The sequence below is a fragment of the Pollicipes pollicipes genome, unplaced genomic scaffold (assembly GCF_011947565.3).
Source record: "Pollicipes pollicipes isolate AB1234 unplaced genomic scaffold, Ppol_2.1 Scaffold_6686;HRSCAF=7923_pilon_pilon_pilon, whole genome shotgun sequence".
In the NCBI taxonomy this organism is placed as follows: domain Eukaryota; kingdom Metazoa; phylum Arthropoda; class Thecostraca; order Pollicipedomorpha; family Pollicipedidae; genus Pollicipes; species Pollicipes pollicipes.
The window spans coordinates 20,624,880-20,767,314 of NW_023596921.1; the positions used below are offsets into that span (position 1 = coordinate 20,624,880).

Genomic DNA, 142,435 nt, shown 5'->3' on the forward strand with positions numbered 1-142,435 from the left:
CCCGAGCGGCGGGTCACACGGCGCAAGAGCGGTGTCCTGTCACCGTCTGAGAAGTTCGCAGCACCAGCGGTACAGTTGACCAGCCCGTCTGTCTGCTGCACGCCCCGACCGGCCCGGCGGCGTCGATCGGCCGCCGCCCGCCACAAGCCACCCGCCGGCGCCCACGGTCTGGATCTTCTGACACCAGCGCGTGTCTGACCCACTCCCGCCGGAGCCGGCCCAGTCGGCTGCCGTCGCTCTCCCGTCGCAGATGGCTGGGTCAGCTGACACTCTGCCAGCTGACCCGGTGCAAAGCCACCGTGGGGGGCGGCCGACGCGTCCATGGCGCAGCCAGCGCGAGACATGCGACACCGAACGCGCCGGGATCTGCTGCGCCCCCGCCCCCCCCCCCCCCCCGCTGGATGAGGTCAGCGGGCGCGTGTACTGTGCGAGCGTCGGCGGCCATTGCTACAGTCATCATGAACGGTTGCAACGCTTCTCACCGGATGCAAGGCGTGAGCGACAACAAAGTCTGCACCCACACGAAGCCAACGCCCCAAACGTGCGGTCCCATTCGTAAGACGCCGGCGCCCCGGCCCACTGCAGCCCACGCCCGTCGCGGCGGCGTCCTGCGGTCACCGGCGCGGCCAACACGCACGGCGCCACGCGCCCACCGCCGGCCGGCCAGCCCCGTGCCTCTCCGCTGGGCACTCCGTATGTGTGCACGACGGTGTCCGCGGCGCCGCCGAGCCGTCCGAGCGGCAAGGCCGATGTCCACGTGCGGTCGGCGGAGGGGACGGGAGGGGGAGGGGCGTGGGCCGGGCCCGGCCGGCCCCGTGGCCAGGGCCGCACGTCGGCGGGTGCGCACGGCACCGTTCCGCGCCACGGCATGCATGATCGACGCCCGTAACGCACGTGCCCCCCCCCCCCCACGGCCACCGCCCGCCTGATGGCGTGTCGTCACGTCCGGGCTGACACACCACCCCACGTGGCGGCTGGAGCGCCCGATGCTCGGGCTCCGTCTGCGCACAGCCGGTCACCGCGGGCCGCACTGGACCCTGACCGCTTTGCTTTCGTCACTGTCTTGTTTCGTCGCAGCCTTTGACATGTAAGCTAAGCGGCCTTTCCGTCCTCGGTGGTATCGCGGGCCATATCACGAATGTAGTGCCGAATATCCACGACGTTTGGCGGTGTTCTCATGCTCACTCCGGCTTCACCAAGGTAGGGTCCGCGACGCCAGAAGAACGTGACCCTCGGGCTAGGACTACTAGCCGAGACAGCACCAATCTCACCAGCAATTCGTCAACGCTGACCATGTGAGCCTGTCGCAAACGGACTGCCGCCAGCCGTGCATAAGTGAGCGGCTGCACGCCCTGGCCACACCGCGCCGTGCCGCCGGCGGGCCGGGGCGCCGGCTCTCCTCACCACAGCGGATCGGCTCTGACGGGACGCCACTCAGAGCCGGCGGGCGGGCAAGGTGCCGCGACCCCTCGCGCCGGCCGCGCGCCGTTCCCACGGCCTGTGGCGGGGGGCGCCGCCTAGCCGTGCGAATCAGCGCCTTGACCCGCGGACCCAGCGCGACTCTGCTGGGGTCGCGCGCGCTCTCCAGCCGCGAGAGCGTCGCCGGGGGCGCGCCGGAGCCGGAGCCGGAGCCGGCCGTCCACCCATGCCCCGGCGTGCTACGCTGCGCTACGCTGCGCGGACCAGCCGAGGCCGAACTGAGCCGAGCGAACGGTCCAAGCCGGGGCACATTCACCGCGCCCGCCCCGTCGGGACGCGGCCGGTGCAGACTCAAATTGCCCTCCCTCGGACGGAAATCGACTTGGACGAAAATCGACTTGACTTTCGCCTTGAGAGAAACACCTGCGTCGGTTCTGTGTCAGGATGCCACAATATTTACGGGCGGACGACGCAACGTGCCTGGAATTAAGTAGACTTTATCTGTTTTTAGACGTTTTATTTAGAAACAGAACAGACATTGGGCCTGTGGATCAAACTGCATACAAACAAGATTACTATGTATGGAGTAACGTATAGCCCATATTGTTCCTTGGTATAAATCTGATCGCAAAATTCAATGGCGCCATCTTCACTACTGGATGCCAATTTTCAATCCCCTTCCAAAAATACCGGAGGGAGCACCCAGCTGACCTGATAAAAGGCAAGAGTGTGATTAAGGTGCGATTGAGGGGCTGGCGGGCGTCAGGTGCGGAAACCCGCAGAGTCTGACCCAGCTGAAGGCGGGTGCGCCGACCGCTCCACGGGCGGCGGGGCCGCGGTCGGGCCTGCCCCCTGTCCCCACGTAGTGCGGGCAAACCACTGCTTGAGTGGCCTGGCCTGCTCCAGGGCCGCAGTCGGGGCCTGGGCCCTGTCCCTGCGTGGTGCCGCCAAGCCACCGCCTGACTGACCTGGCGCAGTCCGGGCACGTCGTCCACCTGCTGGCCGTCGCCGCGCACCCAGACGACGCGCGGCTGAGGGAAGCCGCGCGCCGCGCATTCCACCACCGTGCCGGTCGAGTTGCTGAAGTCGATAGTGTTGGGCGGTTCCAGCACGAACACTGGACCCTGTCGAGTCATCTCAGCTGAGCCTGTCGGGGAAAAGCGTTTTGTTTGATTACACGTGTTCAGCGCCGCATGTAGGAAATACAAGGGACAGATATTAAGCGTCGAGTCAACCAGGTCGTCCATACGCAACCTCCACTTGCTCGCCGTTCACTTGTCACCCACATACGCCGAGCGGCAAACGTGACTCAGAACGCGCGCGCCAGCCAAGTTTCATGACACGGAAACAACCGAGCATCATGACTTTGTTACATGGCGTGCAACGTACGCTACTAGCCTCGATTAGTGGAAAGCATGCTGGGAACGACACTCACAACAATGCCATGCTTACAGATATACAAACAATCTCATCCGCGCATAATCCCCAGTAACTATCCCAAACACAAGTATGCTACGACGTTCGCCTTGTTCGCGTAAGCGCTCTCACTCGCAACACTGAATCCGTTGCGTCAGAGACCTACTAACTGCGTGAGAATAGGTCGCCTGTAATGGGTATGCCAAAACGGTTCACGAACCGAGCGGTCGCATCAATAACCAACAACGACGTTGCGCCGCCTCATCACGCAGGTAATTATTCGGCGCCGCCACCCGCGCAGGAAGCAGCGCGTTACGGAAGTCGGCACGCGCAGTCCGCAGATTCCGGTCGACTCTCCGCTTTTCTCGGTCTGACACATGCCGCCCAGTGCGGGCCGGCCGTCGGCCTCTCACTGATCCGCGGGCGCCGGCCGGCCCGCGCCTGCGCGCGCTCTGAGCACCTCAGGGCAGGCGGCCGGCCGTTTGCAGCATGAACATGTGACAGCAGCAATAGTGCGCCGAGAAGCTGAACCCTGGTTGTTGAACTATTCGTCGGTGGCTGCCGAGCAGTGCAGGAGCAGCCCAATTGTCGTCCCGCATGGGACACCTTCGAGCGCGAATAGTAACTGTGCATGAAAAATGGCCTCTCGTACTTTATTTTATCGAAAACGAGCAGAAAATTGCGATTACAAAACCAGCCATTTACTTCACCCAACTTGTGAATAACTGGAACAACGCGACTTTTGCGCTTTGCCATAGCACGTGACACTAGTGACAGCCGGTAACAAGGAGAATACGGGGAATACTAGAGGATAAGGAGAATACGACTATCGCGCACTTGCCTCGCACCCACTCGGCGATGAGTTCCAGGTGAACGCAAAAAGCTATGCTTGGTTCGCAGAACATAGCTTATGAATGGCAACACAACGAACAAAGGGCTGACAAAAAAAAAAAAAACGAAAAAACACCGATGCCATACAAATGTGCGGCCGATGCCGCGATTTCTCACTTACGTCGCTGACAGTGCGATCTTGGTAGGCTCAGACCTTTTAAATTACGTGGAATCGCTATAACGTATTTATAAATCAGTGATCCGTACAATTATTCCATCAAATTGTGACTTTGAAGGTGATGTCAAGCCTCATTTGTGATTTCCCGAACGCTGGAAATGCATATAAAACCCTTTGAATGAAATGCGCCGTTCAGGCAACATTCTCGTCAAAAGGTGACTCAACCGACAGCGACCCCTGGCAAGGTTCAACTTCTGGTGTTGATCTCATGTCCCACCCAGCTATCAAGAAGACAGCCCAGCCCAAAGCTGGAGCGGCTATAGCTCCAAACCTAAAACATCTGGTCAGTACCAATATCAGTTTTTCAGAGGAAAAAGCCTATTCATTGATGAGGGCATCCAACTTAGTGGAGCCCCAATCCGAACTATACCTACCGCGCTTTCCCGGCGATGCCGATCACCTGCTTCGTCCACAGCGCGGTATTTAATTGTCTTTTTCCCCACATGCCGCGAGTTCAACGAATTTTTAAATCAAAGCAACACAGGATTCCTCAGTGCGGTGCCTAAGTCGATGCAACTGCTGCTCCAGGAGTGCACCATCGCCGACAATATCTCCGCATGCCCTGCGCTATCTATAGCCGCTCCTGTCCGACACATGATCCAGTTCTCGACTTCTCCGAGAAATAGGCGGCGTTCGGCTGATGAGGCGCGGACCGTCGCGACGCCAGCCGGGGGTCGCCGGACGCAGTCGTCGCGCCGCGGCCCGCGCTGACCGATGGTCCCACGTCGGTCTGATCGATTATCCGGACACGGGAGGGAGGGGCGGGGGGGGGGGGGACACGTCGGTCTATCAAGGGCCGGGCCGACAATGGAGCTGGAGTGGGGCGCCGCTGGAGCCCGGTGTACCCCGCGTGCGGCGCGGCAGGCCGGCAGCCGCCCCGATCCTGCAGGGCCAAAGCGAAGCGGCGCTGAAGCCCGTACCCCGCGTGCAGCCAGGCCGGCAGTGACTGCCCAGAGGGTGCCATAAATACCACTTTCATCAGGCAAAAGGTCAGACGTTTTTATCGCAAGAGGAATACTGGGACATTTGTAACATTTCAAACATACTTTCATATCGAAACGCACTGCATCGCGCAACAGCTACTTTTCCGTCACGCTGTGAAAAACTGAGCACCGATGATAATTACGCAACACCTCTATCGATGCCTGCATACTCTCGCGCAGACGTCGATGATGTTCGGAGTTAACCAACATGTCAGCAGCAGGCCATGCCGCGCCTTCTCGGAACTGATCGCACCAGGTCGAAAATTTCACGTCGCCGTGATACACAGCACATAGTCCTTGGTGACGGTAAAATCGCCGCATCCGGTACTTCCACGTCGCCGCACCGTCCACTGTTTTAAACATGCCTGTAAAAACTGGAAAATGAGGATCGTTTAGCACCGTGCGTGTTCCCCTAACCCGAGCGGTAATACTACCCTGGCATATCCGGCCCTGTCTCCGTCGCATTATCCGCGCATGGTCAGAATGTGTTCCGCTGAGACGGCCTCCGCATCGGGCATGCGTGGAAAATCCATCATCACTCAGAAGGGATAGAAGTGAGGCAAGGTGGCATAGTCTGAACTGCCCGATGAATCTCACGCGGCTTTCTTCCTCTCAATTGCCTTTTCGTGGTTTGATTGTCACAAACCGGTCGCATACACCTCAGAGTGAATGGACCTAGGCAACAAGTGAAAGGCCACAACACAACTAGGTCAAAATGAGGCGGAGCACCGCGTCGAGACCGCGAAAAAGCTACCGACTATCATCGCGTCACTACGTAATTGGTCATCTGGCGCGGGAACGGCCAATCATCACGGCCCCAGCCGCAGTCAGAAATCACCCCAGTGCCGTACAATGGGAGGATGTGCCGACGTCGGCCCCTACCGCCAGGAACGGCGACGGCGGCCGGCTGATGGCCGTGTCAGACAGGCTGACCTGCGCGGAAGCGGGTGACCGGGTCGGCCGGCGGGCGGCACGCGCCCACGCTGGTCGGCCGGCCGCGGCGCCGACGCGACGCGACGCCGCCAGACCGGCTCCAGAGCGCCGGCCGCCGGCAGGGGCAGCGCGCCACCGGCCACGCCCCCGTCACATCGGCGTGACCCCGGCCGAGACTCCAGCAGACCTGTCTACTCCCAGCCCGGGGACCATGCCTAGCATTCGTTACGTCATGTTATAAGTGTCGTGTGCCAGGACGTCACCAAAGGCAGGCGGGGGTTTTTCATCCTTACGCCATGCGTTGGCCTCACACCCGACGCCTACGGCAAATCCACAGATTTAAAAGGAATGTTCCACATTTGGATATATTAAAGCAAACATCACACATGATGGAATAGCCCCATTTACTGATGTACTTTTAAGTGGAAAGGTTTGCTATCGACAACACGTTTTATCTGATTACTTAATATGTGATTATGTCATCGTAGTGCTCCACGAACGTCAGATATGAACGAATCGATAATTATGTTTGCTTTGGCCGTAATCGCCGAGTTGCTGATGGCCCTACAAGAATTTGAATGAGGTTATTATGGCGGCATGCCTTGCTTGAATGAATGACCTTGAACTAGTCTGCACGAAAAAGTCTGCACATCTTCACCGCCCGTTTAGCTCAGGAGCCAAACGCCGGTGAGTGTTAAGCAGAGCAAGGCGGCAAACTGCACCGGATGCTACTCAATGTGGCTATTCCAGTTAAAAAGAAACATACAAATGTGGAGCACTTGTTGAAATGGTTTGGGTTTTCACTTACCACCTGGCCGCTTCAACACCAGTTTGCCTCCCACACCAGAGGTAAGCTCCCCCCCCCCCCCCCCCCCCACCTGGCGTCAAATCCCGACGACGTTCCATGCGACGTCCAACCCACGGCAGGTCACTATCATTCTTGTACCCCACATGTATGGAGTAACTTTACATTGCTAGGCAACCAGGTGAGACAGCTTATCAGTCAACGGCATCTAGCACTGAGCGAGGTCGCCGGCCGGGCCTGTCGTAACCGAAAATGTTGCGCCCTCCACAACCTACCCAAGCCCGACCAGTCACGCGTCTGACAGGCCAATATCTCTCCGGCCACTGCGACACCACACATATTTCGGCAATAGGCACCATGGGTGAAATAGGCTATCATGATCTCGCGCTATCAATGGGAACGTAACACCGCAATATTTGGTTGAGCAAATGCATGTGGTCCTGATAAAATGGCCATTCAAATAACATCTTATAGACTAACGGGTCATACAAAAGGCTCCGGTAATATGCCTCGTCTCAAACCTTACTCGCTGACAGTTCCTTTGGTAGTCGAGGAACCTTTGGACACGCTCAGATCCTTTGGCTATCTGAGGTCGCTGGTTCTAGCGTGGCACGTCAATACTGTAGCCGGATTTATGGACTGCCGCAGGGACTCAGATGTACACGTCTTGGATGAAGCAGAAAATCCCTACCAAAGGTCAATTTTAAAAATTTGAGTTGAAAGGATAACGAGAAGTTCTGATTTTCCAAAGTGTTGGTCTTTCATAGTGCACCGAGCCCGTCTGTCCTACACCACTACGTCCAGACAATTGGACTATTTCGTGACCCCGATTGCCTCGGTGGGCCAAGACCATTTCCGACCGTCCTGACTGCACACTGGCCGGTTCACAGCGCCGACGCCCATCACGCGCCCCGGCCCACGTAACCGCCATGGACGCTTTCATGCTGTCCGCAGTCCGAACAGCGCCGGGATCATAAATGTTGCGCGACGATTCGTCTGTCTCGGGTCCCTTCATTGTTCGGAACACCTTCAGTCGTCTCGGAACATCTTGCTCGACCTGGGGCTCCACGGTCGCCGCGCACCTCCTGTTCTGGACTCTCAGCGCCCAGTGGCGATATAGCTGCCACTGTTTCGGTCGACGGGCCCAGTTTCTTGATCATCAGAGCCCCTGACATATCAGTCCACACACCAGCAATCTCCAGGCACCTTGGTCCCTCTGGGCTCTACTTCTCCCGAGTCATGTCGCCCTATCAGGACGCTTTACAACCGCGCAGCTTCTCGAGTGTTGACGGATCCGGACCATGCTGCTTTCCGATTGCTTAATCAGACATCTGTACTTGCGTTCGATGGCTTAAATATTCTATCATAGAATGTATAAACGTCATTCTAGCGTGGCATCGAGGCTAAGAGGTAAACACACGGCAAACCTCGTAACAACATGACATGCTATCAGGCATTTATGAATAGGATCGCCTTCCCCGTATAAATGCTGTAACTGATCACATGCTGCAGATGGAGATTCGTAACGCCTTCGCAAATGGCACGAATACGAGACATATCAGACATGGGTTGGTGAAGATTCCTCAAAAAGAGACCTTTTGCATTTTCAGGCTAGTAAAGAACTCGAGACGACGCTTCACTTTGGGTGTATAAGGAGCTCGTGACTATTACAACCCCGTAACTTACCGGAGTCCTCGATACTGCTAGCTACAATGCCTTTAGTTTGGGAAACACAAAAAAATTGAGGGCACTGCTCTCCCCTCTCCCTTGGTGTTGCACTGCGCCTGGACAACCTAGGCTTGGGGTACCAACTGATCCAGGCCCAGTGTTACATGCTACCTATAGGACAAACTTGTAGTTATGAAAAGGAAAGGATGTGGAGTCACCTCTGCCTGGGTTAAGGCAACCTCTGCACCTCTATCTGCAATTGCAAGTAATGTACATCAAACATAAGTTCCATCTTTTCCTGGAAGCTGGACAACAAATCAACAAAAAACCCAAAGGCAGCATTTCATGCCTTGCAAATCTTGAGCAAATACAAATTGCTTTTTGCATGTTGCTAACCGCTCCTAGTGGGAAAATAGCCAGAAGGAAGGCAAATGGGTTGGCTGTCACCTTCATTTAGAAATTGGCTGTAAAAGACCCTCCCAGCCTTGTCTTACTTAGTGGACCTTTTTTGTTCTTGAAAAATTGAAATGTATCAATGATGAATGTGCTTCCACAATGTTTCAGAAACATCCAGAGCCCTGGGTCAGCCAGGCATCTCTGATTGTCTGAAATAAGGCCAATGCTCAAGGGTGGGAGAAATTCAGAAAGAAAGAAAATCTGGGTAACCTGCATACAACCATCAAACCAGTTCAGGCGGCCAAAAACTGATACAATTTTGGGTTTCCTTCATGGAAATATCTTGGCTACATACACACCTGATCTGTGGTGTTCCAGACTAAAATACTGCCACAATATAATTCTACCACCAAGAGGTGTACTTTTATTTTCGGTAGGAAGGGTATCAGCCCCCCTCCCTCTTTTTCCCCATTCCAGTTGCAACTGAACCCCCTAATTTGAGAGGGAAGTAGGCTAAATCTTGTGCCAAACTATTTTGAGGCATATTTATAGAGTCTGTCTTGTGAATTTCCACTGTTCAGCCCTATCAACTGACCACTATGCTACATTCCTTGTGCCCCCTTACACTTACTTGGCGCTTGGCGCAAATTAAACCAAAAACTAAGAACATTATAGTCTACAGACAAAATATCTAACAAAATACTTCTGACAAATTACTTCAGCACACAACATTCAACTCAGCCTGTCTGTAAAACCAAAACCATGTTTGATTTGCCTGAATTTAACAACTTTCAAATATATTTAAGGATGCCCTTTCTCTCAGGCTTAGGGAAATCCTCCCATGTAGTCCCACTGACAATCCGCTTCAATATTTTTGTTGGCAGGCACCTGCCAACATGGACCAAAATTAGTGTCTTAATTGCTGATGGAGGGAGTAGAATGCATGGACCACATGCAAAAGAAGCCGCATTTTAACCAAGTGTCATCCTCTGTATACAAACATGCATAAGTCAAGCTATTTCCCTGGCAGACAAGTGCACGGGTGGGTACTTACCAAGGCTCAGTAGGGAAAATAGCCCCAAAAGGGACCATTCCATGAAGAGGAGTCCCATGCCTGGGGACGCTGCAGATTCTTGGAGAAACTGACGATGGCGTTATCTTGGGAGAAGAGTGAAAAATGAGCACTACCTCGATTAAAAGCAACAGAATATATCGCAACACTGGGATCGAAAACAAACACCTTATCACGCACTAAACGCAGGCACTAGATTCACGAGGTTGGCACTAAACCCACTTCCACACTAGAATCACGAGAACTCCTGTCACGACTCGCCACAAACGTTGAAGTCGGGATCGAGAATGACACCGAAATCCAAGAATGCTCTGCCCTCACGGGAACGCCCACGCCACACAGCACTAACCGAGTATCGCACAAATAAGCAGTGCCTCCCCACGCAACCACCCCAACTCCACGAATGGGAGCCCGATCTCGCAAACGGCTTCGCCCCGTTCGCTAGACGCCGTTGTCTGGTATAGTGGTGAAAGTAAACAAAACCTTTCTCACAAGTACCTTTTACTTGTAATACTTTACGCAAAATATTACAGTATTTTGAGTCTTCTGTGGTACAAAATATTATAAGGTTCTCGAAAATTCCCCCAAAATATTTTTCTTAAACTTTGACAGGTGTATTTGTAAAAAAGATGCCTCAAAGCTATTAGTACTATAAAAGTAATGTGATCAGTATTTGGCCAGAGCTTGCGTTGATTTTGACTCTGGTGCGCCAGAAATAACGAGAGAAGGCGTCTGCTAGAAACCGCATACCACAGTCGGGAGCGTCGTCAAAATAGAAGTGAGTAGTGTCCCGTAGGCTCCTAAATCGCGTAGTTTTGATGTCAGCCGGTGCATACCGACAGTAAGCATTGGTTTGGACGCTCAGTAGCCTATTCTAAGAGCTCTCAAGCTATCGTTGGTGAGTGCTAGTAGGTGACCTTTGCCCCATGTCGGCACGTTTGTAAATAATATTAGTGGGCGGTTACAGTTGGCCTGGGGTTGAATCTGAATTCCGTGTGAAGTGCACTGATGGATGGAAGCAATACGCGTTTTCGGAGTTATTTTCAGCATAGTTGGGGTACTTGCCCAGCCCATCATTTGTTTTGACAGTCTGGTTTGCCAACAGTGACATCAGTGTTGTTTTGCCAGTAGTTACATTGTAGTGTTCATCTGGGGAAGCTACAGTGATTCCTGGGGGCAACACCTTTAACACAGCCCCTGTCAGATCCTGTGGAAATCTGCAAAGGCTTGCAGGTCGGGCAGGAGCAATCGGTGGTATGCCATGTATAGGCCAATTGTACCTATCACTGTAGTGACCTAATGTCACCTTAGCAGCATCATAATTTCATGTAATATTAGCTGTATTGATGTTGAAACTGGTGTTGACAGTGACCAAGCCTATGCTCCCAAATTTACACTGTGCATGACCTGGAATTGTTGCTGGAATGCTCCTACTATGCCAGACATGTGTGATGTGAAATGCATTTTGTGCAGTCTGGCTGTGGGGTATACTTATCTGTCCTCTGTTCCCAACTGCTGGTGACTTCAGGTATGATACCATGAATCATGATACCATGGCCACAGCAAAGATACTAGTACTATACCCACCATTAGGGCCTATGTTAAAGATGAAACTTCATATAACTATTATATTGCAAAAAGGACTCCTGACACAAGAGAAATGTTTAAAACTCATATGGCAATATTCTGACATTCCATACTTCACACAAAAACAATGTTTTGGTTGGCTTATCCTTTCAAGGATTATTTCCTTGGTGTGGGTATAAATGCTGGATGTCATTGGCTTGAACCTTTGCATAATCATTATTATATTGCAAATGCATTGAAGCAAGCAATCTTATCTTAGGACCAAGATACCACCAAAAAATGATTGGTCAGCTGGTATCACAGCCGATCTTGCTTCAGTAGGATTCCACCATAATGTTCAAGGTGAAAATTTCAGTATGAGTGAACTATGTGACAGTTTATTAATGAATGTTGCATCATGCTTTGAGATGTGATAGATGGTTTACAGAGTTTGACAAAGACAAAGACAAAGGTTGACAATGAAAAAGAAGTATGCATTACATTGGATGCAAACTTACATGTTATTTTATTTGGCAGTCTTAGTTTAAAACCTGACTGGTAAAACCTGTACTTAACCCTGATTCTGAGCAGTACAGCAAACTATTATGCTGTGAATATTCTCTTTGAGGTGGGCTTTACTGTAAAACTGGTGTTCATACAGTCAGTTAGGGTGGACACACTATTGGAAGTAATGCAACTTAAGGTCAGCACATGATATTGCCTAGGGTATAATGGAGTCCAGCAGTATTTTTATGTGTTATGAATGCAGAGTCCAGAGGGCTACCTGTTCAGCAATACAAGTTTCAAACTAGACAAAATGTTAGCATTGAGCATGACATTTAAATGTCACAATGAATATTACTACTGAAGGAGGTGCAAACCATTAAGTACTGAAATCTTGTAACTAAATTGGATATCTGAACACAAAATTAGTATAGGTTTTCACAAGGTTTGAAGCATTGAATGTCACATTCATGTGCTCAAAATATTGAATGTTATGGTTGCATGAAAATGAAGGACATGTATGGTGTTATTGCAGTGGGAGAGATGCAGTTGTATCCTTGCATGCCCATCTTCATGCACATGTGGATGGAAACTTTCAAGTATATACCACACAATGTAGGCTCTTATTGACCTTACATCATGTGATTGTTTGCCAGGCATTGTCACACATACATATTTTTAGGATGCAAATCATTCAGACACACATTCACTGACAGCAGTTCTGTTCCTTTCAATAGCTATGGTTTTGGCTTTGGCACTGAGCCACTTTGTATGGTTGACTTTGGATTTAACTCTGGCTGTGTGCCATTTGAAATGGTGTTCCATGGCTTTGTCTTAAAATTACTTTCATTTGTGGCAGCTTACTTTAGCTTCAACTCCAGCTTGAAACAGTTTTTGATTCATGGCTCCAGGCTCAGCTTCATGTGATCCTGGACTCCTGGCTTTGGCTTTGCCTTGGTGACTCCTTTCATTGCAGTTGCAATCAGACTTCACAACAGCAATCTTGGCTGTTCACTGCCCCAATGCACTATACAACTTTGTAGAGGTGCGACATACACATGGTGGTAGGTCAAAAATGATCCCACGATTCTCACGACCAGTTAGCACGCGATGATGGTCGGAAAATGCCTCCTCGCAATGTTTTGAATACACTGGCACACAATATGAAGATGGTGCTAATCCAAATAATCTGCATTCTGTGATTCTAACAGTCTGTCTGAGTGACTTTTAAAACCTGTTGAGCCTTTTGCTCCACCACAGTTTTAGCTGATGCAGCGATGGTTGCGGTTGAAAACAAAAAAACGGTGTCGTAAAGTTGGTTCGGTTTCATCATCGGCCTCTTGAACCTAAACTGAGAGATGCTGCCTCGGTTTCGTGTTTTCTGAAATTAGCTTACTTTAACTTCGGCTTTGTGTGTGCAAAGCTCGAAGCCGTGGGCGCATAATAACCTCTGGTGTTGGCGCGCCCTTAAACTCATCAAACATATCATTATCATAATAAAAGTTCGAAGCCCCTGATGTTGGCCTCGCGATTCCAAACTGCAACGCTATTGACTTTGACTTCTGCTTCATGACTGGCTGGGGTTTAGAATGGGGATCGAGGACGGGAGACTGGGTTCCTTTCCGTGCCTGCCTGGTGCCACTCCCTATTTTGTATAACAGGATATGTTGGCAGGGACAGAACTGGAATTTTGGGCTGTACTTGCTGCTAAGAATTCGGAACAGTATCTCATCCCTGATTATGAGCACTTGCATTTTAAAGACGTCAGCAGCATGTGCTATGTCGTCAGATTGAGCTGTATGTTTGATACAGTGTGCAGCAGTTAATCTGTTGATGACTTTGTTTGATAGTATGACCTTATATGAGAGCTGCTCATACTTGTTGACATGCAATATAATGCTCTGATAACTTAATTCTGTATGCTTTATTCGCAGGGCTCCTTTCAGTTCATTTCACTCCGCGCCATTCAAATTGTGAGGATCAAAGGCGTTCCCTCGCTCGACGACTGCCGGTCAGTCAGCGGCTGCCCAATGAAATCAAAGCGTCATTGGATGATGCTGTCTGAGGTAAGGGAACCAAAGTAACTTAGTTAAAATTGCATGTCTATTAGGTGCTATGTTGAGGACCATGCAGATCGCAGTAGGGTTCAGAGAGCTCCAGTCATGCGGAATTATGTTGTTTTTGCACCGTAAAAAATGATGGGGGGGGGGGGAATGCGACCCATCACACGTGTTTGAGTATGACCATTGTGGCGAAACCACGCCAATAGCGGCCAGGAGCCACGTTACCCAGCCGTGCCCGACACGTCACCTGACATTTGCTGACCGTGCCTGTGCCGGCGGTGCGCGTGCGCCAGGCGCTGCGGAAGCGCGAGGCGCCGTCGGGCAGCGGCTCGGTGGTGCGCCAGTTCCAGAGCCTGGGCGTCATCGACGTCAGCAGCGGTGCCACCGACGACGACGGCCAGTGGATGACGTACCGGGTGCCCGGCTGTCCGTCCAGCGGGCTTCAGATCAGGTTGGCGCCGCTCCCAGCCGCCGGCCGGGTCCGGCGCGGCTGGTGAGACGCATGGTGTTCGGCGCCGCCGCCGCTGGCAAGCCGCCGTCCGTCCGTCCGACCACAGCTCTGTCGTGCTGATGGTTGTGGAGTGCTGTCGTGAAGCGCCGACCAGTTTTGTAGAACGCAGCGCGGCCGTCGTTTGGCTGCGCCGCTGCCTTCAACGGCAAGCTGCCGGCCGGACGCTTTCTCCCCCGCCTTCGTCTTAGCGCTGGGCTGTCTGTCTGGTGAGGCGATCTTAGCAGATCCAGTGGCCAACATGCTAACGCTCGCCTTCGCCTGTCTCGTGGATAACTGATGGAGGGGCGCGCCCGGCGCAGGGTCACGTCCTCTGTCCCCCTGTTTCAGACACGTCAAACGGCGGCTCAGTGCCTCCGACCTGGTCGGGTTTAACAACACGGGCAACGTCTGTGAGTAGTGGCCCACCAGTTCAGGAGGCTAGCACATGCTCTCAGTGGTGTCCATGGCGTGGAACACCGCGCGCTCATCAGTGGAGCGGCGCTGACGGCAACATTTGGACGTGATTATGTCGCACGTGGACATGTCCACCACTGGACGGAATGGCGAACATTGGGGACGGTTGTCGCCTTGGTACCCCTCGGTGCGGCGTGTCTTGGATCACCTGTAGTCGTTCAGTAGTGATACTGCTCGGACGAGTGCTGAATGGTTCCCTTGTTTGGGTTAGCTGCGGGGTTGACTTGTGGCAATGTGGTCATAAGGGGTATTAACCAACATCCTAGGGAGTGTGTCTGATTCTTCGTTTCGCTTGCCTGGCACATGCTGCGTTGATAGGTGTGCTTACAGACCCTTGTACATATGTAACGTTACCGCCTGAATGCTCTTCACTAACAGCTCGTGCTGCCATTAACAGACTCCCGGCGGGCCGTCCGCGCGTGCACGGCTGGGATGCGTGTGTTGGCCTCACACTTCCTCCGATAACCAACACTAGCGTTGTAGCAAAACATCCCTGTGCCTGTAGTTCATGAAATTTGAAAACGCTTCGTGCGATAACCGACGCTAGCTTTGCAGCATAGCATCCCTGTTCTTGTAGCTCATGGTATTTTTTTAAAAATGTGCTAGAAGCACGGGGCTGGGTTGTTCCAGCAGTCATGCGTTGACGTCTTTGTCAAGAATCGGAAGCTTGTGTAATGTCATGCCATCTGACCCACATGAAGCGGGTGAAATCATGCGGCGCTAGCAGTATCACCCGGTCTCCAAGGCGAGTGCCTTTGCTGATGCCAACCTTTGAATATCAGGAGTACATTTGAGTGGGTTTGCACCAGCCGCATGAAGGCATAGAATACGGTGTGAGATATCTTTAGAATGGGGCTAAAGCGGACGGCCTCGCTGGTCTTTGTCGGAAGTCAGGCGGACGAGGCTGCCGGAACATACTGCTAGGCTCCGCCCCTGGCTGGAGGCTATATCGCGCACTGGGTATTGTCGCGTGACAGGTGTCAGTAGGTTACGGGATTGCCATGCAACTGGCTTGTGTAGGTCATCGCATGGAAACGTTGGGACGGCATACGGCATGTGTGCGTGTGTGCGTGCGTGCGTGCGTGTGTTTCGCCAGGTGTGCAGTATTAAGAAGCAGCCGATGTGCGTGCACACGCGTCTGTGTGTGCGTGTGTCACCAGGCGTGTAGTGCCCTTTGGAGCGGATCCGATGTGTGTGCGTGTGTGCGTCTGCGTGTGCGTGTGCGTGTGTGTGTATGTGGCACCTATTGGAGCGGATCCGATGTATGTGTGGGTATGCGTGTGCGTGTGCGTGTGTGTGTGTGTGTTACCTGTTGGAGCGGATCCAATGTATGCGCACGGTGCTGCGCGCGCGCCCGCCCGCCGCCAGGTGAGCAGCACTGGGACGCCGCCGGCGCGTGTGCGCGTGTGTCCCCAGGTGTGTGGCCGTCGGAGGAGGTGCTGACCCTGCTGTGCGTGGCGCGCCGCGACTGGTTCAGGGATAAGCTGGTGGTGGAGGTCGGGGGCGGCATGACCTGCCTGGCGGGCGTCACGGTAAGCGGGCCGCCCCTCACAGAGGCCCCCTGCCCCCCCCCCCCCCCCCGCCCCCGCTCTCCCGCCGGCGCTGACCACCCCGCTCCAGCGTCTCATCCGTGGCTCCGCTTATTGGTGCTCAGAGCCAACCGCTGTCCGCCGATCCTCACTCCCTGCACATGGGCGTGTGGACTTATTGTGTGTCTAACGTCACCATTTGCGTATCCTGGTGGCGTAGCTGCGGCTCTCACTGCCTTCCCTTACGTTCTTTCACGTCGCCTTGTCGTGTTCTGTTCTTACTTTTGTATCGCTGCTCAGCTTCCCGTTGAAAATGTTTCGCATTAGTCGTCTTTCAGTTGCTGTGGTGTTCGACCAACTTTGCCATAACTAAGTCGTGCATGGACAGCATATGAAAAAATCGTTTGTAAGCTGAAATGATTGTAAATAAACCAGATCACTATACCTTTCATGGGCACATGCTATATCGTGTGCTGCTGCAAATTCTGGTAGCCATGCCATCTTGCCAGGTTATAACGTTAGTAGGAAGACCATGTGGGTCACAGTGACGTGCGCTATCGTTCACTTATATGTCAAGATCCTTAAACTTGGATCAGGTACCCCAGCCATACAATATGGAACTCTGTTCTTCTCGTAACTATGCTGAGCTCTGAACTATGGACTGTACTCTAGGACTCTGAACTGGGAGATGGGGTTATCTAACTCTGAACTTACTGGTCATTTGAATTGATACCCGATGCCCGATTTTTGTCTTGGAAAGCTTTCCCCTCCCTACTGCCCCAGTGAATCCAAGCGGAGATAAAGGACATTTTATGTTGATGCATGTGCTACATTAAACCAGGGATCCCATTAATGCTAGGTGTCAAAGCATGTGGATGCTGTGCTGAAAATGATTTACAATCCGTCCTTGATAACCAAACCAGCAATGCATGATCAGCCACGCTTGGTGACTAACAGCTCCGCCCGTTCGGCTTGGACGCCCGGTGAGCGCGGCATCACCTTCACGGCGGCATCACCATCACCTTTGAGCAGTCCGGCGTGGGCCCGGTCTGGCGGTGACAGTGTCTGACGACAGCGCCGCCTAGTGGCCGGGGTCGGACCGACGCAGAGCGCTGAGCCCGGCCGCCGGCTGAGGCTCCGCCGACCGAGGCCCCGGCGGCCGGCGCCGGTGTGGTGCGCGCTGCCCGCGGCGGCTGACCGCGGCGCCGCCGCCAGGTGGCCGCCTACGCCGCCGCCCGCCAGGTGCTGCTCACGGACGGGAACGAGACGTCCGTGCAGAACGTGGCGCGCATTCGCGACAGGAACCGGCCGCTGTTTGGCACCACCGATGTGGTGGCCAGGTGGGGCGCGCCCGAACTCTGTCTCTATCTGTCTGGAATTGCTTGTCTTCTCCATGGACCGTCTTGTGATCTATATCTTATATGTCGCTATGTGCATCTATCTCCACCCTTTTCGGTCTCGCTGTCTCTTCCTCTCTATCTCTGTGTAACGATTTGTCTTTCCGTACGTACCTTCCTCTCTGCCTCTTTCTGTCCCATTTTCCTCTCTTCTTTTATCTTAAATTTCTGCTATCTGTCTTTTCCCTTGTCCCTCCTCCTCCCTCTCCGCACCTTTTCACCCCATCCCTCGCTCGCTCGCCGTAATAACCGTCTCCTATTGGCCGGCCATTTTCTGTCAACTGTTTGGTAATGTTCTCGTCTCAATGTTCTGCTACCTGTACTTCATCAGCTGATTACTGGCACATTAAGTGTCACGTTGGCCATGCCTGTTTGCCTTCCGGCCTCCCCGAACGCCGCTGCCTCGGACCTCTTGTGTCGTTGCCCGCGTATTATCATGTTTCGAGGGTCGCTCCACAATATGTGTCGTATCTCCAGAGGCTTAACCTGCCGTTATGATGTCACACTCGGTTATGTTGGTGCCCCCCCCCCCGCGCTCTCGCGATGTTACGCTCGGCCTGGCCCTTGTGACCGCTGTCTCTGCGCGACAGTCGCCTGCGCTGGACCGAGCCCACCGACGTTGCCTCGCTGCGAGACAAGTTTGACGTCATCCTGTCGGCGGACTGGTCAGTGCACTGCGACGCTCACCTCTCTCCGCAGGGTGCCGCTCGCAGAGTGCTATGCCCCAGGGCGATGGAGAACTGTGTGTCGTGCGATGGGTCCGAGTGACGTTCTTGACGTGAGCAGTGTTGAACTTGTCCGGCGTCTCTTCAAGTCACTGCTAATCATTGAAGCGTATGCCGCCAGCCGTGACTGACACCCGTTTTTTGTCATTTGACGTGGATCTCCTTGGTTTCTTCAACCGACCGTCCTTTGTTTGTGTTGGGCTGTCACTTTTCTCCGGCGTGTGCCTGCGTGTGCGGTGTGCTGTTCCAGCACCAGCTGGCTCCCCTACTGACGGGACCCGCTCGTTGACAGCCTGTTCTTTGACGACGCCCGGGACGCACTGGCCCGCTTCATCCTGGCCGCGCTCAAGCCTGGGGTAAGAGTTGCGCGCGCCTGATGGGTCACCAGACCGGTGCGCGACCAAACGCGCGAACTGCTGCCAGTCTGGTGCCATGGCGATGCATTCGCTGTGTATTCTTTCTTCAGGCGTGTGTGTGTGTGCGTGTGTGTGTGTAAACTTGCTGGGCTCAAACTTGCGAGATGTTAGATGGCTAGATAATCTTGCACCGTATGTGCAATGTCGCTTGGCTGTACCCCGGCGCCAGTCATGCTCGTGGTCGAGCAAGTGAAGTATGGGGTAGTGCTGCGTAAAACCATGAAGTGTTGCGCCACCGGCTGCTGTTTTTCTCTGGCGGCTCAGTAACCTTTGTCTACATAATGGACGTTATGCTCTTTGGTGACGTGCGCACGTCTCAGATGGTGGATGTGGACCTGCCATATCTTGTACCCTCACATATAAGTATTTTCAACTGTTGTCAGTAGACGTTAAGTGTAATGCCGCGTCACGCTGGAAATTTAACGTAAACTCACTATACTACCGGGACTGGATGGACTGGGCGTTTTCCAGTTTGTTTTATAACTTGGGCAGCATTTCATACTATGACTTGTACCGGCAGCCATTGTTACTATTTACCTGTGTATTCATCTATTTCTATGAGGCGCCGCTCATACTAAGCGCGCTTTTAACCGTAAGCAATCCCACAGAACGTGAATTTCATACCGGTCACATAAAGTTGCTTTATGTCTGCGACATCCCACGAGGCTAAGCGCTCCTTCTGCATGGTGGTGGCGCCGCCTCCAGGCAGCAGTTCCGGACGTGCCGCTGTGTGGCGCCAGTGTCAGTCGTGTGCGCTGCCCTCAGGGCGTGGCGCTGGTGGTGGCGCCGGCCCGCAGCGGCACACTGGACCGCTTCCAGGACGAGGTGTTCCGGTGCGGACTACGGGTCGTCCGACTGGAGCGGTACGGCGCCCTGCTCGATGACGTCATACACTCGGTACGACGCACATCGGCCGCGTCGCCGCCGCCGCCGCCACGCGTAATGGCCTCGCGTTAACAGGATCGCCGGAGAATGCGACACATCCTGTCGGCGCGGCGCACTAGGGACGGCCCCTCTCCGCTCGAGGCGCCGCATTGTGGATGCTGCGGTGCTCGAACAAGTCGCATTCAGGCCGACCAGGATTCTTGACGCGCCAGCAGCGACGTTCATGCAGTGAAACTGAAATGCTGTCTTTTGCCAGTGTTTGCGTGACGGGATTCAGATTTGGTACTTTTTTAGTAAATAATTAAAATTAATTCGAATCGTTATTTATCTGTCGAGATCGTACGAGCTTACACATGCTTGGTGAGCTGTCGCGGTTGTATGTTTTTATTGGGCAGCGGGCCGCGGCACCATTCACGACGCCCTTGTTAGTGTGGTCCTGGCGTGGCGCGGCACCGCCACGGTCGGCGGCGAAAACACCCTGGCAGGGCCTCTCCCCCAGATACGTCAGAACGGCCAAACTGCGCGCATCCAGCTCGTGCCTGACCTCACTAGACGAGAGTTGTCTGGGGCTAGCGCATGCGCGTGCCTTGTTTGTCGCGCGGTCGTCTGTATAATTACACTGAGCAGCAGCAGTTTTTGGCGGCGCCACCGCGCGTCATGAGATGCCTTGTAGTTGAGGATTTGGGAAAGGAAATGGCACCGGTGTAGTGCATCTCGTTGATCAATATGGACTTCGTTCCTCTAACGTGCGCGATGCGTGTCTGGGCATCACGTTAGTCCGAATGTGACGGGGTGTGTTCTGACGGCGCGTGACCCCGTCCGTTCGCAGCACCGGTCGAACCCGACGTTCGACCCGGACCTGCACCTGCCCGTGCTGCTGGAGCTGTGCAAGGCGGCCCCGCTGCTGTGACCGTCGGCCGGCGGCTGGGGGCCGCCCAGCGCCTGACCCCGCCAGGTGGGTGACATCCCGCCGGCACTGACGGCGCACACGGCTGGAACCGGCGCGGAGGTGGCGCCGGACGCCGCTGGCCCGGCGCCCGCGCCTCCGCACGCACCACCGCACATCCGAGACACTGCCGCCCGGCACATCCGAGACACTGTCGTCCGACTCACTGTCGCCCGACACATCCGACACAATCGCCCGACGCATCCGACACAATAGCGCCATATGCATCCGACACAGTGTCGCCCGACACGCTACCGCCGACACATCCGCCACACAGCGGCCCGACGCATCCGACACACTGTCGCCAGATGCATCCGACACACTTCGCCCGACGCATCCGACACACTGTTGTCAGATGCATCCGACACGCTGTTGCTCGACGCACCCGGCATGCTGTCGCCCAACGCATCCGACACACTGCCGCCCGATATATCCGACACACTGCTGCTGACACATCCGACGCACTGCCACCCGACACATCCGACACCCTGCCGCCCTAAATATCCGACACACTGCTGCTAACACATCCGACGCACTGATGCCGACACATCCGACACGCTACCGTCCGAAGTATCCGACGCTCTGATGCCGACACATCCGACACATTGCCGCCCGATATATCTGACACACTGCCTCCCGACGTATCCGACACACTACCGCCCGACGCGTCCGACGCGCTGATGCTGACACATCGACGCACTGTTGCCGACACATCCGGTGCGCTACCGTCCTAGGGGTGCCGGTAGTGTAGTGGTTAGCGCGTCTGCGTTAACCACCGCGCGCCTGGGAAACCAGAGGCACGGGGGTTCAGTGTAGTGGTTAGCGCGTCTGCGTTAAGCACCGCGAGCCTGGGAAACCAGAGGTACGGGGGTTCGATTCCCTGCGGTGCTCGGCCTTTTCGCCAGGGTGCGAGGCAGGCGACGCCATATATCCTCAGCAGCTGAGTGCGTCGTAAGGCCCCAATGGCACACGCACACACACACACACGCTGCCGTCCCACGCATCCGACGCCCTGCTGCCGACACATCCGACACACTGTTGCTAACACATCCGACGCGCTGCTGCCGACACATCCGACACGCTACCGTCCAACGCATCCGACGCTCCGTTGCTGACATCCGACACATTGCCGCCCGACATACCCGACACACTGCCGCCAGACACATCTGGCACACTGCCGCCCGACACATCCGACACACAACGGCCCGACGCATCCGACACACTACCACCCGACACATCCGACACACAACCACCCGACGCATCCGACACACTACCACCGACACATCCGACATACGGCCGCCCGACGCATCTGACACATTTCCGCCCGACGCATCTGACACATTTCCGCCCGACGCATCTGACACATTTCCGCCCGACGCGTCCGATACACTGTCGCCTGACGTATCCGACACACTCGCTCGATATATCCCGCGCTGTTTGTAGTAGGGTTCCAGGCGCACTGCCGCCTGTAATATTAGGAAAACGGTTGCCTAGAATACCAGGCAGACTGTCGCCTGGAATACCAGGCGCACTGCCGCCAGATACCAGGCGCACTGCCGCCAAATACCAGGCACGCTGCCGCCAAATACCATGCGCACTGCCGCCAACTACCAGGCTCGCTGCCGCCAAATACCAGGCGCACTGCCGCCAACTACCAGGCTCACTGCTGCCAAATACAAGGCGCATTGCCGCTTAATACCAGGCGCACTGTCGCCAAATGGCAGGCGCACTGCCGCCAAATACTAGCCACACTGCCACCCGGAACACCAGATAAACCCCTCGTGGTGGTACGTTGGTCTGACTGTCTGAGCGGAGATGCCTGAGTCTCGATGCTCTGCAATGCAATCTCGCCCGCCCAGCCTGGGCTTAGCGAGGCTGCAGTTCTGTTGACGCGCGTCCGTGGTGTAAAGCCGTGGCAGGAGTAGGTTGGGAGGTGTCTGCGAGCGCGGACCGGAGCGTTAGAGGTGCCCTTTTTCCTGCCGAACACTGGTGAATTGCACCACAGCTGTACAGAACTGTAACCCACACGTGCTCCCTTGGCCGACTGTGACATTGACGGAGTGAGCAGTACGGAACTATTGGGCTGTTTTTGAAAAAAAACAAAACGACACCTAATCCATCTTGATATACTTATATTCCTATGAAAAGAAAATTTGAAAAGTGGGAGATAGGGAAAACAAAATTGTCACGATATTTTTTTATCGGACATAGTTGTTATGTATCGATTTTGACGGAGCTAGCTTGCATCGACAGCTAACTATTTCGAGGCTGATGTGTTATGGTGACTTTTCATATCCTGTGTGGCGACATTCCATATCAAGGTCCTTGGTGCTAACCAGGAGATGCAAAACGGAGGGATAACCGACATGGTAAAACGGGTTTGAAATGGAACTGATTTGTAGCAAACTGGATAGTGTTTTGCTTTGGTATCAAAACCAGGCATGACTGTAAAGTCTGGTGTAGGCAGAGCCAGAGCCAGTGCCTGCTGGCACGGTGGAAATGAAAAAGTAGGAGGTATTATTGTCGGCCATAATACTACTGTAAATGCGCTATAAATGACCTACGGTTTCCATATAGCATGCATGTACATGTGCCATGGTGCATCTAGTCTTCCCAAGGAGATGGAGCAGGGACACGTTATTGAGGTGTGTCCCATTGCCGCGAGGTCAGCTCACGGCCCGTTGCTGGTGGCCACGGTCTTCCTGTACTGCAGCCCCCCCCCCCCCCCCCCCCCCCCTCTGCCGTCGTTCTTGGACTCGCGACTGACGCAGTATCTTGAGATGCTTACTGCATAGCAGCGACATGTGGAGGACAATATGCCCTTTGAGGCCTTCCCATTTCAGACGGTATGAGCTCTATCTCATCCTTAGGGTTGCTTCTGCACACAAATGTGTGCTATCCCTCCTCCTGGTTCACAATTGCCTCCGTGCCTCTGTGTCCAGTGCCTGTGTGATGCTGGCTGACATGGCACCCATGCGCGGCACACATGGCACCCATGCTGACTGACATGGCACCCATGCGTATCAAGTGAACTGGAAGTGAAACCTTCGGCTTGAGAGGGTACGAATAGCTTCACCCTAATCATGCCTGATTTTGAAATCTGGCAGATGATTACATTAAAAGAAAAGATGGTTGATTCACGCAAATACTCGTTAGGAAATCAGGCTGGGGCCAGCCACATGAAGTTGAGATATCCTATCTGGTGTCAGTGTAGCTGTACCAGTCGTGCATCTCCCTCGTCTTTCTGCAGCCGTTATCGGAGGGGTGGCAGATTTACACAGGACAAATGCCGGCTGTCTGTGCCATGTCGTCCCGCTCTCCCGACTCTCCGTGCCATACCGTACCTGTCCCAGCCGCCCTCTCCCTGCCTGTCTCCTCAGCCCGGAGCTGGTCGGCCTCCTTCGGCCCGGTCCTGACCAGCACCCGGGCCGGCCAGCGGCGGCCAGCGTCCGTGCCTGTGCATGTCGTCCCGCCCGCCTGATCCCGCCGTGCCATACTGTGCCTGTCCAAGCCGCCCTCTCCCTGCCTGTCTCCTCAGCCCGGAGCTCCTCGGCCTCCTTCGGCCCGGCCCTGACCAGCACCCGGACCAGCCAGCGGCGGCCAGCGTCCGTGCCTGTGCCATGTCTTGCCAGCGGCGGCCAGCGTTGCGGCCAGCGTCCTTGTCACGAGGCCGCTCCGTGGCGCTGCTCGGATGGGACCAACAGACTGCGGGCCGGCACGACTGTGGTGAAAGGCTGCTCCAAAGGCTGCTCCTTGCTGAGCCATATCTTGACCGTTGTCGCAGGTCACGCTTAGCCAGACTTGAGATAAGTTTGCTTGTTCAGTGCAACCACTGAATGTGTATCAGCCTCATGTTGAAGGAAACTCGTCTGAAAGATGCAGTTGTCAGTGCCGAGAACGGTACCGTGCCATACATTGACGATTATTCCAACGGTGTCTCGGCAAGGCGCCAGGTAAGGTTATGCCGGGCTGGGTTAAAACAACGAATCAAGGCTTACCACTGTTCCATGATGTATGCAGCCTTGTTTGAGACGTGGGCGTGGGTCATGTTACGGGGAAAACGAGTCTCAAAACATACGGTGTGAGTGCTGCAAGTGGTCAAGTTGAAGGATGCGTAAATAAAGAACCAAGTAAAAATATTCACGCGTTCCAGCCTTTTCCTTTGTATTGACACCGGGTTGTATGCAGGATCTCGTGGCAAGGGGGCACTGCCGGTTTTCACTGACAGCCCAGTTGAGCACTTAGACTCATGGTGTGAAACATCACGCGCGCTCAGCCTACTTATGTTACGCTTACCCATATGTTTAGTGTTAACCTTCACTCGTGCACGTATTAACACGCGCTCGGGTGGGGGTGAAACTGACCCGTCCCCCCCCCCCTAAGGTTTTCCGAACGGTTTCCGAACGGCGCGGCGTAGCCGCGCCAAGTTTTACTTAGCTGTAGACAATTGAATAGCGGATCGTTGGCATCAACAATTTCAATTTATCTTGTAAGCTCGCTGGTCTGTGGCTGGTCAGTCAGGCCATGGTTTCAGCGAAGTCAATTTCCAGGGGATCGTTTGATCTGATCCAACAACGGAGTGTTAGACGAAGTCATACATCTCTGAGATGCTTTCTTAGGCAACACAATAGTTGAATGAGCAAATAACGTTAACCTAAGGTCAGGTATGAAGCTCAGACCAAGGTCAAAACCAACCTGTTTTATTACCCTTGGGCTTGCTGTATGGGGTATTTTCTGGTGCTCATTTCGAATTTATTGATAGCTGGAGCCGCATCATGCATCTTCCATGGACTTCTTAGAGGTCAGAATAAGCCATTGATCTAAAATGACCCAGGTCAAGATTTTGTTTTTCGGAACATACTGCCTGGCGTAATATTTGTTGCTTATTTAAATGCGAAACTCAGAGCATGTTGTATGATTTTGGTTACCATGATCTTCAAAGGTTCAACAAGGTCACTGACCTTAAATGAGCATGTGACCTTTTGCTTAGAAGTTGTTATCTAGGTTCTTGGAGCACTTTGGAGACCAACCTGGAATTTTGCCTTGTTTGACCTCATTTGATCCGAAGGTCATAACCCAGGAACTTGAAACTGGAACCTAAGTGAGTTCATGTACAAGTCAACACACCCGGTAAATTTGGTGTTTTTAGCTGTTTTAGTTCCCGAGATCTTTGTGGGGTCGGATTGACCCCCCCCCCCCCGCCCTCCTCTACCCGAGCGAAGGTTATCCAGCCGGCCACCCGGGCGCATGTTAACCCTCACCCCGATTCGCTGTTTTTTCTTGACGTGAACTGATTGGGGAGGGGGGCATGCGACCCCCTCGTGCTTCTACACTAATGAAAAAAGAGCTCAGCGGAAAGCATCAACTGACTGGTCTTAACGAGATCTCGCGATTGGTACTAATTTCATATGCTTCTACGTTATTAAAGGATCCTATTATGCCAGCTTAAAGGTAAAGTTTTCCGGAAAATCACACCTTTTCAGCTTAGCGTCATACATACGAGATAATGTCTTGTGGCGGCACAAAACATTAGCAGGCGTGTTGCTTGTCCAATTCATTGGTGCATATTTGCATTTGTTTTGAGTGTACGTTTATGGTATATGGTTCCCTTAATGTATCGACGTCGGCCCGCCGCGGGCGATCCGCGGTATCGGCGGTGTCCGCCCGCCGCTCGCGCCGGGCGGAGATCGTCACGCAGCATCCCCCAAAACCGCCGCTGCTCCGCAGCCAGAAAAGCTTGGAACACCTTTTTGTCAATGTTTGCCCATTGGTTGCTGACAATTTTGAGCGCGATTGCGTGACATGCTGGAGAGGTTACCCAAAACTCCTTAGGAGGGGAGGGGGTCGCTCCATCTATCTATCTATCTCCTATCAACGCGACGGTGCGGTAAATATACATCATACATTTACTGAGGGAGCCCTATTTGCGCACGCTCCTGCAGTGATGTCAATCCTTGGCAATCTGGTGATGTGTAAATTGCGCTTTCCCTGCGGTCACGTATTTTTTAATGTTCCGATTCTTTACTTTGGAAGCCATGTCGGACCCATACTCCCAAGGCTCGGGCCGGCGCCGTGAAAGCGAGTGAACTCTGGCTAGAAGTCGCGGTCTGAGGACGCCTTTTGGAGGGATAAAGGGGTGGAATATGGGATGTATGGGGGGGGGAGGGGGGGTAAATAAAGGCTCTGCCACGCACTAATTCAGGCACCAGACCCAGAGCCGGACGCATGCTCCCAGAATCAGCCTCATCTCCTGCCCGGCCGACCCTGAAGTGCTGCGCCGCTCCGCCGCACGTGCGTGATTAGGCTGTGAGTGGGCCGTTCGACCCAGAGGAGCCTGACGGCTGCCGCGACGTCAGCGGGCGTGCGCTGTGACGGCGGCGGCTGACGGTCGTCCCGGCGCCCCTGGCCCGTCGCCAGGCCGCGGCGCCCGCTGGCCCGGCTCGCCGGCGAAGCGCGTGCGTCGGCGTCGGCTGCATGGAGGGGCGGCGTGCGTGCCGCCCCCAGCCGCGGGGAAGGCCGGATGACTGGGCCACCAGCAGTGCCCAGCCTGACCACGGCGGCAGGCGGCCGGGTCGCCCAGTGGCGCCGGTGCACTGGCGCCGAGGTGTGGGCCGAAGCAGTCCGTGCTCAATCACGTCGTGTGTAAAAACTGAAATGTGCTTTAGTCAGGCAATCACACTGGTCGGCCGCGTGCTGAGTGGTGAACGGGTTAAGATCAGGACATCACCCGGCCCGGCATGCCGCCGTCGCGTGAGACTCTCAGAGAAGGTCGCGCCCGAGTTGATCGAGCGGAATGCGCCGACAACGTAAATAACCGCCCGGTTACGAGGAGACAGGCCGTGACATTCTGTAAGCGGGCGGCCAAACACAGCCGGTAGCACCAGGCCGGGGCTCCCGTGTGCCATGGCCAGCTTTTCGGGAGATTGATTGCGCGTGCCGCTGAGTTGACCGGTTTATACCCCTCTGATGCGGATGGGCTGGGGCGGTGTGCGCGCTCCTGGGGCCGGGTGGGCCCAGATCGCGCGGTTCGGCAGCTGCCGTCGGCTGGCTTTCCCGGCCTTAGCCTCAGCAGTGCACCAGCAGGGCAGCTTTGGCCGGGGCGGTAGAGCCCGAGGTGGGCTGTATTCGTGTGATGCTGGGCAGGCCGGTCGGCTCCAGTCTGTCCGAGCAAATGCTTCCCATCGTTATTTGTGTCGAGCAAACACGTTCAGCCGAGCGTGAAGAATGCGGATGCGTTTGCACATTAGCTGACATTAAACTCTTAAATGCTTCCAATCCGTGTGTATATGCCACCGTCGGGCAGGTCAAGCTCGAGACTTTTCTTGTCGAGCCCTTGCAATCCCATGCTGAATCAAACATCCAGACATGCATAGACTACGTGACGGGCTCGACAACGTACCTCGTGACTGTCCCGCGCCACCAGCTGACTAGGTCACCCCATCGCGTGGCTGTGGTCCGTGATGATGTGTTTGTCAGGGGCACGCGACCACACTGGTCGAGTTCAGAATATCACGTGCTCTTCACTTGGGCTTAAGGCACCGCAGTTCTGTATAGGTACAGCTCATACCTGGGGTGGGGAGGAGGAGGAGCAGGACCGCCGAATTACCGGGGACCCGGCGCCGCACCGCTCGGCGTCGACGTAACGCGCGACCCGGGGGTCCTGGCCCCATGTGGCTCGGGCTGAGGTCAGAGTACTCCTGATCTGGCCTCCTCCCAGCTGCGGACCGGCCGGCGGTGGTGCTGCTATCAGTGGCTGAGCCCGGTGCGCCGCGCTAATCAGCTGGTCATGGCCGTGTGCAGGCGTGGTCCGGCACAGCTGCCATCAGCGGGCGACCGCTGGACCGTCTGCTGGCGCGCGCTCGGCCTGGAGCGGCGCGTCCGGCCGGCCGTCGGCACCGGGCCGGACAGGGCCGGACTGGGCTGAGCACCGGGCAGAACAGGGCCAGACAGGGCGGGGCACCGGGCCGGACAGGGCCAGACAGGGCTGGGCACCTGGCCGGACGGGGCAGGGCACCGGGCCGGACAGGGTCAGACAGGGCTGGGCACCTGGCCGGACAGAACCGGACAGGGCTGGGCACCTGGCCGGACGGGGCAGGGCACCGGGCCGGACAGGGCTGGACACCGGGCCGGACAGGGCCAGGCAGGGCTGAGCACCGGGCCGGACAGGACCGGAAAGGACAGGGCACCTGGCCGGACAGGGTTGGGCACCGGGCCGGACATGGCTGGGCACCGGTCCGGACAGGGTCAGACAGGGCTGGGCACCGGGCCGGACAGGACTGGACTGGACAGGGCACCGGACTGAACAGGGCTGGGCACCGGGCCGGACATGGCTGGGCGCCGGACCAAACAGGGCCGGACAGGGCAGGACACCGGGCCGGACAGGGCAGGGCACCGGGCCGGACAGGGCTGGACACCGCGCCGGACAGGACCGTCCCAGCCCCGTACCCAGCTGTGCCCGGTCCGGTGTCCACCAGCCTGTCTGTGTCGCTTCGCAGGTGGTCTGTGCACCTCAGCCTACCGGGTGTGTGGCCAGAAAAGCAGCACCTTTCAAACTTCACAAAGCCCACGGAACGGGTACAAATGCACGCCACGCCCGTGGTAATTGCAGGAACGAGTGCTTGTAAACTAAGAGTTATGCGCACAGATTATGTTCCAAGGCGTATAGAATAGTGGCACAAGTGTTTTATGCCAGACCCGTTCCCCTCTTCAAGAACTTTTATCAAAGGCATGTCACCGGTTAGCTTACTTGTGGCCACTGTGCACGGATTATGCATCTCTTCTTGTACTGCTAGCAGGTGGACAGCTAGGCAACAATGCAGCCCGAACAAATGGACAAAGGGGGAAAAACTAAGAATAGACTAGATCCTTTCCCACGCCTGGTATCCCGCCATGTCCGAAACGTGGACAAAATGAACTGCCTTAGTTTTACGGGCTGGCCTGGCGCCTTCCGCGCATAGCACCATGGACTGTGTGGGTGGAGCGGTCCGACACCTGGGCCGCGTCTCCCAATGGCAAAGTACCTAACTGAGTTGCTACCTGTGACGTCGCAAGTCCTGACGTCATACGCAGGCGGCTATCCTCCAAGCCGTAGGAACTGTTGTAACGCACTTACATCTGACGTCATAGGCTGCAAGTTGTGGGCAGCTGTTTGTAATGGACGTCACCCCGGAGCGTCCACTGTCGGGTCACTGTCAGGACGCCTCTGAGCAGCAGCGCCCACCGTTAGGCCACTGTCAGAACGCCTCTGAGCAGCAGCGCCAACTGTCGGGCCACTGTCAGGACGCCTCTGAGCAGCAGCGTCCACTGTCGGGTCACTGTCAGGACGCCTCTGACCAGCAGCGCTATGGCAGCCTGAGCTCGGGCTGCCGCCCCGACAGTTGCGGGGAAACGCCCACCCCAGTGATCTGGAGCTCCGACTCCTCATACAGCTCGTTTCGCTCGATATGGGGCGTTTTTTCGGTGCTGTCCGGATGTTCTGGAACCACAGCTCTGATGCTGTCCGGATGTCCTGTAACCGAAGCTTCCCTCTTCATTGGATGTGTCCTGACTGGTCTCCATTGGTGGAGTGCAATGGTCACACAGTGTTGGGGGATTGTGTCCAACCTTTTTTCTATTTTGGTGACTGTGGCACCCTTGAAAAGCACCAGCATGCGTGGTCGCCGGCAGTACGTTGCTGGCCATTTCGACGGGTGAATCCTGTCAGCGAATATTAAATATGCGTACATTTTCTTGATGGTAGCAGATTTCGCAACATCCTGGGTTTTGCGGACGCCGTCCAGAGTGAATACTCTTCTACGTGGACGATGAATGGATGGGCTCCACATCAGTCATTATGAGCCTTCGTCATAGATATCATCAAGCAAACAAGTCTATCAAAACGTCATCAGCCTTACGCTGTAAGGCGTTCTAAGATGGCCGCTTTGAGTTCCCCGTTCCCGATTGAGTTCCAAGAGTAGGTTTGCCTGATTGCCTACCGCTAGCTATTAACAAGACGTAAACAACACGTTCCAGGATCTGTTTGTGCTTCGAGCATAGTCCTCGCCAGCAGTGAACAGAATGACGTTATCCTTGTCACCAACGGCGTGCACTGTCGTCAATGATGGGGGTACATGAAGCCTGGTAAGTCTTCTCGTGCAATGATCTTAGCACGTCAAGCATCCAATCACGTCTGTGTTGTTGCCACATAGTCTCGGTATCCTTTGGAACTACGACCGTGTCTGGTCTGCCGACGCTCGGTCGCTGTGCCCGGTCTGCCGACGCCCGGTCGCCGTGTCCGGTCTGCCGGCGCTCGGTCCCTGTGTCCCTTCTGACGCTCGGTCACTTGCCGTGTCCGGTCTGCCGACGCTCGGTCGCTATGTCCGGTCTGCTGACGCTCGGTCGCTGTGTCCCTTCTGACGCTCGGTCGCTTGCCGTGTCCGGTCTGCCGACGCTCGGTCGCTGTGTCCGGTTTGCCGACGCTCGGTCGCTATGTCCGGTCTGCTGACGCTCGGTCGCTGTGTCCGGTCTGCCGACACTCGGTCGCTGTGTCCGGTCTGCCGACGCTCGGTCGCTGTGTCCGGTCTGCCGACGCTCGGTCGCTGTGTCCGGTCTGCCGACGCTCGGTTGCATACCGTACCCAGCACGGCCCGCGCCAGCCGCGAGGCTCGTGTCCTCGGACTCCGAGCCATTCGCTGCGGTTCAAGAGGGGTATTACCGATCCCTTCGTGCTGGACTACCACCCGGCCGTTGTCTGGTAGCGGCCCGGCGGTGTGCCGGCCGGGTCAGGGGGCGGCCCGGCGGAGCACCGGCTGGGTCAGGGGGCGCGCCGTCACCCGGCTGTTAGACGACACGGCAGGCGGCCGGATTCTAAGCTTGGGGGGGGGGGGGGAGGGGGCAGTCGGTGCTAACCGGTGCTAACCGGTCACCGTCACAGAGCCGGCCTCTGCTATGGAAGTAGAGGCAGGGGTGTGTTTTCAGAGTGTCAGTTTCCACCGCATATTTAGTTGCCCGTAATCGGTGACAGCGTGGTTCAAACGTTTCGATAGCGACTGTACTTATAGTTTGGATGCGCTTTATGTCCTAAACGCATGGGCTAAGTCAGGTGGGTGGCTTCGCAAAACGCGCGGTTTGTATGCTGAGCAGGGAAGATAAAGAAACATCTGGCATGACGGAACCCACTTTCGAAACACACCAATAAACGTGTTCCTCCAGAAACTTGCCCACTTTCTTATCAAAGTAGGGGTGCGCGGGTGGAGCACCTCCTTCCCCCCTCCCCCCTCCTGTTGACCAAACTTGAAACTAAACCAGTGGCTTATATACATATGTTGTGTGATAGTTGCGTTGAGTTCACAACGTATAGGTTAGATACGTATTGTGTGCCGATTTCTGTGCAGGTAGCTGGACAGCGTTGCATTATGCATACGACACGAAATATTTGCTAACAACAAGTGACTGAAGTTTTTAAGGAAACTAGGAGAATTTTTGGTCAGCTGGCGCTGATCGCGTGACTTTTCAATTATGGACGCGGTGCGCTAACATCTGAGTTGCATGGCGCGGATGGAAAGTGGTAAAATTTGAGGTGCATCGTGCAGAGAAAGCTTGACTCTTTTCGGCTTGGCGTTATGTTTTGCTAGCAATGAAAAAATAACAGATGAATCGGCAAAAACCAGCAAAGCAAGATGGCTCATGTGAGCTTGTCAGTGAAATCTGCCAAGCAGGATGGGCGCCGTTTCGCTTCCAGAAATTCATAAATCGTGCATTCAGCATGTGAACCCACTGGGCTGGTAGGAAAAGTATGCCGGCAGCCCGGGAACTACCAGCTGACTTCGGCGGAGACCCGCTGCATCTCACGCAGACCACCCCTGCGGCGGTGGTCTGCGTGACCCTACGGGGCGGCGCCGGCAGCTGCCGAAACCGCGGGCTGCCCGTCGAGATCGTGTGCGTCACTGTTGCCGTGCCTGGGTCACTCCGCCGCCCAGAGCAGCGGTGACGGGTAACACCGGGAGATCAGGGCACCGGGAGCCCAGAACACCAGGAGTTCAGAGTACCAGGAGCTTAGAACATTGGGAGCTCAGAACACCAGGAGCTCAGAACACCAGTAATTCAGCACCAGGAGCTCAGAACGCCAGGAGCTCTGAACACCATGAGTTTAGAGTACCAGGAGCTCAGAATACCAGGAGCACCGAACACCAGGGGCTCAGTACACCAGAAGCTCAGTGCATCAAGAGGTCAGAGACCAGGAGGCTGCGTACGGGGACAAGGCGACTGTGCAACGCAACATGCTCCGAAAGGCTGTGCAAGGCCGGCTGCCACATTTTGTCCCAGCGTTGCCACATTGCAGGCCAGAAGAGCCTGGTGACGCAACATCTGCTGTGGAGTGTTTGTCTGCGCTGAGTGGTTCGGGCATCTTATCTGATCTCGCTGCTCGTGCCAGAAGTCACCGCTCGGTCCCGGTCTCCCAGACCTGATTGTGGGCTCGAATATCCCGTGGCGCCGTTAAGGCGCGACAGGATTATTCATGATTGGAATGGTGGCGGAATGGTGGAATGGTGCGGAATGCAGTTTTGAATCTTCATAGCAGCTGAAAAGTTATACGGGCAAAGCTACAACCTATGTGTCAAATCCTCTGGGCTGTGGATTAGCGTTTAAATAAATTACACCAGTGGGGCATCCGTCACAGATTCCATTCGCATACGTTGCATATTGCATGTCTTGCATCGGGCATGTTCAGGTCGCACTTCGCTCAGTTTTCCACGCTTCCCCGGGCGTGACATTGACTCTGAACAGCCCTTGCATTAGCACGTACACAGCTCAGCCAGTTTGGTTTATGAAACGGTGCTTTGGTGAGCTAATGCGGCGGCGACTTCAATGTCAAGCGTGATGACCTGTACTTGACTGGGATGACCCGCGGCTAGTGACAGCGATGCACTGAAGGCCTGGTGACGTCAGAGGGCAGAACGGCCCGTGCCGAGCGTTGCGATACATTAAACTTTTGCCGTCACATTCTGCCGCTGACCTGAAATTCCACAGTTGGAGGGCACAGGGCGCAGTTCGCGGGACAAGCGCTGCGTAGCGTGAGCTCTGATCCAGAAATCTATCCGTTCAAAAGATCGTGGTCATTTAAAAAAAGATGCTGTTGAAGACATATCACGGAAGGTGCGAAAGAATTGCTCAATGTCCCAGTCAGGGTGCGTGCAATATGCAGTATAATAATAAATCGCTGGTACTTCAGATGAAGTGTCAAGTTATTGGTGATAGAATATACAGCAGAAATGCACCATCGATTCGGGTACATGCCGACCTACCAGCCAATTACCGGCCGCCTTCCCGCTTCATCTGGCGGGTCGGGCCGTAATCCTAAAGTACAGTTGGTAAATCACATATGGAATATCTCCACACATGCCATTATTTTCCCATTGCTTCAACAAGGTGTCTCATGTGTGCCATGATGGGTTGCAGCATTCTGAGATCTCTCAGCTAACTGTACGCCTTATTCCCGACCTTTCCGAGGCTAACATTTAACATATTATGCGCATCCATCGAATTAATGCAGCCGACGTGTTCCCCATTTGTGTCCGAGACGTGCCAGCGTGAGAAGGCTGCCGCGCTTCGGCCGGTCTTGTGCGCACTACAGCGTCCACCCGTGGCCCAGCATCGGTCCGCTAGGCGTCCAGGCAAGCCTCAGGCAAATATCTCCCGTCTGCCGATCGAGCCCTACCAACAGAAGTATGCTGTGCAAGTGCTTCGTACTGGCTGCAACGGCTGAGCGAGCTGCTGAGTCACGTGGCCGCTGCACCCGAGAGAAGTCGACTCCCAGATTAGGTAATACAAAGCAGGCGATGCAGACAATTGAAATCCACTGAGTCAGCTGTACAGTACATATGACATGCAGTGGCACATGGTTGCCCTCTGACTGGTATCGCAGTCTACGTTGCAAAGGTACTGCAATGTAACCAAGACAGCCCGGTAGACAAATGAAGCCCGTGAAACTCGAGGCTCATGGAAATTAAGCTGCTCCATGCATTCATTTTATCACTGGCCATTTTGCATTGCACCGTATCGAACTTAATTGTTACTGTAATCAAGATTTAGCAAATACCTATTGTCAACCCCGCTTAGCCAACTCATGATACTCGTGTCAGGTGTGGAGGTGACGGCCCCAACGTAGCGGAAGAATATTGGCCGCAAAGCTAACCATTCTTATATCTCTTCAAGGGACCAGGGAAGGAGTTAGTGAGCCGGAAGCTGCCGATTGTTACCACTTAACGTTTGGCGACCATATTGCCGCAGTCCAGTTAGGCTGGTACCGTATCTCGATACGGCTGAAGGCGTATCATGATGTAGAACACACACATGGCCAACACTGGGTGCTGTCAACATTACTATGTGAGCAATGGTGACGAGGTACTCCTGGTGCGCGCGCTCTCCAAACAGTTGTTGGGCGTCGCTGGTGCGCTGACGCAACCGCCAGCGCCGCTCCAAACCAGAGCCACTGAGAGAACCAAAAACACCGCCACGCCGGGCCTGTTCTTACAACAGGACGAGCGACACACCCACCGGCGGAAAGTAAAACACGCGGCTCTTTGCCATAATAAACACGCGGAAGCAGTAAAGCTCCATCCGACTTGCGGCGGTTGGTTGCGGTCCCAGATGGCCCGTAAGCACATAAACCATACGCTATATGCTGACAATGTGTGTATGCGCGAGGTGCTGTCCGAAAGTTATGGTTACGCCGTGATAACAAGTCTGTATGTAAACTGAGCACATGCGCGTGTTATTTCTGATTAGTTTGGACAATAAGTCGTTGGCTGTCTAAATTGCATCCGATGGCCGCCGATTGCGCCGTACGTAACTCGTTTCAGGGGGGGGGGGGGGGCGATTTGATTATTTTGAAATACACTTGCATTTGTTAATTCTGCGCAGTGACGGTGAAACAACGGCAGTTGAGTCTTCAGTGAAGTTTATAACCGAGGCAGATACAACAGCAATATTCATCCGCAGGCATGTATGCATGCATTCACATACGTTTGCAGTTGAGAACCCAACCCCCCAACCCCTAGAAAAAGCGGATGTTGGCGCCTTTCTCCCGATTTATGTGACGTTGTTGCAGGGACGAAACGGGGGGGGGGGGGGGCGAGAAACGAGTCACACAACTTCAGCAGGGGTCACAAAACCTCGGCAGTCACAAAACCTCATTAGGGGTCACACAACCCCATCAGCGGTAACAAAACCTCAGCGGGATCACAAAACCTCGGCAGTGGTCACAAAACCTCGGCAGAGTCACAAAACCTCAGCAGGGGTCACAAAACCTCAGCTCGGCGGCTCCCCTGAGCCTGCGCGAGTTGGCGACACTAAGCGCGGGCGGGAGTCGCCGGTAAGTCTGATAGCAGCGCTCATATATGCATGTATAAGTAGGAATGTGTCACCCAGGCTGTGAACTAATGAACAAGCTCTAACAGACGTAGGTGGAAGACCAACCCGGCTCATATTGATGCTCCTTAGCGAATTATAGACGGTTTATAATGTATGACGTTTTTGTTTTCCTGACTTAAATGGATGGGATCTGAGATTTTCAAAGGGCGGAAAATGTAGGGGATTGCATAACACAAGTTTATATAGAGTTTGGCTTGATCCCGGGAATTGAATGCCCGAAAAGCTTAACTATGGAACGGCTAACAGGGGCAAATGTCATGTGTCAGACAAACAGTATAACTCTAGAACTAGGTGCCTGCGAACTGTGTTTGCTTTGGACTTCCCTTTCAAATAGCTGAAGGTGGAGAGGCGTTAGGTGGCCAGTAACAGTGACTTTATTGTTTAATAATCTTCAAATTTGCCCTAGGATTGCACGATTCCATGGGTTTGCCCTATGTTTATGTCATTGGGTACGGCTTTCGGTTTATACGTTACGTTGCATGCATGCAAGGGCGCCGTGGCGCACGGGCTCCTAAACCAGCTCAAACCGGCCTGCATCGGGATTTCGGGTAGCAGAAACCTTTTTGTCATTCATTTATTAAGCGCAACGTGACGGTGAAATTTAGGAATAACCATATAAGATAAAAGATGCATGAATAACCATATTATGATATCCATCCTAGCCTAGTGTTGATAGTGGTGTCCATAATTGTGGCCAAGCTTTTTAGAGTCGGAGATAGATTACAATATTTAGCAAGTATCGTTCTGTACGTAATGTCGGTGCGTGTTTGTATCACATTATGGGAACTGTTTCCGAACGTTTATTCCAGTAGGTTTTGGGAGCAGGCCCGAAGGTGTGACTCATCCTTTGTTCTGCTAGCCCAATCTAGCGTGGGCGATATACATTGAACGTATAGCTCTGCGATCGATGTTGGTTTGTTTTACGTACGTCTGAGCTGGTACGTCAGGTCTGTACGGTGGGCATCCTGGCATAACCGTCTCGTCAACCTCCGCAGACTTGTTCGCAGATTTAGTCCTAGTCCGAGGAGCTGAGGAAGCGCCGTGTATTTAAGCTGTAAAATGGTTGTTTATACCCTTCAGATGAGGTCTATCATAATATACCGAAGTCTTAATGGTCAGTAATTCGACTATCGGTACGAATTGCGGGCACGCTCTTCGGCGATGACTGGAGATCGCGTGGCGCCTCCGTCGGGCGCAGGAAGGGGTGAGAGCTGACGGTCAGCGTCAGCCGTATCAGTTCTGCCCCGCCGCCGCCGCCGCCTCCGTCCCGTCTGAGCTGAGTCAGGTGAGCGCCGACGGCGTCATGGTGGGGCGATGCCGACTGCAGGCCGGCGCCGCCGCCGTCACCCTGCGCGTGTCCGGCCTCAGGTGGCGCCGGCGCGCGCCGCGCCCGACGCAGCGCCAGCATCGATTCGACGGGCGCCTGCGCGCTGGCGGCGGCTGGCCGGGCGGGCTCTGGCCGGGCCGGCTGTGAGTGCGCCGTGTGCGGCGAGCGGCGACGTGATGCGCCGGCTGCTGACGTCAGTCCGGTGCCGCGCGGCTGGACGGCGCCGGCCGCCGGCGGCAGTGCGGCCCGCGGCGCCGTCCCAGTAACAGTCATGGGCAACGTGCCCGGCTCGGAGGCCGCCGAGCACGACTACGAGGAGGTCAGTGTCTGTGGCGGCCCGGTGCGCGGCCGTCCACGCGCGCGCGCGCATCGCTAGCTCGGTGCTGGGGCTCCTTCCCGCAAGAGGAGCGAGCTGCCGTGATGCTGTTTGGCACACCGCTGGGCGGCTCCTTTGGTCTCGGCTCGCAGGACGCGCGCCCCTGACACCGTCTCGAGCAGCGCTGTACTGCGATCCGCTGGTGGACGCCGCTCCTGGGTCCTGGGTCTCGAGGCGAGACTCCGGCGCGCCTGCGCGTGGCGTGGCATAGCATGACACAAAGCGAGGCCTCCAGCTGTAGGAGGTTCGCGGCACCAGAACTGTTGCGGTTGGCATTGTCTCTTTTCAAGATAAACTTCATCACTGCAATTTTCGAAAGGGTGACACTAATACTACCTTTACGGTCACGTACATATCATCATCCCTGCCGTCCTCTTTGTCTTTGAATGGTTGAATGCCCTGAGGCCATGACGTCCCCTTAGTTGCTGTGGTCTAGTCCCGTCTACGAATTGATTATCGGTTTGTCGGCGCTAGACTCGCGGCTGCCATTATGTTACAGATGTCAGTGCTCGCTGATACCGCTTTCAGACGAGAAAGGCATTAAATCGGCTGTTATTGCGGGGACCTTACGGTGCAATCAGCGGGTCACGAGCGTCAGCGTCCGCTGGGGACTTACCTGGTGGTGTGGATGTAGGTCAGTAATTACGGAGTGTAGCCGCGTCCCGACATTTGAGTTGAGCCTGAGAAGTCGAGCTTTGGCAGTTCGAACTGTGGTATCGACCCATGCGTACGTTATTAATGCAATCGGAACGATTTAATAGGATTTCCCGCCCCGGCCAGGAAATGTTACCGAGGCTGTGCGCATCCCCGGGTCCTGTCAGTATGAGTAAGGGCCCTTTTCCGAACGCTTGCTTCGCTTCAATGCTTTGAAATATTTCGAAATGTTTCCGAAAGTGTGAATAAATGTTCACGTCCGGAAAGCCTCAAATGAAAATTTTGGTTGCGATTGACTGACCTAAATTAGAAACGCAAGCAGCCGGAAACAGTTCAATTGGTAAATATGTGTGCATTTGATAGACATAAATTGCTCGTTATTATTGACTGATTTTCGCAGTAATGTGTTACTGCCGGTAACGAGAATGTCCACATCTAGTGTCAAGGGATCAACGGAGGAACAATAAATGGAATGATCTTTTCAACATTGTGATGCGTCAGTCATCGTTCAGCGCGTTCCGATACTTTCCCTACCAATGGCCTGAAGTGATTAAAAATTCGCACATTATTCACCGCAGATGCAAGTGCTGAGGCTTGCACCTGCTGACAATTCTAGCTATGCCTGTCCGCCCCCGGTGCCGCATGAGTCATGCCATTGAGCGGGTCAGCACCGCTCCCGGCCGGCGCCGTCCGGCGGGACGCGGCCACTCGCCTGCCGGCACCTGGTGACCGGCTGACCCGTGAGTGGGGCCCGATCCTTCGCGCCGGCCGCGCCGTGCCGTTCAGACGCGGGGACTGCGCTGGCGGGCCCGGGCCGGCCGACGGGACGCGACGGTAGCCGGCCGCCGCGGACCCGGCAGCTGAGGACGGCGCCAGGTGACGGGAGGTCGCTCCGGCGCGCGGCGGGACGGACCCTGCCGCCGGCGGAGCGAGCTGGCCGGATCGATGGCCGCCCCTGGCTCGACGGCATCGACCGCGCCAGCGGTCGTCGCCGGCGAGCAGGCCCGCTCGGTGACCGGTGACCGGTCACCGAGCTCACGACTGCCGCTGCCGGTCCCGCTGTGGGCGGCGGCGGCTGCGGGCGAGCCGCTCGACAGCGACCGCCGGGCGCCCGGGCTGGCCGGCCACCCGTCCGACCATTGGCCGCGAGGAAACAGGCCGGCTGGCGACCGTTCGTTCCGTGTCAGTGTGTCTCAGTCTGTGGTGGATGGAGCAGGCGAGGGTGCCTTATGGCGGCGCTGATCCTCGGTACCAGGCGTAGCTCCACGGGTGCCCGTTCGTCCCGTGTCGGAATGCGTCAGTCTGTGGTGGCTGGAGCAGGAGAGGCTGCCTCACGGCGACACCGAGCCTCGGTACCAGGCGTAGCTCCACGGGTGCCCGTTCGTCCCGTGTCGGAGTGCGTCGGTCTGTGGTGGCTGGAGCAGGCGAGAGTGCCTCGCGGCGGCGCCGAGCCTCGGTACCGGCGCCAGCTGGCCGCCGCTCGGCCGCGGGCCGACTGTTCGCCGGAAAGCCGGTATTGGCGCACCACGGCCAGGCTGCTCATGTTCGTCGCGCAGCATTAACATCGCGACGTGCCATTGATCCGATCGCGACGGCGGATATAATGATCGGCTGATGCGACATCAACGTGTAACGACCGTGACAATGAGTGCTGCATAAGACTGGGCTTCAGTGTACGATCCTATATGTCGGCGCTTGGGGTGAGGATGCGTTTTCAATTATGTTTAGATTAATTCTTTTCCTTTTCGAACTAGTGGTGGGAGCAGTTGTCATATGGGACCAAATGGGAATAAGTGCGACGAAAGCCAGCCAGCCAACGATGCTTAACAATTGCACTTGCTTGCCAAAGTAAAAGCATCGCGGATTAAGTCATTGTTTGGGCTGCCGTTCCCGTCTGGCGTGCTAGTATGTACGCCACGTTCGGTCCGCACGGCCGTCGTCAGGTATTGTGGGAGTCTTTTGGATGACTGAACAATACCTTATTTTCAGCCATGTACGCGTCACAGCCTGACCTATTATCTTCTTGAAATTGATGGGATTCGAATCAGGATCCTCTTATTGGGAGTCCATCGCTGCACCAATTGAGCTAACCGGAAAGACGGTTAGTTCTGTTGCTCGAAGGACGGTACGGTTGACCGGTCCCTTCGGGTTTCCTCAGTTGGTGCAACAGGACTCGCAATCAGAAAATCCTGGTTCGAATCCCAGAATTCCAAGGACAGAATTCGGGTTTTGACGCAGCACCTGGTTGAAAATTAAACATCGCCTAGTCGTGCTCACGACTCCACAACATCTGACGACGGTCAGGGAGTTACCTGGCGGAAGCGTTGTATACCTATCAGCACAACAGGCGAGGAGGATGGTCTTAACAATAACAAGTATAACAATTAACAGAACATGTTTGTCATGTTAATACTCATGTATGTTATCACCAATCCCTCGACTCAATCCTTCCGTAATGCTGTAATCTGGCTTCAAAAATATTATTGCGTACGCTTTAACGAAGCGAGACTGGGAGGTGCAAAACACGTTTCATTTCACTACAATACGCACGCACGCACGCACGCACACGTACGCACTCACACGTGCCCACGCACGCACGCACGCACGCACGCACGCACGCACGCACGCACGCACGCACGCACGCACGCACGCACGCACGCACGCACGCACGCACGCACGCACGCACGCACACACACACACACACACACACACACACACACACACACACACACACACACACACACACTTTTCTTACCACTCGCTTTCTTACCACAAAGCGATGACACAAAGCCCACTAAAATTGCTACGCAGCGGGCATATACGACCGCACACAATCCACACTTTAAGTCCTCGCTTGACCCTGCCCCCTTTTATGAATACACGCGCAAGCTGGACCCTAGCGCGGGCCGTTGACGGCCATCCAGAAGCCGTTGAGTAGGGGACCTGCAGTCCCCGACGTCCGGACGGCTGGTGGCACGTGTCTTATTCGTGCACTCGTTCTGGTGGTGAAATTGAATCCTTGCGCTCGCTAACTAGATCACAGATGTGTTTGTTTCTGGCTACGTCGCTACCTAGAAATCCAATGTGGGTCGCACTGCGTCGTCCAGTTATTTTCACCAGTGATGCGACCCCTTTGTGTGACTGCCTTGCAGAAGTGAGCAAGGACCACGCTTCGGCGTAGTGTTTTGGTGTCACTGACACCCAAAGCATGGCGTATGCATATTACTATTAATTCACGTCATTTCTACTTCGAACTCGCTGATTAATGCGGCGTTGGTCCCGTGTGCATGTACAGCTTTGCCAGTCGGACGCGTTCGGCTGGATGAACCACGTGACCCATGGCATAGCTGGCGGTTTGTTTGCGTGCAGACGTGCCAGTGCGGCAGCCGGCCAAACAGACCGAGCGCGCACCGTCGGCCGAAGACACGGGCTGCCGAGACGACCACGGCCTGTAGCGCGCGACAGTTCCTTCCGAGTCGATCTCGGGCGGGCGGCGCGAGCTCGCTCTAGTGCGCGCCTCTCCTACGCGGGGCCCGTCGTGTGTGCACTGACGCCATCACTCGAGTGATGCCCGTTTGGCGCAGCATCCAAACTGAATCGCAGAATCGCAGCATCCAAACTGAATCGCAGAAGGGTCGCTGGCGGGGGCGGGCGGGGGCGGAGTTTCCCCGAGCCACGCTACAGGTGCTCTGGCTCCCCGCCAGCTGACCGCTGTCTGCCGGCTCGGCCAGACACAGCACACCCGGGTGGTTGAACTCGGCGGCGTTGAATCATGCGGCATCTCCTTGTGTTTCGTTCTGGTGCGCCCGCTGGTCGTCGGCGCGCTTCGTCCGTGTTTCGTCTGCTCAGAGCAAAGTACCGCCCTTGTTAGAAGGGATAGGTGTCACTTAAAGCTGTTTTATTTTGTAAGACGGTACTGTTAACATTCCTTGTCGGATATCCAGGAGAAACGAGATATACATGCATTGATATTTCGTCCACATGCCTGTCAGTCAGCTGTTCGCGGGCGTGAGGCCGCCCTCTGTTTGCTACCTGGGGGTCAGTTAGCTTCAGGCGGACGTAGCCAGCTGTCTGTGTCTGCTGTCTGCCTGCTGTCTTAGGGTCAATCGGCTGCGCGTGGATGTGGCCAGCTGTATGTGTCTGCCAGCTGTCTGCTGTCTTAGGGCCAATCAGCTGTTCGCGGGCGTGGGGCCGCCAATTGCCTATGTCTGCCGGCTGTCTGCCGTTTGAGGGCAGTTACCTGCACGTGAGCGTGGCTAGCTCTCTATGTCTGCGGGCTGTCTGCTGTCCGAGGGTTAGTCAGCTGTACGTGGGCGCGCGGCGGCCGGGTGGGCGTGCCGGCGGAGCTGTGCGGAGTCCAAGGTCCGGCCCGTGCCCGTTTGTACCGGTCTGATCCGGAATTGACGCCCACCCTCTCCCCATCATCTTCTTTCCGAAGTCCTGGGCGCGTTCTGGCTACAGTTTATCTCGAAGAGTTATCCGCAACGTCGGGAAATTTTCCGGAGTAATGTTCGGCACTGCCAACACGGAGAAATATCGCAGATAATGATCCGTGCAGGGCAAAAACCCTGGGTAATTTTAAGAACATATTAAGGCGGGGATTATTTTTCAACATGTCTATCTATGACCGCTGGCCATGTATAGTGCATGTGAGACAAAACTAGTGGATCATTTTCGAACCTGCCGAACGTGAAAGGAAAATCTGCGTGGATGATTATCGGAGAGATTAGCATTCGTTGAACAATCTTCCCTCGGCCGCGCGCGCTTTTGGTGTCCTCGGGAAGATCCTCGTCGGCTTTCTGACAATCAATGGAGGCTGACCGCGTGTCGACCCGCATACTCAACAGAAACGCTTCGTTCAGGCCTTGTCAAAGAAGGTCACTTATGCCTCGCGATTTTTGAGGGCTACTAATTTATGAAGCATGGCCATCGGATGTTTTCCACGACTTCTGTACGCGAGAGTAATGACTTGACTGGGTGAGCTGGGTATCCATGGCGGCCGTGCCCTCTGTGTCACACATTATGACATTGCTCTGAAAAGTTTTGGGAGTGGCAAACTGCATCTTTTGAATTATTGTGCATCGGGGATTCTTTTTTCGCCACGTCTGACTATGACCGGTTGGCTGTGTAAGGGTCTTCCTAATCAGGTAATGCCTAACATATCATTATCAGATAATTGTGGATGGTAACACTCCGGGAATATTTTATACCGATTTACGTTTTGCATGGCATGGTCTACAAAACCAAGCACCAGCAACGCACCAGCAACCAAAATGCCTTCAAAAACGAAACGTGGAGATGGTTTGAGACAGCATGCAGTCGTCACGCCTTGGAGTACTCAGGATTCTCGGTCGGAGGTCTGTGTGGCGATGGTTTGAGACATCATGCAGTCGTCAAGCCTTGGAGTACTCAGGATTCTCGGTTAGAGGTCTGTGTCGGTGTCCGATCCGTGGCAGCGCAGCTGGTGGCCGAACTCCGCCCCGGTGGTCCGTCGCCAGGCGCCCCCGGCCTCGCCCCTTCCGGCTTTCCCGCTCGCCGCTCGTCGCTGCGCGGTCGGTATAGTGGCCGCCGTCCACTCGAGCCGTATCTGCAACGGCAGCCGATAGTGACCGGTGGGGCGATAGGAGCGGCCTGCGGCGGCAGCACGTCAGTGTCCGCCGCGCCGCGCCACGATGGCCTCCTCCGCGTCGGCGCCGGTGGCCGTGCCGGGCCGCCGGACACGCACCACCTCCGAGGCGTCGCGCGAGGGCGGCACGCCGCGCTCCCGGCTACGCACCATCTCCGAACACCAGGTGGACGACGAGCCCGTGGAGCTGGAGCCGTTCCTGGCCGAGCACCGCAGTCCTGCCGTAGGTAGCCGGTTACGCTGCCCTCTGTAGGCAGCCCGGCCACGCTGCCCTCTGTAGGTAGCCCGGTCACGCTGTTCCGCCGTAGGTAGCCCGGCCACGCTGCCCTCTGTAGGTAGCCCGGTCACGCTGTTCCGCCGTAGGTAGCCCGGCCACGCTGCCCTCTGTAGGTAGCCCGGTCACGCTGTTCCGCCGTAGGTAGCCCGGCCACGCTGCCCTCTGTAGGCAGCCCGGCCACGCTGCCCTCTGTAGGTAGCCGGGTCACGCTGTCCCGCCGTAGGTAGCCCGGCCACGCTGCCCTCTGTAGGTAGCCCGGTCACGCTGTTCCGCCGTAGGTAGCCCGGCCACGCTGCCCTCTGTAGATAGCCCGGCCACGCTGTTCCGCCGTAGGTAGCTCGGTCACGCTGCCCTCTGTAGGTAGCCCGATTACGCCGTTCCCATGGGTAGCTGGGCTGCACCGTCATCCATGTGTAGCGCGGCTATGCTGTCCACCATGGGTAGCCGGACCACGCTGCCCCTAAAGGTTGCGGGGTCTTGCTGTCCTCCATGGATGGTGGTGTTATACTGTCCTCCGTGGGTAGCCGGGTCGCGCTCTCCTCCGTAGGCAGCCGGGTCACATTATCCTCCGTAAGTATCCGGGTCACAGGCAAGAAAGGTGCGAAAAACGGCAGATACTCCCATAAGATGTATGGCATATTTGACACGTGAGCTCCAGCCCTCAACATTATGTATTGGCGATTGACAGTCAAGGCAGCGAGCAGCGGCCACAGCATGTGTGACAATTTGCATTCATGATTGTTGTTCTATAGTTAGGTGGTCATAATAAGTGAGGATATTTTCTTGACATGCTGTTCATGTTCTGTGTTTTGTCATTGGCTTGAGTTCCTGGCCGATGTTGGCGGCAGATGGAGGATACAAAAGCTCAAGCCACATTTCTGACGATGTTTTGGACCTAGAGTTAGCTGGAGATCGTTTCATTCTTACTATTGAACGGTGTGAAATGGATGAGAAGCGTCAATGTAAAGCCATAATGTAATAATCACAATTTAATGGCAATGAGCCGTCAATGTAATACAAATACCGACAGCAGCTACCCGTTTGATGATGCCGATGATGATATCACGTTTAATGTGATAAGGTATATAGGTAGGGGGCTAGGTGTTTGCCTGCCTACCTACCTAAGTAGGTAAGATGCTATCAACTATCATCGTTAAATCCGGAAGGCAGCAGTGTTCCTCATCTCAGAACCGATGTTTTCACCTGACCACGATTCATATATGGTTTTTTGATGAGTATTAGTATCAGTAATAATCAAGAGTGAAATTAACAGTCCCACATAACTCATAACGATATGTGCCTAGGGCGGGCCTAGAATTTCACTAAGTTAAGGCTTCTGAACTTTTGAGGTCACATTATGGAATGAAACACGACAATATTTCATGAGGAGTCCTACCTGGACTGTGCTTTGTTCTGGAATTTTCGTATCACGTGAGCTCGTATGTTGAACAATGGCTTAGCTAGGGTTCGTTCGTAATTTACCTTTTGCATTTTGGCTATTGTGTAACTATGCCCTCCGGTTACGCACTGGTCAGAAAGAACGGCCTCTCACCGCTGGTGACGCTGTGTTTAGCTTAGTACCCTAAAGGGAAACATCCGTTTGTTCAGGCTTTGTTTTTTCAAAATATTTCTGAACGATTATAACGTGATTGTCGACGACATCCGACTCTAACACGGTGCGTTGTCGAACCCTCCAATCCAGCGCCCATTACCATTGGTAGCTACGGTTACACCCAATCAAAAGAACCTTGCCCGTTTATGCATTAAACAGTGTATGGGCGACCCGCAGTTATCGTTGAGTAAAATCGGGATATCGTGCAGCGGAGCATAACATTTTTTTAAAGACACCCCTGCCTGAAGTAGCATTATGGTGAAGTCGATGACGATTTGGAGCACTTGTTAACGGAATAGGACGATGTTTTTGATGTCTTGGTTCGCGATTACTGAGGTTGTCCCAGGCATAATTTCCGAATTATTCCCGATTTTAATGAAGTATGCTTTGACGTTCAGTGTCTTCAATACTTTTCCTATATGTAAGCAAATGCAAGTCAGCACTAAAGCGAGTCTACGACTTCCGATCAAACCAAGAACTACCGATTTTCCGATGGATGCCGTTGGTGAGTTGACTTGTGTACGCCTCGCAAGTAACCACTTCGTGAATTCGGTGACTCTTGGTTCGTGAACTCGCTTTATGATGCTATGTCCTGGCCATCTCGCGATCTGCGGCATGGTTGACTGCATGCTGCTAGTCAATGCCGAGTGAACGCCAAACGGGAAGAGCTGAACAACTTGTCAAAGCCTCATTTTAGTCGTTTAAATATGTTGAACAAGCGTCCTATCCTTACAACCCATGAGAAACCATGACACGTGTGCCACTTGTCTCGCGTGACAGCCTCGGCTCTATTAGTGGGCTTTCAGATGGAATGATGCGATAGAAACCTTTCATCTTATGTTAGGATGCCGGCCAAGCTGCTAGATACGGTGGCCTTTCGGCTTGACGCGGCGCTAGATTGGAGCAGAGCGAAGGCTCCGGTGCCGCACAGCGCCTGAAATAGAACCGTCACCGGGTTTAGCACCGCCATGTCGGCGGCAGGATCGCCCCGGCCGACCCGGCCGCCCCTCTGACGGCTGAGTGTAAGCGCGAGTCGTCCGTCCCCGAGCGCTTCCGCCGTCGAAGCCGCCAGCCGTGCCGTGCGAGGCGTGCGGGGCTCGGCCGGGCGCCGGCGCGTGCCGTGAGACCGAGCGTTGCCGGGCGCGGCCCGCCCGCCGCCGTGTCACCGGCGACCGTCGGAGCGCGTGCCGACGGCGGCGCCGGAGGTCACCGCCGCAGGCCACCGGCGGTGCACCATCCGCTGGCGGCGCCGCTGACAGTCGTCCGGCCGGGAAATCCGGTGCACCGTCCGCTGGTGGCACCGCTGACAGTCGTCCGGCCGGGAAGTCCGGTGCTGCAGACGGCCGCAGGAGCACAGCGCGCGCGCCACTTAACGCTGTCGTCTTTGGTTACGTTCTGGCTTTTGCTGGAGCTTTGTCGTCCGCTCTGCTGTCTTGCTGCGGTTGCCGTCTTGTTTCATCCGGCGGGGCTGTTTTCCCGTTCTTTTATTTTAATCGCGTGTTCATGCTGTGCTGTTTTACGCCCTTGCTTTAAGCTGTATCTTTCATTTGCCAGTGTTCTGAGCCGCGGTGAGAGGTGCCACTTGTCTCTGTTTCGCCCGTTCTGAGGCTCGCCTTCTTTCTGCAGGGCGAGAAAGGCATCGTGATCGGCATTCGCCACGATGAGAACTCCAACCCGTCGTCGCCGTCCTCGCCGATGGCGCCGCCCGGCGTCAGACAAGGTGGGGACCGAGCGGGCGTCGGCTCCGGGCAGCGAGCCCACGCCAGTGCCGCTTCTCGGGCGGGGGCCGCCTGCGCTGATGGGAAATCCGCGTGGCGTAAGCTTCGTTCTGGGTGCTGTGAAAACTATGTGAGACGAAATGATGTAGCGTAGGTGTTCCGGAGGTCGATTGTATGATCTTGCTTATGGAGCTTATTGCAGGAACGTCGCTTTAGCGCCGTAACGTTGCATTCGGCTGAGATGTAGGCCCTCCATTATGCCGCGGACCAGTGGAAATCTGTACAGCCGGGCTGTGGGAGGAGGGCGGGGGCGGGCGATGGTTTCAGCAGCCCAGGCCGGCTCGTTATCGAGAGATACTGCCGACCGGAACACGGCTGGGCTGGAGACCATCAGCTCAGGCCCTTGGGAATGATCGGATATGGAGCATACCCACCGTTCTCAGGATAGAACGACACCCTTTCGACGCCATGCATGGTGGCCTTTTCGTTATCTTTGTGGAACCGGCATGCGTGCAATTTTCGACCGAAGTATTCGACTGCAATCTGTCTTCGTGGTGTCGCTGATCGGTGCCGCTGTAGGGAACTCGCGCTCACGTGAGGCTCCACTGAGCGCGGATACCGGGGGGTCGCGCGCCGGCGCGCCGGCTGCCGCCCGTCCCCGCCGACCGCGGCGCCGGCCGCGGCGGCGTCCGTGTACACCCGATGACGGTCAGTGGTGTACACTGTACAGGCGCCGCGTGTCTGCCGGCACTCTCGGCCGGCGACTGCGGCCATTGTTGGCTTTAGCCGGCTGTTTTGCTGGCCGAGATGAATGAGACATCTGGGGCGGCGTAAACGGTGTCCGGCCGACAGGGACCAGGCCGCGGCGCCTGACACTGCGCGGCCCACGGGTGGGACGGCGCTGCAACAATGAACACTTAGCCACGAGCTGCCAAACAGCGGGCCGCGTTAACTGCGTGTCGTTGACGGCCGTGTCGGCACCTGTGTGGAGAGCGTTGCAGCTGACGACGGCTGGGAGGACCGCAGCGTTCGCCGGCCCTGTCTGGCCGCCCCGGCGAAGACGCTACCGGCGCGGTCAGCCCGTCGACAGGGCATGCGTGGACGGCGGACGGCGGCGGGCTCGCTCACGGGCACTCGTGCCGCATGCGGGAACGTGCCGGTGGCAGTAAGCTGTACACAACGGCATTGACACGGTCACTCGAGGTCAGGATATTATGTTGTAGGGCTACTCTCCGATGGTGTATTAATTCTCTGTTTGTTTGTTTGCCACTATGGCTGTTGGACCATACTCTCTTGATGATGATGATGACTTCATAGCATCACGGTTGCGGGGCAGTTTTCTTCAAAAGGATGCGCCTTCTTTGGACTTACGCCTGAAAGCTGCCTAAAACAAACCAGTGGGATTCAGACTTGGCTTGTTATGGCACCCCGGTTTTGGCTAGCCGGCAATGCGTAAAGGCGTTCACCGCGAGCGAACGGAGTTTGCCTCACTCGGCCCGAACTGCACATCTCCGAAGACAAGAGCATTTTCGTCAGAAAAATTTACACGCTAATCGATGCGCCAACACACTGAAGCTCTTGTATGTAAATGCGGCGTCGCAGATCATCGGAAATATGTAAACAGTGATTCATGTTAACGAGTGTGAGGGTACGCTCTGGTGAGTTGGCTCTACTCAAAGGGCCTTGCAAAAGGCCCCACATGACAGCATGCGTCTGTCTGCGGGACACAAGCGGGAGAAAGCTTACCTGGTTTTGAGATGAACGTTAGGTCATGATCATTTTTCACTGAGTTAGAGATCAAAATAAACCGATCGCGTTACTCCTGGTTAGCGCGGGCCAGATTTTGAACGTGGGTATCAATCGTAGATTACTTATGATGGTTTAATGACCCCATGTCACCGTCCAGTTGGATAACAACGTGTTGGAATATTCAAACAACCATGTACGAGCACGGGACGTGGACGTCACAAGCGGGCAGGGTATGCCGCATGTTTGTAAACAATGTCGGCCACGAAGTAAAAATCGTACATTTGATCGATGAGAGGGCAAACAGCTGCGTGTGGTGTGAGCTAAGGCCAGAAATGCGCGAACATCCTTCTGTCTTTACCCACCATCGACGTTGATTAATTTGCGTGCCTTTTCGAGTGGGGTTGTGACGAAATGAACCGTTGGTTAGATGTCGACAACAATTGGAGAGTGGGACACAGTTGGCCTCAACGCAGGCTTAGTTGCAATAATGCTGATCAATGGGGCGTGATGTTTTGCACCGCTTCGGAGAGGCACGTCCGCTTCCCCTCCCCTTCCGATATTCGCCTTTAACATTTGTCCAAAATGTGCAGCAGTTCTCAACAAGACAGCTTATGTGTTGTTCTATGCATGCGCACAGAGATGCACATAGTTCATACAAAGTCATGACGATTACAACATGAACGCTTTTCTGATCAAGGATCAAGTGTGGATACGACAGCATTGTAATGGCTGCAGGGACCTCAGTGGACGTAGGGCCCGGCTGTCCTTTTTCAAAGTCTTTCTTTTCCCGTTCCGCACTCCCACTCTTCAGTCATTCTCACAAAACACGAAGTCTTAGCCACGGAAAGTGGTGGCGCCTCTCCATGGAAGAAGAACATTGCTCGAAATTGCTCATTGTTGGCGGAGAGAACTACTTTACATGGGACAGCGAGATAGAGTTCACAGAAAAAGCGACAAGATGCTCGTACCGCTCCGTCTCCGCTGCACAGTGTGCGGAGATCTTGTGGCGGTGTGACACCGGGACGGGCTGAGGTCAAAAGGTCAGACATTAGGATCGAATGGCCCTTGATGTGACCTTTGAAAGACCTTTGATGTGGTCTTGGTAAAAACTGCCCAGCTAGCAATCAAGTTCAGAGCGACAAGCTACACTGCAGACGCAGTTTCTTCTAGATCCCAGATAACAGGGCATTGGTTTTCCTTTACAGCCGTCAAATTGGCTGTGAAATATATGCAACGTACAGACTGCTGGGTTCGAAGTGGACATTGTCAGAAGTAGATTCTGAGTGAAGTCAGTACCACGTATAATTCACCTGTGTATTATACGCGGTACTGTGCCGCGTATAATATGATGCACGTGCCAGATGACCTGTAACCCGCACCGAGCAGGTGTTTTACTTACATTTGTCAAACGATGAGGCCCGACGGATCCCCTCTTGTCTGGAAACCAAACACGCTGGAGCCTAGCGAAAAACGTCATAAGGTCGGCTACTCAAAAGTGTGCGAAATATTTCTGTCAGTGGGAGTGGATTTTGAAGAGTCAGACTAGCCCATCGAGGACGCATTACAGAATTAAGACATAGCAATGACTTCATAATTATGTCCTATAGTGGACAGCGTTAACACATGACAACATCTGAGGTTTTGTCTGCTCTCGTGCCTTTTGTATATGGGTTAGACACCTGAAGTGTATAACGTCCCAAACGTTCCTGTGGTCCGGACCCGCCGACCTCAGTGGTCATCACGCCCACGGTCCGGACCCGCCGACCTCAGTGGCCATCACGCCCATGGTCCGGACCCGCCGACCTCAGTGGTCATCACGCCCATGGTCCGGACCCGCCGACCTCAGTGGTCATCACGCCCATGGTCCGGACCTATCGACCTCAGTGGCCGTCACGCCCATGGTCCGGACCCGCCGACCTCAGTGGTCATCACGCCCATGGTCCGGACCCGCCGACCTCAGTGGTCATCACGCCCATGGTCCGGACCCGCCGACCTCAGTGGCCGTCACGCCCATGGTCCGGACCCGTCGACCTCAGTGGTCATCATGCCCATGGTCCGGACCCGCCGACCTCAGCGGTCATCACGCCCACGGTCGGGACCCGCCGACCTCAGTGGTCATCACGCCCATGGTCCGGACCCGCCGACCTCAGTGGTCATCACGCCCATGGTCCGGACCCGCCGACCTCAGTGGTCATCACGCCGATCGTCCGGACCCGCCGACCTCAGTGGTCATCACGCCCATGGTCCGGATCCGCCGACCTCAGCGGTCATCACGCCCATGGTCCGGACCCGCCGACCTCAGTGGTCATCACGCCCATGGTCCGGACCCGCCGACCTCATTGGTCATCACGCCCACGGTCGGGACCCGCCGACCTCAGTGGTCATCACGCCCATGGTCCGGACCCGCCGACCTCAGTGGTCATCACGCCCATGGTCCGGACCCGCCGACCTCAGTGGTCATCACGCCCATGGTCCGGACCCGCCGACCTCAGTGGTCATCACGCCCATGGTCGTGGCAGCGAGGAGAGCGGTGGCTGCATCGCTCTTGGCACGCTGAATGGTATGCGTATAGTGGCCGGTTTGTGGGTGCGACGAGCTACTCTCGTTATGCTAGGGCGGCATCAAAATGTGCTACGGTAGGATGCATCAAACAATTACAGGAAGTCCTTCCGAATGCATATTTTACGGATGGCGTGCGCCATCCACCCGCCCGACCGCGAAAGCAATCCACTTCACCTGCACAGAAGTCATCACTTCACTTGTGATCTATGAGTAGCGGGGACTTAGAGTTGTGACAAAAAGTGTGATAAAGCTTGAAACATGGATAAGACAGTAGTATTAGCCTTTTCCTCGGAAAAAAACAGGAGAAGTGAGATATAGTTAGGTTGATATTTCGGCAACATGCCTCTATCGAAACAATAGCAGAAGTGAAGACTTTTGCCACAGGAGTAGCATGAATAGCAGAAGTGAACACTTCTGCTATTGTTTCGATAAAGGCATGTTGCCGAAATTTCAACGTAGCTGCATCTCCATTTTCCTGTTTCTTTTTCCGAGGAATGAGGCTAATACTACCGTCTTATCTATATGAATAATGTTCCTCGCTAATACACTGATGAACTTACGTAATTTAGTGCTTGAAACCATGTTATTGAACATTTCAGCACCATGCCTTTGATGCTTTAAGAGCTATTCCTGAGAAACCTGGGCAGACTCGGAGCCCGTGGCCACCGTTCGGTGAGGGCTCAAACATGTCGAAGCGTTCCACCCTTTAGTTCTCCGCGAAATAACTCATATGGGCGTCTATATTGCTGCGGGTGATCCAAGGGGAAAATTAGGTAGTTTCTTGCTTTGTTGTTTGATGTCAAAATGCGTTCCTATCTGCTTAAGGGAGGGGGAGGGCAACTGCCATATACGGCCATTGTGGTATATCGCTTTTCTTAAGGTCGGAGGTCCGTTATGTAGCTCCCTCACACGTCAACAGGGCCGGCGCGACGCCTTGCATGGGCGTTTATGACGCCAATTGCTCACGTAGCATGGCAAGCGCGGTCAACCGGCCTAACGAGATACACTGCCGACGGCCAATAACCCAGCACTGGTCTTGATCCCTCCCATGGGTGTTCGCCAGACGCCGTCACGCAGCCAAGAAACAGGACAGTGTTAATGAGAGGCTGGCGACATCGCGATGTGCTCTGTTGCACCGCAGTGCCGCAGTTTCCGGCCGGTGGAGCGCCTGCTGGTCCCGGACGCCCGGCCCGGGCAGGACCGGTGAAGGGCTTGCTGGTCCCGGATGCTCGGCCTGGGCAAGACCGGTGGAGCGCCTGCTGGTCCCGGAATCCCGCCCTGGTCCTGCCGGGGCCGGGCGTCCGGCTGTCCCGTAGCCTCGCTCGGGTCCAGCGCAGCCGTCTGGCGGGCAGGCGGACCGCTGTGCGAGCTTCCCCGGCTGCAGGCAGCAGCGGCCCGGCGTCGGGGCCGCCCCGCTTGTTCGGCGTCAGCTGTTCGCTGGCGGCGCTATCGATTGCGCGTGGAAGCAGCCTAAGGCGGAGCGGCGCTATGGGAGCGGACCAGCCGACAAAGGCTCCGGGCTTGCCGCTAAGGCGAAGCGGCGCTAACAGAGCAGACCAGCCGACAAAGGCTCCAGGCCTGCCGGCTGGGCCTCGGTCCAAGCATGGTTGTTTGGATTTCTTCTTTCTTGGACAGGTTTTGCTTGGTTCATTCGCCTTTCATTCCTCATTCGCACCTCATGCTGAACCTCTGCAACATCCATCTCCCGGCACGCTGCATGCAGCAGCCGCGAACAGGTTTACGGCCCCCGCCCCCTCATGGTGGGGGTCCTGCCCGAACTCCCGCGGAAACCCGGAAGGGGTTCCTGCGCCGAGCGGTGTCGGTAGCAGGGAGCTGCCAGACGCATGTAGTTTGGTCTCACCACTCCCCACTTTCCTTCATCTAATAACCACACAAGGCTCATTGCCGGCTGAAAGTGCTTTTGCTTAAAATCGAGCTCAAGAAAAGCTGTACTCTTCTTTAGAAGGTTATGCCATGTTACGAACGAACCTGGCTGAAATGCCAGGAGCCCTGTAGCATACATCAAGCACACTATCATGGCTGAGGCGAAATATGATGGGCACCAAATGCTGTGAAACGAGGCGTCAAATAAGCGATGAGTGTCTCATAGCAAGGCGAAACTTATGTTGTTATATGCAGCTTGATGCACTCACAGATGACCCACCACCCTCAAACGGAAATGTGCCCGAAAGGGTTCTTTATGTCTGGTTCCCTGGGCAGAGTGGAGAATCGCGTCTTGGTACATTGCTTCCGTGAAGTAGAAAAATAATCCCGAATGTTGAGCGTGTGTCACCGATGATGACAAGTAGCCATTGAAGCCCGTTACATCTTGCTTGTTACCTGTTACGGCCTGTTACGGCTATTGACTTGCCGTGAACGACACCTGTGTCTCCAGATGTCGTCTGGGTCTCTCATTCCGGATAACATGTTGTTACGTAGTTTAAAAAGACGCTTTGTGGCTCCGGTACGGTGTGTTGGAGACGCCGTCGTCTCGCCCCGCCTGGGGCGCGGCACTCGTGTGGGCTCCGCTGTACGTGCCTGCCAGTCGCGCCGTTCGGAGGCGCCCGTAGCGCCGAGTCAGCCGGCGTCTCCTCTACTCGGGGACTTAAGGCGGCACTGTAACCTCTGCTTTACACACACACACACACGCACGCACGCACGCACGCACGCACGCACGCACGCACGCACGCACGCACGCACGCACGCACGCACGCACGCACGCACGCACGCACACACACACACACACACACACACACACACACACACACACACACACACACACACACACACACACACACACACACAGGAGTGCGCGCGGCCGTGCGGTCCTCTCCTGGGCAGCCAGGCGTCCCGTGCGTCAGTACCCCCCGCCCCCCTGACCTGTGCCCTCCTTCGTGGGCCGCAGGGGACAGTATCGCCGACGTGCACGTGGGCGAGCTGGACTTCACGGAAGTGCCGACCCCGCCGGACGGAGGCTACGGCTGGGTCATCGTCTTCGCCTCCTTCCTCTGCAACATGATCGTGGACGGCATCGCTTACAGCTTCGGTATCTTCATGCCGGCCTTCGTGGAGTACTTCGGCGAGGGTGTCGGCAAGGTGGCCTGGGTGGGCAGTCTGCTGAACGGCGTCTACCTCAGCGCTGGTGAGAGCGGGCAGAGCGATACCGCTCCGGTGGCTCTGGAGGAGTGTGAATCGTGTGCTCCGGTTTGCGGTCGTTTCAAATGTGTGTTCAGCAGGTTTTGATAGGTCGTGCGCCTGCGCAAAGTTATAACCAATCTGTATATGGCTCAATATAAGTGTAATTGTTTGTCAGATACTTTGATCATAAGCACAGCGAGACTCCGCACCGTCCACTATTCCAATCGCTAGCTGACTGAATGAAAGAGAGTGTGATCTCGATTATTTCAGCCGAGATGTTCGATTTTCAGTGCTTTGATAAACGTGCACGGCTGTCGGCCGGTGACCAGGAGTCCGTGTACCGACAGGTCCGATCGTCAGTGGGCTGACGAACGTGTACGGCTGTCGGCCGGTGACCAGGAGTCCGCGTGCCGGCAGGTCCGATCGTCAGTGAACTGACGAACGTGTACGGCTGTCGGCCGGTGACCAGGAGTCCGTGTGCCGACAGGTCCGATCGTCAGTGGACTGACGAACGTGTACGGCTGTCGGCCGATGACCAGGAGTCCGTGTACCGACAGGTCCGATCGTCAGCGGACTGACGAACGTGTACGGCTGTCGGCCGGTGACCAGGAGTCCGTGTACCGACAGGTCCGATCGTCAGTGGGCTGACGAACGTGTACGGCTGTCGGCCGGCGACCAGGAGTCCGTGTACCGGCAGGTCCGATCGTCAGTGGGCTGACAAACGTGTACGGCTGTCGGCCGGTGACCAGGAGTCCGTGTACCGACAGGTCCGATCGTCAGCGGACTGACGAACGTGTACGGCTGTCGGCCGGTGACCATCGCCGGCGGCATCATGGCCGGCACGGCGTTCCTCATCTCGACCACGGTCAGCAGCGTCTCCTGGCTGATGCTGGTGTACGGAGTCATCGGAGGTAGGTGACGGACGAGCGCGGTGGGCTGGACGGCTTCTTCAGCCGGCCCTGGTGGCCGGTGTGGTATCTGCTGGTGTGGCTCACAGCTGGGATGACTCGTTGGCTATCAGCGGGGCTGTTGCAAGCTCGGTGGTAGTCTAACCGCGTTTGCGTGAGTTTGATGGGTAAATCAGAATCGTTCCGGGTTTTGCCTGTGATGTTGACAAAAACGGCTTAAAGGCCTCGGCTGTGTCAGCATGGTGGCATCATGGTACATTTATTGGTCAGATGAAGGCCGTGAATGTGTCCCTAAGTTACACACGTGTAAATAATGTGTATTGGGTGCCATCTCCATCACAGCGAAACTGGTCTTTACGCGCTTCCGGTCACTTGCCCATCTTGTCCTATTCATCCAGGACGTGACTTGCCCCCTCCCCCACCCCTACCCTCCTGCTCTTCCTCCCTGTCCCTGTCTCCGCCCTTTCTTTCCCGATCTAGAAACGTTCGTTGTCTCCATCTCTGACCTCGGCCTCGCTCTCTGTCTCACCTTCTTTTTGTATCTCTCTGTCTTCGATTGGTCGCACATTCGCCCCATTCCACTGCACCGACACGTGGGGCTCAGTTCTTCACCTCGGCCGCCCGGGCGTCAACTGCACTATTCATCTCTGTGTTCAGCTGGGCGGCTTTGTTTGCACCCCTCTGCCCCTCCCCGTCCCGCCGCCGCCCGTGCCGTCAATATCTGGCGGGTGGTGAGCCGCGCCCGCCGCGCCAGGTCAGGCGGCGGCCGCGGCGGCCGAGGCCGTGGCCGGCCCGCCGGGCGGTGACGAGCTGTGCCGCAGCTGCGCGGCCACACTGACACCATCCCGCCGTAATTACTGCTGCGGACCTGCACGCCGCACAGCGGCAGCGCCGGGGCTGGGTCCCGGCCACTCACCTGTGGGTCCCCGCTCTGGGATCTGGGTCCTCCATCAGTCGGATCTGGGTCCTCCGTCAGTGGGGTCTGGTTCCTCCGTCAGGGGGATATGGGTCTCCCGTCAGTGGGAGGTGGGCTCCCCGGTCAGTTGGACATGGATCCCTGGTCAGCGGGATGTGATTCCCGTCAGTGGTATGCGAGTCTCCTCAGTGGGATGGAGGTCCCATCAGTTGGATATGGGTTCCCGTCAGTTGGCTGTGGGTCCCCGTCAGTGGAATGTGGGTCCTCTGTCAGATTAAAGTGTATCCCCCGTCAGTGGGATGTTCTCCTCCGCCAATGGGATGTGGGTCCCCACCACTAGGATGTAGGCTCCGCGTCAGTGGGATGTTGTCCTCCGTCGGTGGGATGTGGGTCCCCTGCCAGCGGGATGTGGGCCCACCATCATAAGGACGTGAGTCCCCCGCCAGTGGGATGTGGGTCCCCACCGGTAGCATGTGGGCCCCCCGTTAGCGAGATGTCCCGTTTCAGTTGGATGTGGGTCCCCGTCAGTGGGATGCTGTCCTCCGTCAGTAGGATGTGTCCTCGTTCAGTGGGATATGGGTCTCCGGCCAGTGGGATGTGGATCCCGTCAGCGGAATGGGAGTCTCGCCAGTGGGCTGTTTGGTCCCCTGTCGGTGGGATGTTTTCCTCTGCCAGTGGGATGCCGGTCCCCCGTTAGCGGGATGTGGGTCCCCGTCAGCGGGATGTTGTCCTCCGCCAGTGGGATGTGGGTCCCTCGTCAGTGCGATGTTTTCCTCTGCCAGTGGGATGTCGTTCCCCCGTCAGCGGGGTGTGGGTCCCCGTCAGTGGGATGTGCGTCCCCGGCGGCGGACGGGGTGTGGCTCGCTCAGTCGCCGGGATGCGGCCGGATCGCCCTGTTGACGGGCGCCGTGTTTTTGGCAGTGTGTGGGCGCGATGTGATTGGTGCTCAGGATGCAGCCAATCGTTGGGTTTGGGTCGCGGTCGCCCCGCCGACGGCCGGCCTCGCGCGGGGTTACTTGCGCATTCAGGCTGCTCAGCCGCGCCGGGGCTGTTATCACTATGCTGTTCACTGGTGCCTTCGTGATAACGCTAACCGTGACATTTCTGTCGTCACTTAGATTGGGTTTGAAGTTTCCTTACTTGGGATATGGTTGATAGCAAGCTGACAGGGATTTCTGCTTTTTACATCTTGCAATTTCGGGCTCGCGGAATGTTTGTAATGATGACATATTGTCCCCCAAAGTGGCGCCGGCTGTGCAGTTGCCCTGTGCTGTACGCGGATGAACCTGCTTAATTTTACACATGGTGTCCTAGGCTACCGTTGCCATTCTACTGTAGACTACCCAGGGCATCAGCATCAGCATGGAGTAGCTCTTCGGCACCGTGAAGCTTTTTCGTCGGTGCCGTCACAGGGTTGGCACTTGTTGAATCATCCAGGTACTCTCCACCTTGTCGATGAAGAAGGATAGGAACGTTAGGGGTTGTCTCGTTTGCTGGCACGATGGCTGAATCTTTGTTGTTTTTCGCTTGGTTTTTGTTCGAGTGGTGGAAACACGCTAGCCTGACTTGGAAGCTCCCTGTTTTAAGCTGATGACCTATGCCTGAGCCTCCGCGTGGTGTGGCTTCCGGCGTCGTCAGTGGAATCCTGGCTAACGGCCGCCCGCTCCGATGTCCCGAGGTCGCTCTCGAGCGCCTCGGGCCAGGCGCGGCCGGGACGTGTCAGCCCGTCCCACCTGGTCACTGACCTCGGGTCCAGTGAGGCCGGGCGAGCCCCCTTCCCCGCCCACACCCTCCCCGTGAGCAGGAGCACCGGGCGACAGCGCCCTTTGTGCCGGCGCCGCCCGGCCGGCTGTGACTTTGTCCGCGGCTCGCGAGCGACGGTGTGGTGCGGCCCGGTGATACGCGCTCCGTCGGGGGGCGGTGCAGGGGGGACTGGGACAGCCGACGGTCAAGGCCGGCCGCTATCGATCGGCCACCCTTCGCCGGGCCGCTCGACAGCTGCCCTCCAAAGATAGTTGCCTGATTGATATGGACGGACGTCCCGCGCGCCGCCGCCGCTGCCTCGCCGACGGTCGCGGCGCGGTGTGGTGATGGCGTGCGGGGGGTGGGTGGGTGTCGCCTGCAGCCGCCCGGCCAACGGTCCTCCCACAGGGCCTCCCACCGGTCCTCCCACCGGGCCTGGTATCGGCCGCGCGCTGACCGGTGCCCGGGGACGGGCAGCGGCAGGTCGGGAGGTCTGGCGCAGAATGCCGCTGGGTCGGCGGGATGAGATCGGACGGTGGACGAGGATGGCGCCGCGGGCAGCGTGACGCTCCCGGCGGCGTCGACTGGGGTTTAATCACTACGGCAAACAACGCAGTGTTTCTTGTGCAGTCAGCCACAGAAAGGGGATCACTTCACATGCTGCAGTTTTGTTGTCGCGAAGCAACAACAAGCCTGTAACGTAGGTCCATAAATGATTATATATATATATATATATATATATATATATATATATATATATATATATGATACATTTGTTGTTTTCTTCCTCACTGTCTACAGAACGAGTAAGTTGATGGGGATCAGGATTCGATGGATTTGACCCACGTGCCCGCCAGTCTTGACTTACTGCGGCGCATGAGGAATTCCAGTCATTGTGCTGATAGTTGACCGTCGCGTTAAACTGAGACCTCGTAACGTGACGTTGATGAGTCGCCTCTCCACCCACCGTTGTAATGGCTCAGAGTGATGTCTGTGGCCTAACGTTATGTACACCTCCCTGCTTATTTTATGTTGCCCTAGAGACGTTCGCCAAGCGAACCAGTGACAAGATATTGCAATAGCATATTTAGATCGGTACCCATCTACGTGCAGTATGGTATCATTTTCGCGATCATGATCTCGATACGAGACAAAGCGTCCACAAATAGCATGCATACTTATCCGTGTCCAAAGTTAGCGCTACGTGTCACCTAAAGTCACGTGCAGAGCAGCTGACAGCTGCTGATGACTCTTTGTTTCATGATAAAACCCAGCGTGATCATCAGCGATATACGCTGTTTATCGCGCTGGTAGGCTGCCACGGCAGATAAGCACCGTTTCGGGGCGTGGGGCATGGTACGATACTCATGGGATGCAGCGTTGGTGGGGTGGGCACGACCGAAGCTGGGCTGGATGTGTAAGGCAGCGGCACCAGCTGACGACCGCCCCTCGTGCTCCAGGTCTGGGCTTCGGCCTGATCTACCTACCGGCGATCGTCACCGTCAACTACTACTTCGAGTCGCGCCGCGCGCTGGCCACCGGCATCGCCGTGTGTGGGTCTGGCGTCGGCACGTTCGTCTTCGCCCCCTTCGCCTCCTACATGCTGGGCCAGTATGGATGGAAGGGTGCCAACATGATCCTGGCTGGCATCATCTTCAACGCCGTGGTGCGTTCCATTGGGTGGTTTACGCGATGGGACGGGCCGGTGTGCGTTGCGGCCGTGCATTTGAGATTTGCGAAGACCTTGGCGTTGTGTCATGACTCCTTATCACTGCGAGGTCATGGTGGTTTCGAAGGCAAGTCAGCACGCCCATTCCAGGTGCGTGGGGCGCGGGGCTGCACCTCTCCACTGACACCGCCCGGTCCTGACTCGACCCATGCCGCCAGGTGTGCGGGGCGCTGATGCGTCCGCTCGTCTACAAGAAGCCCAAGGCGAGCCAGAAGCCGCTGCTGCAGAAGATGGCCGAGGACAAACAGCGCCAGTTGAAGCGTGGTTCCAACGTCTCCGACAGCTTCTTTTTCGTCCAGCTGCCGGACGGCACGCTCGAGCGCCGGCCCAAGTGGAAGATGAACGCCGACCCGGGCGTGCACTCGTCGCTGGCGCTCAACGAGTTCGGCTCGCCGTCGGCGGCGCTGCCGACGATCGCGGAGGCGGCGCGCACGGGCGGCTCCAGCTCACCCGAGGAGGGCGCCGCCGAGTCGCGGCCGTCCCAGCCGCCGCCGCCGCCGCCGCCCGGCTCGCTGGCGCCCGCCGCCGACCGCAACGGCCATTGTCTGCCGGCTGACGCCAAGGACGGCCCGGCGGCCGGCGAGGAGCAGCAAGCCGAGAAACCGGCTCAGGAGGACCCCGGCGACGGCGGCGACGCGCCTGCCCGCAAGGATGGCCCCAAAGCCAACGCCAAGGAAGGCGACAACGACTCGGAGAAGGCCAGCGACGAGGAAAAGAACGACGTGGTGCCCGAGCTGCCGGGCGAGGACCTCGAGCTGGGCCGGCGCGGCAGCAAGAAGGAGGTGCGCACTCGTGCCGTCAAACGACGCAGCAGCGTGCCCAAGGGCGAGCCGCCCGCCGCCACCAACGGCGCCGCCATGCCCAAGAACGTGTCGACACCGTCGTTCGGCCAGCAGCAGCGGCGCGGCTCGGGCGCGCGCGCGGCCGGCCTGCGCCTGAGCGCCTCGGGCAACAGCCTGAACCCGGACCTGCGCCGCTTCTCGTTCCACAACCGGCGCGGCACGGGCCCCAGCCAGGAGGACCTCTGGCTGTGCAGCAACACGAGCGTGAGCGCGGCCGGCTCGCGCGGCTCGCTGCCGCGCCCCGGCGAGATGCTGCGCCCTATGAGTCGGCGCGACATCTTCTACAGCGGCAGCATCGCGCACCTGGCGCAGTACCAGAGCCAGCGCAGCCTGGCCTCGTACCGCGCCTCGGTGCTCTCGCTGCCCCGGGACGGATACGCCGACCAGCAGCACGACCCCAGTGAGAGACGCACCGGCAGCGCTCGGCTGGCTGGGCTTCACGCTGTGGAACCGCTGGGGGAGGGGGCATATTCATGTCGGTAAAATTCGGGTCATGGTGGACATATCAGTATCTTCTGTAACGGATTTATCCTGGTGTTCGTTTTTGTATTGCTTGCGTTGAATTCACTAGTCACAACATATTTTGCCCCCCCCCCCCCTCCCTCTCTGAAAAGGATTCCCTGTCTCTGCTTTTGGAGTGTCACTACTGCTATCGGATTACCATTCTATTGTTACCCTGTTATGTAATGCATGGATCCAGCCATTCACAGCAAAGGAAAGGCTGGATTTACGTGCTAATCACGGCTTACAATAGTAAAGCCTATAAGTGTAAAGACTATACATGTATCATGATCTGTCTTTATTCTGTAACTGCGGCCCCTATCACCACTCAATCAGTGTGGTCCGCTATGTCGTGGCGGCGGCCGTTCTCGGCCGGACCCCGTTCCTATGACGCGTCGGTGTGCCGCCCCGGCAGACTCCTGGGCGTGCGTGCTGCCGGCCGGCTGCGGCGTGCTGGCTGAGATGATCGACATGAGCCTCCTGCGCAACCCGCTCTTCATCCTCATCTGCGCCAGCAACGTCTTCGGCATGCTGGGCTTCTACGTGCCGTTCGTGTACATCGTGGACTCGGCCATGATGAAGGTGCGGGCGACGGGCCGGGGCGGCGCCGTCGCCAGCCGCGCGGCCGGCCAGTCTGTGGGCACCGGCGGTGTGCTCGGACGGATGACCCTGACGCCGGCCCTGAGAGTGTCGGGCTCAGCCAGCCGCGTCATGCCGGCGCTGTGTGTAGCTGGCGGTCCGGGTGATTGCCCGGTCCAGACCCGCCACCGGGGCAGGAACCCGTGTCGCCGGTGCCGTCCGTCCCACCTCCCTCCCGACGGGGTCTCGTGCCGCCGGTACCGTCCGTCCTACCTCCCTCCGGACGGGATCTCGTGCCGCCGGTGTCGTCCGTCCCACCTCCCTCCCGACGGGATCTCGTGCCGCCGGTGTCGTCCGTCCCACCTCCCTCCCGACGGGATCTCGTGCCGCCGGTGCCGTCCGTCCCACCTCCCTCCCGACAGGATCTCGTGCTGCCGGTGTCGTCCGTCCCACTTCCCTCCCGACGGGATCTCGTGCCGCCGGTGCCGTCCGTCCCACCTCCCTCCCGACGGGATCTCGTGCCGCCGGTGCCGTCCGTCCCACCTCCCTCCCGACGGGATCTCGCGCCACCGGTATCGTCCGTCCCACCTCCCGACGGGATCTCGTGCGGCCGGTACCGTCCGTCCCACCTCCCGACGGGATCTCGTGCCGCCGGTGCCGTCCGTCCCACCTCCCTCCCGACGGGATTTTGTGCCGCCGGTGCCATCCGTCCCACCTCCCGTCGGGATCTCGTGCCACCGGTGCCGTCCGTCCCACCTCCCGACGGGATCTCGTGCGGCCGGTGCCGTCCGTCCCACCTCCCGACGGGATCTCGTGCCACCGGTACCGTCCGTCCCACCTCCCTCCCGACGGAGGCCCGTGCCACCGGTGCCGTCCGTCCCACCTCCCGACGGGATCTCGTGCCGCCGGTGTCGTCCGTCTCACCTCCCGACGGGGTCCCGTGCCACCGGTACCGTCCGTCCCACCTCCCGACGGGATCTCGTGCCACCGGTACCGTCCGTCCCACCTCCCGCCCGACGGGATCTCGTGCCACCGGTATCGTCCGTCCCACCTCCCTCCCGACGGAGGCCCGTGCCACCGGTGCCGTCCGTCCCACCTCCCGACGGGATCTCGTGCGGCCGGTACCTTCCGTCCCACCTCCCTCCCGACGGGATCTCATGCCGCCGGTGTCGTCCGTCCCACCTCCCTCCCGACGGGATCTCGTGCCGCCGATGCCGTCCGTCCCACCTCCCTCCCGACGGGATCTCGTGCCGCCGGTGCCGTCCGTTCCACCTCTCGACGGGCCCCATACCGCCGGTGTCGTTTGTCCCCTCTCGTTAGCCTGACTGCTGCCGGACAGGGCGTGGAGCCGGACTCGGCGGCTTTCCTGCTGTCGGTGATCGGCATCACCAACACGCTGGGCCGCGTCATCTCCGGCTTCATCACCGACTTCCCACGCGTCGACGCGCTCTTCGTCAACAACGTCTGCCTGATGCTCAGCGGCGTCTGCATCTTCCTGATCCCCTTCTGCTCCAGCTATGCGAGCTTCGTTGTCGTCTGCGTGGCTTTCGGGTTCTTTGTCGGTGAGTGGATTCGATCCCAGTGGCCGATGGCTCTGGGGTACGGTTCATTAGACGGATGTCGACAGATTGTATTGCATGCGTTGCTGACTGCGTTATACTGTTACTGGCATTGTAGTCACTGGCGGCATTGGCAGCAGTCCTATGAATAATTTGCGAACGCGACTTCTGATGGCTAATGGGATTCGGCCTATGTAGTAGAGCTCATCTGGTCTCGGTTGGCATTTGCTCTGTATCTTGATAGTTCTTAACATGGTAATGTTCATGGACCAAAGGTGGTGATGATCCATGAGATATCACATGAGGCCTGTTCCATTGACGTTGGTGTACGCTGTGCATGTTTCCTGTCCTTGCTTATATTGAGAGGCGCACATCAGGCTCACCTAGTTTCTGTTTTCTCAATGTATGCTTTGCGGTTCTAACTGGTCACAACACCACAATGTAAAACGTATAGAGCCGCCCGAAAAAGGTGCTAAGAATCTGACCAGTCAGCACGTTTGTTAGTCGCTGTGTGTCAGTGTCCACCCATCTTATTGAGATGCTCAAAATAGCTAGACGACAATCATGCAAGGACGAATTGTAGAATTCCAACCAGTTTGCATGCCGCGTAGTCCAGGCTCTTACCTAGCACAATACGTCCAGGGTTTTGCGTCGCCCCCTGCCGTGCCTTCTGTACGAAATCCCGTCTCGCGGCTGTGCGTCGTTGCTGTGAGTACCGCAGCGACTGGCTGCGGCTGGCTTGGCGTGCGATGACACGGCCTGCTCGGTCTGGGCCGGTGTGGTCGGCGCCGGCCCGGCGGCGGGCGCGGTACCAGTGTCTGTGTGCGCGCTGTTCCAGCCTCCTTCATATCGCTGACTTGTGTCATACTGGTCGACCTGCTGGGCCTGGATAAGCTCGTCAACGCGTTCGGCCTGGTGTGCATCTGTCGCGGCCTCTCTGCCATTGTAGGGACGCCGCTTGCAGGTGACGTCCCGGCGGCGCTCGGCCGCACCCGCGCGCCCCGCTGCGGCACGCTGCCCCCGCACCGGGGCGCGCTTGGCCGCACCCGCGCGCCTCGGTGCGGCGCACCGCCCCACACCGCACCACACCGCCACCACCTGCCCCACACTCCGCCCCGGCACGTTTACAGGAGGCGCGCCGCCGCCGTCGCCGCCGGGTACGGTACGATTGACCCGCCTCTGTTGCAGCCGGATACATCTCGCTCACCTGTATCGTGCTGGTTGACTTGCTGGGTATTGACAAGCTGTCGAACTCGTTCGGCCTGCTGATCCTGTTCCGTGGTACAGCGAGTATGGTTGGCCCGCCCGTGGCAGGTACGTGGACCGGCCAGGGACTCCCCGCCCGCCCCTGGGTGTGCCTAGTGCCCGTAGTCAGCTGACTGATCCGTGCGTTGTGAGCCCGCCGCGCCGTGTACGTGTACACCTCAGGTGTTGCACTGCGAACACCTCTGGTGGTAGTGAATGGGGAAACCCCAATGTCCTTGGAGTACGTGTGCGTAGATGAACTGTGTTGTAGCATCTAGGTGCATGCAGTATCCCAGGAATGGAATGTGTTCTTAAGTCACGGTACTAGCAAAGCATGCGATCCCAAAAGTATATGCTGATTTGGTTTTCGTTCACCGTGGGCTGGGTAATTGTTTTTCATAAGCGCATTCTGAGCTATGAAAAATAAAGATATAGTATGCAGCTGCACGTATGTAGTCTGGTATCCTCGTTTTGTAAAATGCTAAGCTTCTTGTGTTTCGCTCGTGCGTGCCAAAGGGTTCGTAAGGCTTTCTCTGTCAAGCATTGGTAAAAGCATGAACTGCGGGATTTCTGCGCATCGTAGTGGTCCAATGAAATAATTTTCGAAACCGATGTTGCGTTCTCCAAATCATGTATCTGTAGGAGTAATGATTGTTTATTCGAACATAGACGTTTGAACACAATTAGTTTTATTTGCACGGCATAATGTGCTGCTATGGGTGCAGGCTGCTTACGCCGGCCATATTGTGTTTATCACCTTAAAAATAGCACTGAATAATCCAGTCGTATAGCTAAGGCTGAGTGCTTCTCCATTGTTAATGAGTTCGACATGATTAATGGCATGTTTCTGAGCAAGCGAGTGTCCTTGTCTTTGATAATTTCAGACACCTGTAGATTTCGTTTGATAGACCTTGTGGTACCAACTTTAAGCTCGTTCTTGTATGGCTGATGTGTTTAAATAGAACCGTTTTCGGATAGCGTTATCGATGAGCCGAGGCACCACTGTACTAGTCCTGTATCACATGCAGTTTTGCATGTGCAGACTGACCGCGAGAAACGGTTGCGACGTACATGAAACCATTGCAAATTTACCGAAACTTTGTAATTGTGTACGTGTGGGAACTACCATGTTTTATTTCAGCTTTTATGCTGCATTGTGAAGTAAAACAACCTGTGTTACGAATATCTTGAAACCCGTTGGTGATGTGAGGTGTGATGCCAGTGCGCCATCCTCTCCCGCACTGTCTGTGACGTCTGCATGGCGCGGCGCGTGCTGTGTGCATGTGCGTGCGTGTGTGCGTGCGTGCGTGCGTGTGTGCGTGCGTGCGTGCGTGCGTGTGTGCGTGCGTGCGTGCGTGCGTGCGTGCGTGCGCGCGTGCGGCCTCATCTCGCTGGGATGACACCGAGGAGAGATGCGGGGTCCTGGGAGGGCCCCAGGTAAAGACGCCGGGTCCTTGGGAGGAGACGCGGGGTCCTGCGAGAGCCCCTGGGAGAGATCCTGAGTCCTGGGAGGGTTTCAGGGAGAGACGCCGGGCTCTGGGAGGGCCCCGTGGAGAGACGCCCGGTCCCGGGAGGGTACCGATTCGGAGTGCAGCAGAGCAGGCTGTCGCCGGCGGTGAGTTAAGCGGTACTCTGGTCAGTTTTTCAGCCTGTGGGGCGCGGCGCGGTGGGGCGCAGGCGCCGCCTGTCCGCCGGAGCAGGGTAAGCGGCCCCGCCCCTCCCCCTTCCCCACCACCACGCCTGAGCAATGCCACTCACACCAACGCTCCGCCCAGTCCAGTCACTGACCCCAACTGCCACAAGCTTTCCGGCTATGGCAGCGAGCTGGTGCTTCTCACTCTTGGCTGTGGGATTTTATACCACAATTGCATTCTGTATAATGCTTGTAAATGTGGAACTTATAGCTATCCGCGACTGCCTCACAAGCGCCTAGTTTCTACCCGCACAATGTCGCTGCCCTACAGGCGCGCTGGCTGGCAGCTTAGTACGGAAATAGTGTGCGGTTTTGTCACTAACATTTCCTAGAACCACGTTTTGTTGGCTTTAGATTGGACTTGCCTGTTATACCCTGCGTTCGTTTATTTCCAACTGTGGCCAGTTTCATAAAGCGAATAACTTTTTACAGTTTTGGTGAGCGCAGTTGGGACGGACAGATAAAAAACTCTGAAATTTTGTGCCTTCTTGTTCGTCTAAGATTTAGCAAGTATGATCGTTGTAAAAATTTCCCCCTTGTCCTTTGCTAAGACAGTGTGATCTAATGCATGACACTGCAGTTTCGCTTTATGAAACCCACCATTATCGGTCGGATTGTCTGATTTCCCCGTGGAACTCCGCTATTTCAACTATGTTTACCACCTTGACTGCACGTGCCTTTGTTTTCACGTGTCCCTCTGTTTGCGTAGTTCATATTGTCGTGTTAGCTCGTGGATGCGTGTCGATTGTTTGAAGCCTGGCATCGTTGTGCTCCCCGCCACTGGACCCCCGGCTCGGTGTTACCATAGCCACCTGCTACACGTCAGGCTGTCTGGGGGTCGTGGTATGGTGCCTGCGAGCTGCTCGGAGGATGCCGCTGGGAGCGCCCCGTCCGGGGCACGTGCTGCACCATGCTCTCTGGGTCGGACCGTATCAGGGGGTGCTGCTGCTTGTGGGCTATGTTCGTGCTGGAGCTACTGCGCTGCTACGATTGCTTACCTGTTCCCGAGCTGATGCGAGCTTTCGATGTAGATGGGGGAAAAGCTCTATGGAGAGCTTCGCCACAAACCCGTCGCGGAATTTGATTAGGATAACCCGCTCACGTTTAACACCTATTAGATAGAGCCCGCCTCCGACAGACCGGACACGGTGGATAAGGACTCACTAACCAATCTAGATTATGATAGCAAGGGAAACAACGAATGTCGCACTGGTTAGGCTCAGTGTTCTACTAATGCCGGGGTGGCACCCTATTGTAGCGCGCCTCTGGCGGGGTGCCGGGAGGTTTTCCAGCTCAGGAGCCTGTCGACAGGTCGTCCTGTAGAAGGGTTGCCTGGCTGAAGGGGCGCGGCGGTGGTTTGCATTTCGGCACGGAATGGTATCTGGAGGGCCGTGGTGACGGTTTGTAGCTCGGCATTGAATGAAATTCGGGACGGTGCGGCGGTGGTCGGTAGCTCTGCATTGAATGGAACCTAGAGGGCCGCGGCGGTAGTCTGTATCTCAGCACTGAATAAAATCTGGAGCGACGCGGCTTTGGTCTGTAGCTCGGCATTGAATGAAATTCGGAGCGGCGCGGCGGTGGTCTGTAGCTCGGCATTGAATGGAACCTAGAGAACCGCGGCGATGGTCTGTAGCTCGGCATTGAATGGAACCTAGAGGGTCGCGGCGGGGGTCTGTAGCTCGGCATTGAATGGAACCTAGAGGGCCGCGGCGATGGTCTGTAGCTCGGCATTGAATAGATTCGGAACGGTGCGGTGGTGGCCTAGCTCGGCAATGAATGTTGTCGCGTTGGTCTCTGTCTGCCTGTTTGCCATCCGTATCCAATCATCCACAACCTGTCCGACCCAGAACTGTTTCACCTTGTACTAGATCCTGCCCGACCTCATCGAGTTCGTTTGGTGGTTCTTCGCTCTTTAGCTCTCTACGCGCCTTATTTGAAGTGATTTGAACCTTTGTCCCGACCATGGGTCCTGGCCCTTCTGCGGAGCCTGGGATGCGTGTGGTCTGTCGGTGACGTTTCGGTGGCCCCTACTCTGCGTCCTCGCGGGTCCCCTGACCGGCGCCGCCCCTCCTGACCTGTGGTGCCCCAGCTTGTGATGGATTGTCCGCCGCTCTGACCCGGTCCTGTCCGCGACAGGCGCCCTGTTCGACTACACGGGCGACTACGACGTGTCGTTCTACGCGGCCGGCGGCCTGCTGCTGCTCGCCAGCGGTATCAGCTGCCTGGTGCCGGTGGCGCGGCGCGTGCTGGAGCGGCGCGGCGGCGGCGGTGGCGGTGGCACCGGCGCCGCCGTCGGCGGCAGCCCCAGCTCGCCCGCCTTGCCGGAGGTCATCGTCAGCGACGAGAACGACGGTTCGCCAGAGGACGCCGTCTGAGTGAGAGACACTGGAGGCCACGCCGCGCGTGAAGGGCGCGGTCGACTAGCGGACAGTATTCGAGGGCAGCCCGAGCCGAGCACGCGTCGGAGGGCGGCCTCAGGGGCCAAACGTCGTGGGACCCTGGCGGAGCGAGCCGCACAGGAGCCCCGCGCCAATCAGGACGTGCGTGTGCCGGCGGCTGGGCGCGCTCGTGGTCTGCGCGCGCGCCACGTGTGGATGTCGCTGGTAAGGCGGGCGTCGCGAGCGGGGGTGGCCGCGGAGCGGTCCGCTCCTGTGTCGGACGCATCTGAGGCGCGCTGGCTGTCAGTGCCGACGCCGCTTGTGGGCGTGCTCCCAATGTCAGTGGACGCCTAGGAAGATGGCGGGGGGGGGGGGGGGGATAGAGCCGTGAGATGCAGCAGAGCTTTGCGGGGCCTACGGCCCCCCGCTGGCTGGTCAGCGAGGTGTTGACTGAGGGTGCGAAGGGGATTGGCTGGGATGAATGAGGGCGTGCCGCCCGGCCGCGTGCCACGTGGAGGTGATGCAACTGTGATACTCGGTCCTCCCCATCCGAGGGCATTTGTCGAGACAGCGTCTGGACACGCCCCCAGTCGCAGGCCCCGACAGACGTCCATAGCTGAGCAGGGCTGCGGCGGCGGGCGCCGCAACCGTCAGAAGTGCGCCGCCCTCGACGCAGCTGCATCCGCTCGCCGTGGGCGCGGCGCAGAGCCGAAATCGCAGTCCCCGGGCACGCGCCTAATCGTAGACTCACTGTGTTAGGCATTGATTGTGAAGCTGCGATTTGTGGCCCTCAAATCGTCGCGCCGCGCTGTGTGCCGTGCAGCACGCTAGCCGAAGTGGATGAATGTCCAGACGCGTGCGCGATTTGAGTGCCGCGGGATGTTGTGTGTCCGGAAGCCTGTGGTATTTGTCGTGTGTCCAGAAGCGAATGGTGTTTGTATCATGGCGCACCTCCAATCGCTTTTAATATAAACATGTGGAAGATGACATGCCTATGCTGCTCACAGTCGGATGGGCGATTGACCTGGAGGCCCCTGCTCCTGCCAAGGCACTGGGACGATCTCCATAGTACGGCTTCTGAGCCGCCACCGGTGTCATTACTGGAGGAGCATGGCTATGGTGGCCGTCCAGCTTAGAATGTCACACCACTTAGCCGCTAGGCTCCCGCGATACCCAGCAGACGATATTTGCTAATTTTCCCAGCAAAAAAGAATGCCCTTCCTGCGCCAGTAACGCGAAAGCCATCAGGACTTGTTCAATTGTTCAGATCACTTGTGCTCGCCTTGTGCTTACTTGTGATTACAGTGCTCGCCCTTCCTGCCAGGGTGGGAGGCAGGCGACGCCATATAGCCTCAGCAGCTGAGTGCGTCGTAAAGCCCCAATGACACACACACAGATCCCTTGTGATGAATGCGACCGCCGTGGCCAGGTGGTAACAGTGCATGTCCTTTTGATGGCGGTCGGTTTGGTGAAATTTTAATCGTGCGAAATCGGTCCAGAGTGCGATGTGTGATTGCCGCATGGCTTCGTCCCTTCGCGGCTCACGTATCACGTTCTCTTGGGCTTTTCACGCAAAAATTGGTGCTCGCGTTTTCCAAACGCAGACCAAAAGTCCTTTGCTCAGCAGACTGTGCTGCTTTCAGTTTCACTACCAAAGTTCGTTCTAAGAGCTCAGCAAGCATTAGTGTAATCTGTCATTTTTCCTCTGGTGCTCATTTACCTTCATGTCACGTACGCTCCAGTTGCAAGTCGGCATCATATTTGAAAATATCCATCGATATTTTCTATCGCTGCCATGGTGTTGATAGAGATGCACGGGAAGACAACTGGCCACGCAGCAGTCTTCGTTGATGGTGCACACCTGGTGCAGTCTTAGTGGGATGTATTTATCATGGAATATCACTGCTATATGAGCCGAGACGACATCCTCGCCCAGCATTCACCACGTTGGCGCGGAATCACGTGATGGAAGAGGGCACGCTGGTGACCGTCGGGATTAAACAGCAGCCCGCAACCCCAGACAGATAGAAAGCTTGTAATGAAAATATCCGATATTCATTGTACCACCATTGTACCACGAGGCACTCATTAAGATCATGTTGTGCGAAAGCATGTGTGAAATTAAACATAAAGCACTCCCCGTGAGTAATGTGATAAAATCTCTACCACTATTTTCTCAAATACAGTTAGGCAGACGCCCTCATGTTGGGAATGCTTGTTTTCATCGCCTGTTTAAACGATGGACGTGGACGGGCAGAGGACGCCGTTCCAAACCGTTGTGCCTCTGAACGAGAAGTGACGCTCCCCTGCTTCAGTTCGGACGCGTGTCAAACGGATTGGCCCTCGCTGCCACGTGTCAATGTCGCTCACGACGCGGGCTGATCGAGAGAGCGCTGCCAGCTGAGCTGGCTCTCCAGTGGCCATGCTATTTTATTTCCTTATGCATGCTCTGTACTGAATGAGTTTACTCATGCTCAGCCAGCCCAACTGCCTCCGGGTGGCACTGGCATGCCCGTCCTTATGAAATTCTGCTATCACTCTGGCCGAAAGTACTTTTCAAATGCAGCACCTATGCAGCGGCGTCTACAGTACCTTCAGCAGTGATGCAGTAAAGCACATGCGCTATCGCTAACGATTGCATCGTTTCGCGCACAATAATGTTGGGCATTAGATTACGACGATTAACCATCGCAACTAGGATCCGTATGCACTTCTGCATAATTGCACGACTGATTTCCCATAAGATCCTGTCTGGAGTAATTCAAAGACGGGGTATTTGGGTGTTTTCGGGGTATTTGGGTATTTGAGTATTTGGGTGCAAAAACCTGATTGTTTTTCACAAAGAAAAACCCCAGGTATTTGCATCTTCTTTGCTGTGCTAACGAATCGATGACCCACGCGAGCCTACACGGCGGAGACCTCCGATGCGCTGAGCTTTTCCTAAGAGCTGACTTTTTCCTGATTATTGGATAGGCTCTTTTGCATTCCGGTGTTTGCGAACCTTAAACTGAATAATTCAAAGGCTCCCTCCATGACAAGCCTGGTTACATTCCGTGGGCCTCGTCTCACAAATAGTTGAAAATCATTCACGTGCTATATAAGCTTTGTGACAATGGCAGACGATTACGCTCGTTTTTGAAGGTACTTCACACAATGATATTCATTGATAAGCCCTAGAACACACTGCAGCCTATGGGCACCGGAAAGAGCGCGGTGTCTCGAATTTTAACCTGTTACGTGCTGGAAATGACCCTTGACGCAATACTGTACTGATGGTGTAACGCGACATGGCATCTCAGTGCTATCAGCCACCAGTAGTGGCAGATAGTCACATATCTCTGATAGGTCAACCAAGCACATCAGCCTATCTAACCGACATCCACCGATCGAATGCACTACCTGACATGCTCATCAGGGGTGTCACGTTTTCGACTTTGGCTGGGCGGCGCAGCCAATAAGGTTTACTTGACCTTCCCCAAACCAGATTTACTCCGCATTTCGGCCACTTAAACTTGTGTTCTCGATATCAAGGACTGTATTGTTTTTCAAACATCTTCCGAGGCAAGGTGGCTTTACGGAAGAATGATTGCTGAACCGTGTGAAGTGGCACTGAGCTCGTACGTCCCCAGTGAACATGAGGATAACTTGGACAGCGTGCTAGAAGGCTGACAACCGGACGGGTTATCGGAATGCCCATCTTGTCGTTCACTCTGGGACGAGTCCCACGAAATGGGTTAGTCGTCCTCCCCGACGCCTTTTTTGTGACGCAGTCAGGTGCGAGATATACCGCGGAACTGTAATCGAAACCCGCGGTCACCATCACACCGCGCTATGTGTTAACCCCCCTCCCCCATGACCCCCAATGAGTACTATGAGAGCAGTCCGTATACCACAGCTGCGGAGGGCGATGGGCAAGTCTTCTGATCCCCAGTCGTGTAAGTGCATCGTGCCAAAATATGTCATCGCTCCCGTGAGAATGGTTGCCCGGAATACCGAGCGAGGTCCACCGCCTGTGCGGCACATTCTCGATTTAAAGACAAGGGCGTATGCTCATAGTAGCCCCAGTGGTTCAAACTAACGTGGTTTTGAGCCCCATTATTCAATGTTCTGCTCGGACAGGGAAACCTCACCGTTCGGGTAGGGGTAGCTTCGGGGGGTTTGAACACTGGATGAGGCCAGCGGCCCATCCAAACGAATACAAATAGACTCATTCATAAAAACACAAATGTAGTTGTAATTTGTCAAGTATATTTGACATATTTTTAACATACAAGTATTTGCATGTGCGTCATTGGCGAACATCTGTTTTTAGCAGCGATTTTCGGCACGGGGTCTGAGTAAGTCACTTTCGGAACAGAAGAGACGAAAAAGAAAAGATGAAACCCCACAGCAAGCCGCTGGCAGCGATGGACCAGGGTCACGCCAGGGTCACAGTGCAGTACATACTGATTACTTCCCTCCAGACAGAAACCCTAGTATGAAAGCAATGTTCGTGGGGGGACCAACGGTCATAGGTCACCTATGCCGGCCGCTGCACTGCCACGGCTGCACGTTCTCCTAGACGCCAGACCAAAAAAGGGACGAGAGCGGGCCCCATGTGTCGCAATCATACTTAAGCCGGAGAAAAAGCTGGCAAACGGCCTGACGTTGGGCTTAGGGCAGGTTCAGATGCACACCTGCGGAGCACCCCGATGCCTCCCTCCCGCCATATCGCGCGACACACCTACCAGAGCTATCACCTCAGTCGTTGTAATTTATATTCTGCTTGCGCTCGTAATTATATTGTTCGTAATAATATCGTAATTACGTAATTATATTATTTATATATGACATAATTACACATTCGTTCGATCATCAGTGTCGTATTCATTTCATCGCAACGATGTGGCGTGACGCATAGCACTGGCTTGCAATGGCACGCTGAATGTTAGATGATTCTATTTCCGAGCTAAAGTGGCTACCGTCAGCATAACATGTGAAAGATTAGGGAGCAATCACTTCAATCACTTGCTCTGCAGAACATTTAACGTGATTGTTTGTTTGGAATATCACATAAGAGGACGCTTTTGGGGAAAATGGCTTTAAATGAATGTAAGTGATGGCGCGATGGTTTAAACGTTACCCCTTTTTGCGGACCGTTTCGACCCATACATGCATGGATATCCTTGCTCGAGGCTTGCCTTGACTATGTAGAGCCCCAGTACGACGAAGAAATTAAATGAAGGGATATTTGTCATGTCTGTTACATTGCTCACACTTCTCCGTCCATTTCATCTCCCGCGGCATCACTCATACACTAGATGCCCTGCGGGTTGGTGATAATGCTCGCTCGCTTTTCGTAAATATTGCCTATATATATATATACATATATATATATATATATATATATATATATATATATATATATATATATATATATATATACATATATATATATATATATATATATATATATATATGTATATATATTTATATATATATGCATATATATATATATGCATATATATATATATATACATATTTATTTATTTGTATACATACATATATTATATATATATATATATATATATATATATATTATATATATATATATGTATATATATATATATATATATATATATATATATATATATATATATATATATATATATATATATATATATATATATATATATATATATATATATATATATATATATATATATATGCATGTGTTTTATGTATATATTCGGTTCTACACCAAATATAAGCTGTGTGTCTCCCCACCCTAGATATCTTGGAAACTCGTTTTCCAACATCGATGAACAAAACACCATTTGATTTGTTCCAACGAGTTTTCATTCCAAGGTGGAAGTCTGGAGTGCCTGTGGGGAATGTTTCTCTTCATAAAGCCTGACACAATAAGCGCATGGTGGACGCATTAAGTGTAACAGTGTACTCACCATTTCGCCGAAGATATTGATATGCAACACGCATGCTCTAAATAACCATACGAATAAATCCGCGATCTTTAATTCACTCCAAAAACACGTCAGTGTGGCGCGCTAACTTATGCTTCTCACCCTGTAAGCACAGAAAAATAGCTCCCAAAACGATGATCTGGAACCGCCCCTGCCAAGAAGATTTGTTTCGTATTCCAACACAGCGTCCCTTCAACATATCCATCCTATGAAAGTCTCAAAAAATTCGTGGCGCTGCAGCGAACCGTTGATAAACGAGCAAAAATCATCACAGAGCAGATAATGTGCACACTCTTCCCACCCAGAGAATAAGGTTGCAGCACAACTCTATGTTATGTTAAGGGAAATCTTTAACAAAATTAAGCGTCTACTAAGACGTTCAGCTGGTGCCTACTGCCTACTGACAGTACGTCCACGCTTGTTATTTCACGCGAGTCCGTCTAAAAATACCGGAGCGTGCTGGGCGGCAGCAAAAGATGCTCGTACCGCACGTGCTAGAGCATGGGCATGCGAGCCCCGTCAGCAGACCCCATACACAGGCCACCGCAGTCGGCCAGCGGGCTCCAAATGACGAACCAAAGCAACACACGCACGGTCAGATTATCCGGACTTCACCCGACGCCCCAGAGCGCTGCGGCGAGCGTAAGCAGAAGCGTAAGTGCGCAAACGGTCCGTGAGGTGGCGCCGTTGCAGCCATCGTAGTTGCAGGTCAGCACACAGCCATGGAGAGTCTCGTTGGCGAACTTGAAAGCCCCACACTGCGACTCCATGTTCTTCAGCACGCAGTTGCGAATGACGAGGACCTCCCCGGTCCGCGCTGAAAACCAGCACGGCGATGCAAAACTACGAAACGTCATCGCCTCTGAGCGATAGCAGTACGGCACCGTCATAAACTGACACATTTACAGCAGCAAGTACCACATTTTAAGCTGGCTCAGTGCGGCCTGATTTTCCTGTGACAAGTTACACTCGTCGTTGCTTTAAACATTGTTCTCAGCGCTGCAAACGTCGAGCGTTGCAAATACACTCGCGATCGATGAGCACGGCCGACGGGACGATTATCTGATCTCGCGGTGTCGCAATGCCCGGGATCCCACAGCCTTTCAGGGTTCCACACAAGCCCCACCCGAGCTTGAATCCATGCCTGCATGCCCCGACGTTGAACAGCGCCCCACTCACTTGACGTGCCGGTCAGCTTTACGCAGAAGTTGGCTGGGAACTCGCCCACGTGCTTCTGCTTCGGCACCTTGCAGGCGCGCACGTACGTGGACATGGCCGGGGAGAATGGGTCGTGGCAGGCCGGGTTCGTACCGTTTCGGGACGAGCACTTGTAGCAGTTGATCTCACCCCGGGCTGCGGCGGGAGCACGCCACGTTACGCCACGGTCAGTTGATCTCACCCGGGCTGTGACCGGAGCACGCCACGGTACGCCACGGTCAGTTGATCTCACCCGGGCTGTGACCGGAGCACGCCACGTTACGCCACGGTCAGTTGATCTCACCCGGGCTGGCCGGAGCACGCCACGTTACGCCACGGTCAGTTGATCTCAGCTGGGCCGCGGCCGGCGCACGCCACGTTACGCCACGGCCTGCACCGGTGCACCACAGCAAAGCTGGTGCGCGCCAGAATACTCATGCCCGTGCGTTTGGAGGATTTCTTCAGTTTTTGTTCAAGACTCGATTTTTTCCACTTCATTTTGGTTCTGCCACGTTTATCTACAGTTTCGACAATGGATTGCCAAACAGGGATTTTAACACTACTTGAAATCCAGGGTCACGCGTTTTCTGAAAATCGTTTTGCAATGGCTTCATCCACACGAAAACATAAGCTAAATGTATAGGCGTAAGAAGGTTTCAAGAAGTGCTTTGAGCAGAGTCAGGATATACATTAAGAAACTTAGCTGGGAATCAAGCCCAGTGACCATGGCGGGGAGGGGATGGAATAGAGCCGGCGTACATTGTCTGCCCTTAATAAAGTGGCACATTTCGGTAGTAACTAAATGTCACGCTTGCTATGCTAGATGTAGATATACATTTTCCACTGGTGCACAATCTTGCCTTTTTGACTCATCCATGATATTCGGCAAATAAGACTCACCACTTTCCTAAGATTATTCGTCCATTATTCGACCGTTCCCTGAGAGGGCGAAATTCAGCGAGTGGGTAGGCACTTTGAGTCATTGGGTGGACGTCTGCCTCAACTGGGTAGATATCAAAATACAGCCTGGACATAAGCTGGTCAGAACTTTAAACGACATTTCTTTATTTACGCTGATTCAGATAATTTTGAATCAGTTGCCCAAAGTGCACCAAAATTTTCATGCACCTAGACTTCACCGGATGCTTTTCAAGGGATATGACCTGTCGCAACAATTTAGGCGGCAACAACGTGACGTAAACGTCAGGGGGCGTGTGTGTCATGTCATTGACACTGGAAATTATGAATAGGATTTCATTGAGCCGGGCATAATTATCCTGTTGCTAATCCGCATTATAAGTTGGACTCGAAAGCAATGTATCGATCACGAAATTCGGAAGTGATGGTTACATGAGGAGTACGTTGGTCAAGCAGAGTCACAAATTATTGAACCTTAATGCCAATGTGTAGCGGCCATTCTGGCTGTTCAAGATTCTGATTTTGAAGGAAATAAACATTCTCTTGCTGTTGTCAGTCTATTGGGGATAAGCTAAAGATACATCTTACATACTTATAGCAACCTAACGGGCGCGTGAGACCAAAACGTCTATGTATGAGCTGATGAGCCCATACATAGATGGGCTCTTGTGCTAACATGGGCTCTTACGCCCATGTCTGCCGATAATGGTAACTTTGCAGATGGAGGAGGCTGGACTTAGGACTTTCAGAGCAGAAGTGATTACGTTGAAAGGCTGATCACATTAAAGAGGGAGGGAACATCCGGCATAGAAGCTCTCATCGTACAGGGTCAGTGCCCATAGGACTTTATGGAAGGTGCGACTCATAGTCGTCACAGGTTCCTCAGAAAGACGTTTGCGAAAGATGTACTCGGCTAAGACGGCATAAATCCCAGCCAGGAAATCGGTTTGTGGTTGGCATTAGAGAAGGCAGGCTCTCCTTAGAGGCAGGACGCTACCTGGGCGATACTAAGCATGAAGAGCCACTCCCGGCCACAGGACAGCAGCGTGTTAGCTGAGCGCTGACGTCATGCTCTTTATCAGCTGAAGCTCGCATAAACGGCCCGGTGGCCCCCATAAAACAGGGACGGTGCGCACCAGAACTTGTGAAAGGTGCGACTCGGCGCAGTCGTCCCACGCTTCTCGTAAAGATGTTTACGAAAGATGTGCTCGGCGAAAACGGCATAAAATCCCGGGCCAGGAAATACCTTTGAGAAGGGGCAAGGGCGCTATCTGGAGGACACTAAAGATGAGAGCCCTCTGCATCGGCAGAAAGGACGTCCAGTTATTCGCTTTGACCCCTCACCCGAAGAAACCGAGCGCCTCGCGTAAAAGAGCCTGACGTGCCGAGATGAAGAGGCGTGAACATTGCAAACGTGTGTTCAGGGTTCCTAAAACTCTAAATTTGGCAGCATATTAGGCAGCAGTATTCCACGCCAACCATGTGTGCCACTGGGGAGCATAAGTAAGGCAAAATTCGGGGCTTAAGTTGATAAGCGATACGACGAACGAATGCAGCGTATGATGCGGCGGGGTAGAGCAGACGTGGAATTGCATTGAAGTTGAAAGGTTATAAGGACCTGTGGAAGCAACGGCAGCTCATCTTAGGGGAGGGATGGACGAATTTAAGTCGCATTTAAAGTCAGCTTATGTTGCAAACCAAAAACAGATTGGGGGAGTAGGCAAGATGCTCGACAGAGCGTTCTTAACCCAAGTCGTGTCAAACGGGTGTAGCAGGGAAAGAACCTTTTCACGGACTCTATGTCTCTAACCTTAACCAGAGCAGTGAAATGGTCCTAACTCCATCCAGGGCAGTGAGATATCTATGTGTCTCACACGGAAGTGGCGAGCATGACACTTGTATACAGCCTGGAAGGAGCACACGGTGCAGCACATTACTGAGTGAGGCTTTTTTTTTGCAAGACGGCCGGGTTGCCTGAACATATGACTAGCATCGAATGAAACGGATATGAGCATAACGAACCTAGTTAGTGTCCTAAAACTACCTTCAGTGGTCTTCCAAGCCACTAGAGCTCTTGCAAGAGGATTCTAGAAAATGTCGCAAAAGTTGCAGGATGTTGCAACAGCAGTTATTGCTTAACAAATCAATATAGCGCCCTAAAACTACCTACAGTGTTCTTGCCGTGCATAAAAGATCCTAAGGACAAATTTTCTAAAGTGCTGCAAAAAGTTGTAGGAGGTTGCAAGACTGATATACTGCAAAACAAAGCGGCATAGCACTCCAGGACCACTTTCATTCTTGTTGAAGAACCCGAGAGACCCTAAGAGGCCATATAGGAAATGTTGCAAAATTGCACGAATCATTGCACGAATCATTGTAAACCACGGCGTGCAGCCCTCTGCAACGTTACACATGCAACGCGTATCCGAGGGTGCTTAAACTAGGTTCATAAACTGCTCGTCGCATTATAAGTGATGCCTAAAGTCGAAGCGTTCACTTAAATCACCTCACTTGTTCAGGTGAACAAGGAAAGCTGTAATCGATAAACCAATGCAAATTGTCTTCAGACATGTCAAGAATAAATGCCGTGAGAGGCACTCACAAACCACAAACGAATTGCAACCCAAAAAGGTTTTTTGGTGTCTTCTTACTCATCATATCTTGATTAGGTATGCATTAACAGGTCCTTAAAAAAGGATAAAAAGCTATCGTTAAAAAGTGTGGGGCATTTAAGTCTAACAAACGGTCACCAGGCACCTTTTTTCTCAAGGAATACCCAGCGTGATGAGGCTTGAAATGGAAGAATAAATCATGTCCTGAACGCAGTGATGATATCTGTCCAAAAGAAAAGCACATGGAGCAAGACCGTGACGTAGTCAGATGCACCGCTTATGGCCTGAAGCTTTGTCCACGCCTCCGATGAAAGCTACTTTTAAACTGCGTCAGACACATATACAAATGCGTACATGTGAACAAAAGCTCATGCCCGAGAAACTACAAGCACTGAACGGCAAAATTACAAGGTACAAGACACTCACCGAATGAAAGCGATACAGACAACAGCAGCAGCAGCGTCAGACACGTGACACCTTCCTGTGTCATGGCGGTCACGCCAAGAGCAGACGGTCAGCCAGGCAGCGCACCCCACCTGCGGATGTGGTGAGAGGCGTTAGCATATGCCGCGAGCCGCAAGGAATAGACACACTGAAATGAACAGGGAATGAAATTAAGCGGAGTTCGGCCAGGACTGGAACAACACCCACCCACACCCACACCCACGCCCACCCACACGCACACACGCACACACACATACACACACACACACACACACACACACACACACACACACACACACACACACACACACACACACACACACACACACACACACACACACACACACATATATATATATATATATATATATATATATATATATATATATATATATATATATATATATATATATATATATGTATATATATATGTATAGATATAGATGTAGATATATATATGTATATATATATATATATATATATATATATATATATATACATACATATATATATATATATGTATATATATATATATATATATGTATAGATATAGATATAGATATATATATATATATACATTGTATATATAATATATACATTATATATATATATATATATATATATATATATATATATATATATATATATATATATGCGTACATACAGACAAATAATGGACCATAGCACAACAGATCAGGAAAGTCGGTTACACATAAGCACATAACAGGAAGCACGTGCGCAAAAAGTCATATTCACTTGACAAGGTACACAATCGGCCCAGATAACCCCGTATCTGGGGCATTATCAGCCATTATCGGGGCCGCTGCAACAAAGACGCACCAGCCCAGGGCACGGCAGGTCGCCGACTGGAGGTCTCGGCCCGGTGCAGAGGCCCGGTGCAGAGGTCTTGCTGGGTGCACGGGTCGGACCGGCGCCGCTGGCTGGTGAGCGCCGACCCTTGCCACGACTCTGTCTGATCGGGCTGAGCCATCGCCCCGGCGCGCGGCCACGGACCGAGTCGATGCCCGCACGTGGGAACCGACACGTGCAGGTGAGCCGGCACGCAGCGACCTTAATGGACAGTAAACGGCCTGGTGCCGGTCACCACCAGTCACCAAACCTGCGTTCCAACAAACGGTTCGGTTGGCGTGTGTACTGAACTGAACCTGCGCGGGCGGGAAGTATGGTTAACAGCGAAGCAATTATTTTCCGGCGCCGCACGATGGCTTAACATGGGTACTTTGCGTTGGAAAATAATGGAATGCTTCTTGAGCCGCGTTTTTAGGACGTCAGCTATTTGGATGTACCCAACACCTCCGTAAAAAGCACACTCGTTTTGCAGTATGCATGAATCAATAAAGCCTAGAATAGATATAGGTATGAGGTGCATCTCAACGAACTTCGTGTATTTCTTACGGCTACTGAACATCATGTACTGGCTTCGACCTTCGTTACAAACGTAAATGTTTACCTTGTCCATCAGCCAGTAGCGCTCAGGGTTTGTTTATTAACCCAGTCGCTGATCTCGAATACTCCTGACGGCAATGCACAGCACAGCAAATGCAGACATTGATAGCGAAATCAAAAGACATGTGTAACGAGAAACAAAAACCAAACCTCCAACAAAGTGGTCAAAAACATGACTAACTGCTTGACTCTGCTTTTGCAATCACAAGTCTCCATCTTAAAAAGTAGATGAACGCATCGTTCATGAACCATCCAAGGAAGTGAATGTGACGTGCACCAACACGGCAGAACAACTTCAACTCACCATCTATTGCAAGAACAGAACAAACGGTTCGGAAACGGAAAAATGGTTCAGCAAGAAATGCAGCTATTGACACAAACCTTTCGATTTCCTACCTAGCATTAATTCTTCACACTTTTGCAGCATAAAATATCATTGTTTTATGTCAATCTTTGACCAAAAAATGGCGTTTTACTCATGTCACTACATGCCACACACTGTGATTTGTATGAATAGACCAAACATTCAGGAAGACACCAAAGAGGAGGATCTCAGTAAAATACATAGCATTAGATATCAAATGGTGGGAAATTGCATGATGTTCACGACTGCCATGTCATATTTAAGGCATGTTAAATTCCCTTATGATTCTGAATGGATTCTGAAGGCCACATCACTCTACAAGACCTTGCAGCACGCTAACATTTGTTGCAACGTTTCACAAAACCAGAAAGTCAATGTAACTTAAAAACTCTGATCAAATACAATATGATAGGGTTCAAATCGACATCTCTATTTACATACGATATGCAAAGGTTCACTCAGTATAGTAGGGTTCAAGTCGACATATCTATTTTACATGCAATATGACAGGGCTCACACAATATGATGGAGTTTAAGTCGACATCTCTATTTTACAGCGTTACATGATTGTAAATGCAATGGCCCTCACGGTTTGACGCGGCCGGCTGAGCTTGACACTCGGTCGACTGCTAAAACAACCAGAATGCACACTGAAGAACAATTACAGCGCATTCTGCTGCTAAAAAGTAATCTGGGAACATACGTTATGTGAGTGATTTCATTATTCCATACGATGAACGTCTCCGGCTTGACCTTGGCCGAACCGCCATTGGTTTCGAAAGTGACCTAGATGCACAATTGAGGGCAAGCGTGTAGTTCCGTAAAATGAGTTTAGGAGAGAGATGGCGGGGGTGGGGTGGGAAGTGAAAATTAAACCAACTTTTCCACGAAATATGTCAATAAGCGGGGTTTTCCCATGATTTGGCCAACTTTTCTTCTCAAATTTGGAATGCTGGAGCTCTCATCTCCCAATCCCAACTAAAGTTGAGAACATTTACACCGTATAACGCTTGCAAAAACAGTCCAAAGGTATGCGTTCACGATGAAACTGAATTGACCTCATGATGCACTGCTATGGTTTGACCTTGATCTTGACTTGGTATCGGTATGCAACTTACACGGTATTCTAACACCGTTTAAGAGAGTGCTTTTTGGCAGAATAAACCCCGTCTTTCTGTTCAAGTGGGCTCAATAACCCATGATGTGAAAAGAGCTATATTGGCTTTTGACCTATCTTTGACCTATTATTTCAACATGAGAACAAAATAAAGTTAAATCAAAATAAAGTGCCCCCGAACCGTCTTCTGAGGGGCTTTCCAATGCCATGTAACTCGTTAAAATTGGAAGATTGGTTCCGGAGGACAAAAGTGACAGAGCCTTTCCCCCACTCCACCCCAATCGGGCATGATCGTTTGCCGACCCCATCGACGCAAAGGATAACTTTCGGCTGCTAGGAACCAATCCACTGGAACATTTCTATCACGTCATGTTCACCCCAAGTCTGTCGTTTCAGCATGATGTAGTGGCCACACGTATTCCTATAAGCATATGCGTTTAGTGCTACATCATCAGTATTGCATGTTTCTCCAGGAAAAATGAGCCTGGGCTATCCAGTTCATCTCGAACACGACACGTTATGTTCTGCTATGCTGACTCACTTTCATTCACGTTGCATTTCCCGCGAAGGCCTTCTTCTCCGGCGGCGTGCTTACTTTATACAAACTGTATGCACACAAATGTACTTTGATGGCACACGCAGTCTGACTGAGCTTCCGGGAAAAATGGAGAAGAGGCCACATGAAAGCTGAATGGTTACAAAACCCTGTGTGATGCGCTCCCCTCACGTGTAGGAGGCCGCTATGGGGCTTCAACCCTATCACTTCAAAACTGCTCGAAGTCCTCTACTTTACGCGGACTGATTCCAGCAATAATAATAATACGGAGTTCCGCCAGCGTCCTGGATGTGGACATCATATTGTGCATGTACTGTGATTGTCTGAAATGTCAAGACTCGCCACATGCTCATGCAAATATTGAGCATCCTCCTCCTTTTACTCCATGCAAAGACATCATAGGCGGAAGCCACTGTTAGGTCCTGCTGTTTCATGGGTCGGGGAACAGGGGTACACTTGTTTTTCTGGTACACTTATTCCTCCCCCTGCTTGTTTAATAGCTTCACGTTAAGACAAGCATCACCATTTAAAAACACAATAACCCTTCGTTCTTGCTTTTTCAGATATTGCAACTTTGTTACAATTTGCTGCTGTTTAAGCTTCTGCAGCGCTCCTGTTGTGTGTACACTAAATAATGCGGATAATATAGTCAATACGCATTCTATGTGATGGCAATGGTTAAGCATGTACATCACTCCATACACACAACAAATGAATCGATGTGGTTGGGTTCCGACCAGAATGGTGGTCCGTGCACTCTTGCACTGGATCCCCATTGGGTGAATCAGAGTGGGCCGCGGGTCGAGATGGCAGCGAAAAGTTGCATTTCTGGTCAGGACATCCGTTGATTTTCCAGCATCATGCCGAGCCTACGGCGCGTACTAGATATTTTGGGCACATAAAAGACCCTGGATCCCTCCTATGCAGTGATGCACGCGTTAGGCGTATGCAGGTGTGTCATTGTTGCAAACCCAGCTAGCTCTACATTAACAGGCTGCGCTGTGTACTCACCTAGTGGACGAGGACCTCACATTCCATAAAACGCTAAAACGTGGCCTTAGTGCAAATTCTTCACATGCAACCCCAAAAAGCCTGATTCCCTGCCAACCGCATGCCAAAAATATCCTGCCCAATGAATAGACAGCATTTCCGCCACTCGCCGACGCGCCCCGGTTGCGCTCATCGTCCCCGACGATGGTCTAGATCGGAAGTCGCCGGTCTAGGTCGCAAACGGCCTAGACCAGCTCGGCCCCCGGCCGCCGAGGACACACACACACACACACACACACACACACACACACAACACACACACACACACAACACACACACACACACACACACACACACACACACACACACACACACACACACACACACACACATTGCCGGGCGTGACGCCGGAGCCGGACGGAGGGCGGCGCTCACCAGCGAGGTCCGTGCGGTGCGGGTGCGGCCGGGGTGCGGTGCAGCTGCTGACAGTCGGCAGCGGCCGGGCTGCGCGCCGTCGGCGGCCGCCGCGTCGCCTCGGACGCTCTCCGGACCGGCATTGATCGGCGCCCAGCCTCCGTCGCCATCGGATATCCGACGCCGCCAGACGGCTCGCCGCCGGCCGCTAGAGGCGTGCACGCGCCCAGCGTGACGGGTGACGCGCTCGGGAGAGACCTCTTTACGGGGATCGGGTATTCCGTCATTTGCCTCATCCTTAGTGTTGCTCACATCAAGCCAAAATTAAGACCATCGAGGGCGCTTTCGACTACTAGCCACCACCCCCTGGACAGAGTAGCTTTAACTACTGGTCCCGTTTTACTCATCAATGGTCAATGGCTGCTGCAGATCAGGTTGAATGGTGCTGGTAAAGTTGGTTGAATGATGGCATTCAAGGTTGTAACCAACAGGTTGGATCTACAGCTGTTGCTCTGGGCGATGCGTTTCCGAATGACTGAATTTGCTGTTTTCGGCGATGCTTTTCCGACGCACTGCACAAGGCTGTTACGAGTCGCTCAGGCACAGATGCTTGCAGGCCATGTGTTATCAAAATAACTGGGATCACGAGGTCGCATTGAACGTGCTGGTCTTCAAAAGTCGCTGAGAAGGCCTCAGGTCCGATCAGGGCCACCTCAGACAATGTAGGTCTTTATGTCAATCAGAGACCACCAACATCGGACAGAAGACTCCTCGTCGGTCGGGGCCCAAGTGACCCATTTCTCAGGGAGGGACGGGGCCGCGGACCGCGAATCGTATTGGTCATGACCCTGAAACAATGAGGGGCCTTGTATCGGTGAGGAGCGCGCACTACCTATCAGGAAGTCCTGCGTTTGCAAGGGTCCCCGAGTTGGTCAGCGGCACATATGCCCAACAGGAATTGGGACGGAAACCTGAATGCCAGAGGGCTTCTTGCCTTGGATGGAGGCAACTGCCAATGAAATGACATATGTAAACTTCCGATGAAAGAATTCACAATCAGACAATGGAAGGGCCCTGTGTCAGTCAGCGGCTCCATTGCCGAATGAGAGGCCCTCTGTCCCATCTCAGCCAGTGCCCAATGCTCCGAGCTGGAGTCTCGGTGCCCATTATTGAATCTCTTATACCGGTTGTGGATAATTTGGCACCAGTGAAGACTCCTGAATGGATCTGAGGCCACCTGCCCCGGTCAAAGAGCCCGCCGCTCCCGGGAGTCACTCTTTTTCCATGCGAAACTTTACATCTCGTTTATGCACGGCAACTCCTCGAATTGTCTTTTCCGACTCAATTATACCTTCAATTTATGTGAATGATGGCCAATTTTACGACCAACGTAAGACATACCATGAGCGTGGTCGAGGAGCACCAAGTGGTACAACAATAAAACTCCCACTGTCACGGTTATGCGTCAGACGGCCACTTGCCAAGTGAGGTTTAGCAGAGCACCAGCACAGGCGAAGAGTTCCTTTTGGGAGATCTGCGCTCTAACGCCGCTCTTTTTTATCTGAGAAGCGCCTCGCGCCATGTCAAGATTTCCACAGCCCATGCATTTGGTTTATAATAAGGAGACGCGATGCTTTTGCAGCTCAGATGTCACGAGTTGTAAGTTCCGAGATCGGTAAGCACATGACACATCGAGGGCCGCGGTAAGCATTTTTTCCCCTGGCTATCAGTGTCCCAACCATCTTAACCGGAATAATGTGATACTTAAGTGATGTATGACGCGATGAAGTCATGCCGGGACTTCTCCCGGTAATGGTAGGGTTCTTTAGCTGTGCAAGGACCCGTAACCATCCGATTTCGTAATACTGCAGGTGCTTCCACCAAAGTTGGCGGCGTTACTTACTTACCCAGCTACATGGTATATAAATTAAATGATCCAGCATGATTATATCGGTCCGCAGGTGACCTTCTGTTGCATGTTAGAACCTTCGACAGTAAACAACCTCTGTAAGGCGGGTGTGCCTTCTCTATCAACGAAGATACACAAATACATATGTTATGTTGTTTTTTGTTAGAGGTGAAACCAGTTTGCCGATGAAGACACACAAATGGTTCATACTATTATTATCGTATCTTGCTAGCAAAGGGCGCTGTTGAATTTCACTGTTGTTTCATCATGGTTTCATTTTCTATTCTCATTTTTATAGTTTCACCGCTGGCTGCATCTCCAACACGTAAGAAACATTTGCACCACTGTCACGTGACCGAGAGGGCTCAGTGAAATTTTGAAAAAAAACATTAACGCTTGTTATTTTTTTTTCAACCGACCTTGTTCACCGTAACTGAACTCCCTCCGGAGCTATACTTCACGTTCATTGTTTTACTCCGTGATCGGAACCCATTCTCTGAATTCTGAAAAAACCTTATTGGTCAAGGCTATCTCATGGTTCGTGTGTGCGGACGGACAAGCAGCATGTCAGCATGATTTTTATCAGTATCGTGCAAGATAAACAATGCCGAACCAATCACGCGGCTCGGCAATCTGTATATTAGTTTGCGTAGTGCTAATGGGTCGACCAGCTGCTGCCCAGACATAAGGACGTCCAGCCACCATGGCCTTCTGCATGACCCAGCTGTCGAAAGAACGTCACTGCCGAGCTGAGAGCTGGACTATGTCGTGATGCCCGTCTGCCCGGTCCAGCTCTGGGAAGAGCGCACTGCTGAGGTGTGCCCGCTGAGTTGAGAGTTACGAGCACGCCGCCATGCCCGTCTGCCGGGTCCAGCTCTGGAAAGAGCGCGCTGCTGAGGTGCGCCCTCTGAGTTGAGAGTTACGAGCACTCCGCCATGCCCGTCTGACCGGTCCAGCTCCGGGAAGAACACGCTGCTGAGGTGTGCCCGCTGAGTTGAGAGTTACGAGCACGCCGCCATGCCCGTCTGCCCGGTCATGCTCTCAGAGGAGCGACGAGGCCGGCTGGGCATGGCCCTCCTGTTGCTTCACCTGGCGATCGCAGCGCTAGCCCAGCTGCTCTACCTGCTGGCGCTGTATCTTCGTCAGCAGCTGACGGCGCGCGCCCTGCTGCTGCGCGAGTACGACCCAGACCAGCCGCACAAACTCGTCACTACGACGGCCATCATGCTGGCCGCCTTCCACGTACCCAGCGCCAAGATTTTCCAGGACATCGGAGACCGCACCACCAGGTTGGGGGGCGCAGCAGTGGGTCACCGGGTCAAACGTGACGACGATCTGCGGTCACCGGTCACCGGTTCACACGCGGGGCTGTGTTGTGAGGCCACCAACAGGCAACAGGTCATGCGCGAGGCTGTGGTGGAGATTATCACCAGGTCAGACATGGGCTGTGCCGGGTGTCGTCAGCTGGTCATGTGTGAGAGTCTTCCAGAGGTCACTACCAGGTCACATGGTGCGCTGTTCTGGATAGCATCAAGTCAGACACAGAGCCGCGTAAAAGGTCATCATCTGGTCACTCGCGGGGCTGTACTTGATGTCATCCTCAGGTCATACGAGGTAGTAGTAAACATAGGAGGTAAAGGGCGTAGAAGGTAAAGTACTGACTAGCAGCTGTTCGGCAACTGCCTTCGGTAGACGGGCAACATCCTGCATCATGACTGTCTGCGGCTGGCCAGCAGCTGCGAATGATTGCCCCAATGTCTGCCTACGGCTGACCAGCAGCAACGAAAGGCTGCCCCAGCAGCCGTGTGTAACTGGCTGATGTTGGCTTGCAGGAAGCGATGGCACGCCTGTTTTTTCGTGTGGCTGGTGGCCGCCATCGGCGTCAACATCGCCACCATGGTGCAGATGGCAGCACTGCTCTACCACCGAGTGCGCATCACCGACGCGTTCCAACTCGGGTTCCGGTAAGCACCGACCAACACTAAACCAGCGACAGACTCACGAGCTGGCCCAACACGCGATATTTGGCCTGTTAACAAGTCGGCAGACCGAACTGTGAGACAACTGACGAAGCGGTCGCAATCGAAACCGGTGATTTAATCCTAGCTCGTCAGATGTCAGTGACGATGGAGGTCTGTTCGGTGCCCACCTCAACTGGCCTTACTGGATCAGACTTTGGTCACATGAATATCTGCGAGGAGGATAAGGCCCATCACGTCAAGAACGGTGACAGTGGGCAATAAGATGCGGACGGGTCGAATTGTAAAATACGTTGGGTATGCCACAATGTGTGTGCCATATATTTGATCTCTACGCAGCGCATGTGGTGTTAAGCGGATTATTGTGGGTGTCCCGCGACCCTCCGAGGTATGATATCTTACGGCTGGGTTATGTTGGGGAGGTGGGTGGGTGGGTGGCAAAATTAGTCTTGTCTGGTTCATAATAAACTGGATTATCTAACTGACAACATGTTTTCCCACGGCATTTCGTAGAACACGCTAACAATGACGCGGCCCATTACGAGGTAGCGACGCGCTGTATCAGTACGGCGAGAACAGCACGATCAAGACGGCCGTGGATCGGGTGCAGCTGGAGGGGCGCTGCTGCGGCTCAGCCCTCTACCGTGACTGGTTCCGGCTACCCTGGGCCGACCCGGAGGAGGTCAACGACCTTAGCCTCTTCACTGGCGACCGGCACATGCGGGACGGCCTCTGGCTGGTGCCCTGGGCGCCCTGGAGCTGCTGCAACTTCACGCACTGGGGGCCGTGCGACTCGCTGTGGCTGATGGCGCCGCACCAGCAGACGGCCAGCCGGGTGGAGGAGATCGGACGGCGCATCGACGAGGAGACGACCCGCCTGCTGACGGACCGGACGCCGAGGCAGTACCGCGACGCCGAGGGTCGGCTGCGCTCGCCAGCGCAGGTGTTGGCGGAGCTCGAGAGCGAACAGCTGAGCAGGAGGCTGAGGCGGGGCGCTGGCGCCGGCGGCGGCCGGCACGCGCGTCGTCCGGCCTCGCCAGAGCCTGGCGTCACTGAGATGGTCCCGCTGGGTAACGCCACGCAGCCTTCCAACCACAGCGGCGGCGGCGCAGCCCCGCCGCCCGCCTACGGCTACTACCTTGAGCGGCTCATCGGCGACGACTTCTTCCGCGATGCAGTGCCGGAGACTGTGTCGCTGCCGCGCCAGCTGTTCGTGACGACCCCGAACGCCAGCCGGCAGCGGCAGCGGCTGGCGCGGCTGGAGCGCGACTTCTACAGCCCGCCACAGCGAGCCGGCGTGCGCGAGCGCCAGCTAAACCAGCGCGGTTGCGCCCAGCACCTGACCGAGGACGTGCTGACGCTGCTGGGTGCCTGCTATGCCGTCTACCTGCTGGTGGTGGTCTGCCAGCTGGCGGTGGTGGCGGGCGCGCGTTGGCTGCAGACCTCGTGTGACCTGGCGCGCCGGTGGGGCGGCCAGGAGCTGACGGCGCCCGGTTACCTGCTGTTCAGCTGGCCCTGCACTCTCGGTGAGGGCCAGGAGCTGCAGCCGCCGCCGGAGGACCCGGAGGCCATCTTCCACATGAACGACGAAGAGGAGGACATCATGGGCGGACTGGGACTCACCGGGATAAGGGACATGTACAACGTGACGCAGGGGTTGACGTCTGGAGACGCCATGGAAACTCTGAACGCCGTGCAGGACACCGGCGTGTTGGAGGGCACCCGCCTGGAGGGCGCTGCCGAACTGCTCTCGGCAGTCGGGGCCGCCGGCGGCGGCGGCGGCGGTGGTGGCGACGGCGGCGGCGACGACGATTAGAGCGACGATGGCTGTCTGCGACGCCATGTCTGTCGGCCCGCTGTCTGCCGCGCCATGTCTGTCGGTCCGCTGTTTGCTGCGCCATGTCTGTCGGCCCGCTGTCTGCAGCGCCATGTCTGTCGGCTCGCTGTTTGCTGCGTCATGTCTGTTGGCCGGCTATCGGCAGCGCCATGTCTGTCGTCCCGCTGTCTGCTGCGTCACGTCTGTCGGCCCGCTGTCTGCCGCGCCATGTCTGTCGGTCCGCTGTCTGCCGCGCCATGTCTGTTGACCTGCTGTCTGCCGCGCCCTGTCTGGCGGCCCGCTGTTTCTCTTGCGCTAGTCACTAGAGCTGTGAAAAACCAACAGCGAAAGTGTTCATTACTCGCAGTGTTCATTACTTGCAGTGTTCATTACTTGCAGTGTTCATTACTCGCAGTGTTCATTACTTGCAGTGTTCATTACTTGCAGTTGCATTGGCGTGATAACTGCACTTAAAAGTGCGTGGATGATGACTCGCGTGCAGTATAAAGCTTGCCACGTGACCAATCCTTCGGATTCTCGTGCGATACGTCAACTCGATGCGCATTGGTTTATGAAGGTGGGCAGTTCCAGTGCTCTCAGTCTTTGGAAACCAGTTGCTGCTTACCTGATCCTGACAGACTAAACTCACATCATGCTGGTGGCTGCATGTTCCAATCATTTGACACACGCTAAAAAACGACGCGATGATATAACAAAGTGAGAACGACGCGATGATATAATGAAGCGAAAACGACGCGATGATATAACGAAGCGAAAACGACGCGATGATATAACAAAGTGAAAACGACGCGATGATATAACGAAGCGAAAACGAAACGACGCGGATCGTCACGAGCTGCGATGTTTTCTTGAAATTATTTGCATGCTTAATACGCTAACGGGCGGTTAACTGCGCCGCGCTTGAGTGAGAGTGGGGAGCATTATGACCCCTTGGTATCTCAAAACTAAGACATCTTGAGACCTCAAACTCATGGTGAAGCTAGGACATTATATGTACTCACCTTCGTTAAATTTTGCAGACCACAGATTGTGACTTGTGTCAAGTAAGGTCAAGCAAGGTCAGGTTTCAGATCGGTGTCCGAAGTGCCCTGAGGTAACTCACGCAGTCAGCCTTAATCTAAACGTCACATATAAACCAAATGCCAATAATGTTCAAATCTGGTCGGTGATCTTATTTGGCATTTTGAACGCAAAAGTGACCAGAAGCCTTCGAAATTATTTTGACATTGGAATTTGCAATCGACGCCAACCACTACCCTGGTCGGCATTCTTCTGAAGGCGAAAGGTCAATCGAGATCACTTCTGGTGAGTGACCTCCTATGACCCTTATAAATCCAAAATAAGAAGCATTTTGATATCGTTTTGGTCCAGGAACTCGAAGTGAGAGTAAAAGCTGTCAACAGAAAAATTTTGGTATTAAAGAGATGTGATGAAATATCAAAGCACGGCCTCTTAATCAGCCCACCACACAAGACCCGATGTCAATGGATTTAGTCGTAATAGTTCTAAGTTTAAAAGTGTTTCGTCTTAGAAGCACTCTCTTAAGTGCATGACTTCGTCTAACACCATGCTGTCGCATCATATGGATTCGCGATGCGACGAATCTCTATGGGAATCGCCTCAGCTCATGGCCAAAGCCTGACTCACACTTGCCACAGGTCAGTCTCCTCACAAGACACATCAAATTTATTTTGTACTGAAATATGACGCATTCAGTTGCCTTCAGTTCTATAAAGTTTGGCGCACAGTTTCTGAAGTTCGCAGCGCTGTTCGGACGCACGACACACTTAGATGCTGAGGATATATGGCGTCGGCTGCCCCTCACTCTGACAGGTAGGACGGGCAATGCGGGAAACCGAACCCTGTGGTTCTGGTTTCTCAGACATGCAGCGGTTAACGCAGATGCCTCAACCAACACACTACCGGCATCCTTTGACACCACTCACAAACGCATTGTGAATGACTTGTCTTTCTCAGCCCACTTTTCACGTGTCAAAACAAAAAGTATGCGAAGGCAAAGGACTTCCATCGGCGGGGGACAGAAGCTGGCCTCGCGCTGGTGGTGCGCCGCTGGTGGCCGCCATCGGTGCCAACATCGCCACCATGTTGCAGATGGCAGCGCTGCTCTACCCCCGAGTGCGCATCACTGACGCGTTCCAGCTGGGGTTCTGGTAAGCACTGACTGGGCTAAACAACACAGACTAGTGACTTGGCCAAGCACGCAATATCTTACCTGTTTACAAGTCGGCAGACTGACCTAACTGACGAATCGGCCGCAATCGGCACCGATGTTAGGGGCAGAGCTCGCCAGACATCGATACCGAGTTCCGGCCGGCGCGCAAGCCCAACTATCTTACTGGCCCAGCCATAACTAGGTCACATAATATTTACCATGCAGATGACATTTGTATCATCGAGTTCAGTGAGAGCAAGCCATAGAAAGTAGCCGGGTTGAGTCTATCGCCTAATTTGGACTAAATTTCAGCGCCTGATACCATTAACCTAGCTAGTTCTAAAAAAGCTGCAATTTATACACGCAAAACACAATTTTCTTGCGATTCATTTGTTTTTCAAATGAATCATCATTCAACTGGTGTGACTTATTCCAAATAAAGACAGCTAAATAAGTTGCACGCTTTAAACGAAGCGACATTTCATGCTGGACGGCAGGGTGGCAGCTCGGATAATTTCAGGACCCGATCCTAGCCATCTTCTTTACTGTTTGTTGAATGTGCGTGGTTGTTCAAGCTTTCCAGCGTGGTGCGCCCAGCGTGCTCGGCGGATCACAACACGAATGGTACCTTCTGGTGCGCCGGCTATGGAATGGTACTATCTGGTGCACCGGCTATGAAACGGTACCATCTGGTGTGCCGGCTATGGAATGATACCATCTTGTGTGCCGGCTGTGGAATGGTACCATTTGGTGCGCCGGCTATGGAATGGCACTGTCTGATGTGCCGGCTCGGCGGAAACACTTGTGCCGATTTCGAACCGGTCGGTGGCGCGTGGCACGTGTCCCACGCCGTCAGCCGTGCCTCTGAAGATTCCGATAATCAGGTCAAACGGAAATCGTCGCAGGCTGGCGTTCAGACAACATCATGGGCCCCGTTACGAAGTGCGTACTTTCGCGGTCGGCAGCCGGCTGCACCAACGAGGAGACCCATAGGCAAGTGCAAATATTTAGAGTAGGCCTTCCAAGTGCTGGAAACAGTTGACGAGCCAACCGAGAATCGGTGGTTCGAGATGCTGCCACTGGGGCTGTCGAACGGTGCCAACTTGAGGTGTTTCGTGCCAGAATACACGTGCGTTGCGCGAACTCAAATCTCAAATTATTTCCCCTTTTCCTTCGGGCCCAGTTGAAAGGGCTCAGATGGCACGGCCTGGTGCGATGATGCGCTTGAAGATAGACGTGGGGTTGGGTGATGAGTTTTGATTGCATCCAGCAGGTAAGCGACAGAACCCCATACGTGGTGCGTGATCGAAGATTATCGCCCTTGCGCCATTGTCGCCTACCTGCAACTGCCAGAACGGTAAAATGTGAAAGGCAGGATCGTGTAATGCTTGCTAGTCAATGAGCACCCGCTTGGTGCTCCGAAAGAGACTCAACCTACGATGCATAGGGCGTCCGCGCTGCGGGGAGGGGTGCTCTCATTTGGTAGCTTTAGAAACTGTTTGCCTCAGACTTCACGAACATTTTTGTTAGACACTACGGCCGCCTGCACTCACCCAGATTGAGGTGACCAGTGCCCAGATCCGACTTGCCTGCGCATGGAGCATGTTTGACTTCTGTTGCTCTGAGTCACGGAAGCCATGACCGAGAGACTCGAAATGTGCTGCAAAAGAAGATGCTCACACAAGGCATCCAGCGTCTCGCATTCACCTCCCACACGTCGAAGATGCACACTTGATGCACGTTTGGTGCCCGTGACTGTCGTTTTGGTCACCATTCGAGGATTATTCATGGCATGTTCATCGGGGTTAATTTTGTCCACGGACTAACGCCAATCACATTGCTTTGCCCCTAGTTACATCAGTCCAGGGTGGTGTCAAGGCCATGCGATTGGTGGCGCTGCCAGCCTGAATTGAAACAATTCCCGGTCAGTTGATGCTTCGTGCTCCATGCCAGAGACGTTTAGGAAGCGTCCGTGAATAAAATGTTAACAAAACGTTACTTGACAAGGTTTTTCATAGCTGCCACCATTTTTAGTCCCTTTCTAGTGCGGATACACATACTTTTTGATATATCGTTATAATTTCCGGCAATGAGAGGTAAAATTACCAGCATTTTATGCATGAGGTGACTTTTTTCTAAAACAATTACTCACAAAACACCAAGCGGCGAAGTCTAGATGTGACAGGTGGTCAGACCAATTCACGAAGCTGCAATAGTTACAAAACTTTTCTCAATTATACATATAAGCATTCTGTGCTCTGCACACTTGAATTCTAGCTATTTTAGGGTTTTGAATTAGGACAATCATCCAAAAAGGTCTGCGTTGTGTCCTTGGTTCGCCTTCACGTAGCGTTCCTATGGCCTTTTTTCAGTCAGGCCGGAGTGTTGGTTGAGTTCACACGAGATGAGGGCGGGGGCGGGGGGGGGGGGGGGCGAGTCATTGACCAACTTTTCCGACACAACCGGGTGAAGAGAAAATCATGCGGCAAGCCAATTTGTTGCAATGAGTGTGCTTCGTAGACAGACATGCGCCTGGCGACCAAAAACGATTTCAGAGTTCCATTGATATGGAACCCTATGGGATCACCGACCCACCCTCTGGATCCGGGCGCATGTCCGTCGCAGATCGACGTACAATACCATTACAAGATGTGAAGAAGGCGTTCCAATGACCAGAAAGCTTAGGAGTGGTCAGCTAGCCTAAGAAAAGACAAATTTTTAGATGAACACCCTGATGGGAACAAACGTGAGACAATCGACCGCTGGCAGGACCGTTCAGCCGCTGGGTTTCACCTGACCCAGCCGTACATAACCAAGGTGCTGAAACTGCAAGCAACATTTCGGTATCGGCGTCATAAGGCGGAATCTGACGTCACTGAAACCCATAGTAAAACGCGAAGCACAAGATGTCAAACACTTGGCACAGGTTGAAATGCGAAATGCGAAATGTGAAATCTTGAATCCCAGCGGGGCATGGCGATGAAAAACGAGAGCTGTGTTTCCTTTGATTGTCTATAAGGTCAGGCTAATGAGGCGTTGCACCGGGGTGAGCACTGTGTTTGCAAAATCGTTGCAAATTTGCAATATTTTCAAACATGGCTGGTTGAGAACTTCCAAGCCTTGCGAAGAGAATGAGTGCAGTCCCAGAGCTCTACGATGCTCGATGTTGCCGTAAATGACTTTTGCAACCTTCTGCGACATTTAGGAACAATTTGGAAAATTTGTCTTCAGGATCTTAAATGCCAAGCGAGAACGCTGAAGGTGGTTTTAGAGCGCTGTCTTGATTGCTTAAGTAGTTAACTGCCCTTGCAACATTCTGCAACTTTTCCAACGTTTCATGAAACCCTAGTAAGAAGTATGGTATCTTGAAAGACTGCTGAAAGTAGTTTCAGGACACTGCCTTTTCATTTGCTACTGGGAATGTCTTCATATATTCGGGCAGCCTGGCCATCTCGCAAAGAAAACTGCACTCAGTAATGTACTGCACCCCGCGCTCCTTCCAGACTATTTATAAATGCGAAGCTGGCCAACTCCGTGGGAGACACATAGGTAGTTCGCTGCTCGGGAAGGAGGGTGAGATTGAGTGAGGGGCATAATGCTGTCGAGGGGAGTCCGTGGAATTGTTCTTCCCTGCTACCTCCGTTTGACACGCCTTGGGTCACGAACGCCCTTCGAGCATCTCGCCTGCTCCCCCAGCTGTCTTCGGTTTCGACATCAGCTGGCTTTATATGCAACTTGAATCCGCCCATCCCTACCCTATGCTTAGCAGCCGCTGCCTCCGCTTGCCGTTATAGCCTATCAACTTACATGCAAGTTCATGCATTCGCCCCCTCCCCCTTATCATCACACGCTGCACTAACACTACACGAAGAACTAGGAAAATATTGATACAGAAGTTCGCTTCCGCTAGGACAAATTTCGGAAAAGTCATGCTTTGGGCGTCCATTTCTAGAGCGGGAGTCAGCAGAAGCACCATGACCTAAACAGGCGTCATGCGAATGGACGACGGCGCAAAAGTGACGACGTAAAAAGGATGCACCGAGCCGCCTGCACGTGTGTCGTGAGCCAGCTCACTGGTAAACTGTCATGCTCTGAGGAGGGCAGTGACGTCACTTATCTTGCAGCTGGCACGTGCATGTGAAACCGGCCCGGGAATCCGTCAAAACAACTCGCTTTGGAGGACGGCGGCATCTGATTGGCTCTCCCCGTTTACAAACGTGGGCGCTGGGCATCAAACCTGATTCAAGCGATGTGGACGGCGCGCGGTTCGTCCGGGGCGCCATGCATGTCGGGCGGCAGCGTGGCAGCCGGCGGGCCTGCAGCCCCTCCCCACCGCTGCCGCCTCCGCGTCGCATCCGCCGGCACAGCCGCTTACCGCGCGAACGAGCGACGAAAGCTGGCGGGTACTGCGCAGCCGTGGCTGCCGGCTGGCCGCGCTCCAGCGGCGGCGGCGCCGGGGCACGTGGGGCTGCCGTGATCGGCCGCCGGCACGTCACAGCCCGCCGAGGCGGCGTGGCGAGCCGGCGGCCGTGATTCCTCCCCGGTGCGAGGGTGACCCGGGTGGCGAGAGGCTGCCCGCTGTCAGGGGGTCACATCAGCACCCGCGTGGTGGCGTTTGTGTGACCAATATCATGATTGAGGCAATTATGACATTTTTGTTTGGCGATTCTGGTGAGCGTTGACTTTTACTGAGATCCTGTTTTACACATATTCGTCAAAAATTATATCAATGTTTCTTTGCGATCGTGCGTTTAACATTCGAGCTATGAATAACTAACTGGACCAGGCAGGGGTAAGTGACAACCGTAATTATCAAATACTAGATGGTTACAGACACGCTCTTTAAACACCCACCGTTGTTTGTGCAGTGCAACAGTTCCGCACATCTGTTACATCAGGTATTTCGCTCGTCAAGTGTCGAAATGTGACACGCAGGGCCCCTTCCCGACTATTGTGTGAGCAGTGTGCATCAACACTCACCTAGAGGGCAGGATCAGCTGAGTGAAAATCTACCGCTGTCATCTTGCGGCGACGGACAATCGCATGAATGGCGTTTTGTCATGCTATACAAATTTTCGATGGTTTTGGTATTAAGCTTTCATCAACGATCATGAGCGTTAGAAATCCCCGGTTTTATTATTTCTATTATTCAGAGCCCTGCGGCAATAGTGACCACCACGCCAGCTACTTAGTATTATAGGTGTGATCTGACATGATGACAGTTGACATGTGACAATTTTCTATTGTTCTTTACGTGATAAGCAAAAAACTTGCCAGGTCCAGTGCGAAAACCTTGAGACTATCGTGGGCTTTCAGAACAAGGGGCGCAGGATATATCAGTGTAACTCATCCTCGCGACGAAATTTAGCAAATTATAGAACTACCGCCACACGATAAACAAAGTACAGAAGGATGCATAAATGCCTATAATGAAATACAATATTCATGAGACATTTTAGCCGCCCAACTAACAAGCTGTTGGATATTTCTAGTGATATGATAGCGCGATGAAGCCCGAAAATTGCTCTAGCTCTTAAACGTCCGGGACGTCGAAGTCTGATCCGGTTGCGAGTCGGAATAGCGGAACGCGATTAATTCATTGTGCAACCGTTGGTCGTGCCGGGCTGTTCTGGGCACAGTTGGCATGACATAGTAGGCCGTGCCATTTCAGTCAGCCAAAACTCTGTGGACGTGCATGTAACAACCAGATCAACATCACTGGAGCCGTAAGTGAGTGTTCCAACTTAAAAGCATCTTTCAAAAACATACCCAGGTGAAACATCAGGACCAGTTACGTTTCATGCTGGCACTGCAGCACCAGCAAAATATAATGAAAGGATTGTTCATAATCACTTTCGAGTCCGAATTACGCTGTGTGTAGGCGTAGGAGCGATTCCAAAAAATGAGCGGATGCTCAGGGTATAATCAAAGAAGTTTTGTTAGGAGGCAAGCCGGTGACTAAGCGGGAGTGGAGGGTATAAATAGAGGGCAGTGCAAGCTCTTGATCCGTCTTTTGGAAGGAGTAAATGTCACCGTTGCTATGCTAGATATGCACCTACAGTTGTTTCCTACTGGCGCACAACCTCACATATTCGATTCATCTATGGCATTCGGCAGATAACTCAGCCTACTAAAGTTATTAGTTGATTTCAACGTTGTTTCTCCTGAAGAGGCGAAACTCTTGAAACGGAAAGGCATTTTTCGGTCAATGGGAAGACATCTGCACCTACAGTTAAGATGCCAAAATACGGCCTGTACATAAGCTGGTCAAAATTTCGAACTCGAATCAGCGGCCCATAGTCCGCCAGAGTATTCGTGGGCACGGATTTCGTCGGCTGGTTTTCAAAAGATCATGGGCGGAAACCAATTCACAAGCTTCAAATACTATATGCCAAAACTCTGCGGCAAAAGCCATAAAACCGGGGCTTATGCTGTAAAAAAACAAGTTACGGAATGAATGCGTTTCTTTTTGTGTTTCAGGAAGTTTGGGCAGTGGCATTAGTATTACAGAAAAGCTTGGAATCGAAAAACTTTAGGAAAAGCGCCGTAACCGAGCATACGAATGCAGGTGAATAATACACAACCTCGGAAAAGTATGTGAGAGCACCACGAGGAAGGGCCAAAGCACGCGCACGTGACGAAATTAGGCTTCTGGAAACACCGCACACATTACCCCGACACTCATCAATAAGTTGAAACACTTCAAGTGAGCCAGCCCGCCCGCTTGGTTGGCAATCTCGCACGGCCAATTTGACAACCCCTTTGACATAACACAAAATTTCATGACGCAATCAAATGGTGGCGTATTGAGAAGCGTATTTGCGAAATAGTGAAACTGTGTTCCCTCGAGGGCTGTCTTTTTGCATGTAAAAGTATACTGATAGTTGCAACTAAGCATTCATCATATATTATGCCTGCCTCAATATCTTCACATGTGGAACATTCTCTTTAATACATGTGTGACAAATGATGCTCCCAGCTGGACACCTTTGGGGTCTCCTTGGCTGATCGCACTCGTTTCAACTTCAAAGGGGATATTCTACATTTAGATGTGGTAACGCAAGCTTCAGATAAGGTAAGATAAGCTCAGTCTTAACTATGTGTGCACTTTTAAGTGGACAAGACTGCTTTTGATGACGCAATTTTCCTGTTGAGTAAATATGCTCCTCCGTACATCATTGCTTGGTGGCGTCATCGTATCTTGCGCAACATTGACTGAAAGCCAGTTGACGGGCATCATGTCTGGAAATCGTACTCACGAACGCCAGATATGAACGACTTGACAATTACATTTATCTCGGCCTTGACCGTCGCATTTCGATGGTACGGCAGAGTTTGAATGACGTTAGTATGGCGTCATGGATGCCTGGGTGACTGGAAATATTCTGCACGAAATCAACTGCACATCTTCGTGGGTATACAGCTCAGAAATTGGAGGGTAAGGCATTAAGAAGAGCAGTGCTGTGAACTGCACCGTATGATCTTTAAGATTGCTTTTTAAACTCAAAACCCGATAGGAATTTGGGACAATCTCCTTAAACTAGGACCCCTTGTCGACTCTATCCTTACGCCATGCACACCACTCGATCGTGCGGCAGCATTCATCCGTTTGCGCACCTCGTCAATTTGAAACGGCGGTTCGTCGCATGCATAAGCTGCATGTTTCACCTTCCGGCACCTTCTCCGCGAACATGACGTAGGATTCAGTCGGGACCATGCGGCACAAGTGAAAGACCTGTCTCGGTGTTGAGGGCAGTTATTCTTGCCGACGCTTTTTTGTGGCATTTTAGTTAAACTATCCCCGTATGATTGAGGATCAGAAGATATCCACACCACTCCCCGCATGTGTGACTTTAGAACCGCCTTTAACCAAGGTGCGGAATGATCTCCAGTTCACTGGGGATTTCGTTCGTGCGCAATACAGGTTTAACTTCTGGGCGTGGGTAATCCACGATCATTTTCATGTTTTCCCGCCGTCGGACCATGATGCACCAGTTATTATCTCACTAGTATAGACGCAAAAAGACATCAATGCGAGGTTCCAAGTATTGTACTTTGAAAGTAAGATCATGCGTTTTTCGATAGACGTGTTAAAATTGTTATTGGTGCTGTGTGCTCTGAAATAGCTGTCTGTTTTATACGCCTTGTTTTGTTGTCTGAAAGCACATACAATTTTCATGCTGATTCAGTTGTTCTCATAGGCGAGGCCGCCATCATGCGCGTCACTAGAGACAGCTTGCGACACAGCAGCCGACACAGTGGCATCCGCAGCATCCTTCCACAGAAGCGGACGATTGCGCCAGCCGCCCTGACACGTGCTGGAGCGGCGCCCGCGCCTCCCCGGCCCCAGCTGCTTCCCTAGTTCGTCGACGGCCGGTGGCGCCGCCGCCACGGTCACGTGATCGGTGCGTGGCCTCGGGCGCCGTGCCGAGCCGGGCCGGGCCGGGCGGTAGTGTGCCGCCGTCGCCGGGGGGGAGAGCGCCGAGGGATCCGACTGCCAGAAGCGACGCCCATCTCTGCCGTCCCGTACCGCTGCAGGGTCAGGAGAGCCTCCATTCGCTCGCCCGTTCATCCCGACGCAGCAGCGCTGGAGGCCAGCACGGAAGCCATGCCGGAACTCACCAGGTCAGTTCCCTGCCAGCGTCGGGCCCGTCTAGCTGGCACAAGAATCGTGCCGGGAAATGGTTCTATTTTTAACTCATGCGAACCGCCATTCACTTAAAGCTCATTGGAGTCCGCCCGCTCGAACAGAAGTCGGAGGGCGGGGGGGGGGGGGGGGGGTTGATCAATTGCCCGATTGGAAACAGATTGCAGTTTGTAGCCACCACACAGTGTTGCGAGAAACCCGCGAGTTCGGAATCCTGTCGACCGACTGATACACGGTTCAAAGCCGGGGCCCTCTGCTCGATCCTCGAAGCCCCTGCGCGAGTGAACTAGTAAACAGCGTTGGTCATACAGCCTGACGTAAGTTGCTCCAGTGCCCCGGGTGTACCGTCTTCTCTTCGGACCTCGGACCACGATCCGGGTCCTTCCCCAATAGGCCCCATTGCCCGCTGTGATGTAGGACATGGGCGCCGGTTACGTGGCCGGTATGACCGGGCGGTCTGCACGTTTGGTGTTCGGCCGGTGGAAGCATGTACCCTGGACAGCGCAGCTGGCGTCGGGTAGTACTTGCCATCTGCCAGGGCGACGCAGGGGGCACCGGCGTTTCTCGTGCACCGCGAGACAAAATCGACGACCGGTGACTGTCGCTCGGCTATCTGAGAGGCCTTGGTCGAGCTGACCCGGTCGAGCGGACCCCGTGGCCAAGTGGATGGTCAACAGCGGGTATCGGCCGTCGCCTCCCCCGCCCTCACCCCCCGACAGCGCTTCTCGGCGTGCTGCTTACGCTCTGTAACCACGCCCTGACGCATAGCATGCACCGACATAATCCGCCAGGCCGCCGTTGGCAACTGAGAACCCACGCTCCACTAGGCAATACTTCGTTTGCCACTGAGGGAATAACCGCGCAGGGTGTGTAGCGCATGCCAGTGGTTGACGTGGTGATATTGTGTGTCAGTTAAGGCAGACTAAATCCCTGCGTTGAAGCCAAATCGTCCGTAATTATGGTGACTGAATGACCTGATTTAATCCCAAAGGCAAGTTAATATCATTCGTTTCTCAGGGCAGGACGTAACACAGCTATAACAAGATAACGATTGGCTTGTAGAACGATTGAGACCTGCAGTTCACAATGCCTATCGGGATCGTCATCTGTGGAGTCAGTTACAGCCTTAAGATATCTCGGAGTGGCACAGGAACGCCAGCAATTAGAAGTTGGAGAGAACTTCATCTGAAGCAGTTAACTCCCGAATGTCACCGTACGATTCGGGTTAACTTCCATCAAGTGAGCGGGGCATGGGCTCCTGGCGCTCCTACCGCTATCTTCCATCGCAGCTCATGCGTAGGTGCAAAACAGGACATTTGACGTGTTTGTTGCAGCGGTGCGTACCGCAGTGTGCGGTGGCGCGATGGGCCCCGGCGAGGCCCGCGCGCTGGCCGCGCGGCAGCAGCCAGCTGCGTCGCTCCCTGTCCTGCCCGACCTTCGGCAGGCCCGGCCAGCGGCGGCGCGGCCCGGCCCGCGCCCGGCCGGCGCTGCATACTCCCGTACCCGTTGGCCCGGGTTGCACAGGCGCCAGGCGCGACCCCGGGCACCCGACGTCACGGGACAAACAACGCGCCGCGACGCTGCCCCAGCGGCGCCGCTCCCGCACGGCAAACTGCGCCACGCCGGCCATACCCCAGCCATGGAGGGGCGCAGTAACCGCGGCTGCATGCGCACCTGTAAACGTACAACGAGCACTTGCGAGAGTCTGAGTCGGCGCTGTTGTTGATTTGTTCTTCGTGGTAAGCAGTGGTCGGGGGGTGAAAAAGTGCCTTTTCTGTCGCTGACGAAATTTAAACTGTCTAAATTGTTGCCTGGAGCCACAGAAACCGCTGCAATATGATTCTAAATGCAATGAGTCACAAAGCAAAGGCAAATGTAATGGAATGCGGCATAGCCACCGGCATTTTTGGTTCAGGATCTCATTTGTACTTGAGTATCATGTGCTGGCCATTAAGAACTGAGTGATGGTCGAGGCTGAACTCATAAAAATTATCAGCTAACGCATTCTTAACATAACGAGCCTAGAGGCGTGTAGTTGCGTGTAGTTTATCACCAACTGGTTCGCAAAAGTGTTTTTGTCTCTGAGCATATCCAGTAAATCAGCTTTTTCAACCCATGATTGTGATCACCACTTTGGTCGCATCTCAAGTTGAACTTGGTCACCCTGGATTTGACCCACTTTCCTCTCAAAGTTGTGGGGAGTGGGATCTCCCCCTCCCAACTGAATAACAATTTACACATTCTGAACCTTTTCCGACATATCAAGATCGACCAAGTCGCTCACGTTGAGGGAAGGGAAGTGAATGTCTGGTGCACCGATCATGCCTCGGGAAGGCAGCCTCTCGAAGTTTAAGCTGTGCTGCGGCGTCTGGGTGGAAAGTTCGGTAATATGTTTGCTGGAGCAGGTTTTACCGATGAGTACTGGTATCCACCCACAGGGATGCGGCAAAGCAGTCGAACGGTTATTTCACTGTCATTCATGCGGGTGGCGGCCGTCATTAACGGGCTCCGTTCGGGACATGACGGTGGCCGCCGACGGTATGCGGCAACATGGGTTTTCCAACGGAGAAGATTGGAAAGTAAGATCTTCATTCTGTGGTTATTTGTGTTCTTTTTTGCGAGGAAAATCCCATTTCAGAACTATTGTCCCATTTTTCTTTTTTAGGCAGACAATGTTTGAATCGTCCGAAATTATTTCTGCCCAAATTGTGCGACAAAAACCGTCCCTTGAAAAATGGTGGTCGAAATCCGCGCACCTAGAATGTCGACCAACATTGGGGGCCTGGAAACCTTTGCCTTCACTGTATGCCATCGTCGTCGTCTCATTTAGAAGCCCACGCTCCTGGTTCGCTGACGCGAGACTTCGCCTACAGGAACCGTTCCAGGTTATACCGAGCTGCTCATTTTCGCCCCATCCTGTGGATAGGTATGGCGGGTGTGAACGGACCCATCAACGTTTGCAGCAGTCATAACGGGTATTATTGCTTATTGGGCATGCAAAGCAAAATGTTGCCAATGCGCAAGCATGCACCCAACAGCAAGGGTCACCAAACACCGAATTTCGGTTACTTCGCGTGCTCCAGCTGTCGATTACCACCGACACTTTGTTATATATTGATGTTTTGACGCTCCAACCCCCCAAAAGGCGTCAATCAATAAGAACGTGTCTAGAGTTTAAAAGCATCACTTGTAATTGTGGGCTGTAATTTTTCGTCCTTTTAGGCCTAGACCTATGGCAGCGTCAGATGCCTGACAGCCTTGCCTTTCGCTGAATTTTGACGGACAGCATCATCGCTTAGCTCGCGAACCAGCCGACGCCGGAGGAGCTGTCGAGCGAAGGAGCGGCGAGAGCATCGTCCTTCTCCTCTCCGGACCGCTCGAGTCTGACCATCCCAGCCCCGGTCTTGCGCTGGTCGCAGGGCGTCTACGGCTACATGCAGCCGTTGACTGCGGTCTGGCATATGGGCGTGCCTGAGCTCCCCCCCCCCCCCCCATCCGGGCAGTCAGCGGCAGTGCAGGCTAATGCCCGCCTGACCCTGAGCCGCGCGGCGGGCATCGGGACAGCTGTGCAGTCCTGCAATTGGCGCCCCCCCCCCCCCCCCCTCCACCTCCCGCCTGGCAACAACACCCGTCGCTGGCTCCGCGAGACGTCGCTGGCCGCTCCTCGCGACGGTGGGCGAGCACAGAGCTCCACTCAGCGGCCATGTCCCGCATCAGAAGATAATTACCAGACCTCGCCACTGCCGACAAATCTCCGAACCTTCTTCTAGTTCGGTACTCTTCGTGTATCCTTAGTTGGTCCTGACATCGGGCGACATGTGGAAGGTGATCATGGTTTTTGTGAAGTGCTGTGTTTTTCTAGACATCGTCCAGGTGGCAGAAGCTAAAACCGACCGACCCACTGCTCTCCACTCTCAGCAACGGGCCAAGTCCGGCCGCGTGTGTTGACATGAGCGGTACTCGTCGGTGCTATAGCCTGCAGGTGGTGCAGATAACGCGTGGACATCTGCCCACGATTGCACAGTGGTAACACATCGCCCTGGAGGTGGTATGTTTAAGGGAGTGACGGGTTTCGTTTTTGATATGGAATGCAGATTTTGCGTTTATTTCAGCTGCAAATAAGTCGGAGTACTGTTGGAGCTATTCTTGTACACTTTGTCATGCATCCGAATGCATGGAGAGCTGTCGTGTACTATTCGTGCCTTCACCCTGCTACGCAAATACGGTGGTCAGACGGCTTTGCTACTGACATGCAGCCCCACCTGACTTCCATAGCGTGCCACCAAAGACGCCTTGGAGTGCCACCAAGTGACATGTCATGCCATACTGGCATCGGAGGGGGCGCCGGTGGGCGCCAGGGCGCTGGGCATCCGCACCACCCAAGCGCCGAGAGCGCGCCAGACCGTGCTGAACCATCGGCCAGCGTTGGTCTCCTGCGCAGCTTCCGGCGGCCGGTGCGCCAGCGGCGGCCGTCGCGTAGTCCTCTCTAGTCCTCTCAGCGAGCGCCGAGGTGCTGCTGTGTGTGCTCTCGGCTGGGCGGCTGTGGCGGTGGTGTATACGCACTGCTGTGCATCACGTGCACCGATGTCAGAAATAGCCGTGAATTGCGATCATATCCAAAAATCGGGAGCGGTTGTTTCCACTCGCACATCGAGCCTTCACGTAAGAGCGAGATGCTAATAGTTCAGTTCCGTAATTGGGTTCTTTGCCCCAATGCATTTGCTGTGTCGAATACTTCCGAACACGTTAACATAATTAACCCCACGAAATGAGCTGAGAATCCGCATGGCTTAGGTTACTTGAGTCTCGTTGTTCAGGTTCGAGAGGGAAGTCATTTAATTGACCCAGTCCATTCTCAATGGAAATGGAGGGCACATGCCAAGGGCCAAACTGTGAAGCAAACGGAAGCGTTTAAAGCGAATGGCTGGGAGAAGCGTGTGCTTATCCAATGGGCCATGGCTCGTCCAGTGCAACCCTCGCCAAGCATTGGCTGATTTGTCGTGCACTTAAACACGCGAAATTTTTCCAATATTTCTTTTGTTTTTGTCTACAGGTATCGCCATGCGAGGTAAGCCACCCGTGCACTGCCCATTATAAGTAAGAAGATTGGCTAGGTGCCTCTTCAAAATGAGAGTGTGCCGATATTGTGCAGCACGAGCAATATTGGCTGTATCGCTATCGTTAAGCTGCTGTCGACTGATCGTGACCAACCGTGGCCCGTGGCGTGGTCAAGTCTTTTGTTAAGCCAACAAGCCTCAAAAGCCTGTTACATAACCCGAGATATCCACAAACTGCTTTTAAACGTAGTGCTCATTGAACAGCACTGGAGTTTTGAAGTTGTTTGAATGGAGCTGGAATCCGATTTCCCATCGCTTACATTAGTTTTATAAGTTTCTTACGATGACCTCCATTGATGACATGCCCGAAAAAGAAGACCTTGAGGACAGGTAAGACTTTCCAAAGGGACATTCGTGAAGTGTGCGTCGCATTTGTACGTTATCACTTCTAATGCTGATTTCTTCGTGAACTCCCTACATGCCCCACGAAGTCCGCAGAATCCGGTTTTCTACAGTATTTGCGCACCTCACATACCCAAGTTTCAGTGCACATCACCCATCTGCGTCATCCGGAGCGATGGGCGGCTGGCGGCGGGCAGCCGGCACTGGATGAGAGGTGGGGGGGGGGGGGGGGAGGGCGCCGGTGCGACCCTTTGTCCGGCCGGGCGGCCGGACGGTCGGACTGGCCGCCGAGCCGGCAGAGGGTGGGGCCCGGCCCGGCCGGCCGTCTGCGCCGGCGCGTCGGCGGCAATCAATACCTGGGATCACATGTTCAGAGCCTGATCGAGGCGTGTGCGCTACTCAGACGGCGGACGGCCTGTGGGTGGGGTGTACAGTGTGCGTCGGCCGTCCGGACCCGCCGCCTTCCCAGCCAGTGTGACACCGAACACCGTCGGTACCGCTGCTGCGCGTGCGGTGAGCCACCACCGGCTGCTGTAGAGCCTTGGAGCGTTACCAGACGTGTGATAGGTCGATCCAAACTCAGCGTATTCCACGGCGAGATTGGTGTGTTTGTAACTGTATAGGTGCGTCTGGCCTGTATTCCGTGCCCACCCAGGCGTCCACTTAACCTTGCAGCAGCAGCGTTTTGCTAAGGGCTCGCTTGGTACCCATGGAGTTGCCTGGCTAAACTTATTGACGAAGTAAGTGGTCGTCATACCCCATGAGGCTGCTTGAAGTTATCGATGACCCAAGTTAAATCATTACTGTAGATGGTCTAGAGCACAATGCTGGGTTGCAAAAATGTGTGTTTTTTGGGGGGTGTTAATCGATGGGACAATTATTATGTGATTACACCACACACCCGGGCCATCAGCTGTACATTTCGCCCGGCTCGGCCTGTCAGCTGTACACCTCGGCCCGGCCTGCCCCGGTCCGTCAACGGTACACCCGGTCCGGCCTGCCCCGATCCGCCGGCTGTACACCCCAGCCCGGCCTGCCTCGGCACGTCAGCTGTACACCTTGATGCGACCTGCCCGACCCGCCGGCTGTACACCCCGATCCGGCCTGCCCCGGCCGGTCAGCTGTGCACCTTAGCCCGGCCTGGCCCCGCCTGTCGTCTGTGCACCTCGGCCCGGCCTGCCCCGGCTGGTCAGCTGTACCTTAGCCCGGCCTGGCCCGGCTGTCGTCTGTACACCTCGGCCCGGCCTGCCCGGCCCGTCAGCTGGCACCTTAGCCCGGCCTGCCCGGCCTGTCGTCTGTACACCTCGGCCCGGCCTGCCCCGGCCCGTCAGCTGTGCACCTTAGCCCGGCCTGCCCCGGCCTGTCGTCTGTACACCTCGGCCCGGCCTGCCCCGGCCCGTCAGCTGTATGCTTCGCCCCGCCCCGCCCGGCCCGTCGCCTGACGCGAGCTGGCGCGCGCCAGCTGCTGTCAGCCGGAGTTCGGGGGCGCCCGAACCCCTGAACACCGGCCGCGCCCGGGCCGCGACGGCGCCAAAACAGCGCGCCATGGACTACGCCGAAAGTGGCAAGTGGGGCAAAGGGGGGCCGCGCCGACCGGCTGACCCAAATAGCTGTGTTCTAGCCATGGGCTAAACGTGGCGGCAAGGGTCCAGCCATACAGGATGTCGGTCTGTGAAGTACTCGGGACAGAGGGAAGCGCATTGTTACGTCGACCCTGAAATGCTGCTTCTTGGATGCCGTTGGTTAGAGCGGAAACTTTTGGGAAAGATCTCGTACACTTTCTCCACTTGCGTCACATGTGGATGATTCCAATAATGTTGTGCATACGTCGCTACAATGCACCACCAGTTTGCTGGTGAGGCAGCTGGCTCCTACCCCTGATCCCTGCGCGCTTGCGCGACCCGTTTCAGGGATTGGTTGCCTGTGCACCGGTATCTAGGCTATCCTTAGAACAAGCAAATAAATTTAATCCGAACACGCAATTTCTCTTGCGTTTTAGATATGTGTACCTATGGGTGAAACAGTAAAGGTTCACATGGGAAAATATCTGTATTTATGATCTCGCGGGGTGCTCTTCTGATGAAATGGAAGAAAACACATGCTGGCTTCAACTTAGGCCCAGTCATGAAGTGTAGCCCCCTCCAGGCTAACCCCGCTCACACTGAGGTCACGTTCGTTTGAACTGCATATCTGGCCTCCGGTTGACTTGTCATGTCAAGGCCGCTCCGGCCGTCCTACCAAGACGACCTTACAAGTACCGACAAACTTCAGACAAATGACGTTATAAACGACCGACGAACTTCAGGCAAACGTGGGTAGTACTACCAGTGCGGCGGTGCTTTGAACGACCCCAAAAAGTGCGATTGTTTCGTAAACGTATCTGTACCCTTGCTGGCCCCAGCAAAAAATGCGATGCATTCTAGAATCCGTCGCATCATTGGACACTGCGAACGCGGCTCGGCCCCGGTATGCCCCGTCAATGAGGGTGTCTCGTTAGCAAACATCTCCATCTTCAAGACTCAAAGCACCAGCTCGTGTCCGAGATCATCGTCTGCTGATGGAAGAGCTGACGTGCATCCCGATCTCAGCGGTGTCGCCTTCAGAACATCTCACTGGACACGAGCTCGGCTCGTCTGGCGCCTCTGGATACCGCAGTCAGCTGTCGTCACCAGTCATATGAGATTCTCGCTTCACCGAACTCTATTTCGGATGAGCGATGCTCCAGAGGTCCTTCCAAAAGTAGCGCTGATGAACCTGTGGCCTCGCCTGAGCTCCTGCCTCCGGCGTGACGCCCTCCACCGAGGTGACCTGACCTGTCACGAGTCAGCCGCGACCGCACCCATGACGTGCTGCCCGGCTCAGTTCCAGGAAGAAGCGGGGCATGCCGCTGCATCAGGTCAGCATCGAGTCGCCCGGCCCCACCATGAAGGGGTGCGTGTTCAACTTTGACGTGCCGATGCCGGAGGTGCCGCCGGCCGGAGCCCGTGTCAAGGTGAGTCGCACGCTGCTGAGGGGCGCCGGGGGATAGGGAGTCCGTCATGGTGAGACGCACGCTGCTGAGGACGCCTAGTGATAGCAGAGTCCCGTCAGGGTGAGTCGCACGCTGCTGAGGGACGCCTGGTGATAGCCGGGTCCCGTCACGGTGAGTCGGACGCCGCTAAGGGAGCTGGGGATTGCCGAGTCTCGCCAGAGTGAGCCCAAGGGGGAGGCTAGGACGGGTAGACGTCCCGGCGTGATCAATAGCTGGAAGGCACTGGCCACACTGGCGAGGGCGAGAGAGATCATACGGAAGTTACACGTGCGGAACAACGAAGCATTTTTTATTCATGGGAAACCGCCCGCTGGGCTATTGGCTGCTTAAAGTGAGATTACCTGTTTGCCCCTATGTTATGCATGGTCTCGTGTGTCACAAGGTTAACAACACGCGCACAACACTGCTCCTCTCAAACAACTGTAGGGCATGACACTAGAGTGATAGCTACCGTCGTAGCTCCAAGCTTAGTACATCTGTTACGTCTGAGGTGGTTAACGCCATTATTAAGGGGTAAGTCGACACGAAAAGGGGTGGGGAAACACGCAGACCACGACGTGCGCAAACCCCTGCCTAGGTTATATTACTAATTCAAAGTCGTAAAGGGAATGAAGTGGTCAGTTTTAAGAGAACGTGGTCAGTTCCCGTCAAGAGTTCACCACCTTAAGTTTCTTCCGCTTTCCGAGGTCTTTAAAGGAAGCGGATACATTGTGGACCTTTCATTGGTTGCAACTTTTGCGTCTCGGAACCAGGTGACCGAAATATAAAGGCATTGAAATAAGTTGAAGGCTACTCATGTATTTTTTAAACTTTGCATATGACAGTACTAGCAGGTGAATAGCGCCACTTTGAATCGCAGCGAATGATTTTAACAATGTACTTTGCGTACATCAACCATTTTCTACGTCAAGCCTACTTACCCACCAAAAAGCGAACCCCTAGTAATGATGTAAGGTAAACAACAGCTGTAGAAGCTGCCCTGCCCCTACTCCGACCAATGCACTATTGAGTGTCGCCCCACAATCCCTGAAAATGAGACAGACCGTTCCTGGTTTTTAGAGACGATAGCTCAGACTTTTGCACTTCTGTACCTAAGTCGAGTGCTGCTTAAGAAGAATATGCCGATTAGGCTAATCTTTGCCATTGCCAGGTAACAACCGTGTTTTAAGAACCGGCGCGCGCATTCCGCCGTGAATTCAAAGCGTATGTTTCACCTGCTTTCGTGGGTCACGTGACCAAGCAGCGTAACGACTGCGGGGTTTCAGCGTGACTGGTCTGATGTCCGAACGGCAGAGCGACCCGGCGCGCCTTGCGCGACGCCCGAGTGTGACCGGCCGGCCGTCGTTTCAGGTGATGTGCGCAGGCGTGTGCTACCGCTCCAAGCGGTCCATGTCGGTGAACAGCGCCGCCTCGCTGGCCTCCATCGGCTCCGACGGCTCCAGCTGCAGCAACAAGGGCGTCCGTGACACCTCGCTCTTCCCCGGTAGGCCATCACGCGCGGCCGCCGACACCGTGGACGGGTCGGGCCCTTGTTGCTGCCGGAGAGTTGTCACGCTGCGGCGCTGGGTGGCGCTGGCGTAGGCTACGCATAGACCGTATGCACTCTTGCTGTGATCGGCCGGCTGAGACACGTTTGCTGCCGTGGGTTTCGGATGCCTTGTAGACAAGACGTGATTGCCGTGTCGTAATGGCCGATTCTGCCCTTCAGGTTTGAAGTGGCCGGACAGATTGAGAGCTTCGGCGAGAATGTGGACCCGAACTGTGGTCTGAAGATCGGCGACAATGTCATCGTGTATCCCTACGTGGGATGCCCGGACGGGTGAGTCGTCAAACCGTCCATCTCTTGGCGGTTTGTGATGGAATGTAGCTTTCGTAGTGTAGCAATGCAAGTTACCGACATGACATGACTTTCCGCTCGCCGAGAGCAAAGTGGTTGTTTGCTCCTGGTCACCGATCCTCGATCGATGCTCGTTGTCGATAATGCCCTGGTCGCGGCCGACACGTGTTCCGAACCGGGCCACATGCCGGGCGCCGCTGGCGGGCCGATGATTTGACCAGGTTCGTCGGTATGGCGCCCCGCAGGTACGCCGAGTACGTGCCCGTGGAGGACGTCAAGTACCTGGTGAAGGTGCCCGGCTCGGTGTCGATGCCGGTGGCCTCGATGCTGCCCAGTGGCGGCCTGTGGGCGATGAACACTGTGTTCACCGCCCGCCAGTACGTCGAGAGCAGCTGGCCGAGCGGGGCGACTCTGGTGAGAGCGGGGCGACTCTGGTGAGAGCGGGGCGACTCTGGTGAGAGCGGGGCGAGTCTGGTGGGAGCGGGGCGATTCTGGTGAGAGCGGGGCGAGTCTGGTGAGAGCGGGGCGATTCTGGTGAGAGCGGGGCGATTCTGGTGAGAGCGGGGCGATTATGGTGAGAGCGGGGCGACTCTGGTGAGAGCGGGGCGATTCTGGTGAGAGCGGGGCGAGTCTGGTGAGAGTGAGACGTGGTCGGCCGCGGTGACAGTATCCAGCTCGCCGTTTGCGCCACGCACACAGGCAGCCGCCTCCGACACATGTCCGTGTCCGTGTCGTGTCCGTGTCCGTTTCCGTGTATCCGTTCATGTCTGTGGGAGCGAGCAGGGCCGGGACTCACTGCCAGAGTTCGGCGCTCACTGATAAGGACAGTCTATCTTATCTGATCTGTTTTGAGAATGTCGTCCGTCTTCGAGTAGTCGTGCAGCATTGTCGAACGCGCAGCAGTCTGCGGCCTCCAGTTCTGGAGGTGTTTGATGTAAGTAAAATGATGTAAGGTGTAAGTAAATGATAAGATGTAAGTAAATGATTAGATGTAAGTAAAATGAGAATTCTTGGAAAAGAGTTGACAGATGAATTAATGACAAGGGATGCTGGGAGAGGACAGGACAGAAAGAGCGACTGGGCTTAGGGGCTGCGGATGCTGGAGTGTCGGCCCGGCAGTGGGCCGGGTCAGGTTGTGTCTGGTGCCATGGCGAGCGTGCCTGAAATAGCTGTCTCTGTCCGTCCCACGCGCCGCGCCAGCCAGCGGCCCGGCCGGCCCAGCTGCAGCCGCCCCTCCCTTCCCCGGCTCACAAGCAGTGCCTGGTGGTCTAGCCGACGCTGTGGCGCGGTGGGCGGCTGAATTAGAGAGTGGTAATGGAACGATGCGCAGAGTTAGTTAGTCTGGACAGCTTCAACAACGACCGAACCGTTCAAAGAATAAGTTATCAACTGATTGATGGGACATTTATGAGTGCGACGCTAGGGACTACATATGGGATCAATTAATGGTATTCACATGGATTTGAATAAAAGCTCTATTTATTGTGATTGCACCTTGATAAAAATGCGAGTTAAAGCCAAGTCATCTGGACCATTGTTCTGTTTTAATCAGCTAAATTCCAGACTAATCGCCTGGGGCGTTTTTAAGACTAAGACTCCTTCCGCCTCTCGATGTGCGAGGACGTGTGTGCTACCGATAAAACCAGACAAAGGTGTATATCTTGTCCTGACATCGCCCTTGGTCTCGGTCCCGTTGTCAGGTGACACCAATTAAAAGCGATCACAGGTGCCTGCCTCTTGATCGTGATGTGAGATCAGGTCATGTGACCAGATTCAGAAACAATGACGTGTGCATTAGCACTTTGAAATGTACCACGGGACAGCAATGTTTGTCTTCCCGTGCAGTTGGCATGTCTGATTTATTTTGTATCGTGGGTGGCGTGCGGCAGGAGAGCCCGCTGTGGGGACACGTGCCCTCTGACCGGTGGCGTGACGTGACGTCCTATGGGCTGGCGCCGCTCGGCCAGCCGCGGCTCTGACCGGCGGCGTGCTGTCGTCGGCAGGGAAGGTGAACGTGCTGGTGGTGGGCACTGGCGGCCTGGCGCTCTGGGCCATCCGGATCGGCCGCTTCTTCTTCCCCGAGTGGACGGAGGGACAGTCGGTGCGGCTGACCGTGGCTGTGCTGCGCGACGAAGGCCCTGCAGAACATCACCGACCAGGAGGAGCACAAGTGAGCAGCGGCCGGGCCACGGAGCCGAGTCATGGATGGCGGCGGTACCAGTGTAGGCACTACGGGACAGATCCGCGCGACACCCGCTTTAGGTGGCTCGACAGTGTCGGGCAGACACGTGTGTATACGTGGATGAAGGTCCTGATATTGCGTTGGGTGTGATGACTATGATGAGCTCAGGGATATCAGCAGCATGCTAGCAACACTGTGCCAAGCTTTTGGTCAATATTTGACGAGTACTCTGGACAGATGGTGTGTTTTAGGCGCACAGATATGGCGTCACCATCGCGCCAAGTGCTTTTATGGAGATGCCATGAGGTGGGCCTTCACGACACGTCTGCTCTGACATTCTCGCCTCATCTGCCCAGGGTGGCGGTGTCAAGTACCATACATGCATGCATTCGCGGGCACTTCTTGACATGCATGCATTCGCGGGCACTTCTTGACCATCACCTAAATATTACGCGCAACACTGCAGCGTTCGGTCACAGTTTGGTTGTTTGTTGTTGCGCGCGGCAACGTTATTACTACTGGGAAAAATATCGTGTGACTTCTCTGGCGACGCTGGCGGTACGACCCAAAGGACAGTATTTGAGGCATCCCCGCTATCACCTTGTTCATTCCGTCGATATCGCACAGATTGGGCGGTATCCGCCTCATGTCGCGGCGACGTGCCGTGTCGAGGAGAGGTGACCCTTGCTGTGCCCGTCTCTGTCGCGCGTCGCCTCATGTCGCGGCGACGTGCCGTGTCGAGGAGAGGTGACTTGCTGTGCCCGTCTCTGTCGCGCGTCGCCTCATGTCGCGGCGACGTGCCGTGTCGAGGAGAGAGGTGACCCTTGCTGTGCCCGTCTCTGTCGCGCGTCGCCTCATGTCGCGGCGACGTGCCGTGTCGAGGAGAGGTGACCCTTGCTGTGCCCGTCTCTGTCGCGCGTCGCCTCATGTCGCGGCGACGTGCCGTGTCGAGGAGAGGTGACTCATGCTGTGTTCGGTTGTCGCAGCGCCGGCGAGCAGTTTGAATCGCCGGGGCTACACGGGCGGTACGCTGCTGTCCTCTGTGCAACCCGTGCACTCATCTCACATGCCGTGTGACGCCACCACTAGTCTAATGGTGTTCCCCTTTAACCCCGCACTGGAGCCGGACGACTCACAGCGTGTGAGGGAGTTGTTTTTGCTGTGCTGAGCGTGCGTGGGGACTGGGAACGGCGGCGATAGCTGGCTGGGTTTGCAGCCATGGGCTTTGCCGGAATGCAGGACTGGGGAGGGGCTAAGGAGTCTCCTCAACGTGTCTGCAGGGGGCGAGGGTCTCCCCAAGGGTCACCGTACGAGTTGAGGGGGGGGGGGGCTATGCGGGAGTTTCTGAAGCCAGAAAATGGTTCATGCAGGCAACGGACGAAGTACGTTATATATTAGACGCCCCTTAATACGTTTAAACAACTTTAATCGAAAAAGAATCGATTGAACGGTTACCAGCTGATGTCGGTTTTCATCCAGTGAAAGACACCAGCTATGTGCGGGTCAAAAGCTGTTTTGCTGACTTAGAGAAAAGTGGGCGCGTTAGCCACACGTTATTTCTTCTGAGCACCCTTAAATGGCAAGTACGTTAACATCCACTTTATCGGTCTTAACTTTATGCCCACCACACCATGGAAAAGAAGGGACAGTTATGCCGCTTTTGTAATTTAGCATTTCGTTTAGGGGTAAATCTGCACTAGGTGTAACGCAGGTGTGGCCTAAAATAGTCTTATCTTTTACGATATATTCATACCCTGCATTAATGTAAACCGAAATGACCTGGTGATGCAGAGTTGCTGCTCTCTTCGATAGCTGTTGAGTGTCGCGCAGGCGAACGCCAGTTTCGGCTCGTTGGCCGGCTAGTGACGAGTCCTCTTTGCGAGTCCGTAGCACTGCTGGCTGCTCAGTTTTATATCATCTCCCATGTACTTGTATTGGCGGCAATGTTTTTACAGGACTGCCTGAGCTGGTTATCATACCCAGCTAATTTTAGCCGAGCTTCTTGTGTACCACCTTGTTTGAATGCGCCTACGCATATCCTTTCTATAAACTCGTTTCCAAGGACTTGTCTTGTTTGGTTCGAGTGCCTGCTGAGCAGGGCTCGTGGATTTAATCCCGCACCATAACCCGGGCTGCGCCATTCCGGTTCATTCGAACGTTTCGTCATGTGTGGTTTTCGGCCGAACTGGAGTAGCGGAGTGGTATTTGCTTACCGTGCAATAATGTAACGCATCCGCCCCGTGCCAGGTCCCCGTGGGCAAGACCAGCAATATTGTTTGAGATAAAGTCGAACAAATTCAAACGTGCCCCAGTATTTGATCCGTGGCGAGTACCTAGCGACAGCTGCCGGCGATGGGTCGGGGTCTCGGTGCAAAGTCCAGTGCGATAACAAATCCCCGAGCCTGGGTGTTGTTTGCCATGCTCTTCAGAACTAAACAAGGCTCTAGTGGCTCGTCCAGTGTACCATTCCACTTTTGAATTGGTTTGTGTACACACCAGCGCATAGATAGTTGGCTTCGCTCGCCCTTCCTCCCTTGCGCGGCGATGGCAATCCCACTGTTTAAACGCGCGACCCACGTCATGCATTCGTCTCTCGCCGTCATCTTAAGTGTGACCGTCCATCCCTACACATGTTTGGTGAACCGCTATTCGGAACCGGGCTTGTCCTATCCCAATCGCCCGTCGGTGGCCTGCCGCAGTGTCATGATCTGGCCGTGGTTCGGCTGGGGTGCTGGTGCCCAGGAGCACAGGCTTCGCGTTACATCGTGTCAGGGTGCCGCCATCGACACCTCCCTGCGGCCAGAGCTTCCTGGCCGGGCTCACGCGCTCACTTACCCCCCGGCGCCAAATCTACCAACGAGCATCGCTGCACATTACCAGCGCCGTTGGCCGGGCTCATACGCTCACTTACCCCCGGCGCCAAATCTACCAATGAGCATCGCTGCACATTACCAGCGCCGTTGGCCGGGCTCATACGCTCACTTACCCCCGGCGCCAAATCTACCAATGAGCATCGCTGCACATTACCAGCGCCGTTGGCCGGGCTCATACGCTCACTTACCCCCGGCGCCAAATCTACCAATGAGCATCGCTGCACATTACCAGCGCCGATTGGCCGGGCTCATACGCTCACTTATCCCCCGGCGCCAAATCTACCAATTAGCATCGCTGCACATTACCAGCGCCTCGTATGCACAAGCAGTATTTCGGTCGTGATATCTTGTGATATCCTGCAGTCTTGTAGTATCCTTTGCTACGTGACAATTGAGGGCTTGATTGATGTGGACTAACACCTTCCATTGTAGCAAGAACAAAAGGTGTCGTGATTAGTAGAACTAATTGTTTCAAAATGTTTCTGTAGACTGAAATAATCCGTATGCAGTTCGTCCGTTCGCTGAAAGCCCTTTGTGCTTTAGCTTAGAAAGCGTAATGTGTTTGTCCCCTCCATCTGTTTATAGCGTTGGCGAAATGAAGATTTAAAACATGCTCATACACATTCTGGCTTGTCCCCACTGTTGTCTAGTAACATGAAGGATCATGTTTATTGAAGGAGGTAGTCGAATAAGGGATATTTGTATTTGTTCCTAGTAGTGTCAAGTAAATCAATGATTCCCTGCCACAACGGTGAGGCCAGTGTCCCGAGGGCCAGTAAGTAACCACTCACCTGCCACCTTGCGGGCTGTTCTTGCGCCGGCCCCCTGCCGGCTCCCCGAGCTGGTAAGCGCGTGCTGACGGCCTGGCGCGCCCCCTCTGTGGCCAGGCTGAACATCGTCCAGTGGAGCGAGGACTGTTACGAGAGCCAGCTGATCGAGCGAACCATCAACGCCTGCGAGGGCCGTGTCGACCTAGTCATCGACTTCGCCGCCAACCCGCGGTCGCTAAACCGTTCCCTCAAATGTCTATCCAAGGTAAGTCGCAACGCCGGCGGCGACGGCGCATGGCGCCGAGCTGCTGCTGATGTGGGTGGCAGGTTTTGTGATGTTATAATTTTGTAAAATTTGCCACCATTTTATTTAGATGTGTGGATTGGTTACCATATAGCCAGACCACCCCTCCTGTCGCAACCTGCAAAAATGCAAATGATCCGGTTCAGATCCCGCAGGGTGTCATGGAATCAACGTTCAGCTCAAATCTCCATACAAACGCGGAACGCTCATTTTAAATGACCTGGCCCCAAATTAGAAATGCGCATGACAAGGAGACTGGGTCACAGTATGTCCATACCCAGCGCGCACCAATCCCCTGTCGTTATTCTAGCGCCACATTGTCCGCATACTCATGAAGGCGCGGAACATCCCAATTTTTGGCCGGCTTTCACACAACCCCGCAAACGCGACGCGTGTGCACGACCAAGGCTCCATGCTTATTACTTTCCAATCATTTGTCCCCGTCCACCGACCGGTTTCTTACAGTAGCAGCCGGCAGGTAAGTCACTTTGGCGGCGACGACCGGCGGCCGGTCCATCGATGACTGTGTTTGTCTCACAGGGCCGTCGGCCGGGTCGGCGCGTCCTTTTCGGCAGCAATTTGCTCTGTTTACCTATCTTTTGTGTTTGGGTAGGCGCTTTGATTCTAATTCGTATACACATATGCATATATATGCATATATATAAAAGTCAGCACCAATGATCATCACTATCTGTTGTCACGAGTTAGCTTCACACCTGTGTGACGGGTGCGGTGGTGCCCAGGGCGGCGTGATCGTGATTGGAGCGGAGACGGCTCAGCGCTACGTCAGCCGTTTCGAGAGCGTGGCCCAGGCCAACGAGCAGACGATCGTGCCCGTCGAGATGGGCTCCCTGGACCAGCTGCACACTCTTCTGGATCTCATCGCTACCAAAAAAGTAGGACATTAGCCGGTCATGAGGTAGCTCAGTGCGAAACTAGCACATGTTTTTTATGTTTTCTGCCAAGATGGTGTACATTACTTGTCCGCTCAAAAGTCCTAAGCCTTCCCCGTCGCTGGTGATACAGTCTCGTTTCTGTTTGGTCATTCTAGCTCAGTTTGCAGCGTTTTCGCAGACTGCAAGGTGATCAGCAGTGTTAAATATTCTGGTGCACGGCTGGAGCAGATTGATGTGTTTAAAAGCCAGTATGACAGCTGCTAAGATGTGTTCAGCACGCCGCGGCCCCGTACGATGGCGTTGTCCTCCGGCCGCCTGCGCTGATCCGCTGACATGTCCCGCCCAGGTGGAGCCTCCGCCGTACAACCTGTTCCCGTCAGAAGAAGCTGAGTCCGTCTTCATGAAGCTGGGCCGCGCCAAGATTCACGGCCGCGCCATCCTGCACTTCGAGACGATCCCCGACGCGCCGGAGACCTGAGCAGCGCCGTCTGTGGGTCCGGGACGACGCGGACAGCGTCATCTGTGGATGTGGGACAAGACCGACAGCGCCATCTGCGAGGCGGGCGTGCTAGCGACGCGCCGCGGCACGGCCGGGCGGGCAGCGGCGCTTGTGGCTTGCGTTTGGCGCCGTGCACAGGGCCGGCTGGAGCCAGCCGCTATTTATCCGCATCGAGGACTTTCAGTAGCGACTCTGTGTACCTTATTCCGATTGGGTGTAGTCTTGCGAGGGTGTGACCGTGCACGGAGGCGTCCGCGCGTGAGGCGTCTGCCTCCGTATGAACGGAATGGGACGGTGACGGACGGCGTCTGGCTGGTGGCGCCTTGCGGTGATGGTGAATTGTCGAGAGGACAGAGTCTTGTAACGGCAGAAAGACGTAAGTTTGCGTAGCAATCGATGTCTGCTTGCTAAGTGCGTGCGCTTTGTTTTGCGCGCGTTTATGCAGGTGAACCGGATTCTGCCTGCACAGCTTCTATTTGCTTTGAGTCTCAACAGTGTATTAGAGTGTGCGCTGACTCCTTAGAACTAACCTGGGCGGCAGTTGTGCAAATGGGACCGACTGAAGCAAGCGTTAGGAGCTGCAGATGTGTACTGAGGTAGGCAGTAGGTAGTTGTTAACGCAAAATTCGATGGTCCTGTTGCCGGAATGCTACATTTTGGCGGATAAGATCATTACCCAACTTCATATCCGGTAGGTGCCATCGAAAATCTGTATTGCAAGGCATCGCAGCGAAATATATGTCGTAAGTGAATACTGATAACAAAATAGAATGAGGCGCACGGCAGGCTGAGCATCTTTGTTTGCTTTTTTGCTTGGCGAGTAGATCCGGATCTGAGCTGGACGGATTAGGTTTTTGAATGACTCGCACGGCAGAAAAAGCGGGCTCATTAACTGAGAGTCCACCATAATCCGTCAGAAAGCGAAGTGCCTTCTTCTCTTGCATTGAGAATGGTCAAAGCATAGGGAGCCAGTGGCAGACGCGTCCAGTCTTCCGGCGGTTGGGTAGAAGCACGACCGGTATTAAACCTTCACCAGGGTGGTACGTGTTCCGCTGAGAGGGCCACGCATTCTGACTCCGAGCGCGTGGCTTTGCTCACTACCGCGACCCCGACCAGCGAGGCATGGCTGAGTGAAGCACGATTATGACCCGGAGCAAATGTGGCCCAACATCTGCATCCATTTGAACTATGTCTATTACGATTACAACACCTTCAGGAGCACTCGTTCATGGACTGCATAAAAACATGTGTAGGGCATTGGTTTTAAACAAGGATAGCAATACACCTAGTTTTCTCTTTGTTCCACGCATGCAAGTCGTCGAAATCGGAAAATCGATGTTTTCCGCTCAGGCCTGAAGTCCCTCCCATCAAGGATTGCAATCACTGCGGTTGGCTTAGCACGCGCTCGGGTGCGGCAGGGGTCGATTTGACCTCAGAGGTTTTTTTCCGGACGGCGCGGCATAGCCCTTTCACATTTTGAATAGCTGGAAGCAGTTGAATAGCTGACCTTTTGGCATCAGATTTTATACGTACTTTGCAAGGTCGCTAACCTACGGCAGGTCAAATCCATACCATGGATTTAGCGAAAACAATTTCTGGGAATTGTTTAATCTGACCTCACAACGAAGTGTTATACGAAGCGATATGTCTTTGAGACGGTTGCTTAGGCACAACAATAATTGAATAAATAACATTAAATGACCTAGCGTCAAGTATGAAGGTCAGACCAAGGTCAAAACCAACCTGTTTCTAGAGCCTGCTGCATGGGCTAGCTTCTGGTACTCATTTTGAATTTACCGATTGCAGGAACTGTATTAAACATCGTTTATGGACTTCTTGGGGGACAGAATAGGCCATTTACCTAAAATAACTCACGTCGGCATTATATCTTAAGAACATGCGGCCCTCCATATTCCTTGAGGCTTATTCGAATGCAAATATCAAAGTAGTGTTGCATAATTTTGGTCACCACGACCTCCTAAAAGTCAAGCAAGGTAAGTGACCTTGAAAAGCACCAGTGACCTTTTGCTTAAAACGGATATCCGGGTTCACGGTGATTTCATGACAAGGTCTGGCGGCACTTAGGATACCAATCTGGAATTGACCTCATTTCATGAAGTTTGACCGGAAGGTCATAGCCTAGTAACCTCAAACATTAACACAAGTCAGTTGAAGTACCGACCAACGCACCCTGTAAATTTGGTGTCTCTAGCTTTCCTAGTTTTTTTTTAGATCTCTGTTGGCAAATTGACCCCCACCCGAGCGGGGGATGTTCAACCAGCCACCCGACCGCGTGTTGACTCAAACCCCCACTCACAAAGTCTCGAAGCTCACCGTCGCTCAACAACAATTTGGGTGACACTGTAGTGGGGTACGACGCTTCGTCGATGTTAACGACACTGAGGGTTTTCATGGGTGAACGCCTGTTCCGGTTGTTATTTAACAGACGCCCGCCGGATGAGAAGTGGGTGTGACACACAGACCCAAGCGGTCTGCTCTGCACCACTTGAATGTGAATGCAAGATTGTGAAGTCAGGCAAGACTGGCAGGGAGCATTGCTAGTTTTCTAACGAACCTTTCCACTCACGTCTGGTCAAAAACGCTGATAGCTGTAATTCGGGTTTGTTTGCAGAATTTCCCAGACCACTTTCGTGTATTAGATGATTTTTTTAGCCCTTTTCCGACACGAAAATACTAATCATATATGTCGGCTTTTCAATGAGTCTAAAGCGTCAATATTATGAAAGGTGGTTAGCATTGCATTAAGATGTTCGGAAATAATAAAAAAACTCGTTCGTAAGAACGCGACGTGCACAATAATGGAGCACCTCTGACTCCATGCTGATGCAGAGACGACGCCAGTTCTAACGACCTTATCTCAACAACCCGCCAGTCAGGGGTGGTGGCAGTGGGTTTCTGTCGTCGATCATATGGCACGCGCCACAGGTGTCGCCAACAGTTTAGCTCGGTAGCGTGTAGCATGGCAAATAACTCCACACCCAGAACCTCAGTCAGGCTCCGGCTTTTCCAGTCTATCATCGGAATCCTCTTGTGACCAAAATTTTCAATATCCCAGGCATACAAAGGAATCTCTCACTTATATACGGCCATTCGATTGGTGACATGAACAGCTGCTGCCGCTAAAATTCAGGCACACTAGTCTTACAATCCCCTTTCACCTCGAAAACTTGTGGGACTTCATGACTGAGCTCGATTTACGGCTGGCTTCTCTCCTTTGACCGCGAAAAACGACGATCGACCTCGGTCGCCATAGCAGCTGAATACATGGCAGAATTCCATCCAAAGTGAATTGTGAGTCGTAGTTGTTTTCACGGAAGTCTGTGATACACATTAATTACCTACGATCGTTTTCTTTCTTTTCATTCAATCCGAGTGAGAGGATGCAGCGACTCGATGAACAGTTGGGTTTATTCATATTTTGTTTAAAAAAGATCTTAGAAAACCTGATTTTTGGGTATTTTTGAAAACCTGAGTTTTGGACGGACAGCTTGTCCCCCTGGACTTTGGATTGGACTTTTTGCTTCCTTGACCACAATGCCTTGCAAAAGGCAAGCTTGAGGGCAACAAATTGCATGCATCCATCCCTGCGCCGCGCGTCCCATCTGCGCAACATTGGGACTTGGTCTGCACCGTTTATTGCGTCAGTTGTTCAGTGCATCTGCGAGGAACATTGTGTGTATAAATAAGGCAATAGTAATAGCCTCATTCCTTGTGGAAAACCCAAGGAAAATGGAAAAATTAATGCGTTGAGGCAACGTGCTTTTGTCGAAACGAATATCGGTAGTAAAGTCACTTTTATTCATATTTCGGCAACATGCCTTTGTCGAAACGAATATCAGTAGTAAATGTACTACTGATATTTGTTTCGATAAAGCTATGTTGCCAAAATATCGGCGCATCCATCTCTCAAGTTTCTCTTTATACGAGAGTAAGGTTAAGTTTTCTATGAAGAATAAGTCTATTACTACCGTCTTGTCTATTAGTATCGTTTATTGATCGAATGTAGCAAAGTTGCATCCTTTTTCTATGCTGTATGCAAGCACACTGCCGGAAACAGCCCTATGGCAATGCTCCAGTATGGCAAGTATCGAAACACGTTATCTAGAGAAATGGCACGCCCCAAATGACCACTTTCACTGAAATCTTCGAAAATGTAGCCGGAGCACCGCAACCACACTGATCAGGAGGATGCTGACACGTTCGAGCGTGTGTTGACACTCTCTGCTGGCAACAACGACGATCACATAGGCGTGAAGTTGCGGGGGTAATTTTTTGAACAGCTTTGGTTTCTGAGACAGGACTTTACCAGATGCGTGGTTGAGCAGGGGCCAAACAGTGCAGCACCATGCGCTGCAAGTGCCGCACAGCGCGTGCAATGTACTTGTTCAGATGTCACGATTCGGGGTCTTGTGTCAACAAGAAAACTGCGAAAAACGACGAGGTGTTTCGATCCCACTCTGGCAGTTTTTTGGACGAGATCGCTGCCTTTCATTGCTGGCTCTGAGTGCTGCTTGTGTTGAGCCATGAAATAAGTGGCAGCGTTTTATGAGAAAATAGTCTAATCTTGTTTCATGAAGTCCGAACGGCTTGTAGAAATAGGTGTGTTAGCCTACCACTTCGCACACAATTTTGCCTGCAACTGTCCGAGTGCAACCATTTGCACGTCATCCAATGCCTTGACACGGTCACGGCTTATAATCGTGGAGACCCTCCCGCTTTCGTCAGCTGGTATCTGTTGAGTAAACAATCAACCGCCCCTGAGACTTGAACTTCAACACCTGCCAAGTGTTGGAGTCGCCTGTTGAACGACGCGAGTACGGCTGCGTAAGCCGGCGCGGGGATATATATATATATATATATATATATATATGCATATATATATATATACATATATATATAATATATATATTTATATATATATATATATATGCATATATATGTGTGTATAATATACATATACCCTGGCGATTGACCATTGAATTGCATGTTTGAAATAACAGAGAGCCATGAGGTGAACGGTCAAGGACTTGTTCAATTAGTTTAATCCTGTGAGGTGGAAGCTCAATTAATGGCATTGGTCATCTAATTGGCTGTGAAATATTCCGTGACTGTGGGCACATTCCACGCTCGGTTTAGCCTCGGCCTTTATTTGGAGCAGTACATGAAATACCTTAATATGGTACACAATCGTCAGGCGGCCACGAAAAGTGTCCACCACCAGGAACAGTCCGCCACCAGAAACCAATGCACCCCCAGTGCCCAGTCCGCCACCAGAAGCCAGTCTACCACCAGCAACCTGTCCACCACACAAGTAACCAGTTTATAAAAAACAAGTCAGCTCTTACGTCTGGACTGAGTGGTATTGCAGGGTGATGCCAGCAAAGACATTTCGGTAGCGGGTGGTGAAGCAGGCATTTCATCTAACTTACTCACTAATGAGTGCTGACACTGATCCCCATGCTTGTGTCTGGGCCGTCAGGCGATAACATTATTGTCAAATCAGGCGGGTTAGAGCCGTGGCCGTCGACGGGCAGCTGCCGGGCTAGAGCCGTAGCCGTTGACAGGCAGCTGAAGGCTAGAGCCGCGGCCGTCGACGGGCAGCTGCCTGGCTAGAGCCGTGGCCATCGGCGGCGGGCAGGCTAGAGCTGTGGCCGTTGGCGGCGGGCAGCTGCCGGGCTAGAGCCGCGGCTGTCGACGGTCAGTAGCTGTCAGGCTACTGCCAGGCCGTGGCCACCACCGACAGTTCGGAGCAGGGCTGGGACGTCTGAAAGAACAGCCTTCATGCTGCAGTTTTGTATGCTACCGGAGAAGCCCTGGTTTTATCGCGTTAGTCGCTTGCAATACAGCATTTGCCGCTTTCGAATATTTTTCCGTCTAAAAAGTGGTAGCAAAGCTTTACTTCTTGAAAAATAGGTGACGAAAGTCAGGCGCGTGAATGCCAGTCTAGGACATTCATGTCATAGACGTGTTTAAGCGTTGTCGTCGTAAGACTAGCGTCGTAAGTTTAAGCGTCGTAAGGCGTTGTCACGTCCGGTTTAAGCAGCATGGAAGACGTCAGTACTGGTCAAGTACTTACATTCCACTTCTCAGAACCCGTTTTCAGTTTGAGACGTCAAAGTGTGAGGACTTCTAAATTAATTCATCGGCTCGATGCCACTGCGCAAAAATAATTTTTTTAGCGCCCAGAAGCATCCATGAAAGCTATTTTTGCATACCGCGCTTCACACAGGGGTGTGAGTAGGTGTGCCTGACGAGGATGTCACTTGCATGACGTGCCATTGCGGTAAAATTGGTGCGACCCCTGGATTCCAAAGCATGCATGCGCAGAACTGTGATGTGAAAGCTCATCTGCTGGGCTATAGCTATCCAGAGTGTAGCCTCAGCATTGATGGAGAGTGACGCCCTGATGAGCCGAAGTATGCTCGTTTCCTCTGAAGGTCGAAGAGAGCTGTGAATCTCAAAGTTGTATCGCGAAACGCTATCGGTTGAACTTCGCTGATGGGACATGCTTCGTCTTCTGAAAACCTAAGCTTGATGGATTGTGACGTAAAGCTACCGGTGAATTTCGTTTATGTGGAATGCATTGAATTATGATGCCTTGAACGATGTGCAAACATCGCAGATTAATCGCTGGTGAACACTTAACGCTTTTTCCTGAGCCTGCTGTTATCTGCTTGTCTCCTGTACCAGGGTATTTTTTGTTGGCCTTTTGACTTATTAAAAAAGCCAGCCACAAATCAGTATCGATGCCAAGGGCCTTTAAAGCGTTTACGATTCCATCACGGCAAAAGGCAGATTAAGTTCTCTAGCACGCATGGCTTTTCCTGTCTTTTCTCGGAGCGCTCATGACGCACATGCACCATTGGAAGCCATAAGTTGCCGAGCATAAAAGTACCGATGCCAGTTGGACCTTCGAAACAGGCTAATGCGGTAAGCTGCCAGATGTCGAACAGCTGTATATCATTAACGATGTGACCGACTGGTGTATAGTGTTCTGAAACCAATGCTGCGAAGATTCGTGTTTGATTGAACAGCAGCGGCATCGATTCTGACCGCGACCCACAGCAAGTTGGATTCCTGATCATTTATCCCTGACTCCAGTTTGTACGCGAGGAGACATTGCCTATTTGCTGATCAGAACCCATTACCTGTAATAATTCCGATGCAGGACCAATGGGTGTCAATTTCTGAGACGACCCGTTCCATGGACTCCACGCAAATATGCACACGCTAATACGTGACACACTTTAAACCGCTAGCATTATCACGCGCTCGGGTAGGAGTCAAATTGACCCCGCCCCTGGATGTTTTTTTTGTGGAATGGTTTCCGGACGCCGCGGCGTGGCCGCGCCCAATTTTGTATAGCTGTAGACAATCGAAAAGAAGATCGTCTGGCATAAAAAATAGGTGCACCTTGTAAGGTCACTGACCCATGGTAGGTCAAAGACAGGCCATGGTTTCAGCGAAGGCAATTTATAGGGAATCGTTCCATCTGATCCTACAACTGAGTGTTAGATGAAGCTATACATCTCTGATGTACCTTCTTAGGCAGCGCAACAATTGAATGGACAAAGTACATTGATCTAGGATCAGGTATGAACGTCAGACCAAGGTCAAAACGGACCTGTGTTATTACTCTAGGGCTTGCTATATGGGTTAGTTTCTGGCGCCCATTTCAAATTTATTGACAACAGAAACCGCATTATACACCCTTCATGGGCTTCCTAATGATCAGGATAGATCACTGACCTAAAATGACCCAGGTGAGCATTATGTTTTTAGGAGCATAATCTTTAGCTTAATCTTTGCCGCTTATTCAAGAGCAAAAATCAAAGCAGTCATATATGATTTTGGTCACTATGACCTTCGAAAGTCCAAACAAGCTCACTGACCTTAAATGAGCACTTGACATTTTGCTTAGGGTAGTTCTCTAGGTTCTAGGGGCCCTTTGAAGACCAGCCTGGAATTTGACCTTGTTTGACCTTATTTGACCCGAAGGTCATGACTTAGGAACTTCAAATTTTAAGCTAAGTGAGTTTACATACAGGTCAACACACGCTGTGAATATGGTGTTTCTAGCCCGCTCAGTTCCTGAGATCTCAAGAGGTCAAATTAATTTAAGAGGTCCCCTCAAATTAACCCTCCACCCGAGCGAAGGGCATCTAACCGGCCACACGGGTGCTTGTTAAAATAAGGGTAATGCTATCGTTGAGGCTGCTTTTTCAAGGTCAGCGATCGAATTGGGTCAGCTGTTAAGCAGATGAGGTCAGATTTGATTATTTCCATCGCCTAACGATTAAAATTTTGACGGGCAGGTATGTTGCATCTTTGGAAGGCCTTTCTAACATTATTTTCCCCATTGACGTGACTTGTTTAGTTTTTTATACTGCCGGCCAGCCCAACACAACAGGAGCTTTAACCTCTCTGACATGAAGTGGCATTATAGGTCCCACCTGTCGCTGTATAGCACATCCAATCTGAAAGATTTGTGAGAGCTATTCGACTCACTGTCGTAGCATGCGTTGCTCATGTCATAGCAGGAGGGAATGCAAAGTAATTGGACCGCTATGATTTAAATTCTGATTTGACTTATCAACTGTCCCATCTGCTATAGTTCAGCCACACCTATCTGATACGGCCTGACGAGAGGAGAGCCTTCTAATGCTGTTTGCTCTGTGGCTCTATCTGGCTTGCCTAGTTTCCAAAATCTTAGTTTGATACCTCAGGCCCCTACCTTGTAAGAGGAATGTAACAAAGTTTCCGCATGGAGGGAGGGGGAGCACCGAATTAGGAATAAAGATGCTCCAGGATTAGCGCCGAATTGAGTGCATCGGAAACCAAGTTAGGAACGTCTGTTTACTATGATTTGGTCAGTAGCATTGGCTTGAGACAGCGCCGCATCCCAGCAGACCCAATCTCAGCAATCCGATGCGGACATCACCTCTGCAGTGACGTCTGACAGTGACGCACACCTGCCTCTGAGAGTGACGCACATCTGCCTCTGAGAGTGACGCACATCTGCCTCTGAGAGTGACGCACACCTGCCTCTGAGAGTGACACACAACTGCCTCTGCGAGTGATGCACAACTGCCTCTGAGAGTGACGCACAACTGCTTCTGAGAGTGACGCACAACTGCTTCTGAGAGTGACGCACAACTGTCTTGTTGAATGATGCGTAACTCCCACCCTATCATTCTCGGCCAGCGATCGCAGAAGCGTGACGAACATGGCGTCATCGTGCCGGCGCAGTGACATCGAGAGGCGCCGTGGGCTGGCAGGCAGACGTGCCCCATGTGCTGGAAGGCGTAGCATGGTGAAACACTGGCCCCCAGTCCGGAGTGAGCGGGGATTGATTGATTGATTGAGTGAGCGGGTTGAGTTCAAGCTCTTGCGTTGTGTTAACGATCTTTCAGCATACCAGGAGGCACTCGCTCAACGACTGGTGCTAAAACGACTAACAGCTAGTGCTTAAACAACTAGTGCTAGTGCTAAACAATAGTTGCATTGGAAGTACCTATTTTGAACTGCGGTTCTCTTCAAGAGCTGTAGGCGAACTCTTGAGGACGGGCATACGTCGAATTATTAAGCACCCCAGTATGAAACATTGCCAACATATTCAACATTGCCACTGCATCTTGACAAAATATCACGCTCATACATCTCGGCACGTTCAATTCCAAGGCCAAGACGTTTCGGCGGCAACGACTGAATATGGATAGGAACCATCAAGAACTGGTCAGGGCTGTATTCAACGCCTGTCTGGTCTTCTGCTCTGGTGCCGCGGGGACGGGAGCGCCTGCCCTGGCGAGTGCGGCACCGCGTTGGTGAGGCTGGGAGGAACTAAGGTCAGCTGCGCTCATGTGACCCGCCCCCGACCGATCACAGGATGGCGCGCGAGACCACCCCGCCAGTCGGTGGCTGGCCAGGACGGTCAAACGCAACGCCGGGGTCAAAGCCGGGGTTGGCAACGTTTGTTAACGAAATGACGATGGGCAAGGAAAACATGGACCATAACAGCTGACGACGAGTCATTTTTGTTCTTGGCTAGCTTTGCTTTAAAGGGAATGTTCCGCTTTTGAAGATATTTAAGAAAAATCAGGTCTGATGAAATAAGCTCACTTGTAACTAGTGGTGTGCTTTTTAGTGAAAAAGGCTGTTCCAGACGACGTAACTTCTCTGCTTGGTACATATGCTCCTTGGTACGTGGTTTTATTACGTCATCGTACGTTGCACTATTGGTTAAGAGCCGATTGACGGCCCTTATATTTGCAAATCGTGCTAAGCAATGTCAGATAGGAAATACTTGACAATTGTATGTGTCTTGGGCTTGATTGCCATATGTCTTCGGCCAGCGTAATGGCAGGATTTTAATGAAGTTAGTATGGCGTCATGGTGAGCTTGATATCCTCTCCCTGATATACCTTCTCCATCTCGCGGGCGTGTAGCTCAGACGCTAGAGGGGCTTAAGTCTCAAGAAGACCCGGACTCTGAACTGCACCAAACGATCTTCAAAATAGCTGTTTCAGTTCAAAACCCCATACAAATGTGGAACACTCACTTAAGCATCTTGGATAAAGCTGAGATGGAATCGACAGCTTAGAGGTCCAGTAAGAAAAAAATCATGAAATATGACTTCCGTACACCGTTAATGCACACTGTATAGCCTTGCAAAGGTTGAATCAGCTCCCGCCAAAGGTGAAGTGACGCGATCCCAAATACCCGCGCGATCAGTCAGCAGCTGTAGTCGCCCCCAGCCAGCAGTTCAAAGTTGAAGTGACGCAATGCCAAATACCCGTGCGATCAGTCAGCAGCTGTAGTCGCCCCCAGCTAGCAGTTGCGGTCGTCCAGGAAAGGTAGGAGTCGAGGGGACCACGAGCACGTCCGGCCGCAGCGCCCACAGAACTGAGCCCATGCCGTTGCAGACAACGTCGCAGGACTTGAGGTTTTTCCGCTGAAGCTCCACGACTAGATCATATTATTTCAAATCCGCGAAAGGTGGGCGTAGGTAAGAAACGCTGCTATGAGGAACTCTGGCTCCCATTCCTTCCAAGAAGCTAAGACATCGCATGATCTAATATCCTGTGTTATCTCAATATAGCTACCATTCCCTATGAACACATTAGCAATCCTGTTTAACCCCAGGTGACACTACATTTCAGAGGTAACAAACAGGACAGGGGTATGTTTTGTTGGCAGAAAACACATTACAGAGTTTGAAAATACTAGGTCATGTCTGATAAAATGAGAAAAGCTGACCCCATTTCAGAACTATAGTTTCTGCTTGCCTAGTCAGTCTTCTTAAGTGATGAGTTAAACAGCAGCTTCAACTGATCCATTCCATGCCACAGCAGATATTTTCTTCATTTTTGCAGCATTTTGTGTACCCTTTTTCATATCTTAAATAAAGATTTGGTAATATTTAGAGTAGCTTGTGCAATCACCAGAGCTCTTGGAAGCAGGCAGTATGTATATGATGTCAAAGCGCCAGGTGTCATGAGCACCATGGCAGGATTTGAATGATTTTACTATAACGTCATGACCACTGAGGTGACCTTGAAATGCCCTCCCCAATATACCTGTCACATTTTCGTGGGCACGTAGCTCAGAACCTTGCTTAACCTTATTTAGCCCGAAGGTCATGGCCTAGGAACCTCAAACTTCGACTTAAGTGAGTTCATGTGCAGATCAACGCACTCTGTACATTTGGTGGCTCTATCTTACTTAGTTCTTGAGATTTCAGGCGGGTCAAATTGACCCCCAACCGAGCGGAGCGTATCCGACCGGCCCCCGGGCGCGTGTCAAGTTATTAACAAATTGCAATACGATATACTTGTTGGGGCACGGCGAAAGACGCCCACCAGGCAACACATGTCGCTCCAGTCTCGGAGCATGCCTAGGGTATGGTGGTCAGTTTGATGACGGCTAAGATGAGCTCGAAGCACATACGTGTGTTCATAACGGGCATGGTCAAGGATGCCTGTATAGTAGACGCCATCTCTAGTGCTGCCTGCCATCGGTTTTAAACTCTGCCGTGTATTCTGCTGTTTTGGCTATCAGGATCCTTCGCTGTGTCTTTTCGCGGTCGGGTAAAGCAAAGCCAGCCGGAGATCGAGTTTAATCGTGAGGCCCCGGCAAGTCCCGAGGGTGGGGAAGACCGTTGTTGTGATTTGGCTATTCCATAGTCTAGGGCGGGTGCATCTGCTCTCCTAGCACCAGAAGTTATCCTGACATAAGTCGGACAACGTAAAATGGAGTGTTTTGGTTGTGTGCATGATGTTGAAAATTGTGGTGATAAAAGATGCTTTCGGCGATATGCTGATTCCTGATGACGCTACTGGGCGTGGATTCCCATTTCATGTCATATGGCAGCGCATGACGCTGCTGGCGACAATTTTGTCTCCAGAAATTCGGGCAGCGACAAAAAGCACACTTTTACCGCCCCTGCGGACTGGATCCTGAAAAAGCAATCTGTGAAGTGCTACAGTCGGGTGTGAGCATTCTATCTTATCACTAGATGTGGTGCAGTATACAGACGCGGTTTATGTGATCACAAGCGCAGCTGTGCAAGCTAGACGGTTGCACAAACCACGCCAGCTGCCGTCGGGTCAGATTTTATGTAATTTCTTCAGATGCCGACATGGTTTAAAACAAAAAATGAAAGATATTGAATGATGGGACAACAAACAGAACATTTTTGAGCTGAACATTTGACATTTCAAACAAAAACAATGTTTGTTTGTTGCCGCTCCCCGATTTTTCACTTTTTGGGGATAGGACCATAGCGACCATCGACCATATTTCTGGTAAGCACATTCATGAATCCATGAACCTGGTGCTCGCCGTCCCTGCCCCGGAGCGAGGCAGGCGACGACGACAAAGTTTCAGAACCCGAGTTTGAAGTTAGCCCCAATGTCATTTAATCTGTGAATGTAATGGCCGAGTGGTTAGCGCCTTCAGATCTCACGTCGGGACCCGGGTTCGAAGCCGGGTTGCGCTACGGCCCCTGAGCGCTAATATGATGACCGCAATCGGGGCGTCCATGAATGGGTTCGTAACGACGTGTGCTGTGATTTCCTTTATTTCTAAGAATCGATGGAAATATCGCATTTCTATTTTATAATTCTGCTGGGGGCTTGAGTTGAGCACGATGCACTTAGTTTGCGCCTGAGGCTGAGTCCAAGTCGACCACCCGTTCAGTCGGCAACCTGAGTTAGGGTACGTGTCATCTGTAAAGCGAGCAACGTGAAGCCCGAGTTCCGAAAGGTCATGTGTGTGACTTAATTTCGAGTCCGGTTCTAATCGGACCCGTTCTGCGGGGTTAGAGAGGCTGCGGCCCGGCGCTCACCCGTCGAGGAAAGCTGTTCACTGAAGGTCAGCAGCGCTGGGCAGGCCTTGACTTTGTCCGGATGCGCCGGGAGCCGGCCGGCGCGGACGGGACTCCGTCAGATGCCGCCCCGCACCGGATTAGTGAACACCAGTGAAAGTGACCTTTGATTGGCCAAACCGAGCCAGTTGGACACAAATCGATGAGCTCAGGGTTTTTTTTTGGTTCTGATCTTACTTACTTTGGTGTTCCACGGTTTCCTGGAGCCATTTGAAGTTACGTCCATGGTAGCATTGCTACAATGTAGTCAGGATGAAGGGCACCCTTCAGATAGCCTTACTTTTTCTTCTTGCACGAAATATGGTGTAATAATTCCAACAATGAGGTCAGATCGAGAACGCTGCGCGATTTAGCGTAGAGTACCGTTTCACTATCCAAGAAGCTCACAAAGCTCATATCTAACCCAAAAACATAGGAAAGCAGGAATGACTCTTCTGGGTAACTTGCAATAACGGCAGCTGAGCCCAATAACTGAACGCCGTTCGCACGAAGGATGCATCTCCGCTTAGCTTTCTGGTAGCCGGCATGCTTGATGTCCCTAATCTGATGCAAGTGCCTTTTTTTTTTGTTAATTCACAAATCTTCAGACGCGGGCACATGAAGGCGCGGCTCGTGGACGTCGCGCGGCGACTGGTTCTCACTTGTGAACGCCCCACGATGGCTGGTTCTCACTTGTGAACGCCCCACGATGGCTGGTTCTCACTTGTGGACGCCATGGTGGCTGGTTCTCACTGTGGACGCCCCACGGTGGCTGGTTTTCACTGAGATAGGACGGTTGCTTCCTGTGCCTGGTGCACATTAATGGCTCGTTCCCGCCCTGGCGTGCAGGTACCACTCGATACACTGATTGCGTGTCGGTATTTGGCTCTGAGAGTGGCAAGATTTCCGTCTTTTCAGGGTTTTATCTGGATTAGTCATCCAAAAATGTCATGTCCTTAATCCTCGCTGGAACGCCGCATAATTCGTATCACTACGCGGTCCGTGAGCCTTTCCTGTAAAGGTAAGACACGCATGCTGCGGACGCGGCATCATGCCAGCAATACGGATGGGTGTAGTTAAACGTGTAACGTATGGCTTGCCTTCTATTGACAGCTCGACGCCCCTTGCCTATCTTTATTTTAGGTTGTTAGAGGTGCAGCTTCCGCATGGACACTGATGACTATCCAAGTAGGGATGGAGAATGCTGTCAAGGACTTGGCTGGCTTGTGCAGGCTCGCTGCGTTTCGCCCGCTGAGCTCACTGGCGGTCGCACGAATCGGCTACAACTGCCACCAATCCTATTTGACGGCTTGGACACCACAAAAAGAATCAAATCAACACCCATGTAAAACGTGGAGTAAAGCTTCCATTTCTGTAGCAATAAAAGGATATTTTCTAAAGTTTTCACATCTGGGGCCTGTCCGTAAACCTAAGTCGTCATTTCAGACACATATCGGGTCGACGCACTCGGGAAGTAACACGACGCTTAGTCTGTTGCACACGGTCGTCTTATTACATTCTGCCCCACTCAAACATGCTGCTCCACAGTTGCTTTCATACACCCACGTTGAATATGTGCCTGGTTGTTCCGGACCACATGACAATAATTTAAGTGCAACAAGGCGTCATTTGGCAGTCACTCCCCTGCCGGCGCCAATCGTTGTCGGACAATTACCCCAGCCAAATCAGAGACGCTCCTCGGGTACCGGAGCCGTCTAGAAGTCGAACTTCTTCTCCGGCTCGGAGTAGTCGTAGCCGCAAGGTGCCTTCACCGTTTTCGTCTCGTAGCTGGTCTCCACCACGGACTTCACGACCACTTTCGTCTGGGTGGAGGTCCTGTCCACGATGGACGTGCTCAGCTGGGTTGGTGGCACCAGGCAGCTGCTGCGTGGCCGTCACCAGCTGGACGGACGTCTGCACCACCGTCTTTCCTGGCTCGCTCTTCGTCTGCGTCACAGCCACCGTCTCGTAGCCGGTGGGTGACGACCTGCGTCACCAAGCTCTGCTGGGTTTGCGTGACCGTCACCTGCACGTTCTTCGTGTCGCTGACCACCCGCTGCTGCACCGACGTCACGGTGGACGTCTGCGTGACCGTCTTGATCTGGACCTGGGTGGAGACGATGGTGCTTCTCACCGTCTGCGTGACCTCCTCGCGGTTCGTCTTGATTACGGTCTGAGTGGTGGTGATGACCTGGGTCTTGTCCGGCTGCTGCACGGCAGTCTCCTTCGTCTCGGTCTGCGAACGCGAGCGACCGGTCAGGCCCCGGAGACCGGGGCTGCATCCCGCCGTGGCCAGACGAGAGCGCTAGCTGCCTACAGGGCGCCGTTCGCACAGAGCTGCGAAGTAAGGTGGTCGCTGCGCCGGGCCCATGACGTGGGTTAAAGCGCACACATGCCAACAAAATATTTCCAATTCAACTGTATGCGCATCTAAGGGGTGATCGGCCCGGCTGCGGCTCGCCTACGTGCCCTCATCTGCTCTGTATGCGGCTTCATCAGGAGCAGTGCTAATCTCAATGGAGTGCAAACAATATTCATCAACAACTTACAAACGTCAGCATCTGATATTGCCGAAAAGCGCATGCTGAAAACGACCCAAATCCCTGTGCCCTGAAGTGAATGAGGGCAAAGTTTCAAAGGAAGCCTGCGAAAGCCTGCCTGAGAGCACTGACCTTGGTCTGAGTGATGGTGTTGACGACCGTCGGACCAGGCACCACCTTGGTGGACGTGATTATCCGCGTGAGAGTGTTTGTCCTGATCGAGACCTGGTCAGGCAGGCTGCTGGTCACGACGTTGGTCTTGACGACGGTGTTGGTGCGTGTGACGGTCGCCTGATCGGTGATGGTGCGCGTCACTGTCTGCACCACAGTGGAAGTCAGCACCTTCGTGGCCGTGATCGTGCGGGTCACGTAGTTGGTGGTCACCACCTCCGTTGTGCTCGAAATCGTCTGCACCTGCGTCACGGCTCGCCAACCTGGGTCTTGATGAGCTGCCTCGTCTGGGCCTCCGTGACTGTGCTGATGCTCGTCTTGGTCACGGGCACCGTCTCGGTCACCACGACCGTGCGCGTCACCAGCTGCGGCACCACCTTGGTCTCGGTCTTGTAGCTGGTGATAGCCTTCGGCTGGATCAGGGTGCTGACCTTCTCATACTTTGAGGTTTTGGTCACGTACGCGACTGAGGTGACGTCGACCACTGCTTTGCAGGGCGGCAGGTAGTCACTGCCGGGGTACTGAGGCGCCGCGTAACAAGCGGCCAGCAGGCCGGCCAGCAGGATCAGGCGACTCATTCTGAAACGGCGCAGCCCGGTCACCTTTCGGCGCCAGTGGCCGCTCCAAGACTAACACGCTGGCCATCACACGATGTCAGGTTCCGACAATGCGCGCTTAAAGCTGAGGGAGAGGGGCTCGAACGTGAAGAAGCTTTGGTGGGATAGCCAATGGGTTTGACAGCGATGTTAGCTTTGTGACCTTTGAGCGGGTTTCGCTTGCCTGAATTTGTTCTAGTGGATGGTTTAGTGTTCAAGAGTGGGGAACGGTGAGGCGCGCACAGAGACAGAGACATCAAGAAACTCAGCACCACCCCAACTGCCAGGATAACAGCGCACGCGTAAGCATGACACACAGGAGCGGTCAAAATCCCGTCCTATGTCAATCAAGAACAAGTGCAGATAACACACACGAATGAAACAGGCGTATTGTTGGCGCGGCTGAAAATTTGTCGCCTCTTGTTCTCACGCTTACCTGAGTCCATCCACTTCGCAGGTGGCACCCCCGCAGTCCAGTAAATTTGCCGGTGATTTCGTATAGCATATGGTCTTTCGGTTCCCTTAGATTTATTAATTTCCAGAGCATGAAATTGCGGCGGAACGGCCACAGCGCATGACAAAATGGTCATGTGGTCACAACAGGCACATATTCAACGTGGGCAGCAATCGTTCAGCACACTCATAACTTATACCCTCTCATCGCTCGGCGCTCGTGCGGCGCTGTCTCGGTCTTGATGAAGGCCGGCGTCCGTGGCGTCTAGATCAGCAGCGGGTTCTCCGGAGTGTCGTAGTTGTAGCCCTTGCACGACTCCGTAACCGTGGTCACCTTGACGACCTTCGACGGCTGAATCTTGGTGGAGGTGACGACCTCCACACCGGTCTGGTACACGGTCGTCGTCTGAGTGAGGGTCACGTCCGGGCCGGGCACGCGCAAGGTGGTCGTCTGCGTCTGGGAGAGGACGCGGACCACGTCCTTGCCCGTGACTGTGTTGATGACGGTCCGCGTCTGGGTGACCACCACCGGCTTGGTGGAGATCTTCGTCTGAGTTTGCGTCACGTACTCTGGTACCGTCTGCGTAACGGTGACGACAACGGTAGAGACCTTCGTGCTGACCACGGTGCGCGTGGCGTATGCCGGCTGCGTCTGGGTGATGACCTGCGGCACGGTGACCAGATCCGTCTTGGTCGGTGTCTGTGATGGTGATGGCCCTAGTGTTGACGGCGGTCTTGATCTGAGTAATGGTCTTACCAGGCAGTGTCTCCGTCAGCGTGACAGTGATGTACTGCACCTTGGTGTCAATCTTGGTCACGGCGGGCAGCTGCGAGGATGCCACCTTGGTCTGCACCAGCTCGCTGGTCTTGATCTGCTCCACCGTCTTGCCAGGCACGACCAACGTGCTGGTGGAGTAAATCAGCTTCTCCACATTCTTGGTACCGTGTTGGTGACCTTCTTGGTCGCGGTCTCCTGTTTCGAGACCACCTTTGTCTGCGTCACCTCCAGCGTCTTGAGCTGCTCCTTGTTGAGCACGCTGACTTCGCTCACCACCTTGGTCCTCGTCACGGTGATCGTCGGGCCCGGCTGGCTGACAGTCTTGGTCACGGTCAGCTGGATGGCGCGCGACACAACGCTCGACTCAATGACCTGCTTGGTCTCGCTCGCGGTGTTGGTGACGCTGATGGTGCTGGGCACGACGCTCGTGACGGTTGACGTCAGCAGCACCTGCTGCGTGACCACCGACGTCAGCACGCGGGTGACGGTGTTTGTGACCACCTTTGTCTGGTGTTGAAGATGGTTTTGGGCTCGGGACACGCGGGAGGCAGGTAGGCGCCGGGCACCTCAAGCTGGCCCGCCGCCAGAGCCACCAGGACGGTGGAGGCCAGAATACGCCACATTCTGGAACAGAGGAGTTACATGGGCGGAGTCAGTGATTGGACCTTATGGCTGTGACTCACGCTAAGCAACGCGTTGGGCGATGGGCAGCAAAGTCCAATCACTTCTCACACCGGCATGTAACTCGCTCTGTCCCAGATGCGGGCGGACGTAGGCTTATCAGCTCGCCAGGCGTGAGAAGGTGGATGGACTTTATCGCCCACAGCGACTTCCACAGGCACGATGTGATGAACAGGAGTGTGGGTGGCCAAGCTCCCGCAAAGTTGTAAATCCTTATACTTGCTCCGTCAGCCATGTGACAGAGAATTTACGTGACCAATCTTATAATTTCTTTCGCTTGTCGTTTGGTGGGCGTTCCACACATGCAGGCCTCTAACACCTGCATAAGTTTCGTGCTGGACGGCGACGGGTGAACCAGGCCGCCCCGATGCACAGTTGGTAGTGTGGGTAACTCAGGTACCTTCGCTCTCCTTCCCCTCTCTTAAAAAATTGGGTACCTCCCAAACGAGCATGCTTCAGCCAACAGCATTTTCTTGTCCTATTTTAGGTCGAGGGTGCGTAAGTCGTTCTGTGGGTACCAGGGCACCCACAGAACGACGAACCCTGACGACTTCAATCTGTAGACAAGTAACTGCACAACTCCTCGGGCGCTTCTACTTCTACTACTTTTCCTTCTACTACAAATGCATTCTGCAACCTGGTACAGTGTTTGAACTCGTTCAAACCACTAGCCAGGCCAGCGGGAGAGAGACGGTAGTCATGCAACATCCAGGGGCAGTGCCCATGCACCACTGCCCCTGTAACATCCATGGGTAGTGGTGAGTGCAGAGCGGTCACACTGCCCACCACAGAACAACAGAAAAGAATGTTGAAAAAAGAACGCAGCTATTCGACACCAATACGGTTTTCATGACGGTCTAGGTTGAACAAGTGCCTTAAAAATATTTTGGAGTGAGCCACGGAATATGTGATTTGATACACATACATCTATTTGATGTGCATAGTTAAGGCCATATACATACAGATACATATATAATTATAAATGTATATGGCCTTAACCATCTAATGTATCATATATAATGTTGTGAATACATGGGAAAATAATCAACGTACTGCAAGTTTATGACGCAGGAAAGGCATTGTTCAACGAGAGTGGCTCGAACCAAATGTCTTTGAGAATGCGTAAACTGAATAATCACGGGCAGAAATTTGGAATGATAAATTACACGTCACGCAAATCATGAATATCTCAAAAGCGCCATTACAGACAAAAGATTCTCAGGGACTGCCACCTTCAGTTAACAAAAGCGCGATAATTTTTGATTTCATGTAAGCAAGAGAGACTTTAACCCGGTCTTTCGGCATTAAAAGTCACGAGCAAGATTGCATATACTGAAGTTTATCGGCAATTAACCTTCGATGAGGTGCTGCTTAAAGGATATACTCAAGCCAGCATTGATCACTTTGGGAAAACTCTACACAACCAATACATGTGGAGTTTTCTTAATGTAAAGAACGCCTGCTTCATAAGGTCGTTTTATCACCACCTCCCGGCACATTGAGGGTACCCCATTATCAGCTCAGCTATTCGCAACTCATCATTGAATGAAATCAACGTTGCTTTATCATTCTTCGCTTCTAGCTCGGTTCTTCCTTCACACGGAATGCTTTCGCCTTGGAAGTCACTAATTCCACCACTTCCACTGACACCTTCACCGCCACAGCTGACGTTAAGTCTCGGACTTCACCAGCGCTACACCGACTTGCAGTTCAGACTGTGGGGGCACTCACCTAATGATTTTTGTCCGTTCCACTCGACGACGAGCAGAGCAGTTGGCAGCTACCCGAATGTGGTCACTGCAACCGGCCGCAGGCTTTATAGCTGTCCGGCGGCGGCGGCGGCGGCGGCCGGGGGACGTCCGAGGGGGCTGGGTCTCGGCCCTCCGACTCGCGAAGATCAGCCGTTGACCTTGCCGACGAAGAGAGAAAGTGTTGAGATTCCGCGGGCGAGCGCGGTAGGCCGGCGACAGCGTCATCTGCCGTCGGGGCGGGAGCTCGCCGGACGTGCTCCTCTCGGCGCAGCCGGCCAGGGGGCACTTGGGCGCCGAGAAAGCTGGAGGAAAGCTGATCCTGGGGAAGGTCTGGACTGCTAAAGGCGATGCGGAAGCGTGTGAGGCCATGTCGACTGTCGGAAGGGGTCAAGCACACAATGTTGACGGATTTGGACTGATTGGCTCGTCAAAAAGTGTGCTATCGTATTTCAGCAACTTTTAGACCGGTTTCAGTTCATGGCCATGAACCCATCAATGATTGAGCTGACATGAAATTAACTTTGAAGGATTGCAATTACTGAGCATAGAACAGCTCAAAAGCACCAGCTTTTCCTGGAGAACTTTAGGCTTAGTTAAAACATAGAAAAGGATGGCGCAAATTCCACTGAACAAGGTACGTCAAACGTGCGAATGGATCTATCCACATCCAATGTCTCTGATCTGCTGGTCACTTTGGACCCCACATATCAGGACACGTTTGACCAGTTCGCATGCCTTGACCACCTTGAGGTCCCTGGTCCTTTACAGGCACGCTAATTCCGTGCGTCGATCTCTTGACTGTCTCGAGGCAGCGGGCTTGTTTCAAATATCTTGTAAATATTTAGAGGCCTGAGGATCTCTTGGCTGACTCAAGGCCTGTGGAGAGTTTGGAATCCCCTTTTTATTTAGCATTCAGGGGCTGGGCTGATTAAGACAATTTAAGAGCTGACAATCGCGAACCCTAAGATTAGACAAAGTTCCAAAAAGCAACAAACCGCTTTTTAAAGGCAGTTACTCCCACGCATCGCTAGTGTTTTATGTCTCAACATGAAATGGTTTCGGCCATGGCGGCCTCACTTTACTCTCCTTTGCTTTTAAACCGGAGGCCAACAACCATTTTGGTGTCTTCATTGCATATTGCCCATTGCGCAGTGTTGTTTTGTCGGGCGTATCGGCTACAAAGACCATATCCTTTAACCCTGTTGCTGTGTCGGAATTTCCCTGAAAACTCAGGTCCCATGACCACTCAATGTTGCTTTTAATAATAAGAGGCGTGCAACCATGTAGGAGTGGAACTCAGTAAGAGCGCATTACGGTGCTTTTTGGCTTCTCATCAGGTGTCATTTATTTTTTAAAAAAAGCACATCCAAAGGGCATCTCCCAGGCTGAACATGTAACTGAAGATCTCTTCATAATCTTGAACCCTTTGATCATCTGATATTCCTTGTTTAGATTAGGGCCATTGCACTGAGGGTTGATTGCCAGCTTCGTTGACCCTTCACTAAGAAGTGAGCTTAGAAAGATTTGGTCGACTGAAATAAGTTTTGCGTTAAATAACTAGGCAGTTGTAAAATGTTCTACTGGTTCGTTCGGTACCTGTTGATAGTACCACTACCGATTGAGTCGGTAGTGGTACTATCGATTGTGACAACATTTTGGCCCATATCGTGGGGATTAAAAATGCACGGCAACTCGAACTTGTGTTGGTCAGTGCGCGTCTAGTTGAACTTAGACTTCGACAATCAAAGCATCCCACCCGTTATCAATTCTAACTTTTGAAAACTTTCATGTCGAATTAGATCCCTTTAGCAGTCCGGACTTTGACTACAATCTTTGAACACGGTCATCCCTGACCTATCCTTTTGGATTGGACTATTTCCGTTTAGCAGCAGCTTGCTCCTCTAAGGCGAATGCCTTATCGACTTTGATCCTCATTGGCAATCTTGGGATGTCCTTCTCGGGCCTATGCTGTATGAGTCATCCAGCCGTTGAATCGCTTAAGTCTAGGCTATGAGATCTCTTGCTTGAACTTTTCATTACAATTTGATGCTTTGCGAACCATCGAATATATTGGGTCAATCGACTATATCGAAAGCCATGGCCATCCCAAGTCACCCGATATGATATCTGACCACTTGGTTGTCGGCAAACTTTCTTTGTTTCTTTGAACACCTTTGGCCCTTGGCCCCCTTACGACTGCCCGGATCCGCTGGTCCTCCAGGCTCCCGGACCGTCTTGCATGCTCTTGACCATATAGCGGCCTGTGATCCCTTTTTGTCCTCCGGCATAGTATGGACTCTGGCTTGTGTCCAGGCCCACTGCACCTAGGCCTTTTGACTTTCCAGGT

The 142,435-nt window shown here is 53.7% G+C and overlaps 5 protein-coding genes and 1 long non-coding RNA gene across 7 annotated transcripts; 3 read left to right on the forward strand and 3 right to left on the reverse strand.

Moving 5' to 3' along the window:
• Positions 1–2,391: 2,391 nt before the first annotated feature.
• Positions 2,392–10,193, reverse strand: LOC119108737 (uncharacterized). Its single transcript, XR_005095349.1, has 3 exons — positions 10,111–10,193; positions 9,744–9,847; positions 2,392–2,566 (listed from the first exon to the last, which is right to left on the reverse strand). It is a non-coding gene; the product is annotated as an uncharacterized LOC119108737 (long non-coding RNA).
• A 5,514-nt stretch (positions 10,194–15,707) lies between these two features.
• LOC119108038 (calmodulin-lysine N-methyltransferase) lies at positions 15,708–28,187 on the forward strand. Its single transcript, XM_037231622.1, has 8 exons — positions 15,708–15,747; positions 16,275–16,390; positions 17,630–17,727; positions 18,375–18,449; positions 18,802–18,865; positions 19,691–19,822; positions 20,640–20,697; positions 28,180–28,187. Exons 1-8 carry the CDS (start codon positions 15,708–15,710, stop codon positions 28,185–28,187), a joined length of 591 nt encoding a protein of 196 aa, XP_037087517.1.
• Positions 28,188–37,715: 9,528 nt separating this feature from the next.
• LOC119108039 (uncharacterized) lies at positions 37,716–69,411 on the forward strand. The gene is made up of 11 exons (XM_037231623.1): positions 37,716–37,813; positions 47,666–47,759; positions 54,974–55,210; positions 55,974–56,117; positions 60,234–60,439; positions 60,661–60,954; positions 61,066–61,744; positions 62,261–62,427; positions 63,764–63,986; positions 65,172–65,297; positions 69,058–69,411. Exons 1-11 carry the CDS (start codon positions 37,766–37,768, stop codon positions 69,294–69,296), a joined length of 2,457 nt encoding a protein of 818 aa, XP_037087518.1. The 5' UTR covers positions 37,716–37,765; the 3' UTR covers positions 69,297–69,411.
• Positions 69,412–75,594: 6,183 nt separating this feature from the next.
• Positions 75,595–85,435, reverse strand: LOC119107805 (uncharacterized). Of its 2 annotated transcripts, none has more exons than XM_037231356.1 (4): positions 85,360–85,435; positions 80,413–80,522; positions 76,439–76,612; positions 75,595–76,076 (listed from the first exon to the last, which is right to left on the reverse strand). In XM_037231356.1, the coding sequence occupies exons 2-4, from the start codon at positions 80,474–80,476 to the stop codon at positions 75,871–75,873; spliced, it is 444 nt and encodes a 147-aa protein (XP_037087251.1). In that variant the 5' UTR covers positions 80,477–80,522; positions 85,360–85,435; the 3' UTR covers positions 75,595–75,870. The 2 variants fall into 2 exon arrangements, with proteins under 2 accessions (XP_037087251.1, XP_037087252.1); XM_037231357.1 differs by lacking the exon at positions 85,360–85,435 and adding an exon at positions 81,271–81,366.
• Positions 85,436–101,693: 16,258 nt separating this feature from the next.
• On the forward strand, positions 101,694–120,525 carry LOC119108040 (uncharacterized). The gene is made up of 11 exons (XM_037231624.1): positions 101,694–101,861; positions 110,205–110,334; positions 111,724–111,860; positions 112,082–112,192; positions 112,456–112,610; positions 114,214–114,345; positions 115,221–115,279; positions 115,350–115,417; positions 118,153–118,300; positions 119,083–119,235; positions 119,582–120,525. The coding sequence occupies exons 1-11, from the start codon at positions 101,845–101,847 to the stop codon at positions 119,711–119,713; spliced, it is 1,242 nt and encodes a 413-aa protein (XP_037087519.1). The 5' UTR covers positions 101,694–101,844; the 3' UTR covers positions 119,714–120,525.
• Positions 120,526–134,833: 14,308 nt separating this feature from the next.
• On the reverse strand, positions 134,834–136,407 carry LOC119108041 (uncharacterized). Its single transcript, XM_037231625.1, has 4 exons — positions 136,137–136,407; positions 135,791–136,092; positions 135,092–135,354; positions 134,834–134,954 (listed from the first exon to the last, which is right to left on the reverse strand). Exons 1-4 carry the CDS (start codon positions 136,405–136,407, stop codon positions 134,834–134,836), a joined length of 957 nt encoding a protein of 318 aa, XP_037087520.1.
• Between the last annotated feature and the right edge of the window lie 6,028 nt (positions 136,408–142,435).

Coding starts and splice junctions, on each gene's coding strand:
- LOC119108038 (XM_037231622.1), top strand. CDS start 15,708: ATGGGGCTAAAGCGGACGGCCTCGCTGGTCTTTGTCGGAA. Junction 15,748..16,274: donor CTCGCTGGTCTTTGTCGGAA/GTCAGGCGGACG, acceptor GTGTGTCCCCAG/GTGTGTGGCCGTCGGAGGAG. Junction 18,866..19,690: donor TGGCCGCGCTCAAGCCTGGG/GTAAGAGTTGCG, acceptor CGCTGCCCTCAG/GGCGTGGCGCTGGTGGTGGC.
- LOC119108039 (XM_037231623.1), top strand. CDS start 37,766: ATGGGCAACGTGCCCGGCTCGGAGGCCGCCGAGCACGACTACGAGGAG. Junction 62,428..63,763: donor TGGACTCGGCCATGATGAAG/GTGCGGGCGACG, acceptor GCTGCCGGACAG/GGCGTGGAGCCGGACTCGGC. Junction 63,987..65,171: donor GGCTTTCGGGTTCTTTGTCG/GTGAGTGGATTC, acceptor CCTCTGTTGCAG/CCGGATACATCTCGCTCACC.
- LOC119107805 (XM_037231356.1), bottom strand. CDS start 80,476: ATGACACAGGAAGGTGTCACGTGTCTGACGCTGCTGCTGCTGTTGTCT. Junction 76,613..80,412: donor GTCTGTATCGCTTTCATTCG/GTGAGTGTCTTG, acceptor CTCCCGCCGCAG/CCCGGGGTGAGATCAACTGC. Junction 76,077..76,438: donor AAAGCTGACCGGCACGTCAA/GTGAGTGGGGCG, acceptor GCTGGTTTTCAG/CGCGGACCGGGGAGGTCCTC.
- LOC119108040 (XM_037231624.1), top strand. Junction 112,611..114,213: donor CGTCGAGAGCAGCTGGCCGA/GCGGGGCGACTC, acceptor TGTCGTCGGCAG/GGAAGGTGAACGTGCTGGTG. Junction 114,346..115,220: donor GGCTGTGCTGCGCGACGAAG/GCCCTGCAGAAC, acceptor GGTGACCCTTGC/TGTGCCCGTCTCTGTCGCGC.
- LOC119108041 (XM_037231625.1), bottom strand. CDS start 136,407: ATGAGTCGCCTGATCCTGCTGGCCGGCCTGCTGGCCGCTTGTTACGCG. Junction 136,093..136,136: donor CGTGACCAAGACGAGCATCA/GCACAGTCACGG, acceptor ATCAAGACCCAG/GTTGGCGAGCCGTGACGCAG. Junction 135,355..135,790: donor ACACCATCACTCAGACCAAG/GTCAGTGCTCTC, acceptor TCGCGTTCGCAG/ACCGAGACGAAGGAGACTGC.